Here is a 144179-nt window from a genome sequence, read left to right as displayed (position 1 = left end):
AGGTCCTCAAATGTGGCCCTTTGACTGAATTCAAACTTCACAGAACAAATCCTTTTACTAAGGACTTTTATTATTGTCATTTTTATATTTATTTATATTTTATATTTATCTACATATAAATATATTTCTATGTGAACTCCAGGGGATTTGCACTTTCCACTGGAAGCCAAAAACAAACTAGACAAATTGAGAACAGGTAGCTTTCAATGTCATTAAGGAGCCCACAGCAATGTCAGCAACAAACCATTATATGTGATACTGCACAAATCAAGAATTGCCTCAAGGCAATTCTTAAGAGACTATAACTTGAATGGAAAAACTCCTTATTGGAAGTTCTGTCAACTAATGAAAACACAGGTCCAGTCTCATATATTAATAAAAATTAAAATAATAAGTAATAAATAGCTAACTTTTAGATAGCACTTGCTATATGCTAGGCACTAAACTAAATGCTTTAAAATTATTATTTCATTAGATCCTCACCAAAATCCTGAGAGATGTTGGTACTACCCCCACTTTATATTTGAGGAGACTTAGGCAAACCGATTAAATGATTTGTCCAGGGTCACACAATTAATTAGTGTCATTGATAAAAATAAATAAATAGATAAACGAGGGAGTAAATGAATAAGTAGACATATGCACACACACTCATATATACACATATACATATATACACCCCTGTATCTATACATATATGGCATTCCTGTCATGTATGTTTATCTACATATTACACGTATGGCATGTAAATAAAAACTGCTCCAAATAGATCTTGACATGGTAACATATTCTGATGAGAACCGCTGATCTGCTGGACTACAGTACCTTCCAGGGATTTGAACATACACATTCTTCCCTTTCTGTGGGAAGTATATTATGACCCCTTTCTAAACTACATACATGATCAAGTAGTTTCTGGTTGATCCCTTGAAGCCAGGGAAAGGGTAGGTCGTATCAAAGGTGATTGGTTAGTGAGCTAGGAAGAAGGATCCCCTCAGTAGATTGGAAGAGTTGTAGTGTGTCCCTTTGGGACTTGGCCAGCTCTCCTAGCAAGAGAGGAAAAAAAGGATTTCTTTCCGTTTCCCCTTCCCCATTGTGTGTCAGAATAATAATAGACCTGGGAAGGCATGAGTTAAGTCCCATCCACCCACTCACGCTCCCATAACACCAGCTAGGAGTATTAAGCGAGGAAGCTATGATACAGAGCTGGGCAGTTTGCATTACTTTGCTCCCAGGTAGATTGATCTGGGCCTCTGGTGGAAACTCTTCTCAGTGTAGATATAAAGTTAAGTCAGAGACTCTGGCAGGAAGCCACAGAGATTCTAAGGAAACTCCTTGCTAATTGATTTAACCTCCTTACTGGTGGCTTCTATTTACTTTCATTTTCCTGAATCACTTTTAAATTGCCTTGGACACTACTTTTGCTTGGGGGGGGGGGGCAATATTGGAATATGTTTTAGTAAAGACACTGTTTCTTTGAACTCTCTGGCTTTGAGCAAACTATTGTACCAGATGAGGAATTGTGATCAAGACATCATCTCCTCCACCACTCCACCTCCCCACACCCTCATCAGCAAGAGCAGCTATACTCCCATGGCAATAAGAACATGCATTTGCCTAGGTGAACCTGGGACTAGACCACAGGTTTCTGGCTCCCTCTTCTGCTTGGTATTTCTTTCCCTGAGCACAGGACACTAAATATCAATCCTGGGAGATGTATGCTTAGAAGTCTTGGTAGATACCTCCTAAGTCCAAGAGGTCCAGGGTTCCAAAGTCAGTACCTACTGCCTAGTGGAAGGTATTTCCTGCAACTTCCCAGCTTTTCAGAGAAGATGAAGATTATAGCTAACCCAAAGACACAAAAGAGATATGCCCAGATGGCCAGAAGATCTGGGGTTGTGAGTTTCTCAAGAGTGCACATTTGAGGTGACTACTCTCTACAGCAATTCCACAAGCTATTCTTATCTCCTAGGACAGCTTAAAATAGGTTTGCCGGGTTGTTGTTTTATGTTTTAAATCTTTGTTAATATGTGCTCATTACTTGTATGTGTTTTAAGCATTTCTTAAGGTGTAGGAAATAAACAGATTTCCTATATTTGATAAGTAGTATGTTATGTACATTGGGTACTTTTCTTAAAGGGACTCTGGTCATGTCTTGTGGATAGATGCTAGCCTGAGCTATACTTAAGCCTTATTTTTATAGACTTTCCCTGGGAGATTCTACTGTGGAGTGGGAGCAGGAGTGTGCTGGTAAATGTTTAACAACTTGTTCTCAGGGGGAAAGAATGTACTCATGACACACTTTTAAATTTAATTTACATTATTAACATTTTCTCCATCACTTTCTTAAGTCTCAACAATTGACAAAACAATAAATCAAGCCCTGATTTGTAGTGTTTTCAATTTCCAAAGCATAAATGCTCACACAGAAAATTTAACAATCGACTCTTACAGGCTCATAAAACTGGTTCTAGAATCTCCCCTCCCCCACCCTGTGGGAACATAATAAACCACAAAGAGCACCAACAAAAAAATCCTAATTGCATTTTGCTGGGGTCAGGTCAATCCAGCACTCCAGTATTTGAACTAGTCTCTCTTCCAGGTGAGAGAGAGAGAAATAAAAATGCATACACACACAAACAGTTAAGTGAGTTGCCCTGGGCCATGAAACTACGAGGTGTCTTCGACTGGATTTTAACTCAAGTCTTTCTCACTCCAGGCCCAGTTTCTTAGCTACTGTGCCACCTAATTGCCTCTGAATGGAGCTTTCCCACTTTTCCTCCTGCCTATGGACTGGTATGACAGAAAGCATAATGAGAATTTATAAGTGAAGTACAAAAGGTGTTTAAAGGGTCTCAATTTAAACACTTCAGCAAAATATTAAACAAATGGATTCATTTGTCTGAATAGTGTTCTGTTCACCATAACAAGATTCTGGGCTCTTTAAATCTTAACACAGTGAACTACCCCACTGATGTACTTCAGGGACCTTTGGTTTCATAGGTATAGTCTCTCCTTTGCCCAAAAGTAGATCAGAACTTCTCAATGCCTTAGTTCTTTCTGGAAAAAAATATCCTCAACTGGTGGCCAACTCTTTGATGATAAGACTCTTCAAACCTAGTTAGACTTTTCCTCTGGCAATAGACCAAGGGCTTGTGACTGGGTCCACAACAGAATCTTCCCAATTTGGCAGAAGGTGGTAAAGATTGGAATTTCCTGGTATAGCCTTTGAGACCATTACACATACATACAGATGTACATAAATACATATATATTTATATATGTGTATATATTATATATATACATGAATACATACATATTTATATGTATGTATATATCTATATATCTAGGTACATACACGTGTGTGTGTGTGTGTATGCATTTGAGTAGCATGGTATGTGCCAGTTATGGAGAAGGTGACTCTTGGTTAATATGCCAAAGCACAGTCTAGTTGGATTGATGTAGCTGGCTCTGTCCTTGGTGGTGAAATTGCCTCCTTTGTTTCCTGCCCTGGACTGTGACCATGTGGCTCTGAACTATAACACAAAAATCATTATGATCCCTGATCTAGTTCTCTCATGCTTCTCCCACAATGATGTCTCCTTTTAGAAAGTTATTGTGGTATAGTAGAAAGATTATCTAATTTGGACTCATAGGACTCGAGTTTAAATCTTTCCTCACTATGTATAATCTTAAGCAAGTCATTTAATCTCTTTAGATCTCCTTTTACTCATCTGTGAGATTAGATGTTAGACTATGCATCAATGGAGGGAGAGGGGAAAGAATTGTTCATTTATATATTGCATTTACTACATGCCAGGCCCTGTCTTAAGTGCTTTTACTACTATATCCCACTTGATTATCACAAAAATCATGGGAGGAGCTATAATCCTCATTTTACAGTTGAAGAAACTGTTCTTCTTCTTTTTTTTACAGAAGATAGGCTAAAGCTCAGAGAAAGAAAGAGAGAGAATGTCTCCAGGGTCATAACATTGAGATCTCAAGGAAAAAAAACATGGAAAGAATCAGACTTGAAGCCCAGTGGGAGACAGATTTGGAAAGAGTTTGTCTTATCTAAGAGATATGGACAAGTAATATTTCTCCCCTAGGTCCCTGGACAATTGTGGCAGAGGGTTTGAAATCCAGCAGAAAGAACTTGACTGTAGGAAATGGGTAGTGCCTACTGGACACCTTATCATATGTTCCCCATATGAAGTTAAGGCATAGGGAAGCAGATTTCAGAAGGCTGAGATGATGACTACCCTTGTCAACCAAATCTTCCAGGTCCAGACCTAGTAGTGAAGTAAAATCAGTGACAAAATTTAGGAAAATGTGATCCATAAGGATTAAAGGAGTAAAAAAGAATAAGAACTTTTCTTATTATTTTAGTTTTTAAAATTCTTTATTATAAGAGATAACTCTCTGGGAGGGGCAAGAGATGCAAAGAGAAAAATAAACAATATTAAGGCAAGATTTCAATAAAATTTATTGTATCAAAAAGGAGAGTCACCTTCTCCACAACTGGCACATACCATGCTACTCAAAAGAAGGAAGTTTCATTTTTGCATTTGTATTCCCAGTGCTTAGCAGAGGACTTGGTACTCTATAAGAGCTTAATTAATACTAATAAATACCAGACCCCTCTTTTTCCTATTCTTGTCAGACTTTATGGAACTTTTAATTAATTGTTCTTTGAATATTTGATAGAATTTGTTTATAAAATCATTTGGTCCTTTTTAAAATTTTCTTTATAAGTTCACTTAGAGCTTGTTCAATTTCTTTTTCAAACATTGGACTTTCAAATTATTTTTTGAACTACTAATCTAGGGATTTTATATTTTTTGTAAATATCCATCTATTTGATTTAAATTATTAGCTTTGTTGGCAAATTATTGGGCAAGATAGTTTCTAATCATTTCCATTATTTCATCTTTATTTGTTTTGAGTTTTCATTGTTCATTGTTTCATTGTTCATTGTTCATTTCATTGTTCAGTGACAATGGTTTTTTATTTCTTTCAAAAATAAGAATAGTTGATGGTTTATCTTTTTATTGTTCTTTTCTAAATAATAATAAAAATAACAGTAGCTAACATTTTAACATAGTGTATATTATGTGCCAGACCCTGTGTTAAGTGGTTTATAAATATTATTTCATTTTATCTTCATGATAACCTTGCAAAGTCAATGCAATTATTATCTTCATTCTACCAAGGCAAATAGAGGGTAAGTGACTTGCCCAGGATCACACAGCTAGTTAGTGCCTCTGGCTGTGAATATATCTTTCTTGATTTGTCTTTCCTTGGTCTGTATATCAGAAGAATGTTTTTCTCATAACAGTAGTTGAGCAAATTGTTTTCTCTCTATTTCGGACAATCATTTCCATAGCATAAATACTAATTGCTCTTTAAATGTTTCATAGTGTTCACTTACAAATCTGTCTGGCCTGGATTTTTTTTTCTTTGAGGTTGCTAAGTGATATGGTGGGTAGAGTACTGGACTTACAGTCAGAATGGACTTAAGTTCAAATCTGGCTGCAGACATTTACTAACTTCATGACCTAGGTAAGTTGCCTAACTTCTGACTTCCTCAGTTTTTTCAACTGAAAAATTGGGATAGTAAGAGCACCTACCTCCCTAGGCTGTTGTAAAGATGAAATAAGATAGTATTTGTAAATCATTTAGCACAATGTCTGACACTTATCAAGTGCTTTCCCCTCTCCCTTTCCTTTCTTCTCTTTAGCACTTCACTTATTATGTAATGAGAATGAATTAAGATCTATATTTCTTGTGTAATTTTTTGTTTGTATATTTTATATTTTTATAGATGTTCATCATTTTCCTTTGAATTTTCTGTTTTGTTCATGCATAACTGCCTATGGTAGTTTTAATGATTATTTTATATCATCTGTTGTGAATTATATTTATTCATTTCTATCGTTGTAATTTGTCAATCAGTAAACATTTATTAAGTGCCCACTATGTGCCAGTCACTTTTCTAAGTTCAGAGGATAGATATAAAAAAGAAAAATAGTCCCTTCTTTTAAGAAGTTTACAATCTAATGTGTCATAATATGATGTGACAATATACAAAAGAAGCTAAACGAGAGTGAGAGGGAAGAAAAGTACCTGGAGCTCAGGCATGATGGAGTCCAGCCTAAAGAAGAATAATCAAAAAGAAATGAAGAGATTGCTGACCCAGGAGGCCTCTTTAAATGGAGCCTTTGGAAGGGGTTCTTTGAGCCACCCTCCAGCCTTCCAATCAGAGAAAGAGAAGGTACTGATGAGCTGGAGTACTAAGGCTGATGCAGTTCCAGTATGATGAATTTCCTGATAATGAAATTCCTGGGGAGATATTAGAGTTTAGCCTGAAGGAGTGAGGCTAGGTGAAAAATGTTTTTCTTCTCTATTTTTATTGATCATCATCATCCCCAATTCCTAAGCAATAGAATATCAGGGAATCATACATTTAGCTTACTGGTATCCCAAGCTCCTTTTTGTTCCATTTCAGACATGTCCCAGGATGTCTTTACCATCTTTGTCTATTTCACTATTAACAAAGGAAGAAATCAGACAGATTATAAGAAAATAGTCTCTTGTCATAAAAATAGAAAGCCTTCTCAATTGCTATAATTATCCTTTTAAAATATTGAAGCATCTTCAAATATATACTATTTAACTGAATTTGCTTAAGTAGCAAAAATTTACCTTCACTATCTCCCTCTCCTTCCCCTTCCCCTGTAATTGAAAAAATTAAAAAAAAAAAACCCTTGTAATATACACATTAGTCAAAAAGAACAAAATTCCTACATTAGTCATGTCCGAAAAAGATATGTTCAGTTTTCACCCTGAGTTCATTACCTCTCCAAGATATAATTGGATTCCTCTGGAATCATGTTGGTCACTACACTGAAGAAAGTTTACTGCCCTCCCTCCTTCTTTATAAAGAAGAACAGAGTGATGACAAAGAAGAGTATTCAAAACCAATACTCTATTTAAGGCAATCTGTTTCTGATCCCCTCACTCTCTTCCCTTTCCCTTGCCCATATCTTAGTCTCAGGTCCTTATCTTTTTTCTTCCCTTTTAAAACCATCTTTACAATCTACCCTCTGTAGTTAGAATTTGCTTTGCTTAGAAATAATGCCTCCCCTAATTTACCTTCTTTTCTATCCCCCCTCCACTTTCTCCTCTTTCCCTCCAGTTTCCCTTTTGATAAAAAATGTATTTCCTCATCCAACTCAGTGTGTGTAGTCTTCCTTTCTTTGATCAGTTCAGATGAGAGTTAGGTTATAGTATTACTTGCTTCTCCCATTCCTTCTTCCTTATTTGTTTAGTCTTTTACTTGCACAGTCAAATCATGAGTTACTTCCGCTCTTCTTCTCCCCTTTTCTTCTTTTTCTTTCTTTTTTTAATATCATTGAATAATAGAGATAGACAGACAGACAGACAGACAGATAGATAGATAGATAGACAGACAGACAGATAGATTTAAAGCTCTCTGTCTTAGTATATTCTTTCTTTGACTCCTAATCATGATGAAAATCTCAGGGAACACGTATAGCATCTCCTCACATTGAATGTAATCAATTTAACCTTGTTTAGTCCCTTATGATTGCATGCTCATATTTGCCTTTCTGTTTCATTTGACTTCTTTGTTTACATTTTAAAATTTTGATGAAGCTCTGATCTTTTTATCAGGAATATTCAGAAATTCTATATTTCATTAAAGATCCATTTCTTTCTCTGTATAATCATATTCAGTTTTGTGTATAAATTATGCTTGGTTACAAACCTACAGCTTTTGACTTCTAGAATACTGTTTTTCAAGCTCCCTGCTCATTTGGAGGAGGGTGGGAGGTGGGGGGCTGCTATTGTTTTTTTAATCCTGACCATGGCTATTCAGAATTCTTTCTTTCCAACTGCTGGCAATATTTTTCCTTTGACCAGGGAGCACTACATTGTACCTATAATGTTACTGGGAGTTTTTATTTTGGTATTTCTTTCAAGAGATAACCAGTAGAGTCCTTCTATTTTTACTTGGCCGTCTTATCCTAGGAGATCTGAGCAGTTTTTTTGAAATATGATGTCTGGATCTTTTTCTAGTCATGTTTTTTCGGTATTCCAATGATTCTTAAATTTTATACCATCTCTACTCTATTTTCTAGCTCATGTATTGCATGTGTAATACATGTGTATGTATATGTTAGTGTATATCTCATACACAAATAGATATGATATCTACATGTTGTGCATATATTCATATAATGTATATTTATGTGCATATACACATATACCTTTGTCTTCTATTTTTTTCAGCCTTTTGACTGTTTTAATAACTTTTGCTTTCTCGTGGAGACATTAACTACTTCTGGCCCTGGTCACATTTTTCAAGGACTCTGTTCCTTGCATAAGGAATTATACATCTTGGGCCAAGCTATTAATTATCTTCCCAGTTCTTCTATAACCCTCCTTTCTTTTGTAATTGTTTTCCCTAACAGAGTCACATAATTTATGCCATCAATTAATTAAAATTGATTTAATCTTTAATTTAACAAAACTTGCTTTATGTTTTTCAAGAATTCTAGCTGAACTTGTGTCATGCTGTGTTTTCCCTGGAGGTCTTACTTATAAATGTTTTCGAGTCATTCTCTTTTTTGCACTTTGTGTCTTGAGCATCCCTGTCACCATAAGAACTCCTTATGGTGGGTTTCTTTTTTCAGCCTTCCTTCCTAACTTCAGACATTATCTTTAGGTCAGGCTCTAACAAGTCCTGGAGGGAAAGGTTGGGCCATGCATTGTCTTGTTATGTATCTTCTTGGTTCATGTTGTGGCTTGCTAGGAATATTCAATGTTGTGTAATTCCAAGGTAACAGAAAAAGAGTTCAGGTTGAGGACTTGAAAGATTTCAATGCACCCAAAGAAGGTTGATGTAGGATGAATTTTGAGTATTGCTCATATGGTCTGAATCCTAGAAAAACTTGACCACGTTTGGGATCTGAATAACACAAGTATAGGGATGCCCCTGGTTGGAACTCTAGTAGACTACGGCTAGACTGAGCCACTGTCAGCCAACCAGAATGCTCTGCAGATTTGGAGTGATTGAAATGTGTATTTCCCTTTGGACTTGACTTCCTTTGCTGTTTATTCTTCTCTAAGCTTTAGATGGGGTTGGAGATTGAATATTAGACCCTATCCTGTTCCATAAGCTGTTTGCCTCTATAGCTGCTGCTTCTTCAGTATGCAGTCAAGGGCCTATGACCACTCTTTGTCCTGGACCTCTACCCACACTGGTCCCTCCCTTCTACTGTACTAGCCCTGAGTATTAAGCAATGGAGCTGCTGGTTGGTATGTGTACCTGTTCCTTGTACAAAGTTGGAGCCCTCTGTTTGCATCTGGGGCTTTTCATTGGGCCCAGCAACAAACAAAGCCCAGAGGAGTCCCTGCACTGGAAGGTGGCACACAGGAAAGCATGCCACATGTTACTCTGACTCTAGAGTCCACAGATCTCATTATCTGGCTCCCCATTACCCTCTGTTAACAACATGATTCACAGTAATATTTTTCTTGGATTTTCTGATCAGGACTCAGCCTGGTACATTTCTAACTCTTTGTGGAGTAGTTGTGGAAAAGAGCTCACCAATGCTAACCTCTTCTACTCTTTCTCTTGGCTAGTCTCTTTAGATAAATATTAATGTGATTATATTTTGCCACTTCATAGCCACCACCTACAAATATCCTACTTAAGTGCCTCATTGTATAGTGAAGGCAATCTTGGACATTCACAATGAAAGTTCAGGAAGCCCCCACAAAGCTAGAAGGACTTCAAATACAGGCCTGGAAGTAGACTGTGTATCTGTCTTTTAAGGATCAGCCTGGATAAGTTCCATAGACTTCAGGTGATAAGTATTTTCAGGGACACTCTATCATGGACTTTCATTAGCATAAACACCACAGACGCTCCATGACTACTAAGTCTAGTGGAAAGAGTGGTGGTTTTGGAGTTGGAGAGTTTGGGTTTGAATCTCAGCTCTACCATTGTGAGGCATTGAAAAGAGGTCTGGATTTGAAGTGAGAAAATTTTGATCTGAATCCCAACCCTGCCATTTGCTATCAATAAAAATCTTCTTGAGAAAGTCTTATCACTAATCCTCAACTTCATTATCAAAGAGGTGGTCAAATTATACCATCTCTAAGACCCTTTCTAGCTCCAAATCTACGATCCTATGATGTAATCTGTGTGACTTTGGACAAATCATTTCATCTCTATAGGCCTCACTTTTATCATCTATTAAATAAGGCAGGCTATATTCAAAGACCTCTAAGGTCCCTTTCAGTCCTGAGTATTATGATCTAATGGTGAGCAGGCTAATGTCAGCAATCTCTATCATTCTGACTACCCCAACAGGATTGGACAATTTCCTTGGCAGGCCTGAATCATAGAAAGAAAAAAGGATTATAGGACATGGAATTGGAAGGTGCATTAGAGATCCACTAATCCAACCTCCTCATTTTACAATGTAAGAAACTGGGGTCTACAGAATTTAAATAAAAGAAAAGTAGGAGGAGGAGAAAGGGAAGTTAAAAAAATAAAGGGAATAATGCCAGGAAAAAGTAATAGGTGAAAGACAAGAAGAAAGGAAGAAACATGTGATTTAATGAGTTCTTTTAGGGTCAGATCTGTATTTTTTCTTTTTAATGTCCTCAGTGCCCAGTAGTGTACTGCAGTTACCTTGAAGAGTAACTATTTGTTGAATTTTTGAACAAAAAAATGGGGCCAAAGAAAGAGAAAAGAAAGTGGACTAGTTAGAGCACCCCAGATGTCAACTGAGTAGTACTCATGCCACAAGTGCCTATAGCATATATAAATGATTTATGTCAATTCAGAAATCAACAAGCACTTAATAAGTACTTGATATTTGCAGATATTAATGGGTGGCTATACAAGGGAAGACAAAAACCCAAAAGTAGTCTCTGCAATCATGGATCTTACATACTAATAGGGGAGAAAATATATAAGTAAATAGGTATGTAAAAGATACATTCAAAGTAAAAGAAAGGTAACCTTAGATTGGAATGCTTGAGTGATTGGAGAGATCAGGATGATCCGCAGAAAGTGGCAGTTGAGTCTTAAAATAACCCAAGAATGTCAAGTAGTAGATGTGAGGAGTGAGTTAAGCATATACAGAAGCAAATACAAGAAATGGTGCTAGAGGATAATGAGAGCCATGAACATGACTAAAATTTTCAAGGGAGAGAGTATAAAGAGAGAAAAGAAGTGATCCCAAGACCCACCCATACATAGGGAATGGGCTGTTGTTCAATGACTTCAGTTGTGCTCATCTCATCATGACCCCATTTGAGGTTTTCTTAGTAAAGATACTAGAGTGCTTTGCTATTTCCTTCTCTAGCTCACTTTACAGATGAGGAAACCAAGGCAAGCAAGGTCAAATGAATTTGTCAAGGTTCACACAGCTAATAAGTGTCTGAGGCCAGATTTGAACTCAGGTCTTCCTGACTCAGGGCACATCATTCTATCTACTGAACCATCTAGCTGTCCTATATAGAAGGGGAGGGAGACCTTAATCATCAGAGATGAAAGAATAGACAAGTTTCACGGAGGCCAAAAGATGAGAAAATATACAGAAGAAGAGAAACATTGGGATCAAATGGTGAGAAGAGGCAAAAAGGATGAAAATTGGTTAAGGGTCATGAGAATTCACACTGCTAACATTTTTATTTCAATTACCTCATGCATCTTTGGGCTTAAGGTTGCCTGGAAATGTTTAGGTAATAATATGTATGTATATAATACGTATATACATGCATATACAATATGTATACACAAATTATATATGTACATATGCATATATATCTTTAAATATTAAAGCTTAAATTGCCCTAAAACTTTTATGAATGCCTATATACCTACATATATACAAGTATGCACGTACATATAAATATCATGATGAATAAAATTACTTTTCTAATTAATATAGGAGATTTGTTGCCCAAAGGGCTACAAAAATGAGCATAAACTTTGACCCAGCAATATTGCTTCTAGGACTATTTTCCAAAGAGATCATAAAAATGGGAAAAAGTCCACATGTACAAAAATATTTATAGCAACTCTCTTTGTGGTGGCCAAGAACTGGAAACTGAGGGGATGCCCATCAATTGGGGAATGGCTGAACAAGTTGTGGTATATGAATGTAACAGAATACTACTGTGTTATAAGAAATAATGGACAGGAGGACTTCAGAGAGGCCTGGAAGGACTTATATGAACTGATGCTGAGTGAAATGAGCAGAACTAGGGGAACACTGTACACAACAACAACCACAGTGTGCGAGGACTGTTTCTGATAGACTAAGTCCTTCACAGCAATGCAAGAACCTAAAACATTCCCAATGGACTTTTGAGGCAAAATATCATCCACATCCAGAGAAAGAACTATAGAATTGGAACGCAGAATGAAATAGACTATTTTCTCTTTTGCTATGTTTTGGTTTAGTTTTTCTCATGATTTCTCCCATTTGTTTTAATTCTTCTGTGCAACATGACTAATGTGAAAATGTGTTTAATAGAAATGTATGTGTAGAACCCACATAAGATTGCATGCTGTCTCAGGGAGGGAGGGGGAAGGAGGAGAAAATTTAAAACTTATGGAAGTGATTGTTGAAAGTTGAAAACAAATAAATTAATTTTAAAAGAGAATATTTGTCATATCAAATCACTATATAAATTTACTAGAGATAAAGCTGTTTAAGATTATCACTAGATTTTCTCAGATTGATTTAAATTTCCCTTTCTTCTTCCATTCACTAGTTTTATTTTTGTTTTGTGTCATTTTAGCTAGTGATGAAGAAATTGATTTAATATAAAATCAGAACTGGACAAAACAAGTCAAAAGTTCAATGAAATTTGACTTAACTTGATTAATATAGACAGTTAAAATGCACAATTTGAAGCCCCTGTGCAGATTATTTTAGACTGAGTAATTCAGTTTGACTGTCTGAACTGATTAAGTTAACCAGATAATTGCCATTTCTCCCCCTTCATACTTGACTTTATAGACATGGTTTAATTGTCTGAAGACAGCGTTTTAAAATCTTAGCTGGATCATGCTGGCTAATAAGTTTTAAATGTCTCATTATTTAACATCCCCTTTTAATGCCATATTTGACTAGAAGAGTGTGTTGAGGTCAAGGGTTGATTGTGAGGGGATTATTTATTATTATTTTGTTGGCTATTATGTCATGCATCAATGTTCATGTCCCTGACATAAACCTGACCTCAGCTCCCTGGGTCCTCTGTTTTCCTCTCCTCCTCTCCTCCTCCTCTTCCTGACATTCAGATGTAAGCTCCCCAGCTGTTTTCCTATCAGACTGCTGAGTTGTTCTATTTCAAGTGACATCTTGGAGCAGCTGTTACCATGCCAGTCTACCTTCTCTTTGACACTTTCATGCCCTACACAAACGTTGCAGTGTTCTCTCTGTTACTTACTTGAACTAATAAAAAATGTAGGCCAGCAAAGCAGTGTAATAAATCATTGAAGAACAATGGCTCCCTTTAAATATGGACTAAATTTCATCCCTTCCCCATCACCTCCCTGTCCATTTTTACACTTCTATTTCCCCTTCTCTACATTTGCTTTTCAAAATATTCAGACCCACATTAGGTACCTCATCTCTCAGACACAAAAAAACTAGTACTGGACAGCATGATGGACTTAGTAGACACACTATTAGCTTGATTACTTAACCTACACATTGCAAATGAAGCTGCCCGCAGGATCAGGAAATTTGTTTTTGGTTTTCAGAAAGGTGATAGAATATATTTTCTACCATGTTGTCATGGAGTGGAGAATGGAGAACATTTTCCCCTGGATATCTTTAAAAGACATATTATTCTATCCTATAAAGCTGGATTGGTAGAATTATGTTCCATGATTTTTAAAAATTTTACTGATATTCATCAGATGCTGTGGAGCTACTCTCCTAACTCTTATTAATGCTGGTAGTCAGATTACCAGAACCCAGCTGTCCCCTTTCACTCTTAGAGTTCCAGGGTTAACCCTGAGGGGTTTTGAGGGACAAGCATATCTTTACTAATGCTGTACGGTTCAGGAACTCCCCATTTGTATGCTTCCCTCTGTGATTATCAATTGATATCAATTAGGCAAACTCAGTTTTCAGAAAGGGAATTTTACTAAAGTAACAAAGTAAGAGAAGTTGGTACAAAACATTCCCCTAAAATTCTATGACACAGTCTTCTATCAGTACCTAGCGAGTCCATGGAAAAGTGAACTCAAGCAAGATGGCAAAGGGTAACTCATAGTTCCTGTAAGTACTCATGCTGAAGTCTTCAAGATGTTACCCTGTATGATATAGTTCTAGGCTCTTTCTAGAACCCTGAGTATACTTTCTTCATTTTATCCAGTCTGCCATTGGCTCCTAAAGCAGCTATTGCCATCAGCAAGGATATTGCTAGGATGCCAGGAGGGAGATAAGATAAGAAATCCAAAATACTCTAGATCTCTGAAGTTCATAGTCCTCTTCTAGATGAGGGCCAGAAGACATAGGATTAAACAGTCTCTTTTCCTCTTCCCACAGGAACATCTCAAACTCAATATAACCAAATTGCAACCCATTATATTTCACCAAAAAAAGTCCATTTTTTCCTTCAAGCTTCCACATTTCTGTTGATGGTGGTCTAAGTCTTCTAAGTATACAGATTCCCAATTCTGAATCATCCTTTTTCCTCCCTCTCACTCAATCTTCATATTTAAACAGTTGCCAAGTTTTGTCATTTTTCAGTCATGACAGGCTTTCCATGATCCCCTTTGGGATTTTCTTGGCAATAATAATGTAGTGGTTTGCTATTTTCTTCTCCAGTTCACTGTATAGATAAGGAAACAGAGGCAAACAGTGTTAAGTGACTTGCCCAGGATCACACAGATAGCAAGTGTCTGAGGCCAGAAAATCAATCTTCCTGGCTCTAGGCCTGGCACTCTATCCACTGTGCCACCTAGCTATTTATTTCTCAATTCTATAACTACATAATCTGTTTCATCCTTCTTTCTTTCCATTTTAACAGCCTCTATACTAGTTCAGCCTTTCAGCATCCCTTGCCCAAACTGATCTCCACATTGCAATAATCTCCCAACTGATCTCCACATTTCAAAATTTCCTCTCAAATCCATCCTCCATGAAGCTGCCAAATTGATAGTGTCAGATAAAAGATATAACCATGTCATTCTCCCGCTCCATTAAAAAATAAATCTGAAAAAAGTAAAAAATCTGAAATTGCTCCCTGTTGCTTCTGAAATAAAATATGAAATCCTTAATCTGGTATTTAGGCCTCCTTACCCCCCATAATGTGGAAACATACCTTGCCCATCTTATTTCAGATTACTTCCTTTCATGCACTCTCTATCAAATCAAATAGTCCTGTTAGCTCTTTCCCATCCATGACGTTGCATCTTCTTTCTGTGTGTCTTCATATAAGTGATTCCCCCATGTCTAGAATGTACTCCTTTCTCAACTAGCTTCCTTCAAGGAACAGTTCAGGAATCAGTTCCTACATAAAGCCTTTCTTGAACTCTCTCTCTACATGTTCTGATTTACGTATCTATGTCCATGCTACATAAGCATGGACATAGATCTTTCAGGGCAGGGATTGTTTCTTTTTTGTTTTTACAACCCCAGTATCTTGAACATAGTAGGCAATTAATAAATGTCTGCTGAACTAAGACATTCATTGTGTCTTAGGATGTAATCATATTTCATTCCTTTGATTTACCCATTCTCTAATAGATGATGGACTTTTACCTAACTTCCGGGTTTGTTTTGGTTTGGTTTTATGCTGCCACAAAAATATATGAGTATTTTGCTTTATATGGTCCCTCCCTGGTGTACATAACCAAGATTAATGTTAGGCAAAGATGATTTTTGATCGAACTTTTAGACTTTAAAAAACTTCCAATTGTCTTTATTACTCCTTGCTCTTTATTACGCAGCATATCTCCATTTTAACGTTCTTCAGTTTTCCCTGAAAAGTTAAGTAGAAGAAAGGGAACAGAATAATTAGGAGCAGATTTTGGTATGTGTGAGATATGTCTGCCTCACCCTAAATATTGAGGCAGGCAGGAGGAATAACAGAAAAGCATATACACATACATACATACACACACACACACACACATATATATACACATACTGACATACATATATATATACACATGTATATATGCATGCATATATACACATGTATACACATATGTGCATATATGTATGTAAAATGAGTAACCCTTTTCATATTCAGCTTTTGAAGCCAATACAGTCTTCTGCTCAACAGTGATATTAAAAGAGAATGCTAAAGGATGACTTCAGAAAAACCTGGAAAGATTGACATAAATTGGCACATAATGAAGTGAATAGGACCAGAATCAGTAACAACAATATTTTTCGATAAAAAACTGTGAATGACTTTGCTATCCTCAGTCATATGATGATCCAAGACAGCCCTAAAGGGCTAATGATGAAGCATACCATCTGCCTCCAGAGGAAGAACTGACATAGTGTGAATATGAACTGAAGCATGGTATTTTTCACTTTCTTTCATTTTTTTCCCTTTATTGAAGTTTTCTTGTACAAAATGACTAATATGGAGATGTTTTACATAATTGCACATGTATGACCTATATCTGATTGTTTACTATCTCAGGGAGGGAGAAAGGGAGGGATAGAATTTGGAACTCAAAAAATTAAATAAAAATAAATGAAAAATTTTTTTTTTAAATCTGCCCAGCACCACAGAGTTGTTATGAGGCTCAAATGTTTGTAAAGTACTTTCCAAATACTAAAGGACTATAAATGTCAAAAAAAATAGAGTGCTAAGAGATCAGACAGAGATATGATGTTGCTATACTGCCTTAGTATTAATTGGACCTACTTTATCAGCACTGCCAATTGAGCCATAGCTAGGAAAAAATTACTAGAACTTGGTCTCAGGACACCAAAAATTATAGAGAAAAAATTTCAAAGAATGCTTTTAAAAGGTTGTATGTTTTTAAAAACTTACATTTACATTTTGACAGTGCTTTTACTCCTTCAGCAACACAGAAATAAATTAAAAAGGATAATTAATAAAGCCAGAAAGATAACCAATAGTGCATCTCATCCACCCCATGGACGGTATATCAGATGAAGGATTGCCTGGATGAAATTCTCCTAAGCACTATTCTTCAGCAAAGTCCCCAGGGACTTTCCACATGTGGCCTATCTCCAGGGACTATCCTCAATCCCCCACCATTGATTTAGGGACAAAGCAGTTTCTTGTTCTTTGTCCTGAGTGCTAGAAAGTACTAGTTATGACTGATTCCTAGTGTGTTTTGTGGCAGTTATGATTACAAATGAATTGGCTTATGGGCCTCCTAAAGGTAAGCACTTCTACCCTAGGTTATATTATTATTCAGAGGAGGACTGATTGCAGATAGATAGATAGATAGATAGATAGATAGATAGATAGATAGATAGATAGATAGATTGCATTTGTGACAACACTCCATTTCACTTCAATTCCTTCTCCTTTCCAGTTCCCTATATTTCCCTGAAAATCTGTTAGTTTGTGGATAATGTAAACTCCTTGAGGGTAGGGACTGTCTTTTTATTGGCTTTATGTCCCTAGTACCTAGCATAATTATTGGTTCAAAGTAGATATTTAATATAATTTTTTAAATTATTGAATTCAATGGGAATTTGAGAATGCTTGCAGAAATTTGTGAGTCATTATTCTTAGGAATTAACTCCTTTAAGTGTGCCAAAATATTCATGCATTTGCTCATATAAAATGTAGGTATGTGAGAAGACTTGGGACTCCCTTTTTCAATCCCATCCCACGTGTCAGAAAAAAAATCTTTGTGTTTAATATCCCAACCGTTTGACAATTAAGGGCATCCTTTATCTTGGAACTATTGAATCAGTCAAAAAGCATTTATTAAGTGCTTACTATGTACCAGGCACTGTAGTAAACTGAAGATGTAAAGAAAGGCAAAAGTCAGTCCCTACTTTTTACATGATCTATATTTTCCAAAGAATAAAAAGGGGAGATAAAAAGCTGAATAACACAAACAACATATCGGACAAGCCCTACAATATATGCAGAGTTTCATATCCATAGTCAACCAAAAAACAATTTTATAAAGAAGGGAGGGAGGTACATTCTCCGATCTCTTCTTTGAGACCAACCTTGGTTAATATAACTTCACAGCATTCACTTGGACCTGATTTCATTGGACTAGGGAACTCCCACAGTTGAGGGGAAATTACTTCTACCTTCTCTTCAATTTATAATTTAAAAAAGTTATATAAAATACTGAGAGGTGTGTGTGTGTGTGTGTGTGTGTGTGTGTGTGTGTGTGTGATGTAATGGAAGAATTCACATATAGTGTAAATGACAAATAATTTCAAAGGGAATGCACTAGCAATAGGGCTAGGGGAAGAGAGACTAGAAAAGGTGGAATTTAATCTCCTTGACCCTAAACCTTAATCAAATCTCTTTCTCAATCTTAAAAAAGATACAATTTTGAAGAAAGCCAAGGAAGTTGAGAGGAGGTAAGTAGTTGAGGAAAGGGGAAGCATTTCAGATATGGGGGCAGCCAGTGCAAAGAGGCACTGAATCAAGAGATGGGATAGCTTATGGAAAGAACAGCAAGAAGGCCAAGTGTAGCTGTATCATGGAGTGCATGGAGGGAAATAAACTGTAAGAAGACTGGAAAGAGAGAAAGAGTTCTGAGAGTTGTGAGGGGCATTAGATGTCAAATAGAGAACTTTACATTTGATCCTCAAGGTAACTGGAGGTTACTGAGTACAGTGACATGGTCAAACCCATACTTGGAGAAAGTTACCTTGACAGCTGAGTAGAGAATTGACAGCTGGACTTGGGGAATCTGACCTACCAGCAAAAGAGTTAGGAAGAAGTGCTCCAGAGCATTCGATCCACAACGGATCCCTCACATTTGATTTAGATCCCTTGTCACATTTACCTGATAGAATCCTTGTCTTATTTTGAGACAGAACTGAAAAACTGCATTCTACTTAAAGCCCTTCCTGATCTTCCTCTGCCCCCTCCTACCCCCTGTGAGCGCACGCGCACACATACACACACACACACACACACACACACACACACGCCTCGGGACATTAGACAACTTTTTAAGACTGTAAGTTTAAGAGAAGGTACCAAACTGCACTGGTAGGAGGAATTCCTTCAGCTACTGGAGATCCCTATGCCATTGAAATCATAGACCCAAGTGAATGCTGTGAAATTACAATAACCAAGTTTGGCCCCCAAGAAGCAACGTGAGAACGTACTTCCTTCCCTTCTTTATAAAGAATTTGGGAGGTGGGGTGGGCTATGGATTTGAAACTCTGCTTATAATATAGGGCTTGGCTGATACGTTGGTTAGTGTTAGTAAACTGTTTCCTCCTCTTTTTTTATTCTTTGGGAAATGTAGATCATGTAAAAATAAAATAAATGAATTTTTTAAATTGAAGATAATTTGTAATTCTGGAGAAAATAGTTTCTGTTGAATGATAAAGTCACAAGTCAAACTGTAATTGTTTAAGAAATGAGTGTGAAGTAATAAGATAGAAAAAAATGCCCAGACAGTATTTTCTAGGAGTTTAGCTTTGATAGAAAGTAGAGAAATAATATTTTGAAGGGATGGCAGATTGAATAAAAAGTTATATTTTGTTTTAGGTTGGGAGAGATTTGAGAATGTTTGTAAGCAGTATGGAAGAAGCTGGAGGAAACAAAAAGAAAAATTGGAACTTGAAAGAGAAATTAATTAAATTAGAGCATGAGAGGGGATGATCAATGGAGCCACTTCCCGAAAGGCGTAGGATCAAGGACCCAACTAGAAGTATTAGTATTTATAAAGATAACAGTCATCTCTTTCACTGAAACAAGAGTAAAGGAAGAGAAAGTGAATGAGAGGGTGTTGTTGACATGAATTGATGAGAAAAAATGGAGGGAACTCTTTATAGGTGGCCTCCAGTTTTTTCAGACAAGTATTTGACAATGTGATAGAGGGAGTCGTATAAGTAGGCATTTTCAAATGCCTCATTGTAGTAAGAGCAGGGAGCCTATTTCTAGACCTATAAAAGGGGGAAAGATTTCAGGATTTTTAATCAGGCTGAGAATAATTACAACTTCGCTTAAACAATTAATTCCACAGGATCTAGAAAGTCTTCAGAGCCAAGAAGCTTGAATGAAGAAGAGAAAGGAGCCTAAATAGCTTTTATCCAACTGTTACCAAAATACACATATGATAACTGAATATAACTTCAAGGGTGAATGCAGAATAGGATAGGAATAACAAAGCAGCTGACTTGAAAAGAAAGGAAAAGGGACATTGGATTCATGTTCTGAGGGCTTGTGGGAAGTCCACTGCAGGAAGATGAAAAATATTTAAGAAACTGCTGGAGAGGGTGCAACTGAAAACTTTCCCAGTTAAAACTAAACAGGGGAAAGGGCAAAGCAGGCCACAGGGGTGAGGTGAGGAATGGGATATAAAACATTTGACATGCAGAAAGACTTTTCTTAAAAATATAATCAAATCTGGGCCAGGGGGCTTGGAGGTGCCATATGTAAAAATAAGCAGAAGCAAGGTAAGGGATCTCAACTCTAAAAGTGAGAGTGGAGGAGTTAATGCCAAACCACAAAAATATTTCATCTGACAATAATGGGCTCCTGAAACCTATTCTCAAAAGAAAAGGGAAAAGAGGGGAAACCACTTTCCTAACAAAGCTTTAATGAGAAATTAAAGACGTGAGAGAAAGAACTGACATGAATAACAACTAAGGATGGTTGTCCCTTCCTTCAGAAGGCATGTTGAGAGGTGAAGAGTTGGTGAGCAGAGAGAAACTTTCCTGGAGTAGCTGGGAAGATGTTTTAAAGTGAGATGGGAGAAACTGAAATAGCAGCAGAAAGATTGGCAGCTAAAAGGCAAAATATGCACCAGGTCTTAATAATATATCATTATTTATTATTAAATTTATAGCACACTGTTCTTTTGTACCAAGGTCTTTTACAATAATAGGATCAAATAAAAGGATCAATAAAACAACCCCTTAAAACAATAAACCAAACATATTCCACATGTTTTAGAGGAAATGAGGAAAAATTACTTAAGATTTCAGTTTGTTTTGCTCTCTCATGCCAGGTCCTATTACCAAAAATTCAAAACATAAGTAAACATTATTTTTCTAAAACAGAAAGCAGGAACTAAAAGATTTGGGTCAGACAAGATGTACTTGCTATGTGGTAATTATCTGGTTAGTTCAATAAGGAGACAGCCTTGGAGACTTGATCCCACTCCACAAGTTTCAACCTATGTTATCAGGATTGTTGAGCCAAAAAATTAAACATATGATTATCAGGATTCTGCATCATGTTGTGCCGTATGGTTATGGCATGAGAACGATAGCCAATAACATACAGTGGTTGTACTTCAGAGGTAATTTAATAAGGATAAGAAGAGGGGATATAGCGAAGTGGTAAGAATGCTAAACAAAGATGGAGAAAGACTTCATTTCAAATCTGGCCTATGACATTACTTGTGTGACCCTGGTCAAGTAACTTAACCTTAATGAGACTTGGGCAACTTCCTAGGATTTCTCTCCTGAGTTAGAGATAAGGTTGTGTCCCTACCTGGGGAGTTCCCTATAATATTTTAAAGTGACTGAAATTTCATCTCAGTAGCCGGGAAGAATTATTATTAATTAAAAAATAATACATTACTACCAAGAAGTAAGTTTCTCTATTCAACACATAAATGTATTCAGTATCTACTGTTTTAGATGTTATGAGTAGATGCATATAACGTGTGATCCATGGTCCCTACCTTAAAAGAGTATAAATGCTTGTTGGCCAATTATAGATGTATGTCATCTCTCCCTCATCTGACCTTATGATTTATGTTCTTCTTTATACACTTTAATAGACTTCTAATAATACTTCTAATATATTTTGTATTCTTCTTATATACTGAACACATGTTTATTATACTTGCATATTGTCATAGTACACTTTTTACTTGTATCATACTTCTTCATGGCCATAAATATAACTCTATCTAGGAATAAGCTTCTTGGGGCCTGAGAATGTTTCTGATCTATTTTTATATTTTGCCCCAGAAGACAGTAAGATGTAGTGATTAGAGAAATGACTAATTTCTCTAATTAGTCATTAGAGAAATGACTTTAGCTGTGGGACTCTGGCTAAGTCTTTCAGTATTCTGGGGCATTTCTCAAAGCTTAGTCTAAGAATAGATTGGATAGAAGATACTGACCTGTGTGAGTAGAGGCTGGGTCTAATCAGAGGTTTCCTATACCAACAAAATCACCAGTCTTATCCCTCTTCTTTCTTTCCCCCAAGAACTTAACAGAGTCATGGAATATGGTAGGTACTAATAATGCTTTGCCAATGAAAGAATGAATGAGAAATATAAAAGCAATGTACTGAATGATATTAGAGTGGTCTGAAAGAGACAACATGGCATCTATGAGAATTAGTGTTCTATAAGAACTTAGGTATTAAAAGAAGATGACTTATGAATGCCTTTCATTCACTCAGCCACTCAACTAGTAGTAGTATGTATGTGGTATTCCAGGCCAATAAGGAGATCAGAAAAGCAGGATGACTTGTTGCTCAGAAATGAATGCTGAAGCCATCTTAAATCAAATCTGTCTTTGTGGGTTCCTTTATAAATTGAGAATTTAATCAAGTAACAGCATAAGTGGCTGCACAGACTCATCAAATGTATTGCCAGCTAAATCCGAATAATGTTAAGGAAATATACAGCCAGTTCTACTTGCCTTGTGAATAGTTTTAGGGTCCAAAAAGACTTCAGAGAGCATTTAGATCAAGCTTGTCATTTTACAAATGAAAAATTAAGTTCCTGAAAAATGAAGGGACCTGACCAATACAACACAGATATTAAGAGTTCACCTATTCTTGAAGTGTTCATAAATAATAGTCTTCCCAGTGTTTTTTGAGCTGTATCATGAAGTCATGAGGAGAAGGTGAAGGATTAGGGAAACATTGCCTTTCCTGCTGCCTAAGAACTAGAAAATTGTGACATCAATTCAATTCAATATCAACAAACATTTATTAAGTGTTAAGTGTGTGTATGACATTATGCCATGTGCTCTCATTATGCTGTTGTGACCTCTGTGATGAACACATGCATGTCAAATCACCATTTCCTAATTCTTTCCATTGACTATGGCAGCAAACTGTGTTTAAAAAATCTTCATCTGAAAGTCTTACTCTGCACTTTTGCTCACAATTTCAGGGCTGCCCATTGGGCATTAATCTGCCCCCTTATCCCCTATTTTAAGCTTGAAACTGTCAACAGTGATAGGTAAGCCTCTATTATGTGACCTCTATCTGTCCCCTTGGTATTGAACTGAAACAACCAGCCCACATCAGAGCTCATGTCTGCCTACAAGATGATAATGACCATAGAATACCACTACTCCCAAAGGAATCTCTGAAACAGAGTTGTCCAATTGCCAAATGCCATTTACTGCCAGTTAGTGTTGATGTATAATGTGGTTCTTTCTAGGAAAGATGAGACAAAGAGGAAAATGGCCCACTGCACTGATCCAGTACAAACACCTGGTTAGATTTAAAACGATAAACAGCATGACAGCTATGTTTTTGTACAGAGGTAAGTACCATTAGAATGAAATAATTTGAAATGAGGTTAGAGAAGTTTAAATCAGAAACAGCTTGGTGAGACAGATGCCTTTGCAGTGCTATCACATGCTTACTTCTGACACCTAAAGTGCAGGTTTCCTGTTCAACGTTACTATCAGATGAAGAAACTGTCACACCAAGTGATTTTGCTTTAAAATTAGAAACCAGGGCAAGTATTTATGTCTCCCTTCCTTCCATTATGCATTCATTCCCAAAATACTCTTTAAAATAATTAGAAACAGTCAAGAAAGGACCCTGAAACGCTATTAATAAAAGAAAAAGTTAACAATTAGGAGGTTTTTTTTTCCCCTAATCATTTTCTTACTTCCTCTTTCTGGTCTATAGAAGCATTTTATTGAAAGCTTGAATATTGTCAAGCAGTGAACATATATGAGTTTTCACCTTATTACCGCAGTAAAAGATTGCTGTTGTAGAATATGACATAGTTATCTGAGAATGCTCATTTGTGAGGTATTCAAAAGCCCTAGAATGTTAGTGCTAAGTGAGAATGACCTTAGATTTCATCTAGTCTAGACCCATCATTTTCCAGGATGAGAAAATCAAGGCCCAAGGACTTTGCAAACTCATATATATCTGGCTAATTACATTGCTAAGACAAGAACCAAGTTTAAGCCAGTGTTTTCTCTGTCACACCATATACATTCTGATAATAGTATATATCTTTTTATTGCAATAAATTCTTTCAAATTTGGAAGTTCTCTTTCAAAGTAATTAAAATAAATCCTACTACTGTAAGGTTGTGTGCTGAGCTCATAACAAAGCTTGCATGCAGGTTTGTGTGCTAAACTCATAAAGATCAATCTTGCCAGTCAAAAACATCTTTAATTAAGATATTTAGAAAGACAGTTTGGTGCCACGGATAGAATATTAGATTTGAAGTCAGAGCATGTGAGTCCGCAATCCTGGCTCTGTCATTTTCTCCCCCCTATAACCTTGCAGACTTATTTAGTCCTTTTAGGCCTCAGTTTATTTATGAAATAAAGGTGTTAGAATACATGACTTCTGAAATCCTTTATACCTCTATAGCAATGACAAAATATTAAAAGATGATTAATATAAGTCTAAATAATTCAGAATCTGTTATTTAACCTTATGTAAGAGAGGCAACATGGCAACATTTTATGGTAGACAGAGGGATGTACTTGGAAACAAGAAGACTTGGGTGTAAGTCCAGATTCTGATACATAATAATGGTGAGAGATCATAGGCAAGTCACTTAATTTCTGTCTCCACATCCATTTTATCTGAAAACATTTAAAAAATACAACATACTCAAAAATTAAGGCACACACAACAATTATACTGATTATTTTGTTATGTAAGTTTTGCTTCAACTTCAAAGGAACTTCACATCCAGGTATGCATGTCAGAAATTGTACCAAGCCTCAGTACAGTGAAGTTATCCTTAAAATGAAACAAAACTCTATTTGAAAATTGACACCTACTTTCCAAAGAGAGAAAATTGTGAACTATATTTTATCTTAGAGCCCACCCATATCCCACCCTGGGCAAAAAATTTAACCCTCTTTGCCTCAGTTTCCTCATCTATAAAATAAGCTGGAGAAGGAAATGGAAAACCACTCCAGTATTTTTGCCAAGAGAATCCCAAAGGGGATCATCAACAGTCAAATATGACTGAAAAACGACTAACTAAAACAACATAAGCCAAGGTATAATTTATACTTAGCCCTTAGTGCAAAGAGAATTATTTATAACATTTTATTGTTATTGAAGTCATAATATAATTATATGCATATATAATAAGTATATTTAGAAAGATAGATCATAGATAAAGATAGAAGATAGTGTTTGAAAGCTCTACCAGCAGAATACAAATTCTGATAGGTTCTACTATGTTGGGAAAGTTTGTAATATAGTCCCAATGGGAAATTGTTTCCATTGTCCAAGGCCCAGCCAAACTACTTATAACTAAGTACGTAACTAGCAGGCTACTAGGTGATGAATTCTTTAGCTATGCTAGCTCATGGAAGAAATAGCTCTCTGCCCTGTGCAAGCCCCCTTCTTATTCTGTGATGATGTCAGCAGAATGGCAGAAGGTGAGGGTGACGGAGAAAGGGTACCATGAATCATGTGATTTTTTTTTATCATCTAGAAAGAAGAATTTACACATTTCTACTCTAAATGTATATTTTTCTTCTTATCTAACAATCAAAAAGTTATCATGACTTTAGAGAAACTGAACCATGTCAATATTGGCATTCTTATTATAAATGAAGCCAGAGAACATAAGAAAGTTATGATTAAGAGGGAGGATAACTCACAGGTTGTCCTTGGAGAGGTAAATAAAGGTGTTGGTAAAGATAGCTCCATGATGCCTTCAAAGGCAATAAGAAACATTATTTCATGGAGAATTTACTGTTTAATCTCTTGCCTCTCAATGCTCAGAATGAATATGAGCAAATGATAATACGATGATGGTAACTATAGGTTCTGCATCAAAAACTTTTGCAGAGAATGAAGAGTTAGAAAAATTATAATCTTCAATACAATAAAAAAGGGAAAACTGAGCAGGATGGTAAAAAGTATTGGAAAATATTATTCTGAATCTTAAAAAAGGAAAAATTGCTTAGACACTTCTTGTCTGTGTATCATGAGTACCTTCTTCAAGAAGAAAGTTGGGAGGTGATGCACATGGTGAGCAATGAATATCACCCCCTCTCCAATGAAATCGACTATCTCATAACATGAAGAGATACCTCTATCGATATGGCTGTCATTTGACCTAATCATGTCTATATACAATTAGATTATTAATTTACTATGGCAAATGTCAAACTGGTATCAAATTAGGAAGAAAAATAAAGATGAGAAAGAATTTCACAAAATTATAACAGCTTCAATCTGACCTACTTTAAGAAACCAATAATGCTGGAAAATGGGAACTGGATAAAGGAAATTCTGCAGTGCTTTCAATAATTTCAAGCTAGTCCTTAGATACCATTTCTCATCTTTTAAAAACTGATGTCAGTCATCAGATACTACAATCTCTGAAGAATCAAAATTGGATGTGACTCAAAGGATAATTAAGAAAATGATCATAAATATCCACAAAATATTGCCAACATGGACTTGTGCATAAGAAGTGAACTAAAAGAGATTATTCATGAAACTTATTGGGCAGTTAAGTGGCACAATGGATAAACGGTTTGATCTGGAGTCATCTATAAAATGGGGCAATAACAGCACCTACTTCCCAGGGTTGCTGTTGGGATAAAATGAAATAATATTTCTAAAGCATTTCACAAATCTTGTAGTGCTATATACATATATATATATATATATATATATATATATATATATATATATATATACATGCTAGCTATTACATGATTTTAAAAGTAGGTGAACTACTTATGTAGCAAGAGCAAGGGCTAACAGATGGACAATTCATGAAATCCATGGACTATTAAAAGTCCTAGAAATTCAGCATCATATTACATAAATTCTCTAGGGAGAATTTAACAGAGGATATGGACAGGAATTGTACAGATTGAGAAGACGTGGTGGGGTTACAATCTGAACAAAGCATCAAGTCGTACAACAGATCCTCTCCATGGACCCGGAGATGCTGATTGGATGTGACATCAACAAGATTAGAAAGCCACTGAAATATTAAAGCATAGATGTATCTGAACACACCATGGACCTAAGTTAAAAGCAGTGAGGGAAAGCAGTTTGTTCTAACAGAGAAAACTCCATGCTGAGATGGACTCATCAAAGTATCTCACATTGTTTTGGTAGATTTAGTGTTCATTAAATACCTAAATGTGTTTGGCCAGAGTCATTTCCCTTCAATTCCCTTAATATACCCATGTGGATTTCCAGAGAAATATGAACCGCATGTTTCTGATTTTTTTATACTTAACTCATCAACAATGTTTAAGAATGGTTTGATGCCCAAAAAGCCTTCCGAATATTTGCTGCAGAATCTTTCTTTAAAAGTCAGTAAACAATTAGAATTTAAAACCAGAATACTGTAGACTTCATTTTGAATTCAAACTCCCTGTGGTATGAATGAGTTCTTCACCCTGATCATGCATGAACATCTCCTTCCAATTTTGCAACTGTGAGGAATTATTTTGATAATTTACTGTATTTCTTGTCCCTTTTGTTTCATATCACTGAGTAGCCTCTGATGATATAAAATTTAAGTGTTAGGCGCACAGGGGTTCCCACTAGCTCCGTTTTTTTTGTCTAAGTCTAAGCCAAAGCTAATACTTCCATATCCTGATAGACCAAATGATTCTGAAGAGAATATTTTTCTCAGATATCTATTCCAATAGTAACTGAGAATTAATCCATATGACAATATGATGTAACCTGTTTGCTGCTGAAGGTAAGAAGACATGCAGTTGGGAGGGTTTCAGGGAGAGTGGGAAGGAAGGAAGGAAAGGCAGGAAAAAGGAAAGGCTAGGGAGAGAAGGAGAATATGGTACAGTGAAGTCAAAAGCATGCAGGGTTTGGAATCAAAAGAATTGAATTTAAATCCTGATTCTGACACTCATTTGATAGGTCACTTAATTTTTATGGGGCTTATTTTCCTCATCTGTTAAAAAAATGAGAAGATTAGATTAAGTGGCCTCTAAGAATTCTTTTAGCTCTAAATCTATAGTTCTATAACCCTAAGAAAGGAGTCATAGAGAGGTTAACATTCTGCTTTGTTTTCTCTGCTGTTTATATGACCTAGTATAGAATTATCCATTTTAATGATTTTTCATCAAATCAATTATTTCATTATTTCCCATTCCAATGCTGTCATCTTTAATAAGGTCATGTGCATTACCTTTACACCCACTTGAGGAAGCATACAGTTTGTTGCTGTAACTGAGGATTTCATGAAATATGTAATTCTAATATTTTGGACATGTTTTAGTTTTTCTTTGCCATTAGTCTATCCTCCCAATGGAGCTTTATTTTTCTTATTAAAATGGCTGACATCTTTTTTCCTTCCAGAAATTAGCAGCCACACCTTCTGTTCTTTCTTCTCCTTCATGGGCTCTCCTCCAACAGTTGACAAATTCTAGCTTCCTTGTGGTTTGTAGTTATAAAGGCTTTTAACAATTTCTAATGCATTAGACAGAGATAATTTGATTGTGTACTATCTACATTCCCTACCCTCTCCCTTTTTTATTTCTGAGGATTTGTCTGAAAAGAGAATCTTTTTATAGCTGATAATTCCTAATTCCTAGTGTTTGTCTGAAATCAAAATCATCTGATTATGAGCTATTATATGGAACTGTTGTAGAGACAGCTTTAAAACAAAAGATATGATGGAGCAAGATAACGAAAAGGAAATTTCTAAGGTGAAAATATCACATTCATCAATCTTTAGAGATTTACAAAAAAAGATGAAACATTTATGTGTGGTATTTAGGGAAAAAAAAGTTTGGTTTTGCCTACCTGTAACACTTCTCTGGACTACTCCCCCAAATTTCACTCATATTCATGGACTGGTTCCCCAGAAGGCAGCTGTTCCTCCCAGAATCTAGGGTATACTGTGAGTGACTACTCCTGCTACTTCAGTTCACAAAGCCCCCATCAGTGTGCTTCCCTTTAATAGTTAATTAAAAGACACAATTAACTCTAAGAAAGACTTTTAATAAAAAACAGTAGCTACAAAACATTCCACTCGTAAAACTGAGATGAATTCTCCCACAAATATACGTAACATTTATGAGAAAAGTGAACATAAACAGAATACAATGGTAGTGAAGCACTTGTGTAAAATCATGTCACCAAGATTATTCCCTCTTCTAGTACACAAGGCCTCAAAATCTTTTCTCTCCCTTTGAAGTCCTATCTTTGGTCTAATGCTTGATTGACAGGGCTAGTTCCCTTTTGAGTTCAAAGGGGTTTTCTTTTGACAATCATCAAAAGGCCTCATTTCTTAAATATATAGAGAACTTTTATAAGAATACAAGTCATTCACCAAACAACAAATTGTCAAAAGATATGAACAGGCAGTTTTCAGATGAATAAATAAAAGTTATCTAGAGTCATAACCAAAAAATGCTCCAAATCACTTTGGATTAAAGAAATGCAAATCAGAATAACTCTGAGGTAAATCTCCCACCCATCAGACTGGCTAATATAACAGAAAAGAAAATAATAATTGTTGTAGAGGATGTGGGGAAAAGAAAACACTGATGCACTGTTGGTAGAGTTATGAACTGATGCATCATTCTAGAGAACAGTTTGGAACTATGCCCAAAGGGCTATAAAACTGTGCATGCCCTTTGACCCAGCAAAATTATTACTAGACCTGTGTCCCAAAGAGATTAAAAAATCAGGTGGAGAGGGGACCTATTTCTATTTTAAAAAACATCTACAGCAGTTCCTTTTGTGATGGCAAAGAATTGGAAATTGAGGGGATGTCCATTATTGGGGAATGTCTGAATAAATTGTGGAATATGATTATAACAGAATACTATTCTGCTATAAGAGATGACAAGCAGGATACTTTCAGAAAAACCTGGAAAGACTTATATGAATTGATGAGAAGTGAAGTGAGCAAAACTAGAAGAATATTGTAAACAGTGATGGTAATATTGCACAATGATCAACTGAATGATTTAGGTATTCAGAAATACAACAATCCAAGATAATTCCAAAGGACTCATGATGAAAAATGCTACCCTCCTCCAATGGAGTGTATAAACTCTGATGGAGTATGAATGCAGATCAAAGCATATTTTTCACTTTATTTGTTATGGGTTTTTTGTTTATATTTTTTTTCACAACATGACTAGTATGGAAACATGTCTTGCACAATTTTACATGTAACAAATTGCTTGCTGTCTTAGGGAGGGGGATAAGAGGGAGGGAGAGAATTTGGAGCTCAAAAGTTTTTGAATATTGTTTATATGCATTTGTGAAAAATAAATTTGTGAAAAATAAAAATATTAAAAATAGCAGGAATCATCATTGTTCATGGCTATGGTAGATTCAGAAGTGGAATTATTTTTAGGTCTCTGAAAACATTTTCAGGTTTAGGACTAATAAGCATATTCTCTAGGTTCTTACAGTTTGGAAAAGAATGTCTTTGTTATCATGAGGAAGCCTGGTTAAACAAATGGATTTCTGAAGCCAGATAACTTGATTCAGGGAATAGAGTATAATAGAGTTTCTTCAAATTACTTTTCTAGTCCCTCTATCAAGCAACCAATCAATCAATTTTTATTAAACACCTTCTATGTGCCATCTACTGTTCTAAGCACAAAGGATACACAAAGAAGAAAAAGATAGTCCCTGCCCTCAAAGAGCTAATGAAGACAGATATAAAAATTCCCTTTCTCAGTGCTAAGAATTCCATGGGAATTCCAGAGGGAATATGGAGAGTAGCACTTCTTCATGTGTTTTTATGTTTATCCATTCCCTTGCTCTTAGTGGAAATCACAGAATCATGGTATTTTAAAGCCTTTGGAGACCTTAATGATTGTCTAGTATAACCCTTATTACCCATGACTCATGAAGCTCCTTCCCCCATGAAGGGCTCTTACTCTGGTCTCAACCATACCTGAATTCAATGTTGGGTGTACCTAACTTCAAAGACACGATGAAATTTTTCTCAGACTCTTTGGCTCAATAACCCACACCATAGGAATTCCAGGGGAAATATCTAAAACAAAAATAAGAATGCTTCACATCTAGTTTCTCTCCTAAAAGATGATTAAAAAGATTGATTGTGGTAAAGGGATTTCATGTAAAAAAGCAGTTATCAGGTATAGGACAGTCATTTATTTCATCCATTACAAAAATTTTGCTCAATATACAAGACTCATAAGTATGTAATGATACATATTTAAAACAGGAGACAATAACCTAATACTCCTATTATACTCTCCCCAAAAGTAAAGACAACTTTGTAGAAAAGTTCAACAGGTATTCTACATTTACCTGTTATATGAGTATGAGCAACTTGGAAGTACAGATCTAGCCAGGCAGGTGTCATTAGTCTTCTCAGATCCTGGTAGTGGTACCCTTCTTTTCTAAGAAGTTATGCAAATGATCTTTTGACACAAAACAGAAGAGACCAATCAAGGACTTGAGGTCCAGACTCGGGCTATCCCAAGCTAACATATATTCTTGTTGCCATGTGTTTTATATTCCTCATTGCTCAAGGGAGGGAAAGGAGTGAGAGAAAGGGGAGAAATTTATTTTTTTTCTGGAAGTCCAAAAGTGAGGTAGAGTAGGCTGTGTCAAAAGAAAGTGTTCTTAAATTTTCTTACAGTGAGTGGCTCTTCCTGGTTCAGTCACTGATGATGAACAGTCAAGAGCCACTGTCACACATGTCCTTTAGCAAGAGCCTAGAGCATATATCTCAGCATAAGCACACTGAATGCATACCCAGCTTCATGAGAAGGGTTCTAGTCCTTGTTTAAAGTTATTTAGTATTTTATTTTTCCCCAGTTGTATGTAAAAACAATTTTTAACATTCATTTTTAAAGCTTTGAACTCCAAATTCTCTCCCTTCCTCCCTCTCCATCCTACCTCATTGAGAAGGCAAGTAATTTGATATAGGTTATACATGTTATAGTCATGCAAAAAACATTTCCATATTAGTCACGTGGTGAAAGAGCAAAAAAAAAAAAACTCAAGAAAAAATAAAGTAAAAAAAATGGGTCATAGGAGCTAGGATTAAAACCAAGAATCACTTACCCAGCAAAACTGAATATAATACTTCAAGGGGAAAAAATGGTCATTCAATGAAATAGAGGACTTTCAAGTATTCTTGATGAAAAGACCAGAGCTGAAGAGAAAATTTGACTTTCAAACACAAGAACCAAAAGAAGCATGAAAAGGTAAATAGGAAAGAGAAATCATAAGGGATTTACTAAAGTTGAACTGCTTATATTCCTACATGGAAAGATAATATTTGTAATTCTCGAGACTTTTCTCAGTACTATTAGGGTAGTTGGAGGAATTGTATACAAATAGACAGAGGGCATAGAGGTGAGTTGAATATGAAGGGATGATATCTAAAAATATAAAATTAAGGAGTGAGAGAGGAACACATTGGGAGGAGAAAGGGAGAATTAGAATGGGGTAAATTATCTCTCACGTAAAAGGGGCAAGACAAAACTTTTTCAACAGAGGGGAAGAGAGGTAGGTGAGAGGGAAAGAGTGAACTTTACTCTCATCAGATTTGACTTAAGGAGAGAATAACAGGAACAGTCATTTTGGTATGATAACCTATCTTACACTACAGGAAAGTAGACAGGAAAGGGATAAGGAGGGAGGTGGGGATGATAAAAGGGAGAGCAAACAGGAGAAGGGGGTAATTAGAAGTAAATACTTTTGAGGAGGGCCAGCATCAAAAGAGAGAATAGAATAAATGGAGGGCAGGATAAGATGGGGTAACTATAGTTAAGTCACATCATTATTGTTATGGAAGTATTTTGCATGACTACACATGTATAATCTATATTAAATTGCATGCCTTCTCAGTGGGGATGGGTGGTGAAGGAGGAATGAAGAGAAGTTGGAACTCAAAGTTTTAAAAACAAATGCTAAAAATTGTTTTTACATGCAATAGGAAATAAGACAAATAGGCAATGGGGAATAGAAATATATCTTGCTCTACAAGAAAACAGAGGGGAAGGGGATGAGAGAAGGGAGATGTTTGATAGAAGAGAGGGCAGATTAGGGGAAAGAGTAATTAGAATGCAGGATTTCTTGGGGTGGGTGGAGGGAAGAGATGGGGAGAAAATTTGGAACTCAAAATCTTGTGGAAATGAATGTTGAAAACTAAAAATAAATAAATTAGTTTTATTTTTAAAAAAAGAGTATGCATCAATTTGTATCTAGACACCATCCATTCTTTCTCTGGGGATAGATAGCATTTTTCATCATAAGACCTTCATAATGGTCTTGGACCATTGTAGTGATGGGAATAGCTAAGTGATTGTGATCATCTCACAATATTGCTGTTACTTTGTACACAGTACGTATCACTTTGCATCTGTTGATGCAGTCTTTCCAGGTTTTTCTGAGAACATCCTGCTCATCATTTCTTATAGGACAATAGTATTCCACCATAATCACATACTACAAGTTGTTCAACCATTCCCCAATTGATGGGAATACCCTCAATTTCTAATTCTTTGCCATCAGAAAAGAGCTGCTATAAAAATTTTTGTATATAGAGATCGTTTTCTTTTTTTGGGATCCAGACCTAGCAGTGATATTGCTAGGTCAAAGGGGATACATGGTTTTATAACCCTTTGGGTGTGGTTCCAAATTGCTCTACAGAATGGTTGAATCAGTTCACAACTCCACCAACAGTACATTAATGTCTCATTTTTCCCACATTCCTTCCAACATTTGTCATTTTCCTTTTCTATCTTACTAATCAATCCAGTAAGTATGAGGTAGCATCTCAGAATTGTTTTGATTTGCATTTCTCCAATCAATAGTGAGTTAGAGCATTTTTAAATATGGCTATAGATAGCTTTGATTACTTCATCTGAAAACCGTTCACACATATCTTCTGGTCATTTACCAAGTGGGGAATGAGCCAATATAACTTATAAATACATTAAGATTTATAATGCTAAAAATGTTGTGGAAGTATAAAACAGAGTCTGCTTCTCCCCACTGTTGTTCAGAAGGTGGTAATAAGTACAGCACACAAAGCCACCATCTGATTTGTGAGTGCAGAACTGTAGCAAGAGACTGCTTGAAGCTATTTTCTAAACGGAATAAGAAAGACATCAGAAGTCAATCTTTATCCCAACAGGCTTACAGGAGAGTCAGTATGTACTCCAGAGAATTTGCCCTAGGAATGTCCCAGCTGTCAGTGTGCAAGCAATATTATGTACTGAGTGAAGAGTTATGTGGTCCAGCATAGCAGAGAGAGGCCTGGCCCTTCGAGCCAGGATTACCTGGATTTAAATCCTGCCCCAAACGCCTAATATCTATGGAACCCAGACCAAGTCATTTACCTCTCTAAGCCATTAATAAGTGAGAATAAAAATAACAACAACCTCCCAGAGTTGTGAGGATTAAATGAGGTGATCCGTGTAAAGCGCTTTATAAATGTGAAATCACTTTTCAGATGCCAGAGAGTCTTATTAATTTGGAGAGGTATAAAGTCAAGTATGAATGAATGAATGAATGAATGAATGAATGAATGAATGAAGCACTTGTTAAGTGATTACTATGTGTAAAACACCGTGCCAAATACTGGTGATACAAAAACACACATAAGTAAAGTAGTCTGATCTTCAGGGAACTCACGCTCTGAGTACAGGGGTGGGGAACCTGCAGTCTCGAGGCCACATGTGGCCCTCTAGGTCCTCAAATTGTTCCGTGAAGTTTGGATTCCACCAAAGGGTCACGCTTCAGGACCTAGATGGGTCACATTTGACCTCCAGGCTGCAGGTTCCCTAACCTACATGGAATCTGTACCCTCAAGGAGCCTATGAACTAGAATTGGAAAGAAGATTGTGTATAAAATAACTAAGATACAAAGTAGAACTGGTATCTTCATAAGAAAAGTACAAACGACCTTGGGGAGGGAGAAGACAGAGATTACTTCCAGATGACAGAATTATGGAAGCCTTTATGAATCAATCAATAATCAACTATCAAGAATTTAAATGCATCTATGCTAATTACTATGGATATAAAAAAAAGTAAAACAGCCCCCACTTTTAAGAAGTTTATAAGTACCATGTGAGATGGAATTAGAAGAATAAATGGTAAGGCAAGGCCCTGGCATATGCCTATAACCTTTCCTATTAGGAAAGTTGAAACTGTTAGATCTCTTGAGCTCAGGAGTTCTGTGCTACAATGGACTAAGCTAATTCAATCTCCCACTTAAGTCTGGCACCAATATGGTGAGCACCTTCCCCTCCAAGAGGAGAGGTAGGAAGATAGGGGACCAGGCTGCCTAAAGAAGAGTGAAATGACACAGGTCAGAAATGCAGAAATGGAGTGCCTCAGAGCAGCCATGCAACTATCAGTAGTGGAATTGGCCTTTGAGCCATCACTGCCCTTCCAGTTTGGGCAGGATAGAAAGACCCAGTTTCAAAAAAGAAAAAAAAGTTAATAAGGATAAAAGAATTTTGAGCCTAGGAAAGGTCAACAAAAGCACTGGGAGGAAAGGGCCCAATATTTGTATTTCACAAATATAATCCTTACCCAAAATCTAAAAATGAGGTTAAAGCAAGGTGAGAGCCATTTCTCACTTGGCATACAGATAATAAAATCAGTTCACTGATAACTAGTCATAGTTTAACATAGAGGAAAATAGTACGTTTCTTCCTCTTATACCCACAGATAGATTCAAAATTAAAATTAACAAAAGAAAACTATTTTAAAAATTAGCACTGTGAAGCAAGTAGCCTTTTAGTAAGTCCTACATGAGTATTTTAGCACAGTTTTGTGAAACTTTCAGAGTGAAATATGAATTATGCACTATCAAGAAAGTTCAAAGCCTTTCAACTGAGTTTGTTTGACCTGATTGGCAGGAAAATAAATATGATGGGTGGTCTGTTTCAGGCTCATGTCCAAGTCCAATCACATTACATTTTCATAGTATCAACATTTGAAAACACCATAGCTGTTGCATCAACAAAAGTACATGGGAACATCTCCAAAGCAGATGGCAGCTAGCATGCTGCAAAAACATGCAGCTTGGAAAGTCATTGTCTATAACTAAAGAGCAACTATCCTTCCCCAAAAACAAAAGGAGTATTTGCATATCAAAACTCAGAGTTGGACCACTTGAGATATTTCAGCAGTGAGAAAGTGACCAGTTCCCTCATTAATATTAAATTGATCATCTTGTGATTGAAGGATTAGAAACTAGGAGCCCTGGGTTTTACTAGTGGCTTGACCACTACCACTAGAGGTGACTTTGGGCAAGTCACTTTACCTTTCTAGGTCTCCATTTCTTAATCTTTATTATAAAATGGGGTTAATAATCACAGCTGGTTTGAATCAAATGGTTTTTATGATTATCAAGTGAAATAATGAGTTGAACACATTTTTAAAACTTTAAAGCACTGTATAAATGTAAGGTTTATTATTTATTATTTCCAATAAATATTTATTAAGGGAGTAAATGAATGAACGAATACCACTGATTGGATCATAAGGATTTGTTTACATCCATGCTTTGCCACCATGTTTTCCTGTTTATTTTGCTTGACATAATGCTTGCTTAAAGAGTTAGTAGGGCATAATGTCTGCACTAAAAGGTCTAGCCTTAGACTTGGGAAGACCCAAGTTGAAGTCTTGACTCTGCCATAGCTTGTCTAATATACATGAACAAATTATTTAAACTCTCAGTGCCCCAGGTAATTCTTTATGACTATAAGTTACAGATAAAGTACCAAACGGAATTGAGCATTAGTAGAAAGAGTTTCTTCACTGGGAATTCCTAGAAGCAAAGAACTGATGGGTCTATATCAAAACTGAAACAATTTGGTTAGTTAGACATTAGGAAAAATTTACTATTTATAGAAATTGTGAGACCTTTAGAGATATAACCAAGACACAGGGGTATGCTGAAGGTTCAGACATGTTTTGAATATTGAACGCTTGTGATCAGAAAGTAGGAAGTAGTGGGTATCTCCCCCCATTCTCCTTGGCAACATTTTTGTTGTTTCCTGTTGCTTCAACTACCAAAAGTTTTTCATGCAACTAAAAATGCTACTAAGAAAATAAAAAACATGGATCTATAGGTAACTGTTTTATTTCTTCTTCCAAGTGGAAACTGGGAACTCAGGAAAGAGGAATAAGCGTTGCTGAAGAAAAGGATGTGTTTTTCTTGACTATGCTTAATATATGGAAAGGAAGGAAAGGAAGACATCTGAAAAGGACTGAGAAGATTGTATTTTGGGTTAGTTAGGTGATGTAGTGGATATAGCACTGGCCCTGGAGTCAGGGGAACCTGAGTTCAAATTCTGCCTCAGACACTTACTAGCTGTGTGGCCCTGGGCAAGTCACTTAACCCTCCAATATCCTCCAAATTTAAAAAAAACTTTGTTTGAAGATTTATTGATCAGATAAAAACAACTTTAAATTGAAAAAAAAAATTATGAAGGAGAAAAATGCAAAGCCATGAGAAGACATTAGGTGGGACATAGAAGCATAATTATGGAGAAAATGCCCCCAAAATTCAAAATGAGAAATGCTAGGAAAAGGGATAAAAATCAGGCTCAGAATAATTATTATTTTATATATTGTGTATACACACATACATGTACATCTATAGCTAGGTATTGCTGTTGACAGTGTGTTGGAGTAAAGAAGTTAAGTCAATAAACATTTAAGTGCCTACTGTGTGCCAAGCACTATGCTGAGCCCTGGAGATTCAAAGAAAGGGAAAAAACAGTACTTGCTCTCAAAATGCTCATTGTTAAATGGAAGATATGAGTCAAAATCCTGGCTCAGACACTTAGTACCTGTGTGACCCTAGGCAAATAACATAACCCCTCTCAACCTCAGCTTCCTTATCTATAAAATGGGGATAAAAATAGCATCTGCCTCCCAGCGTTGTTGCGAGGATCAAATGAGATGACATACATAAAAGTGATTTACAAGTGTTAAATAAATACAAATGTTGGATAAATACTAGCAATTACTGTTGTTGTTGTTATGTTTCCATACGTAAATGTCCAAAATATGGGAAAGAAGCACAAGTAAAGTAGAGATTTTAATATGAGGTAAACCTTATCATCAAGGTTAGGAGCAGAAGGGTGGTAGTAAAAGGCTAAATTAGTTTCCCAAGGCTACACATCAGTATGTGTCATAGACAGGACTTGAACCCAGGGCTTCCTAACTCTGAGACCAGTTCTCTATTCACTACATCAAGCTGAACCTCACTTTGCTGTTATAAAGCACAAAATTTACACACATATCAGAAACCATAATGGTCAGAATACTTCTTTAATTTTTAGGACATTAATCTAGAAGTCACAATTTTATGAGTTTCAAAAAGTCAAGAAACTGAAGCACCTGAGTTTAGTAGTCTGAGAATTTAAGTCTATGTCAAGTTTTGTAGCCATCTCAGTATAGATGCCTTATAGATTAAGGAGTAACTTTTTGGAACCTTGCCCACTGGTAAGAGAGGACTCATCAAGCATATATGCAACCTTTGGACACAAACTTGATGACACCAATACAGTGCTGAAACTACAAACATGAAGTCTGAGTCTAATCTTCCCAGAGATAAAGTGGTATAGGGAAGACTGTGCCCCAAAGGTATTGGCTGAAAAGGTTTATACTCTTCGTTTTATCATATCCTAGAAGTAAACACCCCTTTGTGAAAGCTACTTGAAGTTAATTGATTTAATGCAACTTGGCTACTAGGCACTGGAAACTCACCTAGTATGTATACTTGAGGTGACAGCATTAGAGAAAAGCCACCCCAAAACCCTCAGGAGTGCCTCTAACGCCCTGATGAAAATACATAACCAGTTTTTCTCTGAGTGTGTTAGGCCAGAGAGTACTCACTGCAACTGTAACACATGCAACTTGGGTTATCACATAATTGAAGTCTATGTGCCACAAAGGATAGGCACTTTTTTCTTTGAAATATATACATTTGCTAAAAAGTAGTATTAACAAATGTTCACTACTTCCTTACTGCATGTTTCACCTGGAAAGCTGTCTGCTTTTCACATCACTAGATCTGGCTAAGGTGCTGAAAAGGTGGTTGTTCTCCTTCATCTTCAAAGAGGACCAAAATGACATCACCATGATAAAGTGAAGTTTCAGTGTGTCCAACTGTGGCTGATCAGACCAATACAAGCTCAGAATGCTCTACCACATGTTGGGCACAGATAGACTGTGTGAATATTGGGGGTGGGGGGGGTGATATCCCAAATTTGTGCATCCTGCATTTATTTTGTGCTATCTCAATTCTGCTTTGCTCAAACAGCACAGCACCCTTTCTGATGTGGGCAGGCCATGCTGAGCAGTCCTGTGCCAGTGTCTCCCATGTTGCCCAGTCAAATCCAAAGTTCTTGAGAGAGACCTTGACAGTGTCCTTTTATCGCTTCTTCTGGTCACCATGTGACTGCCTGCCCCATGTGAGTTCTCCATAAAATAGTCTTTTTGGCAAGCATACATTTTGCATTCGAACAATGTGGCCAGCCCATCAGAGATGCACTCTCTGAAGCATTGTTGGAATACTTGGTAGTTCAATGGAGCAAGGACATCAGTGTCTGGTACTTTATCCTGCCAGGTGATCCTCATCAGTGTCTGGTACTTTATCCTGCCAGGTGATCCTCAGAACCTTCCTAAGACAGTTCAAATGGAAGTGATTCAGTTTCCTGGCATGGCACTGGTACACTGTCCATGTTTCACAAGTATATAGCAATGAGGTCAGCACAATAGTTCTGTAGACCTTCAGTTTGGTAGTCAGTCTAATACCTCTCCCAAACCTTTCTTTGGTGCCTTCCAAACATTGAGCTAGCTCTGGAAATGCATGCATCAACCTCACTGTCAACGTGTACATTCCTGGAAAGTATACTACCAAGGTAAATGAACTCATCCACAGCATTCAGAAATTCTCCATTTGTTATAACCAATGGTTCCATGTATGGATGGTGTGGTGGTGGCTGGTGGAGCACCTGTGTTTTTTTGGTGTTAATTATTAGGCCAAAATTAGCACAGGCAGCAGAGAACTGATCCATTTGTTGCATCTCAGCTTCAGAGACTGCATTGAGTGCGCAATCATCTGAAAACAGAAAGTCTTGCATCAACACTCCCTCCACTTTAGTCTTGGCTTGTAGCCTTTCATTGAAAAACTTACCATCAGTATAGTAGTTGACCTTGACTCATGTTCATCCTCATTGAAAGCATTTGTCAACATGGCTGAAAACATCATGCTTTTTAGCATGGGAGCAAGCACACAGCCCTATTTCACTCCACTGGTGACTGGGAAGACACAAGAGCATTGTCCACTATCCAGAACCCAGGCAAACATGCCATCATGAAACTGACGTAAACTATTGATGAACTTCTTCAGGTAACCAAATTTTGACATAATTTTCCATAAGCCCTCACCACTAACAGTCATGCTGAAAAGGTAGGTAACTCTTTCTCAGGACAATTGATCAAGAAGCCTGTGAATTAAGTAGCAGGTTTTACTAAAAGATTCTAAGGTCTCTTCTAAGGCTAGGATTGTAGAACAAAATGGATTCTGTAATTTTCCAGGAAAAACAACAAAGGGAAAAATTTTTAGCAAAAACTCTTAAGTTTATAAATATGCAATTAAAATATTTCCATCAGACAACTATTTCTAGCAAATTTCTCGTTACTCTTAGTTCCTACTGATCCAGTCTGGTTTTAAGTCAATTACACAGCTAAACTCATTTAAAATTTTCATTAATCCACATTTTTTCCACTGTTCAAAATAACTAGTGATTTTTAATATTACTGGTAAAATTTATGCAACATAAAACATTTTCTCCTGGACAGTTGTCTGGAGTGAATTTGGAAGATGCCTCGTATTTTAATTCACTAGAAAATAAAATTATATTTTATATTTGCTTTTCAAAAATATTATTGGGCTACCATGGTGAAGGTTATATATAAAGAGAAAGGCAAGTTTAAGAGTTCTTTCTAAACTGTTCAAATATAGACTTTGAAAATATATACATACATATGTGTATATACATATTTTTTGTTTGTGACCATCAATAAGAGAGTGATGTGTCTGTTCTAAATGAGCCACCCAATTTTTGACCTCTGTGTAACAGGTGATCTGTATGCTACTATTGTTCTCCATTAGTACATAGTTTAGTCACATGGCAGTTTTAATAAATGAAAACTGCATGATATTAATGCAGTTTGTGAATTTGGAGGCAGTCCATTATTTCATAACACATTTGTTTTCCACATTATAAGTGCAAAATGCTTAGGCCACACCCAAGTGTAGAGCCTGTTGGGTGGTAGTAAACAAACAAGAGCTTCATGGTCTCAGACTGGATCATGTTGGCCAAATTTTCTTCCACCTGGTATCCCAAGCTCTGCTTTTAGATCCCTTTGACCTAGGCGAAGTGACACTAAATCTAGAGATCTTCCTTAGCTGCTGCTATTTATTGATTAATTTCTTTCAATTCTCCTTTAAGCTGGCCTACCTAAACCCTTTCTGACTTGGCTACTAGATCAAGTTTCCAGATTTCTAGCAAGGGTAGATTTGAGTTGGCAAGGCCACAATGATCCCCAATAGTTCTTTCTTATCAATCCTTATGCTCAAGTACAGGATCCTTGGATCAAGAGAGCCACTTATGTACAAGGACCTTACAGATTCCTTCTATGGATTTCAAGATGTTTACCTGCACTGAACTTGAAGTGACTTCCTTCACATTAATTGGTAGTTCCCTTGATTCTGTCAAAGAGGAATTTTTGGTTTTGTTTTTTAACTCAACTCTGACTAACTCTGTCCCAGTTAGTTTTGTCATATATTGAGGAGAATCTAAGACCTAAGATGCGATATCTTAGAAACAGTGCTGAATTTAACCTCAAATGTGACTTTGCAACTTAATATCAGGGTGACCTTGCAAATCTTTTAACATCTCTGGGCCTCAGTTTCCTCATCTATAAAATGGGGTGGTGGTGTTGAACTCAATGGTCATGGGACTATGGATAAAAGCATGTTTTGAAGGATCTCACACTCTCTACAGGAACCCATATAAACCAGGTTCCCATGGAAGTATGACTGGTTTAGTGTAAATCAATGTTATAGCCAGCTGTTAAAGCTACTTCAAATGTTTAGATGAAATTTAGTTTTTTGCCTTCTACTCTTCTAGGACCTGGTTTAGTTTCTTTCATGGGTCTCAGTGCCCAAGTAACTTTGATGGCAGTCATCATCATCCTCTGGAGCCTGTTAGCATCATACCCATGCTCTTATGGGCACACCAATTTATTTTCTTGTTTCAAAAGTCAGGCCCTCTATTAACCTATCAACTCTGAGGCATGGTTTTAATTCCCAACTCATTTGTAGAACTGAAGTGTGATGTTTTTCTTCCTTTAAGTTACTAGCCCTGCGTATTTCTCTAAGATATCTTTGATGATTCACCATGACAATCTCCTCTTGTCTCTAAGGAGTATATTTTCTAGAATCTCAGAATTTTTTTAAATGGGGGAAAATCTTTGTTAAGTACTAAAGTAATAAAAAGAAAATTTTCAACAGCAATAAAGGGATTTTCCCTTTATTGTGTGTCAGTTCCATAAAGGTAGATCTTTCCAAGCACAATGTATGTGTGTATGTGGTGGGGGGGAGGGGTGGACATACAGGTGGATAGAGATGCAGGAGAGTGGTTGCCCATGTAAGCTATGTGTATATTCATATGAGTTTGTCTAAATCCAGTTCAAAGGGAAGTATGACTCTCTCTCTCCCCACATATATATGTGTGTATATATACATATATATGTATATATATGTGTGTATATATATATTTATACACATATATGTGTGAATGTATATAAAATCTCACTTGTTCCTCTCGAAGGAAAATTTTCATTCTTGCCAGCGGAGAAGGAAAATAGAAACAAAACGCTGGCCATTCTGCTTTCCTCAGAGAAGGACAAAGTCATATCTGTTCCCCTAAATATTATTAGTCCAGGGGAAACTTTTTTTTTCTAGACTCAACCTACTTTGCTTGGTTGCTATCCCTTAAAGAGGAAGGCAGCTTATATCTGGAGGGTTTGACTCTTCTCAGCAAATACTACTTGCACTAAAGACCATCACAAATAGTGAATAATGAATAAAGTCATTTATTCAAGTGGGTAGCAAACAGAAATCAGAGAGGTTAGTTATACAGATGAGAATATACTAAAATGAATGAGCATTCCCACTGCAGCAAGACTTTTCAGTTCATCCAAAAGTCCCTCATCTCATCCAAATAGAAACTCCTTGAAATCTCTAGGGAAGCAAGCTGGAAATCAGGGAAATGGGGGGCTGGCCTTCCCCTACATGTCCACCTTCCAAAGTCTGTTCTAATTCTTTCTGAGTTTCATCCTGAAGAGTGTTTCTCTTAAAGTAGGAAAGAAGAAAGTCTCTCTTCTTCCAAGTCCCCCTGCCATCTCCAGCCCTCATAAAGACATGTAACATTGAGTTATTTATCCTCTCCACTAATTCAGAATCACATCCCACAAGAAGCAAGCAACTCAGGGCCACCATTGCCCCACTGAGTTGGTTGAGAGTCAGGTTACACAAATAAGAAAGAAATTCTTGTCATTATATTCCCTTAGATCTGTTTCCCCAACTTGCCCAATTCTGTCAGTAACACAAACAGTCCTGTACTCTTCTAAGCTAGAACCTTTAGAATACTCATTGATTCTTCCTTCTCCTTTCAATTACTCAATAAATATTTATTAGGAGAGTACTATGTGCCAAGCACTGTGCTAACTGTTGGGGATACAAAAAAGAGGCAAAAGACTGTCTTGCCCTCATAAAGCTCACAGTCTAGTGGGGAAAATAACAAATATATACAAACAAGCTAAATACAGGATAAACTGAAAATAATTAAAAGACACTAGAGAGTAAAAGGAGTTAGATAAGGCTTTGTGTAGAAGGCAGGATTTTAGTTGGAACTGAAAGAAAGTCAGGGAAGCCAGGAGGCAGAAATGAAGGGGATGAACATTCCAGCTATGGGACAGAGACATTCAGAGAGCTAGATAAAGTGCTCGAAATGGAGGCATGGCATATCTTGCTCATGAAAAAAGGCCAGCATTACTGGATCAAAAAGTATCTAGAAGGGAATAAAGTTAAAAAAGACTAGAAAAGTAGGAGGGGGCTAGGTAATGAAAGGTTTTGAACACCAAGCAGAGGACTTTGTATTTGATCCTAGAGGTGATAGTGAACCATTGGAGTTTATTATATAGGGCAACGTCATGGTTGGATCAGTGCTTTAGGAAAATTGCTTTAATGGCTGAATAGATTGGGAGCAGGGAAAGACCTGAGGCACACAGACCCACCAGCAGGCTATTGTAGTTGTCCAATTATGAAACTATAGGGGCCTACACCACAGTGGTGGCAGTGTCAGAGGACAAAAGGGGGTATATCTGGGAGATGTTGCAAAGGTGAAATTGACAAGCCCTGGCACCTTATATCTAATCTGTCAAAAAGCCCTGTCTATTCTTCCTTGAACATGTTTCTTAGATTTAGGAAACTTTCACACTGCTTCCTTATCATAGCCATTCTCTCTGACCATCTCCACCCCACTAGAAATTTGGACCCCTCCCCTAGGTCTCTTGACTCTTATAGGTGAACTTTTATCTTATCTTATGGGGGTCCACCAATATATATGTGTGTGTGTGCCTTGTATCAAGGCTTTTAATAATTTGTTTCCACTACATAAGTTTATCTTTATTTCTTGATACTCTACAATGAGGACCCACTGCTCCATGAGGCCCATCTCCTCACTTCAGTCTATATGCCCCATTTTAATTCACAGTTCTCTTACTTTGCTCACATCATATTCTTTGTTTTTCTCCACCTATCCAACCTGTTACCCTGGGGACACAAAGACCAAACAAATAACAATACAACAGCAGCTACAAAACAGTTTGTGTCCTCCAAGTGTTGAAATTCTACTGAATCTAGGTAAAGACCCATTTCCTTCCTGGGAAATTCTCTGGCAACAGCAATCCAATTTGACCTTTCCCTTCTCTGAACTTCTATTACTTTTAGAGTCAGTACCACTCAATTAAACACTATTTTGTTTTGTATCGTTGTTTAATTGTTTAATGTGTCTTAACTCTTGTTCCACAACAAATTGTGTACTCCTTGAAGCCAGGGACTCTATCATCTCCTTAGCACATTGCTAAGTTACTGGAAGCAGTACATACAGTCATACAAAAATATACATACATAAATATATTTATTCATTTCTATCAGTAACATTCTGAGGTGACTGTTTCAGGGTACTAAATGATATTCTAGTAGTATCTTTTATATCAGAAGCAGCCATAATTTTGTGTAGTTTACATAATATAAAGTTTGGCTAGCATTTTTCTCCCTATTTTCTGTACATGTATATACACACATGTGCATAGGCATATACACACATGTATACTTATTCCAGGGATTTATTAGAACTTATTGTTAAATTTTCATTATCATTGATACCCCTAAAAATTGACAAACACTACAAAGCGGGGCTTGATTGATTTTGTTGATTGTCTAGACTTCAAAAAGTAATGGAGAAAATGTTAATAATGAAGGTTACACTTAAAAGTATATTGTAGGTACATTTTTTTTCAGAGCCAGTTGTTAGACATTTAACAGCACATTTATGTGTGCATTCATGCATGTGTGTGAGTGCCACAGCAAATAAACAGAATTGGCAATAAGCATGAAGTCTGAAGAACAAAGTTCCAGTGCTAGCCCTATCACTTACAAGCTGCATGGCCTTAAACAAGTACCCAAGTTTTGAGTTTCACTCTTAGAAAACTGGGATGATGACATTTGCACTAAAAATCTGAAAGGGTGATGATGAAGATAGAGGAGATAATATATATAAATACTGTTTAACCACAGAGTGCTTTATTAATTAAGTTATCAGTACTATTATTTGAAAAGCACATCTTTATTTTCTTGTCTGATTATGATGCATTATTATTTTATGACAACTGCCAAAGTTTCATTTTCATTTTTTTTTTTGCTACTCTAGTGGATGTTTGCTGTATCCATCACTCTTTGAGGCTGTGACCTTCTACGATAGCTTACAAGCATCATCATCTCCTGGCATGTCGTATCTTTGCTTTGGTTCCTGAAACTTTGCTCAGTTTATGCTGTAGGAGTTACTAGTCTTCTCAAGGAATCTTATTTATGCCTTGAGAATAGTTTTCTCCCCCTGGCAGGCTCTAGTTCTTTCTTGCAAAAGTAAAACTTTATATTGCTTATTTTAAAATTGCTGCTCAGGGGACCAGTACCCTGTCTTTGTGGGGAAAAGTTCAACTTGGAATAAGATAGCTTTGGGGTTTAAAAAAAAAACCACCTAAAAGGGACTAGCTTGGGATTTCTGAGATTATTTACAGAATATATAATTGTATATTGAAAGCCACCTGCAATTTACCTTGACAGCACTGGATGGTACTTATTCACGATCAGTGCCAGCCTTGGCTATATTCAAGTTTTGACTTGTGATATATTTTTTTAATGACTGGGAAAGTCTGGGCATATTTTACAAGCACTGATTATGATTCCTATTTGCAAAGGATGTTCTTTCACTCTACCTTGCACTGTGAATCCAGGTATTGTTCAGCATGAGACAAAAAAACTTCTTTTAGGTTGGCATCTAAGCCTTTCACACGCAAAAATAAAAGGAGGTTTATCTGAGTTCATTTGTGCTAACACATTGTGCTGTCTCAATCAGGATGAATCTTTAAAAATGCTTTGAAAATTCCCCCCACTTTCTTGTTACATGTTAGGGTGTGTATGATAGCAGAGGGAAAAAAAGAAGCCAAAGATTAAGTGTATCTTAAAACTTGTAGTTTTCAGTCAATAATTCCATTTTAACATGCCCATCATGTAATAATAATTGTTTTAACCCTCGTTCTGCTGGTCATTTAGTAAGTAGAAACCAATTAGTTTTTAGCCAAGAGAAACTTTTTCTCTATGTCTATCTACCTAGGCAAAAGTATTTTGGGTACCTATGTTAAAACTCCTATTACTCAGAATGAAGGGATATGGGCTTTAATTTTCTACACTTGCTTTCTACATCAATGGAACTGCAAAATAATACATTACTGCTACCCCCCAGCTAATTAGTCACCAAATTTTCTTGATTCTACATCTTTAACATCTCTCTTATTGGTCTTCTACTCTTTATACATGAAGCACTTGTCTTCATGACTTCAAGTCCTCATCACTTCTCTCTTGGACCTCCTCACTGGTCTCTCTGCATCCAGTGTCTCCCCTTTTCAGCATCTCCTCCACACAGCTACCAAATTGATGACTATTCCTAAAGTACAGGTCTGAGTGCATCACTCCTTTTAGGAAGAAGCTTCAGTCACTCCCCACTGCCTTTAACACAAAATACAAACTTCCTTGTTTAGTGATTAAGGTCCTTCTTGGCAGAGTATACTTTCAGGCCATCTACATGTAATTCCTCATCAGGAACACTATACTGTAGTCAGAGTATGTAATTTGTTTTCCACATACTCTATTCTATCTTGTACCTCTGTATCTCTGCATGCCCATGCTATAAATGCTCTCCTTCCTGATATATGCCTTTCTTTGGGTGTCAGATATCTCTCTAGGTGGTGTCTGGGGTTCCTTCTTTCCACTGCTAAATCTGTGATCCTGCTGTATCCCACTAGTTGAATGTGGAGCACAAAACTATCTCACTTTTCTGTTTGTGTTCCATGTACACTGCCTAGCACATAGCACCCATTTAGTAGAATCATAGAGGTAGAACTAGAAGTGACCTCAGGGCCATCTAATCTACCTCTGTCACTCAACAAATGAGACTGTTATTCATGCTTTGTTCTTGAAGAGGACCATGACATCAGGGAGGTGATGCCATGACATGCAAGTGAATTGGATTTAAGTGAGAGAGGGTTGTGCAAAGTCACCAGCCCCACTTCCTCCTCTGCAGCCAAATGGATCTAGTGGCAAAATATAGAACAGGACCATTGGAAATGGTAAAAGATTAAGGAACAAAGACATTAAGTGATTGTGATTCAAGTGTAAAATAGTAAAAGATGGATTTAAATTTAGGTCTTCAGACTTCAGCTCCAGAATTCCTTCTACTAGGCATAGCTTCTTGTTGATTCACTGGTTGGCTAATTGATTCACTGCCTCCTTACTTTAGCTTTCTCAAGCTTAGAATGCTCTCTCTCCATACACACACACACACATATACATATACATGTATGTGTGTATGTATTATGTATATATGTGTATATGTATCTATCTACATCTATGTGTATCTATATGTAGATAGATAACAGATAGATGGATAAAGATACATATAGATATAAATATAGAGAGAGATAGGGTTATATACAGATATAGAGATAGATATATAGTATAGATATCACGGTCTCTCTACATATGCACACATGTGCATGCATGTGCACACGTACACACACACGTACAAACACACACCTCTTCATCTCAGTCTCTTGTAATAACCAGCTCCCTTTCCGCCTCAGGACTTCACCTCTCACCTGAGACCTTTATAGATTTCCTCCAACCCAACTGTTTTTGTATTTGCTTTGCATATACTTTACATGTATTTATCTGTTTTCATCTTGTTACACCCTACCCTACTTCTGCCTTTTACTACCCAGAAAGATAAGAAGAAGATAATAAACTTACAAACAACTACACACAAACAAATACATACGTACGTGTATATACACATAATTTAAAAATGTAGATAATCAACAGAGGGAGATATCAACATGTAACAGGTTATTTATAACTGTTTATTGAACTCAACTGAATTGAATCGATTGGATTATCTGGATAAATGCTCAGCTTTTATAGAGTTGTATAGCACTAACAATCAATATTCCTTTAGGAAAAACAAATAACACATATTGATTATCATGGCATAAACTGTTCTGTTCTCCCAAGTGCCAAAATTCTGTGGGTTGAACTCAAAATTCACAACATTGCATTAAGTCCATAAAAAAAATCTTTTTTTCCTTCCTCACAAACGAAAAGCTATAAATTTAGGCCAATATAAACTTGTCAGAGTTATCCCTCTCAATTTCACACCAGGGTGTGGTGCTACACAGCTGGGGAGCTGAGCTAATAAGTGTTGAAAAATGAAAAATGCTGCTTTATGGCATCGCATAAACTGGCAAAAAAAAAAAAAAAAGCTTACACCTCCACCCTATTTTTTGACAAACAAGTAGCAAAATCTAGATACCAGAAGAGTGAAGCTTCTTGGGTTTAGACACATGAGGGCAAAGAGAATGGCATGAATGAGAGTATGCTTTCCTAAAATACTATATGTATTATGAAGTGGCAAACATTTGTAAAAACCTAACCACATTTGGTGCCTGTTTGATCCCCAAAGGGGTCATTTCCAGAAATGTTGGAAATGCTGCATAATGATCTATTTATCCTGTAGTGAAGCTGGCTTACCCCCTTTATAAAGGAACTGAACTTTCCTTGAGGTAAATTATGTAGTATAAGTGTACAAATAGAGGTTTTTGAGGAATAGTAACAAATATTATTAAGTGATCATGAAAAAGTGCATAATGCCATATGAAATATTCTTGACTTATTTACAAGAAGCAATATCCTCTAGACCAAGGGTTTTAGGACTTTGTGAAATTTGGATAGATGATGAATCAATAGAAAGAGAAAGAGACAGAGAGACAGACAGAGAACTATTTCTACATAATTGCTTTACTTTGTAATCCTATGTATTTTATTTTATGCATTTAAAAACATTCTGAGAAAAGGTCCATAAGCTTTATCAGAATGTTAAATGAGTCTGCTGCGCAAAAAAAAAGGTTAATAACTGGCACTCCTGCTCTAGACTCAGCTGTGATACTGAAATTAGTGTCATGACTTGCCACAGTCAGACAAAAATAAGTAGAAGAATTGTCCCTTGTTACTGAGAGGAATTTTATTTTAATTTTCCTTTGACTTTTAGATTGCTGGAATGAGGTCAGGGGGCCGGTAAGTCCCCTACTAGAACATGGAAAGACATACCGCTTTAGTCTCCTCACTGGATTTCTATAACACTGAGGTGATGAAGGCATGATAGAGAGTAGAGAGCAACAGAGATGGGGTCATGATGGCAGCAATCAACCTGAAAAATTTTCCAATTTAAGATTTATTGTTAGAAATGACTTATGGTTTTTAGATCTCTGGTTTTAATATTTGGTATAATATATCGCTTAATACTTCGTGCAGTTAATTGATTTAACTAGTACATATGCAAATACTCATCATTTAAAAAATAATATTAATAGTAGTAGTAAGTGAAGGAATTTACTATCATCACCAAACAATATTTCTTTAGAGTTCAAAGAGAACATAGAGAATATCTAGTTCAACTTCATACCTACCACCAAAATTCCTTTGCAGGTAGCCAGTCATCGAGCTTCTGCTTGAATCCTTCTAGTGACATAGAGTCCATTATCTTATAAGGAAGACAATTTCATTTTTGGAAACAAAGTTCTTCCTTATATTTATTTTGATGGACACATGAATTCATCAGCACAAGTATTTTCTTCATGACCGAAGATCAAAACTCTTCCCACAATCTCTTATCTTGTCTGATTCTTGTCTACATCCTTCTACAATTCCTATACAGAGGCTCCATCCAATGAATCAGAAGCCTTCTGCTTATTTTAATGTCTAAAGAGTACCAAGGTTGCAGCTCTCAGGCTGTCTTTCAGTTCTCCTTTCTCACTGTATACCAGTCCCACCTCCTGTGTCTTCTGTCACATTCTTCAGTCAGTTTTTGCATGGAAATCATCATCTGCAGCTTGTTGAAACTTAACTTGACCCAATAGTATGTCTCTCCAATGCCTTGAGTTACTTGCAATTTTGATTCTTGAACCAAAATCTGCCTGGTTTTTATCTTCTATATATGGATCTCACTTTCACACAGTCCTTCTCAAATATTTATATTTCACTACATAGAATTCTTTATGTTGCAAGGCACTGTTACACGAGTGCATAAGCTGATAACAAAAAACAGAGGGAGATATCAACCTGGACAGTCAGGCCTCCAAACTCATTACTTATAACTTGGGGTTCTTCTATATCTTCTTCTCTTTCTGACTTCCTCACTCTTTGCTTTATTTAATTCCTCAAAACTTTCAAAGAAAAGGAGGACCCACTTTGCACTTCCTGGAATAGAACCGATAGTGTAGCCTTTCTGAAGTCAAGCCAGGAAAATCAGGCAACCAGTCCTATCAGCCTTGTTACTCATACCTCATCAGTATCCTCTGCCCCTCTGATTGGAGGGCAGAGTCATAAACTTCTCCAGGTAAAAAGAGGGTATAGGACAAATATCTCCTCATTCTCCCCTGCCTGTACTCATTTTGGTCTTCTTTGACTTCTCTACCACATCCCCTAACAGAATGCCTCCCTCTCCCTCTGTATGTTGTCAATCTCTTAATTATATTGTCAGCTCCCTGAGGGCAAAGACTGTCTTTTTTCATATTTGTATCTCCAGGTCTTAGCACAATGCCTGGCACTTAGTAGATATTTAATAAACATTTATTTACTATTGACTCTTTTAAAATGTGCTTCCCAGTTCCAAACTCAATACCTGAAAGGTTCATCAGATGATCATAAAATACAGAGGAACTATTGCCTCTTTTGGTTTGGCCATTATGTATCTGTGCATGTAATTTAAAATTGTATAAGTATTTTTTAAGCAATAACATTTTTAGTTAACATTAAGCTTATGGTCATTTAATATCCCCCATGTATTTTTCACTTCTTATTCCTCATCTGAAGAGGAGGAATGATGATATTAACTTTTCTGGCAACAGCCTACTTGAGTTTTGTCTTCTCATTGTTGTCATATCAGATCTGAATTTACTCCTTTGCTAACAAAGCCAGAAGGACATATTTAAATAACATTCATGTCCATGTCCCCAGTGAGTAATTTAGAGTAGAGAACAATGCAAAAGCTGCCCAAAACTTTCAGCAAGCCCACAGATTTGGCAGGGTATACCTGATTGGTACTTTATGTTCAGTGGTTCAGATTCAAGTACCAAAGGATTTCTAGTATTCCATCTCTTCAATTATATCTTTAAAATAAATTTTGACACTTAATTCATAATTGGTAACATGTTGTAGCCTGTTAATGTCCAAGTATTTCTCTATCATTTTATATATAACATGCCATATAGCATTATTAGAAGAATGCAATGTTAAAAGACTGGCATTTAAGACTGTATAACATGGTTCCCATTTACCTTCATAGCCTTATCTCTTATTCTTTCTCTTCATCAACAAGTTGGAACACTTGCCATTGATTATAGGATTATATTCTAAAATATACAAATAGTATCATCATTTTCAGATATAAAGGCAAGTTTTCTCTCATCTTTGTCATTAAAATATTAAATATTTAAATATTAAATATTAAAATACTTATTTTTAACTATTAAAATAAAACTATGTCACCATTTATGCTATTCATGTATTCTTTTGTATATGTCACATGTAGCCTAGGATTCTTAAATGTTTTGCAGTGGGAGGAACCTTCATTTTAAGTAAAACTTCAGTGGAACCCTAGGCACAGGAGTAATTATCTTCCATTCTGCTAAAGTCTATGAACCCTAAACACAGGAGTCAAAAGATCATGGATTTAGAGCTGGAAGGTCACTAGTTGAGAGGTCATTTAGTAAAATCTGCCTCATTTTATAGATTAGAAAACAGGACCATAGAGGTTAAATGATTTGGCCAAGATCACATTGTTAATGAGCGCCAGAGGTAAAATTTGAACTCATGTTGTCTGACACCAAATCCAACTACATACCATGGTGCCTCTTGCGAGAAACATAAGTTCTACATTGGAAGCACTAGAAAAGATTAGATATGTGCTGGAAGCATCAACAATATTTTTTTATGTTCATCTATTTATTTTTAGTTTTCAATATTCATTTCCACAAAATTTTGACTTCCAAATTTTCTCCCCATTTCTCCCCTCCCCCCAAGCCATAACACCTTGCATTCTGATTACCTCTGCCCTCAATATGCCCTCCTTTCTGTCACATCCCTCTCTTCCCTTATCCCCTTCTTCTCTCTTTTCTTGTAGGGCAAGATAAGTTTCTATACCCTATTACCTGTATTTCTTATTTCCCAGTTGTATGCAAAAAACAATTCTCAACCATCATTCTTAATACTTTGAATTCCAGTCTCTCTCCCTGCCTCCCTCCCCACCCATCCCCACTGAGAAGGCAGGCAATTCAATATAGGCTGTATAAGTGTAGCTTTGCAAAAGACTTCCATAATAGTCATGTTGTGTAAAACTAACTATATTTCCCTACATCCTATTCTATCCCCCATTTATTCTATTCTCTTTTGACCTTGTCCCTGCCCAAAAGTGTTTACTTCTCATCACTCCCTTCTCCCATTTGCCCTCCCTTCTATCATCCCCCTTACCCCACTTGTCCCCTTCTCCGTTATCCTTCTGTAGTGCAAGATATACTTTCATATCAGAGTAAGCATGTCATTCACTCAAGCCAAATGTGAAGAGAGTAAGCTTCCCTTTTTCCTCTCTCACATCCTTCCTTTCTCTTCCACTGAAGAAGCTTTTACTTGCCTCCTTGATGCATAATTTACCCCATTCCATTTCTTCCTTTCTCCTCCCAATATATTCCTCTCTCACCCCTCAATTTTATTTTATTTTTTAGGTATTATCTCTTCTTATTCGACTCACCCTTTGTTCTCTCTCTATGCGTATGTGTGTGTGTGTGTGTGTGTAATTCCTCCAACTACCCAAATACTGAGAAAATTCTCAAGAATTACAGATATTATCTTTCTATGTAGGAATGTAAAGAGTTCAACTTTAGAATGTCCTTTATGTTTTCTCTTTCCTGTTTACCTTTTCATGCTTCTCTTGATTCTTGTGTTTGAAAGTCAAATTTGCCATTCAGTTCTGGTCTTTTCATCAAGAATGCTTCAAAGTCCTCTATATCATTGAATTACCATTTTTTCCCCTGAAGTATTATACTCAGTTTTGCTGAGTAGATGATTCTTGGTTTTCATCCCAGTTCTTTGACTTCTGGAATACCATATTCCAAGTCCTTTGATCCCTTAATGTGGAAGCTGCCAGATCCTGTGTTATCTTGATTGTATTTCCACAATACTGAAATTGTTTCTTTTTGGCTGCTTGCAATATTTTCTTCTTGACCTGGGAACTCTGGAATTTGGCTACAATATTCCTAGGAGTTTCACTTTTTGGATCTCTTTCAGGAAGTGATTGGTGGATTCTTTCAATATTTATTTTCCTCTCTGGTTCTAGAATATCAGGGCAGTTTTCCTTGACAATTTCATGAAAGAAGATGTCTAGGTTCTTTTTTTTAATCATGGCTTTCAGGTAGTCCTATAATTTTTAAATTGTCTCTCCTAGATTTATTTTTCAGGTCAGTTGTTTTACCAATGAGATATTTCACGTTATCTTCTATTTTTTCATTCTTTTGGTTTTGGTTTGTAATTTCTTGGTTTCTCATAAAGTCATTAGCTTCCATCTGTTCCATTCTAATTTTTAAAGAACTATTTTCTTCAGTGAGCTTTTGAACCTCCTTTTCCATTTGGCTAATTCTGCTTTTTAAAGCATACTTCTCCTCATTGGCTTTTTGGACCTGTTTCACCAATTGAGTTAGCCTATTTTTAAAGGTGTTATTTTCTTCTGCATTTTTTGGGTCTCCTTTAGCAAGCGGTTGACTTGTTTTTCATGATTTTTTTGCATCACTCATATTTCTCTTCCCAATTTTTCCCTACCTCTCTTACTTAATTTTCAAAATCCTTTTTGAGCTCTTGCATGGCCTGAGACCATTGCATATTTATTTTGGAGGTTTTGGACACAGAAGCCTTGACATCCTCTGATGTTACGCTTTGTTCTTCCTCACACGAAAGGACTGGAGAAAATATCTGTTCACCAACAAAGCAACCTTCCATAGTCTTATTTTTTCTCCCATTTTTGGGCATTTTCTCAGCCAGTTACTTGACTCTTGAGACCTTTGTTGAGAGGGTATATTCTGGGGACCTATAAGTTCTCACTTCTTCCAAGGTGACACAATCAAGGGAGAGGTACTTACTCCTTTCCTGACCTGCACACTGGTCTGGGAGCAACCAAAAACTTTTTTTGCCCTGCACATGCAATTGAATTCCTCACCACAACCACTTCAAGCTCCACTACCAGTGTTCCTCCTCACCCATGGGTAGAGCTCAGAGCTGAGAATCATATCAGTGGCTCAATTCTCCCAGGGGCTTTAGGCAGAGGTCTCCCAAGGCTGCCATTCATGGCTGAGAATCAACCTGCCTTTCAATTCCCCCAGGGGTTCTAGGTGGAGGGCTCCAAAAATGGCAGCTGCTGCTGCAGTGCCTGTTGCTGGAGATCCAGACTGTTCTCTCCTCTCCTGGGTGAAGGAGCCCCCCCACTGACCTTTGAAGCTGTCTGTGGTGTTTGTGGGTTAAGGAATCTGGGGACTGCTGCTGGTGGCACCCTGAATCCTGTTCTGGATCCTATTACTGCTGCTCCACACTGGTCTGCGCTCCACACTGGTCTGGTCTGCACTCCAGCACCAACAATTTTTAAGATTCCAAAGAATTTTGTCAATCAGTCCATCGGTAAGCTTTCATTAAACACTAAAATGCTAAGTACTTACAGAGGATACAAAAAAACTCTAACAACAATAGCCTTTCCTCAATGAGTGCGCATGCCCATAGGAGAGACATGTAAATAATTTGGTACACAGAGTAGATGAAGATAATATATAGGGGGAAGGCATTACCATCTGGGGGGAATGGGAAAGGTATCTGAACAAAATGGGATTTGAGTAGTCCTGAAGATAGAAATAACTGAGTAGAGCATTCTAGGCAAGAGGAGATAGCCATTGCAAAGCTTCAGAGACAAGTGATGGAGGATCTTGATTGAGGAACTAAAAGGAAGCTAGTATAGCAGCAGTAAGTGAGGGTGAAGTAAGGTGTAAGAATACTGGAGAGATAGGGAAGGGGTGGGTTAGGAGGAGTGTTAAATGACAAACTGTGGACTTCAAATTTTATCTTGGAAGTAATGGAATCAACTGGAGCTCATTAGATAAAGATGGTGAGGTATGTAAACCTATTAGAAAAGTTACCTTAGCTGTGGTAGTAGAGATGAGAGGAAAGAGGACTGTGGATGAGTAGAGAAAAGTAGACATGTATAGGACACATTATGAAGGAGGAAATCACAAGATTCCTGGTTCTGAGGCAAACTAACTGCATGCATGCAATGTATGACATTGCCTTTATTTTAACACACTAAGATTTACCCTCCCTGTCTTTCTCCTTCCTTCATTCCTCCTTTCCTCACTTCCCTCCTTTTCCTCTCTCCTTCTTTTCTTTTTTATTTCTTCCTTTTTTCTTTCTTTCTTTCTCTTGCTTTCTCACTCTCTTCCTATGTCAGAAGCAAACTAGTTCTCAGAATTCAGTTAAATGAGAAGAATAGTATTTTGGGAAAAGCAAGGATTGTAATGTGAATTTATGTCTTGTGTGCTTATGACCAGGGGCATGGGTTAAGATGAAAACTGAGTCCTATGTGAACTGAAATAATCAAAACTCTTCATTCTGAGCACATTTTTTTTGTTTTTGTGAGTTTGTTTTAAGACAACAAAAGTATTTACTGATAACTAATCTAACTGATTCAATGAGTTTTAAAGAGCACAGTGAGATTTGAGTGAGTGTGAGTGTGCGTGTGTATGCGTGCGTGCGTGTGTGTGTGTGTGAGTCTCAAAAGAGACCCAGTATTTCCCTTCTATATTTTCCATTCTGGTACGTCTCTTTTTGAATAAAGCAACAAATTGGTGGAAGATATTATCCAACTGGCCTGAGTGAATTCCAGATGTTAACCATATGACCATCCATTGACTAACAAAAAGGGAGTTAAGGGAGAGGAATTCTCAGCATACACGACGTTTTTAATAACCATGCAGAAATGACTCCTTATATCAACTCCACCTGTATGATGGAATGAACCTGCATAAATAAAAGTCTCTTCTTGGGGGGCAGGAGGGAGAATACAGACTATGTAGCATCTGTGATCCAATTCTTTCATTAAAAAAATAAAACTGCTGAATCAATGCAAGCTGACTACAACCTAGTTTTTTTTTTTCTTCAATAAGTGGGGCCTCTGTATTTAAAGTTAGATTTCTAAAATGCAAAGAAAGGGAAATCCTTAGATCCCATACTCAATTATACCAAGTTCCTTAGATGTTGTACAAACCATACATAAAAACACTCTGTTATATTGTTTTCATCTGAAGCTGAACATTAAAGACCTTTTCTTTTCAGAATATGGAAAAGAAACAACTCACATACTTAAAGGTGGATATAGCTTTCTTGGCTTTCTCGAAACGGGATTATCGCCTACAGTAAACACCATCAAACTTCATGGGTGGCATTTCTCATTCAGGAGCAAGCCATGCACAAATATTTTCATTAGAATTTAAATCTTTAATCTTTATAAATGGAACACTAGTAAAATTTATTCTTGAGTCTAAGCAATAGTTGGATGACCACTTGTTGGGCATGTTACAGAGAGATTCTTGCTCAGGAATGGTTGGAACTGGATGGCCTCTGAATTTCTTTCCAGTTCTGAGATTTTTATGAGCCTGTAATATAATAATGTATTAGAGAAAATTCTCTTCCTCTGATGAGATTGACATTTTCAAAATGTATGACTCCACAGACGTTAACAAAGTAGGAAATTAAGGTTTACAATTCAAGTTCAAAAAACATTCTTTGAATCTAAATTATCTAAATTGAGGGTCCACATTGATCAAGTCACTCAGGTTATACTGTATTACTCTTGTAAAAAGAAGATGAGGCATGAAATTAAAATAACTTCAAAGTGACCTATATAAGTATACTATTGAGGAAAAAAGAATAAGTAAATCAATAGATATTAACATCAATTATGGTCCCTTCCTAAAGAAGCTTAACCAAAAATTATGTAGCAGATGTGTACTTAAGAGACCCAGGTTCAAATCCTGGTTTTGTCCTTTATAATCCAGATAACATTTAGTAAATTACTTAATCTCTCTGGATCTCGATTCCCTTATTCATAAAATGAAAGGATTTGATTATATGATATCAAAACAATCTTTCAGTTCTAAACCTGGATTCTTTGTGTAATGAGGACAAAAGAGCCTAGAGATTGTGTCAGCCAGGGATCTATAATATTTAGTATGTTTTATCAATGCCTTGCTTAAGGATATAGATGATATATTCGTCAAATGTGCAGATGAGACAAAGCTGGGAAGGATAGCTAAAGCACTGGATGGCAGAATCAAAATCCAAATTAATTTCAACAAGCTAGAGAATTAGTTTTAATCTAATAAGATGAAATTCAATAGGGACAATAGGAATAGATGTATAGTCTTTGGGTACAAATATTAACTCAACAAGTGTAAGAAAAGTGATTCAATTGTTGAAGTGAGTAATTTCAGCTGAAAGATGAAGTCGAAAGTCAGACTGTTGTTAAAAAGAATGAGAGGAAAGGAAGGGGTGGCATCAATTAACCATGGGATTCCCAAGAAGTTTAGTCACAAAGGGAAGATGAGATATTGGATGATAGCTAGAGAAGTGGATACATAAAGTGAAATTTTTTTGAGGATGGAGGAAACAAAGGCATGACTGTGGGCAGCAGATGAGGAGAGTTTGAAAATAAGTGAGAGGGTAGGGATAATGGAGAACGCAATCTACCGGAGAAGATAATAATTTTCTTTAATAGTGAAGTGATAGTTCCACTGTACTCTACCTCACTGGACTTTATCTTGAATACTACAATCTATTCTAGGCACTACAGTTCAAGAAGGATATTGATAAGCTTAGAGAGAAGTACAATTAGCATAGCAAAAGGCCTTAAATCTATGACGTATAAGGACTGAAGAAAATGGGCATATTTAGCCAAGAGAAAAGACAATCCAGAGAGACATTATCATGTCTGTGTTCAAATATTTGAAAAGATATCATGAGAAGGAGTGATTGAGCCCCAGACGGCAGAATTAGGAGTAATGGGTGGAAATCACAAAGCGGCCAGTATCTGGGGGAAAAAAAATCCTAACATTTAGAGTTGTCCAAAAGTGGAGGGCTGCGTAGTGAGGTGGTAGGTTCTCCATTTTTTGGGTCACTGAGCAAAAGACTGGACAGTCATTTGATGGGTACATTATAGTGGGGATTTCTTTGACTTATGAGTTGGACTAGATGGCTTCTGTGGTCCCCTTCAACTCAAAAATTTAAAAGATATAGGAAAAGAAACAGATGGTTTGGTAGTTATTGATGTTTTCATAAGTGGTCAAGCTACTAAAGGAACTTGATGGAGTAAGTAGGGTGAAATATTTAGCAGACATGCTTATAAAATCAAAGATAAATTTTTAATCAGTGAATATATACAATTTCCCAACTTAGCGAACGGAAAACTGGAAATTGTACATTTAACTTTCCTAGGAACGACAGTTTGGGATTCTCAGTGAACTCAGGAATAAGAGAAGCCACACTTAGGAAATACATGCACACATATGAGAATCATATTGCCCACACTCCCAATGCTGTTTCATTCATTTAATAAAAAATCATTTTCAAAGTAGTAACATACTACTTTAAGGGGCTAAGATTTCATGAGATTTTTTTTTTTTTGTAAAACCTACCAGGTGTGCCCTGAAGCACTGCCAAACACTTTATGGCACTACAAAGTCCTAAACATGCCCTTCATTCTCTAGATCCTATCATAGCTTGGAAATAAAGTGGTAGGTTTCTGCTTTTGCTCGCTTTTCTTGTCTTGCACATAGACAACACCAAACAAACACAAGAGGAGGCAAGAATTAAACTCTTCACATGGTCCCAGGAAAAGCAAGCACACAACAGTAACAAAGAAGTTGAGAGATGCATCAGAATGTTTAAATAAAATCTTGCCAAGATTTTCCACAAGATCACCAGGTCAAGGCTACAAAACCCCCAAACAGCCATGGCGAGACAATTAATTTGAAAGCTATTCAGCTCACCGAGTAAAAGGAGAAACTTTTTTTTTTTTTTTTGGTCAATTGCTCACTTTCCAGATGGCATTTCTAAATACAGCATAGTAATTGCAAAACCTTCATTTTATTCCATGAATAGATTAAGAAGAGGAGAAGACAGGCAGCAAATAATCAAACACCCAAGTCATCTGTAGTAGATTCCTCTTAGAAAGATCACTTCCATGATGAATAAAAACAGGATTGGGCAAATCCAGTTCAGTAAATGGTCCTAAATGGTCCTAAATCTGGAAAAGCTCAAGTTCCAGCTGAAACTGAGAATTTACCACAATCCAGGGAGCTCTTGACACAGGTCCTCCTACTTCTTAGTTTGCTTGGACAGGTGCTCATTTGGTTACGACAGCAAATGGAGGAAGTGTTGAAGATGGAATTGTCAGCTGGCAATTTGGAAATGAGGAACACAGAAAGTTGTGGGCAAAACTTCAAGAATTGGAAGTTGTGAGCCTTGGGAAAGGTAGTAGAGGGAAGAAAGGGAACTAAATCAAGAGCCACCAAGCTCAAACAAAGCCTGTAATGTTTCTTGTGATTTTTTAATAAAATTTCTGGAGGTATTTTCGATTCTCAGCTTTGGTATGTAAAGTGTTTATGTTTACCCTCAGTGACACTTATTATGATTTTTAGGAGCTTTCTGTACTTGAAACATATTGTACAAGTGGTCCTTAATGAATCAACTAGTGATAATTTACTAAAATATACAAATTCACAACATTCCTGTGAAGTAGGTAGTGTAATTATTAAAATATACTTAAGTATATCAATACAAACATCAGTTTTAAAGAGTTAACTCATTGATAACTCCATGGGCAAGTCTTGAATTAAAGAATTCCATGCACTGGGTACTCTATACAGAGAAGATTTTCTGATACTTCCTGCTCCTTGGAAAAGGAAGAAGTTAGTTCACACAGTTTTTGTATAACATCCTATTTGAAACACAAAACCAGATAAAGGTTTGTATTTTTTCTAAAAGAAATGCTCTAGTCAAAGATTTTAGCTGATCAAGAAGTTTGAAGCAATTATTTGTTTGTTGTCTTTTGTGCCTGAAGAAGACCAAAATGACATCATGATGTTGGGGTCAAGGAACACTGTTGAACTGTGGCTGATCGGCCCAATACAAGCTCGGAAGGTTCTACTATAGATCAGGCACATATAGTCCATGTGAACATTTGAAATGGCTATGTCTCTAAATTTGCACATCTCATGGTTTTTTTTGAGCTACTGAAGTTCTGTTTTGCTCATACAGCATAGCACCTCTTTCAATGTGGGGCATACCATGGAGGATGGTCCTGTGCCAGTGTCTCCCATAACTCAAAAACTATTTCAATGTTCTTCAGAGAAACCGTGAAGTGTCCTTGTATTTTTGCTTCTTCTAACCTCCACTAAGCACTTGCCTTGTGTTAGTTCTCTGTAAAACAGTCTTTTAGGCAAACACACAGTTGGCATTTAAACAATATGGCCAGTCCATCAGAATTGTGCTCTCTGCAGTAGAGTGTGACTGGCAGTTCAGCTCAAGAAAGGATCTTGGTGTCTAGTACCTTATCTTGCCAGGTGATCTTCAGAATCTTCCTAAGACAATTCAAATGGAAGCAATTCAGTTTCCTGGCATGGCATTGGTACACTGTCTAGGTTTCACAGGCATACAAGGAGGTCAGCACAACAGCTTTGTAGCCCTTTAGTCTGGTAGGCAGCCTGATACCTCTTTTCTCCCACACTTTCCTTCAGAGCCTCCCAAATACTGAGCTAACTCTGGCCATGAGTGTATCAATTTCATCATCTCTGGATATCTCTGGAAAGGTAAGCAAACTTAACTACAGCATTCAAAATTTCTGTTTGTTGTAATCAATGGTTCCATGTATGGATGTTATAGTGCTGGCTGGTGGAAAACCTATGTTTTGTTGGTGTTAATTTTTAGGCCAAAATTAGACCAAGCAGCATCTCAGCCTCAGAGACTGCATTAAGGGCATAGTTATCTGGCAATAAAGAGTCATGCACCAGCTTTTCCTCTACTTTAGTCTTGGCTTGTAGCCTTTTCCCTTTAAATAAGTTCTCAAAGGTAGCACCTACTTACACTGGAAATTAGCTTTTATTCAAGGACCAACCTCACTACATTAGAGAAGCTTATTAATAGGATTGGACAAGTAGGTGGTGTCATAGTGCATAGAACTTAAGGCCTGGAGTTAGGAAGACATCTTCCTGACTTCAAATTTGGCCTCACATACTAGCTGTGTGACCCTGGGCAAGGCACTTAATCCTTTTTATCTCAGTTCCTCTTTTGTAAAACAAGCTGGAGAAGGAAATGGAAAACTACTCCAGCATTTCTATCAAGAAATTCCCAAATGGGATCCCAGACTTAAAAGACGACTGAATAACAACTTTGTTTCCTAAGATTTCTTGGCCCTTTTACTCCCCTGCTATATATTTACTTCACCATGTACATGTTAAATCATCTATGCTATCTTCTATCCCCAAATCTCCTCTTTCCCCCATAATCTTTAAGGACAGGAAATGTTTGTTTTGTATCTCCGGAACTGGGCACAGACCCAGGCATTGTGGTGCCTGGCACCTAGTCAATAGTTAATACTTATCAAAAAATGGATTGTACTGACACTCAATAAATTGAACATAATGTAGGACCTGGCCTGTGGAAATGGTACACTATAATAGCTTGCGGGCAGTAATTAACCTATATTTTCAAATGTGTAGTATATCATTCCTCAAAGAAAAATTCAGAAGATGAAATATCTTCATACACATTCAATAAATTATAAAATATTCAAACAATAACATTATATGCCCCATTTAAAGGAAAGAAAATGGTTTTAAGTGTCAGCCATTCAAATGGAAAACTTACAGTAAAAGTTCAAAAGATAAAGGTCCTGGTCCATTTCTAACTTTGTGGCTTGAGAGATTCCAAAGCTGCTGCTATTTCTGTCACTACTACCCAGTCCCACCATGGATGTTTCATCCACTTGGACCTGCCTCCTCCCTTGTCAAGGATCTCTCTTTCTAACCTCCAATGTTGTCCCGGGCTGGAAGAATGTCTCATCTGACTTTTTGTTGGTTCTGCCATTCCAGAATTCAATTTAAGGCATTATTTTGAAGTTGTTTAGAGGGGAATGTTGGGAGAATTCAAATGAATTTTTTCTCTACCACCTTGAATCCACCCCCTGGAAATCCAGGGATTAGATAATTCTTAATAGATTAATAGGAGAACTATTGTCCCACAGAAAAGAAAGCAAACACTTCACTACAGAGAAGTGTTTACAGACACAGGTAGAGAAGACAGTGGTAGAGGCAGGCTGGTGTACTGGAAAAAGCTTGTGTATTTATAGTCATCACCTTTAAAGTTGAAAGATCATTGATTTATAGATGGAAAGGACTTTCATTTTACAGATAAAGAACCTCTGAGCAAAATATGAAGTAATTTGCCAGAAGTCAATCACTCATATCATTCTCTTACTTAATAAATTTCAAGGGCTCCCTTATTATCTCCTAGATTAAAAATAAAATTCTTTGTTTATCATTCAAAACCCTTTATCATGTGGTCCTTTCTACCTTTCCAGTATTCTTACACTTTACTCTCCTTCACATATTCTCATTCAGTGTCACTGGCCTCCCTGCTCCTTGCATAAGACAGTACCTTGGAACTGGGCATTTTCCCTGGCTATTTGTCATGCCTAGAATTATCATCTTTTTTCTTCTGGTTGTGCTGATTTCCTTCAACACAAGTAAAATTCTTCTCGTTTTTCTTTTAATTTAAATTTTAAAAAGTGTTTTTAAACACTCATTGTAAAATTCAGAGTTCCAAATTCTCATTCCCTCCAGTCCCCCCTCCACCCATTGAGAAGGCAAGCAATATAATACCCTTTATACATGTGAAATTGTACTTCCATATAAGCCATATTGTTTAATAAAAGCAAGAAGAATATACTTCAATCTGCACTCCGGGTTCATCAATTGTCTCTGGAAGAGTATAGCCTTTTTCAAGAGTCCTCTGGAATTGTGAAAATAGTATCTTCTGAAAAGCCCGTCTCATTAACATTTAATGTCTTCCCTCTGAGATTACTTTTAATTTGTTAATTTATCGTTATATTATTAGTTATATTTATATATAAAATATATATTTATATACATAAAATATATAAATGAAAAATGTATATTTATATATAAAATATATAAATATGTAATATATATAAAATATATGTATTTATAGTTAATACTTATAATTAATTATATTTATGAATTACACTTGTGACACTACATTACTAATTTGCACCTTGTCTTCATGTTCCCTGATCCCCCCCCCCCTCCCCGTGAGATGGGGAGCTCCCTGAGGGCAGGGACGATTTGTGCCTTCCTTTGGATTCCAGAGCTCAGGACAGAATTGATTAAACAGAGGAGCTTAACACATTTTTCTTGGACCCACGAGGATTCGGAACCATCTATCATGTTCCAAGTCTAGAGTTTACAGGTTCATAAACATAGGTCCTGAGAGAACCTTAGGCTAAATTCAATCCTTCATTTTACGGATAAGGAAATGAGGACGGAGAAAGTTTAAGTGAATTACCCCGGGGGTGGGGAGTGCCACAAGCAGCTGTCCGTGACCCGGCTTTCCTCAGGGACCCCCAGGTCTCGGCACCGGATAATCCCCCGCCTCGTTTCCCCCTCCCTATACCTTCATTTTGAGAGGGAAGGTTTGATTTCAAACACAGGCACTGCTGTTTCCTACGTGTGCCACCTCTCCGGCTTGCCCTTCCTCCTCTACAGAAGGAGGAGGCCCGACCGGCAATACCCCGGAGCACTAAACCCTGGCGGTAAGGCACGTCGGCCTCGCCCAGACGCGCCCCAACTTCCGCGCACGCGCTCCGGATTTGGGGAACGTGGCCTGATCACGTGCGCGTGCGCGTGCGCGTGCGCGAGCCCGTTGGCAGACTCCAGGTGGAGGGGGCGGGGAGAGGAAGTAGGACGACCGTGGCGGCGATGGCGGGGACCTCGGCGCGGCTCCAGCGATGCGTGGTGGCCCCGGCGGGGCAGCATAGCGCCTCTCTGATCATGCTGCACGGTTCAGGTGGAGGGCGGATTTATACGTCTATTTCCAGTGGCGTGGGTTCAGGGGATGGTCCCCCCTCCTCTTCCCCATGATCCCTCCCCCTGTCGGGGCCCGAGAGGCTCCGGGCCTTGCCCGGTGGACTTGGGGCTGGGGCGGCGTGTGCCGCACCTGGCCTGGTCCCCACTGCGCAGGCCCAGAACTCCCAGGCCCCGGGCCGCTGCCCTAGCCCAGTTTCATTGATCCTCCACTGCCCTGCCCAGCATTCCCACAAGATGTAGGATCTTTGGATCACAGATCTAGAAATGACAGAGACTCAGAGGCCATCGAGATAAGGAAACTGGGGCACAAATAACTTGCCTAAGGTGGCGCAGGTAGTGAGCGTTCGTCCTCAGAGCCCTAGCGCTGAAACTGAGGGAGACCCAAGTTCAAGTCCTGCCTGTGACTGTGCAAGTCACTTAGTATAATAATAGATGGCGTTTACCTGCGGTTTGCCTATCTCACAGCAGCCTGGGGAAGTAGGGGTTAATATATTAGCCCCATTTTACAGTTGAGGGTTTTGAGGTTTAAATGGTGTCTCTAGCTAGGGTCTGAGAGCTGCTCAAAGTCTGAGGCTGGATTCGAACTCGTGTCTCCTGTTGTGAGAGCTTGGCTCTTCCTTTTCAGATTTAAATGGCAGAGGATTGATTTCCTCTTGGGCTTTGCTAGAAAGTTCCCTCACCTGGTTCTCTCTCTGACTTCAGAACCCAGTTAGCCGCTTCCTTTGAGATCAGGCACAGTCTAAAGGGCTTATCACAGTGCCTGGCACATAGTAGGCACTTAATAAATGTTTGTTGATTATTTATTGATCGATTAATGCTATCTTCCATCGATAACTTTCACTTACTCCTTCAATTCTTAGATCCAAACTGATGGAACGATTGGCTTTAAAACTTTTTCTTTAGTCTTTCAAAATTAAATGTAAGGGATACTTGAATTTTCCACTGTCTTGAAGAAGCTGCGTTTTACTGTGGAAAAGATGATGAATTGGGAGTGAAGAGAAGAGAATTTTTAAAAGTCTCAAACCTTGCTTGTCATTTGTATGCGGTCAGGTGCCAGGTCTCTTGCTCTGTGCCTCATTTTCCTCCTATATAAAATGAAAGGTTGAGCTAGGTGACTATACCTCTAAGTTGTGAATAAATGAACCTGTGATTTTGTTGTGGGCAGAGTGTTTTTAAGTCATGAAGCATTATATAAATATGAGCTATTTTATGTTTTGGAAACTTACACAGATATAAGATCAAGGTAGATCTAGAAAGCACTTAAAATTATGAAGTCTCTTATTTTACAGTTGAAAAAACTGAGGTGCAGAGAAATTAATTGATGCACTCAAGGTCTGGAACCTAAGTCTTAAAGACTCCCCAGATTCAGACTTCATTTCACGACAATTATAGTCATGATGGGGAAAAACAAACGTGAAAAGTTACTACAATTGTCAAGTTATTACAGTTAAAGATAACGATAAGTTGTTTTCAATACATCACATAGTCATCAGATGCAAGGTGACATAGCGGGGTTGAGAACTGGATTTAGAGTTGGAAGACATAGATTCAGTTCTGACTTCTGACCCACTGTTAGAAAGAATTCTAGAGGAGTCGACAGAAGTTCCCCTTTTTGGTGAAATAAATATTAGGTCCTTCTGATACATGTACATGATTATCAAATGGATGCATAATCATTGCCATAGTTAAGAGACTAAAGATGTGACATGCTGAAACGGAATCCTTTTCAAAGAAACTGGAATTTACTCTGAATCTTAGATAAACATTAAAACATCATAAATTTGGAGTTTATAAGCCCTAAATTGAGTCTTACCTAATCATTTAGTCTAACTAATCATTTAGTCTAACCCTCTTTGTTTTGCAGACAAGGAAAGGGAGGCCCAGGGAATTGAAGTGAGTCTAAATCCAGTCTCATTTGTTCATACCACTACACATTGCTTCCTGTAGAAGAGATCAGATTGTGCCTTAAATTGTGGTGTAGGGGGTTTTGGATGTTATCCTATAGGCAATAGTATCCTTTGAAAATTTTTCACTGGAGGAGTTATAAGGGATGTAGGAAGATTAGTTTTTATGTCACATGTGGGATGAATTAAGGCTTTGGGAAAGGTAATAGGAAAAGATTAAAAGAGGAAATTGCAGGTAGGCCATTGAAGGTCTTGAGATTATAGGAGCCTAAACTACGTGATGTCAGAGAAATAGGAATGGATGAGAGGAACCATTTTAGGAAGAAAGAATTCATAGAATTTTGTGACTGGATGAGAGAACAAAAGAAGAGGTGAGGCTGAAGATGGTTCCACAGTTTTAAGCTTGTAAAAATAACAGTAAAAGTTTCGTACCCTAAATAGCTAGAAAACCTAAAATGATCGTGTTTGATTTAAAAAAAAAAATCTTCTTTTAAAAGTACTCCATCTTATTTTCTTATTTCCCTTGCCTATCTTCATTCAAATGCTTTTCCTCTTGTTTAATTTGAAAGAAATTACTGTTGTTGTTTTACAGCCTGTAACGTATTCTTGGTTTCTAATATTTTTTTCTTACTGATGAAGGAAAATTTCCAAAGATTTCTTTCAAAATGAAAGTAATGGAACCCTTTTATATTAGGTTCTCAATAAATACTTGTTGAATTGAATAATGTTGCTGCTGTTGAGGGGACAGGACTGACATCCATTTTGGAGACTATCCATATTATATTAAGATTTTATTACGTATAGTTAGGTTTGAAGAGCAAATGTTTGGCTCATAATATATCTGAATTTGTATAAAAATGAGCCATTATAACAAGGTTCTGTTTTACTGTTCTGTGATGGAGAACACTTCTTTCCAGGTGGACTTTGTTTTTCTTTCCAAAATGGAAAAGAGATTTTCATAGACAACTTTTTGCTACTTAAAAACTTGAAAGGAACAAGGTACTGGGCCCCACTTGTCATTTGTAGGAAAACAGGTGGAATATAAGGTTTGGCCCATTTTAATTTGAGCCTTTCCTACCACTAAGTCATGCATTGAAAACAGGATTAGAACTTTCTTTAAAATGACAGGGAAATACATTTATCTTCTATTTAACTTTTCTGAAATAGAAAACAATAAATTTCACTGAGAATTTTTTCTTATTCAATTGCTGTTTTTGATTTGTTCTTTTACTGAATTTTATCCTAGCAGAATCTTGGACTGAATGAACATAAAGAAATTAATGATTAATTAATGATAATTAAGAAATTAAATTGATATCTTTTGTATCTTTTAAAGTATTAACTTTAATTTTTTGAAGAAGTAATTTTGAGTAGAAAGAGAATATTATAGCTGGAGGGAGATTCTACACAAATAATTTATAATCTACAGTTTATTATTTTTGTTTTTCATTTTATTGGGAATTCACCTAAAAGAACAACTCATGAAATTGCTCTAACTGATGTTGTTGCTATTTTATTTTATTTTTTTCTTATTAGTATTCTTTATCCCTTAAGTAGTTATTTTATTTAATAATTGATGTCTCTTCTTCCCAGGATTTTGAATCTGTATGGATCTAGTATATAAACAATGAGAGCAGAGTGGGATCATAGATTCTCTGTAGTTCAACTTCTTCATTTTAAAGATAGGGAAACTGAGACCCCAGGAGATTAATTGACTTGCTCTTGGTCATATAAGTAGGTGATAGAGTCTGAAGACTTGAACCCATATTTTCTGTCTTCAAAGAAAGATATAAAGTAATTATTATCATTTGTATCTTTTGAATGGAGTTTAGATAGTAACATCCCTGGGACAAGTCATTAATTTCAGACTGGGACAGGTGGGTTAGATAAAATAAGAGTATTTTTATATAAATGTAACTTTGGGACAACTCCAGGAACAGATAGGATGAGAAGAATGATATATACCTCATCTTGTTTCTCTATAATCATTATTTTTTCTGCTACATCTCTATACTTTTGAAAGTTTTGTTCCACAGAACTTGGAGATTGAGTATTTAGCATAGCGATATCTAGTAAAGGTGTTGTTCTTAAATTTTTATACATCGTTGCTATGTGTGAGTGATAATTGGCAATAATTCTCTCTCTGATAATGATCTGATTCTAGAACAAGTTATTTGTTGATTTCTCTGGCATTTTGAGATTTGTATTTTGGAAGTCTGTCATCTGTTAATTTATGAAAGATACTGAGTTTCTGACGTATAATTCTAGTCACCAAGTAGTGGCCAGCACATAGTATTTCCTTAATAAAAGCTTATACCTTTCCCTTCCTCCTTCCTAGATTTTACCAAATTTTCTGATAAGTATCTCATACTATTCTAAGAAAGAAGACAGAGATGTGTGGATTAAATTAGAGTACAGTTAGATTCACACTAGTTAGAGAGCTAGACTCCATGATTAGTAGTTAGTGTTTTATTGGCACTGTGGGAGGCTCTTTTTAGTGGCATACCCGCCATCCTTGATCCTTTTCTGTTTAACGTTTTATCAATAATTTGGATAAAGGCATAGTTGTAATGCTCCTTAAATTTTCATATGACATTAAGTTAGCAGCCATTGTTAGCACACTGGATGACAGAATTGGAATTCAAAAATGTCTTAACAGACTAGAACATTAGAATGAATCCAATCATTTGAAATTTACTAGACATAACTATAAAGACTTAGACATGGGATTCAGAAAGTCAACTTCACAAAAATAGGATGGAGGAGGCATGGCTAGACAGCAGTTCCAAAGTAGACCTGAGGGGTTTAGTGGATTGTAAGTACAACATGAGTCAGCAGTGTGATGAGTTAACCAAAAAATGCTAATGTAGTCTTGGGCTGCATTAAGAGAGTCATAGCTTCCAAGGATAGTAAAGAAATAATCTGACTGTAGTATTCTCTTATAAAATCTCATATGGAATATATTAGGTTCAGTCCTGGGTTCCATAGTTTAAAAACATTGATGAACTGGAAAGTGTGCGTAGGAGGACAGCCAGGATGGTGTCATATAAAGATTGGTTGAAGAAACTGAGAAGAAGAAGATCTAAAGGAGAGCTGAGAGCAGGGGAGCTGGAGTTAGAAGACTTGGGAAATGAGAGCCCAGGTCATCTGGAACCAAAGGCTGTGGAGACAAGGCCACATCCCCCAGTTCTGCCAGTTTCAACCTGTATGATCTTGGGCAAATCATTTCACAGTGGCTTTGGGTTTCATTTTCCTCGTCTATAAAATGATAGGTTGTACTAAATGACCTAAGATCTCTTCTAGCTCTAATCTGTGATGGTAATTTTGTTATAACTGTCTTCAAGTATTTGAAGGTCTGTCTGGTCGGAAAGGGAATGGATACATTCTGTTTAATCCCAGAGGGAAGAAGTAGGAGCAATAGATTGAAGATGAAAAGAGTAAGTTGAGGCTTGATGTTAGAAAAACAACAAACTAGAAACTGTCTAACAGAGGTATCTAGAAGTAGAATGGGCCCTGCTCTTCAAGCAGAGTTAAAAATGACCATTTGTCACATATGTTACAGTGAGTATTCCTTTCATACGTTAATTGGAATAGATTGCTTTTGAGGTCTATTAATCAATAAGCATTTTTTTTTCAAATAGGCATTTATTAAGCAGCAACTATGTGCCAGGTACTGTTCTTCTAATCCCCACTTCTAACTCCCTGTGATTCTGTGAAATTTGCATAAATTAGCCATATACTTAACAGCTATTTATTTGTATAATGTTGGTCAAGTTCGTGTTGAAGCTGCCCATGGAGAATTTTTTGAGATGATGATGATAATGATCTTGAAAATAGAACTTTTAATCATGGCTATAATTGAACGTTCTAGTACAGCCAACGTTTTTATAATGCATAGAATCATTATACTTGTGTTCCATAACTTTTGTGGTATAGGGAACATAACTAATGAAAATGAGATTTAGCTAAAAAGTAGACAGTGTAAGGGAATAACCTTCTGCAAAATATAATTTGACTTTTAAAGAAATAGTTGGACATGAACTTAATGAAGTAATAGAGATCACATATGATTCATGGACTTAATTGTCTAATGCTATTCCATCTTCATTGGGTTTATACTTCATATATATAACTATGCCAACTATTGAGGGTTTTTTTTTAATTTTCACTGACATGCAAAGCTATTATCCAAATATTATGCAGTATTGAAAAAACAATCCATTAAATTGTGGTGTTTTTTTAAAAATTCATTTGAAATATGTGTAAAGAACTGTTTAACTTACTGGTTTGGAAAGTTTACTATGATGTATATTTTAATTTTGGTAGACATCTGTGTCTATAAAGAAATTTCAATAGTTGACTTTGAAATTCTTTTGAGGGGATGCCAGTTTTTAGGTGCCTATGTAATACTAATACGATATGACATTGTTGTGAATCATAGATGATAAAACCTCAGTTCTAAGTCTTTGATTTAATAAAACCACCACTATTCCTTAAATTGTCCAGTTGGTTTTATCACCATCTCAAAAATACAGATGAAAATCATTAATTTGGCATTTGTTTTAAACGGGCATATGCGTAGAGGATGATTAAGCATTTAAATTTGATACACTTAAAATCCTGTCTTTAGGTAAGAATGAAAGATATAAAGCTGGAAGGGACCTTAGAGGTTACCTAGTTCAGTTCTTCCTCACCTACTCCCATTCCTCCTCCCTGTATTGTACCAACAGGAAATTAAGGTCTAGATCTAGACCCTACTTGCAAATATCCACCGATTCTCAGAAGAAGGATTAATTCCTGTTTTTTTTTTTAATTCCCCAAGTTGTATATTAATTGTTTTCTACTATATAAAAAATTATCAAAACAAAATTTAAATTTCTGTAAGTGAATAAATCAAAATGTACCATAGAATCATTTTGAAGAAGTGGTAAGATAATCAAACCAAGCAATGACAGAGTTTCACAAACTTTAGTTACTCTTAGGAATTTATTTGCTGGCCTAAGGAATAATTTTTTAAAAATTTAACTTAAGCAAATGGAAAAATAATTTTTTTAAGTTTGTATTTTTGAGGAAATTTCCTTTTAATATATTTGCTAAGATAAATTTAACAAATGAGAACATCCAAAAGTTCATAATCAAACCACTCCCTTAGGAACTAGTGGTGAAACCATGAATAAAAGTCATAGTATTTTCTAGTCATTGTTAATTAAGGCTAGCAGTTCTGTTTCTTTTTATTATTTAGCTTCCTGGGGTATAATATTGAAAAATCTTTAAAATGTTTGAATAATGTAAATCTACCTTATTTTCATTTATTTTCTTGCTTATTGAAAAATGTATGTTATATATCAGTTATAATCTACATGGTATCTTGTAAGGATTACTCTAATAATAATAAATTTTATAAGGTATGCCACAAATCAGTTTAGTAGTTAAATATATTCTAGTAAATATTGGTCAATTTCAGTGGAACAATTTTGGGTTTCTAACCTGTATACTTAAGATCTTTACCTTCATGTATCCCCAGGTGATTCTGGCGGAAGATTCAGAGTATGGATCAACCAAGTTTTAAATCATGATTTAGTTTTTCAGCACATAAAAATTATTTATCCAACAGCTCCTTCCAGGTATGTAGTGACTGGACTCATTGACCAATATGACTTTTTTTTTTTTAACATAAAATGAAAATAGTAATGGTATTGGAAATTATTTTCTTGGCTTTGACATAAGTGCACCATTATTTTAAATTAAATTTTCATTACTTAAAAATGTTAGGAAGGAAAAGTTAGGAAGGAAGTCTAAGATACTTTAAATTTATTTCACTATGTTAAATCATTTAAGGCTAGTAATTTTTTCCTCCAAAGAAATTCTTACTTGAAAAATTGCTTCTAGACCATTTCTTACCATGTGAATAAATTAAACCTTCTATATCAAGGAGAAACAGAAGCAAGATCCTAGTATAAGGCAGTCACAGGTAAGAAAGTAGTAGCCTTTTTTTTTTTTTTCATTCATAAGTAATACCCAGTGGGTAGGAGTGGACAAACTTTAACAGGTTTTTCAAGTAAGGGCTAAGGTTTGAGGGGAATTTTAAAAATTATATTTAAAGAATCCTTTCATGTAATCCTAGAGTTGAAAGGGACCTTAGAGTCCATCTTCTCCAACCCCTGCCTGAACAAGAATCCCCTCTATAACATCCTGGATAAATTTATTTAACTTTTGTTTGAAGACTTCCAGTGGAGGGGGCGTGGGGAGGAGAGAAATGTACACTAAGAAGAAATGGTCAGACACATAGGAAAAGTTCTAGGAAAGATAAGTTAAGTGGTTGTATTACAAGGCACAGAGAAATCAATAGGATAAGAACTGAGAAAAAGATTTAACAGCTATAGACATTGACAAACTAGGAGGAAGCTGTTTTGGTTGAGCAATGGGGCTGGAAACTAGATTTCAAGGGACATATTAAAAGCCATCTTTCAGAATGAAAGCCTGAAGATACCAAAAGAAATCCCAAGGAGGAAGAAATTGGAAAATATTCTGAAGAAAGCAATATGTTGTCATAGAGAACTCAGCAACCAAGTGTTAGAGAAAACTTAACTACCCCTTGATGAGTACATATCACCTGGAATAGATCAACTGAAAAATGTAATTACAGAGCCACCATCAGCAATATTTGAAAGGTTCTGGAAAAAGGACAAAAGTCCCCATTTTCAGAAAGGGAAGAATAGAATTTGTCAACTGTGGAGCAGTGACCTTGACTTCAGTTACTGGGAAAGCTGCTGAGTAGAGGTAGATAGGTGGCCCACAGGCCACAGCACTCTAACTTGAACCAAAACCAGATTAAAATGTAATTGACAAATGTTTAACAAAACAAAAACACAATAGAAGATAATGTTAATGTCTGGTTTTCTAAGTCAATATGCATCCTATAGGGAATCCTGTTACATATGTTTTAGTGGCCTCTGTTTATATTTGAGTTTGGTACCATTGTTCTAGAACATATTCTTAAAGAGACAGTTAATGAAAATCTGGAAAAGCATCAGTGACTAAGAGCCAACATGCCTCTATTAAGAAAAAGTCATGCCAGTCTAACTTATTTACTTTTTTAATGGGGGTTACTATACTGGTAGCTGGAGAATATTGCAAATTTAATTATCTAAAGATAGTGCTGTGCTTTTCTTACAGAAAAGTTGATATGGACAAAGTGATAGTATAATTAAATGGATGTGGAACTGGTTGATTAACCAGAATCAAAGAGTAATGAGTGAGTGACTGAAAGATTTGTAACTGGCATGTGCTGTTAATCTTTTTGTTAATGAATTCAGTAAAAGCATACATGGCCTACTTATCAAATTTGCAAGTGACTCAAAGCTGGAAGAAATGGCTAACACTTTAAATGATAGAGTAAGGATCCAAAAAAATCTTGATAGGTTATCAGGGACTATGTTTCGAGGCCACATTAGGATGTCCTGAAGTGCGGCCCTTTGACTAAATCCAGACTTCACAGAAAAAATTCCCTCAATAAAAAGATCTGCCTTGTAAAATTTGGACTCAGTCAAAAGATTGTGCCCAAGAACCTAGAAGGTTATATGTGGCCTTAAGGCTACAGGTTCCCCACCCTTGGCTTAGATAGAACATTAAGATGAATCTAGTAAGATGGAACTTAATAGATAGAGATAAAGATATAAAGCACACAGCTCCAAAAATTCATTTTCATAAATATAAGATAGATCATTAGCAGTTGCAATTTGTCTAAAGATCTGGGCAATTTGGTATACTCAGTATGAGTGTAGTGTGAGAGGGCCACTAGAAAAACTAACAGGAACTTGGGTTTCATTAAGAGAGAAACAACTTCCGGAAAAAAGGAGGTGATAGTCTTATACTCTGCCCTGGTTAGACCATATATTTAGTACTGTGTTTAACTCTGCCTGCTCCTTTTTATGAAGGAATGATACTGATAGGTGTAGAAAGTGTCCAGTAAATGGCAAATGGCTTTGATGCAGTTACCATCAAACTAGTAGTTCATGTTTTTATAATGATTCAAGGTTTGCAAAACAATTTACATACATCATTTAATGTCATATAAAGGTTGATTAAGGGAATTAAGGTTAATAGCCTAGAGAATAGAAGAGTAAGTGGGAACATCATAACCTTCCTCAGATATTTCAAATGCAGTCAAATGGCACAGGGATTAGACTTATTCTGTTTGGTCCCAGAAGGTAAAATGATGTAATGGATGAAAGTTTTAAGGAAGGGAATTTGAACTTGATGTAAGGAAAAACTTGCGAATAGTAGAATGAATTGCCTTGGGTGTTAAAGGATTCTTCCTCGTGTGGGTCTTCAAGTGAAGGCTGGATGAACCTCTGTCATCCAGGGGTTTCTACAGATAGGATTCTTTTTTTTAGCTATTAATTGGATTGGATCATAATTGTGTGTGTGTGTGTGTGTGTGTGCGCGCGTGTGCGCGTGTGTGTGTGTGATGAACCCTTTTTGTAGTCCTTAGAATAAAATTTTTAAATGTACAAAACAGCATACAGAGGATTACAAAAGAAAACAAAAAGTTAATAAAGATGAAGATGTAGGCTTTTTTCCATCTATGTTCCTGGACTCACTGAAGCCTATTTACGGACCCTAGGTTGAATTTTTTGATTCTTTATTGATAAGTTAAGGAGATGGGATAGTCAAGTGAAAGGTCTTAAGCATGTAGAAAATCTGGGCATGGTTGTACGTATGAGGGAGGGAGCAAAACTGAATAAGAATAAACATAAAAGTGAAGTAATCAGCAAAGGGGAAGGATAGGTGACAGGACTTCTGGCCAAGGTACCTAATTGAATAAGGGCACCTAGCTCAGCTCTCACACAGCCACTTGAGTAAAACAGTAAAAGCTATACCAGATTTAATAATGACCAATGAATCAAATGAGTAACTAAAATAATTGACTTATTTCATCACCAAACACAGAAAGTTAGCTGGAAGCCCAATAGGAGAGTGGGCTGTTAACACAGGCAAACAAGCCCAACTTCTCAATAAGGCCAGGGGCAGTAGCCTGGAAACATTAAAGCTTAGGATCCCATGGGAAAACCCAAGAAGGGTCAGAAACCAACAGGAAGCCACTGAGAGTAGCAGTGACCAAAACAGGTGTGGCTTTTCTTAGAAAGGAACAACCCAGGTTTTTGAAGTCCCCAGCTGTCTGTCTTGAAACATCATAGAGGATACTAAAGATCCATTACTCTGAACATCACAGACCTAGGGAAAGCTGAACCCCAGGAGGAGGATGTCAATACTGGACCCTGAGTTACCAGGTGATATTCCTTAGCTTTCTGTGCTGGGCCCAGAAAGCAGCATTGAACACCACACTCAAAAACATAGGAAAAGGTGGAGTCTGGCAATAGCCAAGCTCCAGTTTAGGAACTAAGACTTGATGGATGAGTAAAATGAAGAAGATTTCAATCTCAATAAAGGATAATTGTAGATCCGGAGGTGCTTAAGAATTCAACTTAAAATGAGAAAGTTAACTCCTTAACAACTGCAAGTAGAGACTTAAGGGAAAGTTCAGTAGATTTTGGCTAGGTCTGTGTAAATACTTAAAAGAGATGAAGCAAGGAATTATAAAAAAAAAATAAAATGCCCTTCAACAAAGGATTGAAAGAATAAAATGATTAGGGAGGAGGGAAGGGAAGGAAATAAACATTTATTTGCTGCCCACTATTTGCCAGATTTTATGCTAAGAATTTTTATAAATATAATTTCCTTTGATCTTAGAAGAGAAAATGGTAAGCTTTGCCCATGTAATGAATTGCCTGACAGCTAGAATAGACTGAACTGAATTCAGTGACTCCATGAAACAATAAGTATTAAAACAAAATCAAAAGTATGAAAGAAAAAAATAAAAGAAAATGCAAAATGATAACAAAAGCAATTAATTTGGAAAACAAGTCACAGAGAGGTAATATAAGAATCATTGGACTCCCTGAAAGCTATGATTTTTTAAAAAGTGCCTGGATACCTATATTTCAAGAAATCATAAATGAAATGACTCAGAACTATGAGAATTATAGGGCAAAGTGAAATTGGAAAGACTCCATCATTCACCTGTGGAAAGAAATCTCAGAAGGAATATTCTCAGTGATATAGCCAAAATCTAGAAGTTCCACGTCAAAGAAAAAAAAGTACCACAAGAATTCAAAAGGAGTAACAGTACCTAGTAACCACATCTCTCTTTCTTATCAGGATACACAGACACACAGACACACACAGACACACACACACACACACACACACACACAGACACCCCTTCAGAATTTTATTCTTGAGAGCTTCCCAGGCCTCCTTGGCATTTCAGAATTTTAGTCCATGAGATTTTTCCTCCCATTTCTCTAAACCTTGAAATCTGTTCTTTGTAAATCTAGAGTGATTATGAGATTGTCTACATTTCCTCTCTTGTATCACAAATTCTAAGATCACAGTATAGATTCAGGACTGCAAGGAACCTTGAGATCATCTCATCAAATCCATATAGGTTACAGGTGAGGACACTGAGTCCTGGAGAGATTGCATAGCTGTCCCATAATCACAGCCACAGCTGTACCCAGCAGAGACAGAGCTTCAAACCCAAGTCCTCTGACTGCAAATCCAGTTCTCTTTGAGCTACACTCATTTCTTTCTGTGGTTCCCACCATTTCCATATCAACAATCACTTCTTTGTGGGTGAAAATTAAAATAAAAAATCCCCTTGGTTCTTGGACCTTCTGAAAAATGAAATTGTCATTAAGGTAAGCAAAAGAGTTATTTTTTCTCAGCTTTTGCAAAGTGTGAACTTGAGCAGTGAAGTTCTTCTTTATTGCCTCCACACCAGGCTCATGATCTCTTTCCCCGAACCCATCTTTCTTTTTGTAGTTTGATGCACCATTAACAATACCATTTATGTTTCTACTTCTGTTTGTCTTCACCCCCAAAATTCCCACTGGGCATTCCCTGTCCTTGGTTCCTAGATTTCCTGACTTGAATTCAGGGGTCATCTTTGTCTGTTTGTCTCCTTTTAAAAACTGTCACATTGAAACCCTTCTTTCATTTTAAAAATGTTATTAAATACTTTGTTTGGTCAGATAACCAGGAGAATGGAGAAGCATTCTTTTGTCCCTTTTAATCTTCTTTTCCAGTAGGGAGACTAGCCTGCGTTTTGAACAGATAATCATTAATTAACTATGGCAAAAAGGCAAATATTACCAGATAATTTTTTCATTACACTCTACCTAGGTAGGTGTCTGTTAAATTTGACATCCTTTTCATACTTTCTGGAAGCAAAGTCTTTAATCTTTTAATGTTCTTGATAACACCTCTTGTGGCCCACTCCATTGGAAGACTCATTAATGATTTTCCTTAATCATTTCAACTTCTTTTTGCTGGAATCTTCCTTCTTCTAAAATTTTTTTGCCCTTGTGCCAGCTAGTAAGTGACAGAAGGAACATTCAGTCCCAGGTCTTTACAATCTCAAGTCTTAGCACTCTCTGCTGTGCCATGCTGCTGCTTTCCAGGTTAGGAAAATTGAGAAAGTCACTTTTAATTCTCTTTTTCATCCTTTATAATACCTTTGGTTGGATTAAATGAACTGTGAGGTGCCTTTTAATCTTATGACCCCTTATCATAAACCAGTTTATACCCTTGGTTTTTAACTTTGTGGCCTTCTGTTTTGGAATAGGTTGAAGATTAAATTAGCAACTGTAAATCAGGTTTTTTTCCTAATATCATAATAACATTTATGAGCACCTTTAGGTAGATATGAGTATTCTTATTCCTTTATGGATAAGAAAGCTAGAACTCAGAGAAGGTAAATGAGTTGCTTTTGAGCACATGGCTGTTTCCTAACTTGCAACTCTAGTGATACACTTTGCACTGTACCATTAGGCTGACAGGTAGTTTTGTGGATAGAGTGCTAGACTATGAGTTAGGAAGACTTGATTTAGAATCCTGTCTTAGATACTCACTAATTATATGAGCAATTTACATGTACTTTCTGGGCATCAGTTTTCTTATCTGTAAAATGAGGGAGTTGGGCTTTCTAAGTGGCCTTGAAGGAAGGTTATCTTCTAGCCCTAAGTCAGTGTATGATCCTATGATGTTCTCTTTTGGGTAAAGTTCTTTTCATTTAGCTGGTTCTTAAATTTTGAAGAAACCAACCAAGTGAGCAGATGGACTGTGAACAGTAAAATCTTTGAATCTTATACAAGCTTAATCAATCAGTGCAAAATTACAAATTCACATGGAAGTAAAGATTAGCCCTAAAAGAGTTTTTTAAGCACTAGGCTACTTTTATTTTAAGACCTAATTATTTTCAGCCAGAGGCATTAAATATTTTTCCATTTCCTGAGAAAGGAGTCTCCACTAGCTGCCTTTCCTTACTCTTTTGAGTTTTAAAATTTTTGCTTCCTTTACTTAGGGAATGGCTAAAGTTAGTTCTGAGATTTAGCACTCACAAATGATAAATTTATTAAATATTTAGTTGAATTAAGTTTTGATTTGTAAGAAATTTTACTAACATTTTTGAACCAAACTTAATTGTGAAAACAAACTTTGTTTCATTTTAAAATATTTCAGATAAAACTGGTTTCTTGTACTGAAGAAGTTTTTTAAGAAAATAAGGATATTTTCATTTAGAAAGTCACAAACACAGTCAAAGAAAAGAATAGGTAGAATTAACTAGTGCATTTGAAGAAAACTGATTCATTTCTTTTTCTCTATTGTTAATGCCTCTCCTTGAAGCACCTATAAAAAAGGAAAATATGGAAATTTCCTTTAAATAAAAAATATATAGCAATTTGTAGTCATATATCCCTCAACAGTATAGCTTTTCACAATATTAATGTATACTCTTTATGAAAGGGTGTATCAAAAGAAAAATACCTGAACTTCATTTGTGTTTTTTTTTTACTGTAAGAAGTGAACTACACTATGGAATATTATGTTTCAGGCCCCTGTGCCTGATAAGAACCATTAAATGAAACAGTGAAATAAAACAGATGCATTTAAGTACTGTAATGCCTGCCACAGTTTGGTACCAATATACAAACAAAGTAAGTTTGTAAAGTTAGACTTATTGGTTGAAACCTAAATACCAGAAGCCTGTACTGACCGAAGTCAAAATATTTGAATGTTTAAATATACAGCAAGTTATATATTTTTAAAGGTCTGTTATGTTTCATTGGTCTCTTTCTATAACAGTAATCAAGTGTATTGATGAAAATATAACAGGTTATATAAAGCTATTAAAAATGAACTTAAAGCCTCAGGACTTTAAAAGTTTGGTTGTTTTTTTTTTTTTGTTCCCAAACTTCCTAAGTACTCTTCTAAACAGAAAATATAGAGAATAATGCTCATTTCAGTATTTTAATCATGTTTGAAAATGTATTTCAAAGTTACTCTTCTGTCCCAAGCAGTGATATAATTTATCTTTTATTTTTTATGTATAATATAGGAGTTACCAAGTTTTATTTTCAGATATCTTGTAGAACTTTTTTTTAAAGCACTTGACAGTGTCAACTGTTTATAAAATCTAAAATAACAAGACTAAGAACATTTAACTTGTCAAATATAATTCAGCTTTTTGTTGATTAAGAAATAAGATATTGTAGGTTAATGATTTCTAAGATTTACTTGACCATTCCGTCTTACCTCCTCTCTCACATTTCTATTAACAGTTTAAAATTAAACAGAAAGTTCATTGCATCTATATTTTCTGTTTGCATTTTCTTCATGGATTAAAGATAGGTCAAAATTATTATTTTTTGCCTATCAATAAGTATTGCTTTTACTTCTTAGACTTCGAATTTCACAGTAGTGTTATAAGCTGAAAGGATAATCAAATGAGATAATGTATACAGACTACTTTTCAAACCTAAATCTCTATATAAATTATAGATATTATTGGTATGAGTTAGTATTGGCATTCCTATAGTTAAAACTTTTTAATTAAACTTGTCATGGTGATGTTGTTGGATGTTGGTCATAATGTTTTTTTAATTCAGTTTTATATTATTTTCAGATCTTAATTCTCTTCTTCCATCTTCCCCTTTCCTCCTACATTGAGAAAGCAAGAAAAACAAAACTTGTTACAAACGTACAGTCAAGCAAAACAAATTGCCACATTAACCAGGTTATATATAATCTCTTAGTCTTACGCTGCCAGGCTTAGAGAATGTAATATATCATATGTATATCTGAGTTACTTTTTTCCCCTGGACTTTAACATTTTGCTCCACAAAATGCTAATTACCCACTTCTGTTTTTCTTTCAGTTTATGTATATATGTTATTGGCCATATTCAGAAAATGACCTATTTTATAGAGCTATATGATCATTTGGAGATAAATCAGTTGTTCATGCTTAAATGCAGAGAAATGTTTAAGGCTACTCAGTACTATTAGGATTATTAGGGGTGACTGCAGATTATCAAATTAAGCAATTTCTTTTCTAGGAGGTAACTAGTTTTCCTGTCTTTTTTTTTTTTTACTTTTGATTCAGTAAAATGAGTAACAGTAAAAAGATTACAGACCTAGAAAATAGAATGCATTACTTCTACCCCTTGACTCTCTACCTTTTGGTAATTACTTGACCTTTGGCAAATCACTTAGCCTTTCTGAACCAGCTTTCTCAGCCATAAAATAAGAGAATTGAATTAGATGATCCCTGAGATCCTTCCCAATTCTACCATTAACTATTGAAAATTCTGTTGAGAGTCTGTGTAATTTCACATGTATTTTTCCAGCAAATTACTTTCAGAGCATCTGACTTTTCAGATGGTCTTGAATAACTTTTAATGTTTATAAGTGTTTGGGCAGATGTTTTGTTTCCAGTTTCACAATATAGTCCACAACTATATCCAATTTTTTAAGAACTGCCCATAGTCATATTAGCTGTTTCATTTGGAAAAGGCTAGAGAGATTTGGGCTAGATGATAATACAATTAGGTAGAATCAGAACTGTCTGCATGAGTAGACTCGGAGAAGGATTCTGAAGAGTTTTGAAGGGTTCAGTGTCATTTTATCCAGGGGTCACCCTCTAGCAGAGTGCCTCAGAGATCTCCATTTGGGCCTTGTGCTTCTTAACATTTTTACTTAGAACAAGGGATTTAATGATCTATGCATCAAATTTACAATTGATACAACCTTAGAAAGGTTAGATAACTTACTGGATGACAGAATTCAAAGAGATTTTGACTAAGAACATTGCACTAGATCTAGTTTAGTAAGAGTAAATGTAAAGTTTTATGCTTTTGTTCAATACAAATATAACAAGTATAGGATGGAGGAAGGCATGATTATCTGAAGAGTTTTAGAACACTATAAACATTATGAGTCACTTGTGTGATGTAACAGCTAAAAAAGCTACCATGAATAAAGATGGCATTAAGAGAAGCATAGTTTTCAGATACTAGGAGATGGTAGAGCCATCTTTCCTGGTCAGACCATATTTGGAGTATTGTGTTCATTTCTGGACAATATAATTTAAGAAGGATATTGAGTAGATGGGGTGTCTAGAGAAGGACAGCTAGTATCATAAATTTGTTATGTCATGTGAGGATCAATTGAAATAAGTGGGTATATTTAGCTTAGAGAACAGAATACTCCAGAGAAAAATGGTGATTCTCTCTCTTCAAGTATTTGAAGAAGTTGAACTTACTGGTTTACTCCAGAAGCTATAATCAAGAGCCGTAGGTGGAAAGTTCAAAGAGACAAATTTATACTTGATGTAAGAAAAATCTAACAGAAGAGGCTGGATACATACGTGTGTGTACGTGTAGATATATATATATACACGGATATATAGAGACTTGTCATGTATGGTGGATTTCCTTTAGATATGGATTGGACTAGTTCCCCAAGTCTGAAATTCTTTGAAGTACATATAAAATATCATCTGTATATGCCTTTCATAAGTGGGCAGAAGAAAAAAAGTTAATTTTTCTTGGTTTTTATCTGAGTTCAGATATTTTTTTCCTAGAATTTTACGTGTTGTAAAGTTAGTTAACTCAGTTTTGTTTTTCTAAATGCTAAAATATTTGAGAAACTAGTAATAAATATCTGACAAACAGCCTGCTGTGGTTGAAAGAAAATTGGATTTAGTCTATTGACATATTTACTAGTAACTAACTTCATGAATTAACAATGAATTTCTGTAGGGATCTCAGTTTTGTATGATGGGATTTGGACTAGATAAACAACAAGGCACTATTCAGCTCTGAACATTTTATTAGTTGTGCCAAAAATGTAAGTTTGTTACTGCTGTCTACCAGTGTTTACTATGTTGTATTAAGCAATCTTCAAACATACACATGCTAACTATTGAAAACTTGTTGAAATATTTTTATCTTTTTGATGAAAATGTAAAATTTTTTTCTGAAATTTAGGGTATGAGGGATATCTATTTTGCAAAACTTTAAAAAAAAAGTTAGGTGTCTAGGAGTGGACATAGAGTACAAACAGGGAGAAGAAATCTGACAAATTAGGGAAGCTTATCTGAGAGATCATTTTAAAGACTTTCAGAGCCTGTAGTTTAATTTGAATTTGCAGGTAAAAATCTTGGGGATCCATTATTGTGTCATTAAACATAAATTAATGAACTACCCAGATCTAGTCTCATTATCAGGTATAAGGATAATATTAACTGTGCTGTAAATTTATGTTAACTTTACTGTCATAACTCACAGTTATTTGGATCTCTCTGTTTGGGATGACAGAACTAAGTATGTAATGTTTTGTTGACTAGATGATCAAAGTTCCATACTATAGGAAACCTGGATTAACTTCCCTTTCTTCTTAATTGATACCAATGTTGCCAGTTTACTTTTTAAAATTCTGGGTGTCTGTGTCTGTGTAGTGTATGCCAATTTAAAAGTTTCCCACTGTTGACATGCTTTTGGCTAACTTCTTTCATTAAATTACTAAACCATGACCTTGTTAAATTTGAATTCCTCCTACTGTAAGAATTGATGCAATTCTTCAAACCATGTCTACTCTGCATTTTAATGGAAAAAAATTATTTTAGATTAGCATAGCATAACTTTAAATAAATTTCTATTTTAATTCCTTTGATGCTACAAATATACCAAAGTATTAAAGTAATTGTGATGCAAATTGTATTTAGTATAACATTTATATATGTGTATACTTACTTTCCTATTTTATAATACTTTTGAATGTAAATCAGATATTCTTGGTGTTATCTCTGATTTCCTCATTGTGGTTTTTTAAATTTTTGATAGCCCCATGGAAGTAGAATTTAATCAATTCTTAGTCAACTTTCATACTAGTTGTATCTTTTTTGGTGTATTGTTTGAAGAGTTCAGCTATAGTATATATAGTTTATAGTAATACAAGCAAGACTACATAATTATTGGGCATTTATATATTGTTCTTAGCCATGTAGTGCTTTAAATCTTAGTGGAATTTTTGTACAATTTACTATAGTAACTTAGGATATCAAGGATTTGGGGCATTGTGATAATTGTATGTTTTCTATTGTTTGATGATATAGTTATAATGATAAGACTCCAGAACAAACTAAGCTAAGTGTTCCTATGTCCATAAAAGTATACAGGAGAAGACAAACCATTTGTGCTTTTCCTGTTAGCTCTCTGACAGGAATGTAAGCCTCATAGCTTTTGATTGGATGAAACTGCACCTAGTCTTCTCTTCTGCCTTAGCTAGCTAACATTAGATCCTTTTCTCATTTTGGGTTCCTGATAAAGAAACTTCTGCTATCCCAGCCTCACACAAACATGGTATCAGTAAGTGACCCCAAAATCTTCTCCACAACTTCTGGGTCTGATTGGGAATGCCACCTCCCACATCTGGCACCAATTACATGTTCTGAACCTATTCTTAAGCTATATAATTTTGCCACCTGAAGTCCAGCTTTGGGCATGTTTCCTCTCTGACGTTTTTCCCTCCCCATCACACTAGGTTATTTTCTTGTATCCCTGGGGACAAGCTCTGTCTGTTTATATTGGCATTTTGTGTGTGTGTGTGTGTGTGTACATACATGCATGTGCTCACATGCACACCATACTTGTGTACTTTTGTTTGCCTGATTTCTGTGCCATATAATAATAAAACTCTTACTTGTGTCAGCTTCCTGAGTTACCAATTTCCTGGAAATTCTTAAACCCAGGCCTTTGCTTTGATGCCAAATAAAGTAGGCATGTCTTAGTTAAAGATTAACTTAGTTGCAAGGGTATGTCAGTGCTATTATTGAGATACTACATTGATTGGTAGGGCTAGTTAAGTTATTAATACCATGCCTAAGTGCCAAAGTGATAGATAAGAGTGTTAATTATTTTACCAGTGTACTATGGTCAGTGCTTCCAGAACATGAACATGCTATTAAACAATTTAAAATTCTCAGTTTTGTTTACTAGTATTTAAAAGACTAGTATTTTGTTAGAAAAATATTGTAGAGAAATATTCTCGATGGCATACGGTATTACACTCAGATCCTTAGTTTGGTTTTTCAGAAAAACTCACTTTTTCCATGTAGGTGAATTTTCAGTCATCATTAGTTTTGATGTTGGCAGAATAACATGATAACACTTATGCCCAGAAGGGCATTTACCACCTGCTTTCAACTCTTGTCAGATATGAAAAAAGTAGTTAGTATGTAATCCAACCTGCCACATTTCAAGTACTATCACAGTGTAATAGGCTTAGTACAGGGTCTAACACATAGCACTTCATAAATGCTTGTTGACTGAGATCTTGTCTTCATTATTTTAATGAACTTAAAAGACTGCACAAACTTTCATGTGGATATACATATTCATATGCATGCATATGTACATCTCTATCTATATACATAGATATAGATATATACAGTATGCAAGACCCAAAGTCCTTTACAAAGCCTAAAAAGCCTATGCCTAGTGTTTTATTATCTGTATTATATATGTTAGGTATTTTATATAAAATAAAATGCTAGTCATAAGCTTTTTCTTCAGGCCTGGTAAAGTGCTTCATGCTTTGCACCCTTGGTTCACGGATAATTGCTGATAATTCTCTTCTTCCTTTGTATCTAAGATGAAAATTAGAATCTGAGAATGCACGGCAGTAATCCTAACACCACACCATTTCTCAGTGAATCCACTCTGGGATATATCCCTCAAGAGCACGTAGAAAAGTTCTGACCCAGCTATATATTTTTACTGAGGCCCCTTCATATAGGGTGGAGGAGTACAGCTGAACCTGTGGTCCTTCTGGTAGCTCTTATCTTTTTGAATGATTGTAGATTCTCTAGGATGACTTTGTGCATGATATATAATTAAGTAGGGAGGCAAACTCAGGACATATAGAACCCCAGAAAACATAAACCTAAAAAGAGAGGCAAAGATGAGTTCATTACTATCATCTAGATAGTCAATCAGTAAATATTTTACCAAGTGCCTATTATAGAAAGGCATAAGACAATCTTGGCTCTCAAGGTACTTACAGACAAACAAAAAAAAAAAAGGCAGTGAGTTGAGCAAGATGAGGCTTTTGAACCATTTTTTAAAAATCAACTCAAATCCTGTCCTCTCCATTTAGTTTAAAGAGCTGTTTTGAAAAAAGTGCTTTGTAACTGTGTTTTAACAATCTATGATGGGTTAACTAGGGCTGTCAAAGTTCACAGACCCCCTGAAATCTTATCTACTAACTCCAGGTTAAGATGCCCTGCTGTTAGGCCAGTAGACATTGGCTATTTATCTTTGCCTTCACGCCCCTGAAGCCATTTTACTTAGGAGAATGACTCAGTAGGTTCTAGACTTGTAGATAGAGTGAGAGAAAACACCCTTTAATAGGCAGCACATATCAACAGAACAGTCTCTACGTCACAATTTTCTTAAAGCCTTTGATCTTAATGAGAACATCTAATAAAAGAGTTCTCTCAATACTTGTGTTACGATGCAGCTGTCCCCACATAGTTGATCATATCTTATTCCTCTTGTGGACATATTTGACATGCATATGGCTCAGAAATAAACCTGTTTCCCTCTTCTTCACATCTTAAGTATGCCCCTTTTTGATTTTCTTGGTTTGATAATGACTAAGTGCTATGCAATGTGAAAATAACTATATATATATGGAGACTATGTAATAATTTTTGATAAAGCAAATGTTTTTTTGACCAAACACTGATGTATGTATTATCTTATAAGTATTTTTTTTCACACATCTTTTAGGTGGTGAAAGTTACCTGATACATACTGCATATGACTTGACTGATATTGTATTAGTGTATGATATAACATAATGCTCATATTTCAAGGTGTGTTTTGTTTTCACTTAACCTTGAGCAGAAATCACAGATGTGGAAAATACTAATTGAGAGGCAGAATCACCTTCTTTGAACTTTGGATAATGTCTTCCTCCGAACAATTTTTTTTTTGTCACTATGGTGTTTCTTGTTGCAAATTAATTTTAAAATGCTGGGGCATAAACAAATTAAAACAAATATTCAGATTCTCTGAACATACATTTCTGTGAGTTTCTCTTGACACATATCTAATGCACTATTGCTGCTGACTTGAACCATTGAGCTGGAGTAGATAGAGTGTTAATTATTTTACCAGTATACTATGTTCAGGGTTTCCAGAATAAGTCTCATCTTGAAAAGTTTATTATTTGGTCATATATGTCATTTCAGGGTAGGAATGTGGTGGGGTAAGGGAAAGGGAGTTACTATTCTCTGTTCAGTTTTAAGTCAGTTTTATTTACTTTATACTAATGAACCATCACAGTTGTGAAATTATATAATTAAAGAGAAAGTTGGACACTTTTTAACTTTTTCTTATTCACTCTGTAGATGTAAAGAATGACAGTTTTTAAATTTAGTAACATAAAGTGAAAGATTATAGTTTTTAAAATATTGCTGAACAGAATCAATTTTTTTGTCCAAGTGGAACTTCAAACAGAAACCTTCATTATCAAAGTATAATAGTACTGCAGCAACATTATGGGTTGTTGGCCCCAATAAAATGATGTTAGTAATGCTGTCAGTATATGTATATATCTGGGACAAATTTAGATGGGGATAATATTGACACGGAGCATTGTCTGACAAGCTAGTTACATCAGGACAGGGATTGTTCCAATCCACAAAGACTCTGTCGATGACTCAGCAGGTGTTGGGAAGGGAGTATGGTGTGGGGAAGTAGCCATAGTGATGGATCCTCTGGGATGGATCCAAGTGGTGATGGGATGGCCAAAGACTGTAAGTTAAGGCCTGGGCAAGCATTCCCTCACTTGGAAGAAAGTATCTAGGGGAAGAACAGCTCCTTCATTGTCAGTATGCTGGGACAAAATTCCTATTTCCTCATACTAGTTATGACTCTTCTACTTATGTGCAGGTTATTTCCAACTTTGTATCTCGTCTTAATTGACTTTGCAGTTCTAGAACTGCATCCCAGTCTGAATTAGATATCCTCCTACATCTTAAATTCATCTTGCCTTAAAGTGAACTTAATCACCTTCCCTCAAATTGCAGTTCTCTTTTTTCATTTGTGACACCAGATTCATCCACCTTCACAAATTCAAAAAGATTGGTGTTAATTTTGAGTATTTTGCTTTCCTTATATCTGATCAGTTCCCAGTTTGACTTCTGCAATAAATTGCATCTGATGTAAATCAAATTTCTAGAATCTCAGATGTAGTAGAGACCTCTGAGATAATTTTTTCCCAATAATTGAATGAGAATTGCCTTTCCAATATTATTGTGAGTTATCATGCAACATCCTTTTGAACTAACTAATACTGCCTCAAAGGCAACCCATTTCCTTTTGGACAGTTCTAATTCCTAAGAAGTTTTCCTTACATTGATTCTGAAACTTTTCTCTTTGCAACTTTAACTCAATGCTCCTAATTCTGCTTTCTGAAACCACAACAAGTCCTTCTAGTCTCTAGTCCTTCTTCCCTAAGACAACCCTTCAAAAATGCTTAAGATAGCTACATATGTTTCACTTCATTTTTATTTTTACCAGGCTAAACATTTTTAGTTCTTTGACCACCCTACTAGCCATTTGCTGGATGTTCTCAAGTTTATCATAAACTTCCCTAAAATGTGACACCCAGAACAAAAAATAATATTTGATATATAGTCTTACCAGTATAGAATATGATAAAACTAAAACATCTTTCATTCACTGTACTTTTCCTAATGCATTCTAAGATTTCTGTCATTTTTGTCTGTTATGTCATACATATTCTTCATTCATTGATCCTTCAGTTGTCCAAATTCTCTCTAGTTCATTTTCATATTTTGTATTAGTTGAGTCATGTATCCTTTATCTTGTATTTGAATGCAGTTAGGATTTGATGTTTATCTTAAATTCAGTTTTCTTAGATTCAGCTGACAATTACATCCTTTTGAGACCTTGTGGATCCTCACTTTGTAGTATATTTAATTGCAATCATAGATTTCTGTCATCCACACATTGATGAGCATGTCCTCAAAGCCACTATATTGACATTGATTGGGATAAAACCAAGGATAGAGACTGGTTGTACTTCATGAGTGAACTCCTTCAAGGTTGACGTTTAATCATCTTTAATCACCACTACTTTGGTTCATGTAATGAACTTCTTGAATCCATCTAAGTTATTATGTCCATGCATGCAAGGATATAGATTAGATTCTATAGTATATTTTGTGTGTTTTGTCCTCCTTATTAGATTATAAGTTTCTAAAAAGAATTATCTGTGACTTATTTCATCTTTATATTCTCAGTTTATAAGATAATGTCTTTCACATTATAGGTACTTAATAAATATTTATTGAATTGAACTTAGTACACAGCTCTAAGCAGTTCATTTCTCTATACAAAAACCTTCTGGCTTCTCATTATCAAACTCTAGCCTAATATTTCTTCCAAATTATCTCTCTAGTCTTATTTTGTGATATTTTATTTGATATATTTTTATACTTAAGCAAAACTGGACTGTTAACTGTTCCCATAATTCCTCAAGACATCTTGTATATCTGTGCTTCTAGATGTCCTACTCCCGAAACTGGATCACTCTCTTCTCTTTTTTATTTCTGTACTTGATCAAAAACACTCTCTTCATTAATGGAAAATAGGTCACAAATAACAATTGTATGAGGGAGAATGTGATAAGTGCAAAGGAAAAGTCCAGACTAAGTGCTATGAGAAATTTGAGGAAGAAAACATCAGTTTAAGCTGAGAAGATCAGAACGGACTTCATGGTGGAGGTAACACTTGAGTTGGACTTTACAGGATGGGAAGGGTTTTAACAGGTTAAAAAAGGGGTGTTGATGGAAAACAAAAGAGGTCTTTTCCAGTCATAATGAGATGGTGTAAGTAAAGGCACAGAAATGGAAGGGATCCCAAAATGAATAGGAGAGAGAAAGTAATGTTGTTCTTGAATTATATAACAGTAATTTGAAATAAAGCTAGAAAAATTAGTTTGGAACCAAATTTTAGAAGACATTTGAGTTCCAGAATAATTTATTTATTCCTTATTGTTTACTGGACAATAGAGACTCACTGAAAGTTTTTGAGGAATAATATGATCAGGGAAAACTTATCAGGCATATATGTAATAACTATTGAAGAAGAGAAAGACTAAAAGCAGGAAGACCTCATAAAAGACTTTGCAGTATTTGAAGTCAGGCATGCTTGATGAAAACTTGAACTAGGGTGGTTGCAGTGAGACTTGAAAGCTAGGATTTGCCCACCAACTGGACAGTGGGACTAAAGGAAGGAGTTAAGAGTCAAAAGTTTACTTCAAAATTTTGTGCCTGAGTGATTCAGAGAATCATGGTCCTGAAACAAATCAGGGAGAAAAGCAGGTTTTTGTATAAAAATTATGTTTTGTTTTAGTAATATTGAACTTGGGTGGAGATGGACATCCAGGTGAAAAATTCCAGTAGACATTGGCAGTTGTTAGTCTGGAGCTCAGCAGATGTAGTCTTGTCATAGCTAGAGTTTTGGGAGATACCTATTTTATGTCAGTGGATGAGATTGTTAAAGAAGAAGCTATGAAAGGAGAAGAAGGTGAATAAAGAGCTTTACAGAATGCCTGTATTAAGGTGACTAAATGAGGAAGCACCAGGGCAAGAACAGTAAGAGAAGCAGGAAAACCAGACAGCTTTAGTGTCATGAGAACCACTAGAAGTGCTTCAGAAAGGAAGTAGAGGTCCACACTATCAGATTCCACAGAAAGATAAAGGAGGATAGAAACTGAGAAAATACTATTGAGTTTAACCCATAAATCATTGGAAGCCTTTGAGGGAATAATTTTAGTGTGAAATCATAGGGATCCGAAGCTAAGTTTTAAGGAATTCAGGAGTGAGTGAATAGTCTGGAAATGAAGATAGAGTGAACTAGAGGTTTTTGCAACTAACATTCAACAGACAATACTGCAAAAACCAAGTAAAAAATAAAAACTTCCATAGGAAGACAGGCCAGCCCATGTTTCTTTGTTAGGTAGATACCTCTGGTCTAGACCATTCTTTTAAGAAGTTCAGCATTATCAGGGAGAGAAGAGGTTATGTGGTAGCAGAAAGTAGAAGTTGGCAGTGAAAGTGTGTGTGTGTATGTGTGTTTGTTTTAAACCCTAGTAATGTTTAACAAATTCTTTTTTATTAATTTATTTTAAACTTAAATACAAAATAAGAAAAGAAAAAAGTATTGCCATGTGCACAGCAGAACATAAAAAAGGATTCAAAATATACAGCAGTAAATGTCTATTTCAAGAAAGCCTGCATAATAAATACTACACATTATGTTCAGAGCTGCGCATGTTTTCTTTGATTCCTTTCTGCTGTACACTTTTTACTTTGTTCCTTTTTTCCCCTTCCACTCCCCATTGTTGTTATTTCAGAAATTATTTACCTGATAGCATCTCAGAATAATCAGCAGAAGAAATTTGATCTTTATTTAGAGATAATTTTAAGGTTTTTTACTTCAAAGGAAAGTAGTTAAGTAAAGTTCTATGCTGTCTTTTACAAGTGGTTGTTGTCACAGGTATAACTGCCATTGAATGACCACTGGATTGTGTGATTTCTAGGGAGCAATAAATATGCAATATAAAACTGAATGTACCAATTCTTTAATTTCCTTCCTTTGTATTATTCTAATACAACATCATTTTCACATTGTAGATATGTTTAATTGTATTTTAATTTTTTGATCTTTTTTTTTTTTTATTGGAGGTGTACATAGGGTTCCTTGCCAAATATTTTTTTACCATGGTAATGTCTGAGTTGTATTGTGCCAGCTAATAAAGGGATTTTAGCCTTGAGTATTTTTGTCATAATTACAATGACTTGGATTAAACAAAAACAGTTATTTTTCTTAAAATGCCACTCTTCCATTGTCCTTATTTCAGATATCTTTTAAAAACTTTAATTCTTTCAAATAATTGAAAGAAAGCTACCATTTTAGTGAAAATACTAACATTTATATTATATAAGCATAGGCCTTTTTCTGTTCTTTAAGAGCAATTCTCAGTATTGAAGTATTGTTAAAAAAAAAAAATGTCAGGGGTCTGTGTGCGTGTGCGTGTCTGTCTCAGTTCCAAGAATGATTAACATTTTAGGCTATGATATGATCCTTAAATTTAAGTGCTTTGACAGAGAAATAAACACTTGGAGAAGTAGCAGAATGAAATGGGAAATGAAGTAGGGGCAAGATAGAAAAATAACATTTTATTTCAAGTTTTTAAGAGTGTCATGAATTCTGTGTTATTCAGGGTATGCTGTCATTAAAGTGACATTTTTAAGAAAATCTTGCCATGTTTTTTTTTAATGATGCTAATTCTATTTAGAAGGCACCTGTTTTCATTTTTATTGTCGCTTTTAAGTAGATTGTCATCAGTTTTTTTTTTTAAACTTCTATTTCAGAAACTGGAAATGCTGAAGAAAAATTACTTTTTCCAAAATTCAAATTTAGAACATATCATACAGGATATTAGGAAAATAAAGATATGTGGGGAAGAACATAGTATCAATCTTTTTGGTGTCAGTCATACACTATAACTGATCTATACTCTTACAGAAAAGAGACTGTAAGTGATAATCAGGACCTTCTCAAACTTCTTTCCTACTTCTTGTTCTCATACCATCAATCTTTCTACCAAATAATTTTGCCATAGGCACATTTGGATCCTGAACTTTATTAATGACTTCAAAGATTCATTTTTCTAGCTTAGCTAGTTCATAGTTTACACTTCTCAGTTCTATGGCCACACCAATGTGTTATAGCTCTTTTAATACAGACTTTGGTATTGAGATGTAGATTTAGTCCTGAGCCATGGGATCTATCTAAATTAATCTAATACTGGAATATTTCATATCTAGTATGTCACCCACTCATTCATTATATGTTATTTTTGACTGCCTCATATGAGTGTTCTGCTGTGATATTCTTAGTGTCCTTGTTTAGAAGAAGGTTGTTTTTTTCCTAGTACTTGATTCTGAATAAGCATCTTGGGTAGCCTATATAGAATATTATACTTATATTTAACAAAGCATTTGGTAAAGACTTTCATGTTACTCTTTTGAAAAAAAAAGGTGTGAACTAGCAGAAGTGTCAAACATGCTGTCCTACTCACAACATTCCCTGGTACCACCGAACCAGATTAAAATGTAATTGAGAAATATTTAACAAAACAAAATTTTAAAATAAAATGGAAATTAGATAATGTTAACATGATTTTCTAAGTCAATATTCACGTACAGTTTAGTGATCCTGTTTCTGTTGAGTTTGACACTACTGGGTTAGATGCCAGTACAGTTAAATATATCATAATTGTTTAGACTCAAACAGTAATCATTAATTGTTCATTCTCAGCTTGGAAATTGCTAGGAGAGTGCCCACAAGGGAACCATGTCTAACTCTATGCTGTTTAATTTTTTCAGTGACTTGGATAAAGGTATAGATAGTATATTTATCAAATATTCAGATGGCAAAAGTTGGGAAGATAGCTAATGTGGATGACAGAATTAAAAATAATCTTGAATGGGTAAAACATTGGATTGAATTCTATATGGTGAATTTAAAGAGATAGATCGACCTCTGCAGTCAAGACATTGAAGATGTGGCTTGATATCTTTGCAGTTGAAAAAGATCTATGCATTTCAAGAGTCATTGAATCTGATTTAAGAGAGATTTCAGAGGTTCTTAAGAACCAATAATCCCTTCTTTACCCTCTCAGCAAGTGTTCATCCTACATGTCGCTTTGTCTTCTGCTTGATGTTTAGGTTCCATACAGATTCAAAATTTAGTTTTGTTTGGAAATAATTACAGTTATTTTTTTTCTGTCATTTTCCATTGCTTGGGCAAACTTTGTCTAACCAGATATGATTACTTAAGCCAATGATATAAATAATAATTCATTTCCAGTGTTGTAATGTTAATTATGTTAATGAGAGTTAAAGATCTTCCCTACCCATTAATGGACCTGCCCATTAAGGGGAACTTGATTAGGGGAGATATGTTTTGTAGGAAGACCCACATCTTTTGTTAATTTCTACTGAGACACTGATTGTGATGCCCCTGGTTCTGAAAAGTGTATGTATACTCTGAGGTGAGGTTTTGTTTTGGGGCTTACTCATGGGAAGCGTTCATTTAGCTAGAGGAGACTCTGGGTAACTCCTTCCAAGCTGCTAAGGAGCTCCCTAGATTTGAAAACCCAGATGTTGGTGCTTTTCTCTCTGGTAACTATGTATGTAATTAATGGTCAGACAATTGAATCTGTTTGTTGATCTGTGGTGTATTGCTTATGGTCAGACAGTTGGAAGCCCTGTCTATTGGTCTTTATTTCTCTGCTTGTATTTACTCTGTTGGTATATAATTAAAGAAGATTGTTGAACCTTCAGAAATTGCCTTTCCTTTTAGAAAAGCAGATCAAAGAACCTGTACAACAGGCCCTCCTGTGTATGCTGGGGCCCTTGCTGTTACAAGGGCTTAAATTAAACAGGAAGCAAGGCTACTTAAAATTATTTGCTGATGTTTTTATTTTTTAAATATGCCTTATTGATGTCTTTTCTCTTTCTGTGAATTTTCATTAACTGAATTTGAGAAAAATAAAATATAACCCACTTTGTTGTCTTGTGTGATTTTTGTTTTGGTTTTTGTGTGTGTGTTTTTTAAGTGAGTTTGTGGTTGAAGCAGAAGTACTTGAGTTTTCTTTAAGAATTTATTTATTAATATATTTATATGTGGAAGAAGAGCTTAATTAAAATTCTTCCCCAAGGACAGAACTAAGGGAAGTAAAGTGTAAGTCGCATAAAGGCAAATTTAGGCTTCATATAGGGAGAAAATTCTTGGCAATTAGAGCTGTCAAAAAACTTAGATTTACCTTGGGAAATAGCTGGTTCCCCATTACTGAAGAACTTCTAATATAGTGGAAAAAGCATTGGATATAGAATCAGAAGTTTCTGCTACTTACTGCCTGTCTGTCAAATAGCATCAGTCTCTGGCTCAACTATGAAGTGAGGGGATTGAACTAGATAAACTCAAAAATCCCTTCCCATTCTAAATCCTGTGGTCATCTGTTAGGGATGTAGTGATATTATAGACGGGTAGATAGAACTAAATGGCTTTTGATTTCTATTTCAACTCTGGGATTATCTGATCTCTTGATTATAAAGAAGTAGGGATAGATTTGATTGAGAAGAAAGGATGGGATAGTGAAAATAGAATTCATGCCCATGTAGGTGAAATTTTATGGGCATGTTTGATTTCTGAAAACTAGAAAATTTGCTCCCCATTTCAGAAACTCAAAAGAAATTTGAGATTGTTCCCATTTTCTTAAAATTCATTTAAACCTTTTATCTTTGGTAAACTTAATTAAATATCTCTTTACACTTCTTTTATAGGCCATATACACCGATGAAAGGAGGACTTTCAAATGTGTGGTTTGACAGATATAAAATATCAAATGATTGCCCAGAACACCTTGAATCTATTGACTCAATGTGCCAAGTACTTGCAAATTTGATTGATGAAGAAGTTAAAAATGGCATAAAGAAGAATAGGATACTAGTGGGTAAGACATTCTGTTGTCAGTGATAATATAAATTATGTATAAATATACATAAATTATGTTAAACTATATATATTTATATATATATATATCTGTTTTCAGTTTAATTTATAAATATTTTAACATGACATAATTGAACCTTACTTTTACGTAGTATTAGTATTTTTCTCATGTACAACATCCTTGGAAACACCAGTTTCCCTAAAGGCATTAGAGAGGTTATTTGCCTCATGATAGGAATCTTTCTATGTCCTAGATTTTACTCTTTATTATTAAGCTTTACTTTCCCCTTGTTAATTTTTTCTCCATTTGCTTCAAAATCTGTGATCTGGGTTCATGCCCTCACACTCTTCTGGGTGTCAGTTGCACCCAGGAACTCTCATTCCCTTTCTCCTGAGGAGGGATGAGTGGACCCTCTAAGCAACAAATCCCTGTAGATCATAGGCTTTGTAAAGTCTGCATTTCCCTTTCTAGAATACATTTTATCTTCCATAGGAACATTCATTAGTACTACCACTGAAAAAACAGTTTTACCTTTTATTTTCCCCCCTTTTTAATCCCTGTCTTTGACTCCTGACCTATTCTTGCATGGGCACTTGTTCTGAGAGACTATAGGAGTTATTTTCCTTTCATTGTTAGCCCTTGACTTAATTGGAGTAAATTATAGTTTCCATTCTGTTTTCCTCCTTTCCCCGCTTCTGTGCTCCCTCCCCTCACGTGATTTGTTGTTCAGTTGCTTTCAGTTGTGTTGGACTCTTTGTGACCCCATTTTGGGTTTTTTTGACAAAGATACTGGAGTGGTTTGCCACTTTCTGGCTCATTTTATAGATGAGGAAAATGAGGTAAATGAGGTTAAATTTTAAGATTTCCCAAGTTCACACAGCTAGAAAGTGTGTGAGGCTGGATTTGAACTCAGGAAGATGAGTTTTCCTGACTACAGGACTAGTACTCTCTCTGCTGAATCACCTAGCTGCCATTCCATAATTTACCCATACACAAACAAACAAAAAATTGATTCAGCTGTAGACATGGTATTGTAAGTTTTAGTTTGTAATGTTTCCGGTCTTTATCTCTACTATCATTTCTATTTGACTTCTGCTTTCGCTCTTGTCTCCTCATATACATTTCCTTAATGGAATCTCTTGTTGTTTTGCTGTTGTTATCTTTGGTTGCAAATGTAGCAACATTACTTTATTCTTATATTTCTGTTGTCTGCAGTACTTGAGAAGCAAGTAAGTCCTTCAGGTCTGGTTTCTTTCTGGGAATGTTTCAAACACCTCTTTTTTATAAAACACTCATATTTTTTCATTTGAATTTAGTCTTAAATTTGCAGGGCTGCAACTTGAACTCCATTTTCTTTGGAACACATTCTTCCCTCTCTCCATATTTATATGTATGTGTATACACGTGTGTATGTATGTATGTGTGTATATTTGTACATATGTCATTTGTTAATGGTTTTCCTAATGTGAATCATTTCTACATCCTTTGTATGTTCTTTGACAAAAAAAAGTTTTATGGACATGTTACAGTCTTCTTGCTAGGATTTGATTTAAAGTTTTTGAATTGACAATTCAGTGTTTATGTAGGTCATTTGTTCCTTTAATTTGCTACTTTACTATTGGTACTACATCTGTTGCATAGAAATTATGTGGTAAACCTTTGTCAATTTTGGAAAAAAATTTCTTGATGGGTAGAGCTAAGAGGAATATATTTGAACTCTCCCAGATTCTCCTACAGACAACTTTAAAATAACAATTCAAATTGAATTCTGGAGCAACAGAGCCAACAAAAGGTCAAAGGAAAACAGTTTTCCAGCCCAAAACAATTTAGGAGGTTGGCAGAAAAAGACTGTCACGCGATGGTAATGCCATTGTACCTCAGCAGCCAGAGAAAGCCTTGGGGGTAGCTGCAACAGTGGCAACAGTAGTGTCAGGAGCTCTCAGCCCACAGAAAATAAGGGGGTCAAATAACTCTTCAGAAAGAGATTAGAGGGTGCCCTTTGCTAGTGCTGGGTTTAGGACTCTGCTGCATTTCTCAGATACAGTTCTGTATAGCAGTCCTTAGGCAAAGAAGAGTGGCCACAGTGGAAAAGGGACCCTGGTCATAGTTTTAGGATAGAGACATGTGCTTTTAGTTATTCACAAGGGAGTGAGTGCCCAATCTTATTTCTTTTTTTTTAAATAGTTTTATTTAGTTATTATTAGATTTCGACATTCATTTCCACAAAATTTTGAGTTCCAATTTTTCTCCCCGTCTTTCTCCTCCCCCCCGCCATACACACCATGGGAAAAAGTCTCCCCCACCCTATAACACTTTGCATTCTGATTACCCCTTCCCTCAATGTACTCTCCCTTCTATCACACCCCCACCCTTTCCTTATCCCCATTTTCTCTCTTTTCTTGCAGGGCCAGATAGATTTCTGTACCCCATTACTTGTATTTCTTATTTCCCAGTTATATGCAATAGCAATTCTCAGTACTCATTTCTAATATTTTGAATTCCAACTTCTCTCCCTCCCTCCCTACCCATCCCCACTGAGAAGACAAGCAATTCAATACAGGCTATATATGTGTAGTTTTGCTAAAGACTTCTGTAATTGTCATATTGTGTAAGGCTAACTGTATTGCTTTCTGTCCTACCCTGCTCCCCTCTTTTTTTTCCTGTTCTCTTATTGACCTTGTCCCTTCCCAAAAGTGTTTACTTCTAGTCACTCCCTTCTCCCATTTGCACTCGCTTCTATCATCTCCCTCACTCCACTTGTCCCCTTCTCCCCTACTTTCCTATAGTGTAAGATAGATTTTCATACCAAATTTAGTGAGCACTTTATTCCCTCCTTAAGCCATATGTGAAGAGAGTAAGCTTCACTTTTTCTCCCTCTCACCTCCTCCTTTTTCTCCTCCATTGAAAAAGATTTTTCTTATATCTTTTATGAGTGATAGTCTGCCCCATTCCATTTCTCCCTTTCTCCTCCCAATATTTCTTCTCTCCCCCCTTAATTTTATTTTATTTTTTATGGATATCATCTCTTCTGATTCAACTCAACCTATACGCTCTGTCTGTGTGTGTGTGTATGTGTATGATCCTTCTACCTACCCAAATACTGAGAAAAGTCTTAAGAGTTACAAACATTATCTTTCCATGTAGGAATATAAACAGTTCAACTTTATGATTTCTCTTTCCTGTTTACCTTTTCATGCTTTTCTTGATTCTTGTGTTTGAAAGTCAGATTTTCTATTCAGTTCTGGTCTTTTCAACATGAATGCTTGAAAGTCTTCTAAATCATTGAATGACCATTTTTTTCCTTGAAGTATTATACTCAGTTTTGCTGGGTAGGTGATCCTTGGTTTTAATCCCAGTTCCTTTGACTTCTGGGATATCCTGTTCCAAGCCCTTCAGTCCCTTAATGTAGAAGCTGCCAGATCTTGTGTTATCCTGATTATATTTCCACAATACTAAAATTGTTTCTTTCTAGCTGTTTGCAATATTTTCTCCTTGACCTGGCAACTCTGGAATTTGGCTACAATATTCCTAGGAGTTTCTCTTTTCAGGTCTCTTTCAGGAGGTGATTGATGGATTCTTTCAATATATATTTTAGCTTCTGGTTCTAGAATATCAGGGCAGTTTTCCTTGATAATTTCATGAAAGATGATGTCTGGGATCTTTTTTTGATCATGGCTTTCAGGTCATCCAATAATTTTTAAATTGCTCTCTTGGATCTATTTTCCAGGTCAGTTGTTTTTCCAATGAGATATTTCACTGTATCTTCTATTTTTTCATTCTTTTGGTTTTGTTTTGTAATTTCTTGGTTTATCTCATAGTCATTAGCTTCCCAGAACTCCACTTTCTCTTTTAAAGAACTATTTTGTTCAGTGAGCTTTTGAACCTTCTTTTCTGTTTGGCTAATTCTGCTTTTTAAAGCCTCCTTCTCCTCATTGGCTTTTTGGACCTCTTTTTCCAGTTGAGTTAACCTATTTTTAAAGGTGTTATTTTCCTCAGTATTTTTTTTGGTTCTCCTTTAGCAAGCTGTTGACTTGCATTTAAAAGTTCTTCCATGACCTGAACCCATTTCATATTCATTTTGGAGGTACTGGAGGCAGAAGCCTTGACTTCCCCCGACAGTATGTACTGTTCTTCCTCCTCCAAAAGGATAGAAGGAGATACCTGTTCACGAAAAAGTAACCTTTTATAGTCTAATTTTTTTTCCCTTTTTTGGGCATTTTCCCAGCCAGTTACTTGACTTTTGAATCCCTTGTCAAGAGGAGGGTCCTAGTGCTCCTCCTTGCCCCAGGACCATGCTCAGGGCTGAGGGTCAGATATGCTACTCAATTTCTCCAGGTGCTTTAGGCAGGGGCAGGGCTGCCACTCAGGGCTGAGGTTCAGATCCATTGCTCATTTTCCCCAGAGGCTTTAAGCTGCACTGCTTGGACAGTGGACCCAGGCTGCTTCTGCAGCCACTGTAGCTGCTCGCCATCTGGTGCTGCTGCCGCTGCCCCCACCTCTGCCAATGCCTGGGGCCCATACTGAGGGGACCGCCTGCTTGCCCAGCTGGGAAAGCCCTCCCACGCTGACCTTTGAAGTTTTCTTTGCTGCTTTTTGGTTGAGGGATCTGAGACCCCCCCTGCTGGGGATTCTGCCCTGGAGGTCTGTTCAGGTTCTGTTATTCCCGGTGCCACTCGGCCAGGGCTGGGCTCTGCTGCGCCCAGCATCCCATGGGATAGATCTTTGCTCTTGGCCTTCCATGTTACCTTTGGCTGGAAATCTCTTTCATTCTCTCGTTCTGTGGCTTCTGCTGCTCTAGAATTTGTTGAGAGTCATTTTTTACAGGTATTTTGTGGGCTGTGGGGGAAACACCAGAATATATGCATCTTTCTCCTCTACCATTGTGGCTCCCAATCTTATTTTTAAAGCAGAAAGGAGCAGTAGTGGTTGCTGTTCGAGGATAGCAAAGGACATGGTCCCAGTTCCATGGCCAAGAAGAGCATGCTAGTAGTTGCAGGAGAACAAGGTCTTGAGTAAAGACTGGAGCATAGACCAGGAGTATAGTGACCACACTTAGATTATACCACCTTGGAAGCACTGAAAAATTACAGAATGCCTAGAACTATCTTGAAAACAGCAGCAAAAAACCCTGAAAATTGGCACAGTGCCCCTTCCATCTCAGGAGCATAGCCCAACTTAAAATAAAGTTAAAAGTCAAGAAATAGGCTAGGAAACAACAAAAAAGAAACTTGACCATAAAAAGTAGTTATGGTGACAGGGAACATCAAGGCAAAACCTCAAAAGAAAACAGTGTCACAATGGTTACAAGCAGAATGTCAAGAATGTGAATTGGACCAAAGGTCATTAAGAATTCTTTGAAGAGCTCAACAAAAGCCTTGCAAAATCAAATAAGGGAGGTAGAGAAAAAACTGGGAAAAGAAATGAAAAGAGGGTCAACAGTTTGGTAAAAGATGCACAAAAATACTGAAGAAAATAACACTTTTTGAAAAACAGAATTGGTCAAATGGTAAAAGAAAAAAAAAAGCACAAAAATCTACTGAAGAGAAGAACTTAAAAAGCAGATGTGGCCAAAAGGAAAAGGACATACAAAAATTCATTGAAGAGAACTTTAAAAAGTAGAATTGACCAAATAGAAAAAGAGGTACAAAAAGCTCACTGAAGAAAATTATTCCTTAAAAATTAGTATCGGACAGGTAGAAGTTAATGAATTCATGAAAATCAAGAATCACTAAAACAGAGTCAAAAATTTTAAAAGTAGGAGAAAATATGAAATATCTCTTTGGAAAAACGGCTGACCTGCTTTTTGGGTGAAGAAATCAAAACTATGTATAATCATATGAAAAAAATGTTTTCGTTTAGAGAAATACAAATTAAAACAACTGAAGTACCACATATCAGATTGGCTAATATGAAAGAAAAAAAATTACATATGTTGGAGTGCGTATAAGAATATTAGGATTCTAATGAACCATTGATGGAGTTATAAATTGATCAACCATTCTGGAGATGATTTGAAACTATGCTAACGGGCTATAAATCTGTACCCTTTGACCCAGTAATGCCACTACTAGGTCTGTACCCCAAAGAGATAAAAAACTAAAAGAAAAGGACCTATATGTGCAAAAATATTTATAGCAACTCTTTTTGTGGTGGCAAAACTTTGGAAATTGAGATATTCATCAATTGAGGAATGGTTAATAAGTTGTGGTATGTGATTGTAATGGCATACATACTATTATGCTATAAGAAATGACAAGCAGGATGCTTTCAGAAAAAACCTGGAAAGACTTACATAAACTGATGTAAAGTGAAGTGAGAAGAACCAGGAGAACATTGTAGGCAGGAACAACAATATAGTATGATCAACTGTGAATGACTTAGTTATTCTCAGCAGTACAGAGATCCAAAGGACTTGTGATGAAAAGTACTGTCCACCTCCAGAGGAAGAACAGATGGAGTCTCAGGGCAGATAGAATCATAACATTTGTCATTTTCTTTATTTTTTTTTCATTTTTTTGTTTTCTTTCAAATATGACTGATATGGGAATATGTTTTGCATAATTGCACATGTATAGGCTGTACCAGATTGCTTACATCTCAAAGAGAAGGAAGGGCAAGAAGGAAGAGAAGCTGGAGTTCAAATTTTTTTTTTAAATGTTAAAAATTACTTTTACATGTAATTGAAAAAATATTCAAAGAGAAAAAGAACTGACTTGGACAGTAGATCTAGGAGAAATAATTTAATACTTACTGGATTACATGAAATCCATAATCAAAAAAAGAAACCTACATGTCATATTTCAAGAAATTATAAAGGAAAGCTGTCTTGATGTCCTAGAACCAGAGAGTAAAATAGAAATGGAAAGAATCTACTGATCACCTTCTGTAAGAGATCCCCAAATGAAAACTCTCAGAAATATTAGCCAAATTCTAGAGTTAAGGAGGAATTATTACAAGCATCTAGAAAGAAACCATTCAAATATTAGAGAACCACAGTCAGGATCATACAAGATTTAGTAGTTTCCATTTTTCAGGTTCAGAGAGCTTGCTACATGATATTCTAGAAGGCAGAGGAGCTAGGATTACAACCAAGAATATTTTGTCCCGCAAACTGAACATTCCACACTAAAAATCCCCAATTGAAGACCAAATTGGAAATCCTGAAAATCAAAACACATTAATAAAATTGGAAGGAGCTGGTTTTATGGAAAAATAGCAAAATATATAAACCGTGTGTTAATATGATTAAAAAAAAGAAATAAAACCAAATTACTAGAATCAAAAATGAAAAGAGTGAATTTACCACTAATGAAGATGAAATGAAAGCAATTATTAGTGGTTATTTTAACAAGTTATTGTCAGTAAAACTGACCACGTAAGTGAAATGAATGTTTGCAAAAATATAAGTTACCCAGATTAATAGAAGAAATAGAATACATAAGTAACTCAATCTTGGAAAAAGAAATTAAGCTCCCTAAGAAAAAATCTACCAGAACCTGCTCCAGCTCTACTTCCATAGCCCATAAAATACCTGTAAAAAAATAACTAAACAAATTCTAGAGCAGCAGAAGCCACAAAACAACAGAGTGAAAGAGACTTCCAGCCCAAGACAGCCTGGAAGGCTGGCAGGAAAGGTCTATCACACCGGGCTCTGAGCATGGCACAGCTCAGCCTTGGGCACATGGCATGGCGTGGACAGGATTGGAGCAGGCTTCAGGGCGTGGAATCCCAGGTAGCAGCGGCAGTTTCCAGATTCCTCAATCCACAAACGCCAAAGATAACTTCAAAAGTCAGTGAAAAAGCTCTTTCACCTGGGTGAGCCCCAGTCCCAGGGCAGCTGCCACAGCAGCATCCATTTTTAGAGCCCTCTGCCTAAAGGCCAGGGGGAATTCAGCGGCATATCTGGGTTTCAGTCCTGAGTGGCAGTCCTGGGGTGAAGAGGAGCACTGGCATATTTTCTGGTAGGCAGAAAAGCTTGTGGTTGCTCCCAGACTAGAGTGGAGGCCAGAAGAGGAGTAAACTCCCTTGATTTTGCCCCTTTAGAGGAACTGAGAACTTACAGGTCCCTGTAGTATACCCTCCACTTGACAAAAGACTCAAAAGTCAATAACTGGCTTTGAAAATGCCCAAAAAAGAAGGAAAAAAAATAAAGACTATAGAAGTTCACTTTCTTAGCAAGAAGGTATTTTCTTCCATCCTTTCAGATGAGGAAGAACAAAGCATACCAGTAGAGGAAGACATAAAAAAGGCTTCTTCATCAAAAACCACCAAAAAATATTTGCAATTGTGTCAGGCCATGGAAAAGCTCAAAAAGGTCTTTGAAAATCAAGTCAGAGAGGTGCAGGAAAAATTGGGAAGAGAAATGAGAGTGATGCAAGAAAATCACGAAAAGCAAGTCAACAGTTTGCTAAAGGAGACCCAAAACAATGCTGAAGAAAATAACACCTTTAAAAATAGACTAACTCAGATGGCAAAAGAGGTCCAAAAAGCCAATGAGGAAAAGAATGCTTTAAAAAGCAGAATTAGCCAAATGGAAAAGGAGGTTCAAAAGCTTACTGAACAAAATAGTTCTTTAAAAATTAGAATGGAGCAAATGGAAGGTAATGACTTTATGAGAAACCAAGAAATTACAAAACAAAACCAAAAGAATGAAAAAATAGAAGACAGTGGTGAAATATCTCATTGGACAACAACTGACCTGGAAAATAGATCCAAGAGAGACAATTTAAAAATTATGGGACTACCTGAAAGCCGTGATCAAAAAAAGATCCCAGACATCATCTTTCATGAAATTATCAAGGAAAACTGCCCTGATATTCTAGAACCAGAGGACAAAATAAATATTGAAAGAATCTACCGATCATGTCCTGAAAGAGATTCCAAAAGGAAAATTCCTAGGAATATTGTAGCCAAATTCTAGAGTTCTCAGGTCAAGGAGAAAATATTGCAAGCAGTCAGAAAGAAACAATTCGGACATTGTAGAAATACAATCAGGATAACACAAGATCTAGTAGTATCTACATTAAGAGATTGAAGGGCTTGGAATATGATCTTTCAGAAGTCAAAGGAACTAGGATTAAAACCAAGAATTATCTATCCAGCAAAATTAAATATAATACTTAAGGGGAAAAAATGGTCATTAAATGAAATAGAGAACTTTCAAGCATTCCTGATGAAAAGACCTGAATAGAACTGAATAGAAAATTTGACTTTCAGACACAAGAATCAAGATAAACATGAAAAGGTGAACAGGAAAGAAATCAAAAGGGATTTACTAAAGTTGAACGGTTTACATTCCTACATGGAAAGATAGTATTTGTAACTTTTGAGACTTCTCTTGGTGTTTGGGTAGTTGGAGGGATTGTATACATGTAGACAGAGGGCTCAGGGTGAGTTGAATATAAAGCAATGATATCTACAAAAATAAAATTAAGTGTTGAGAGAAGAATATATTTGGAGGAGAAAGGGATAAATGGAATGGGGCAAGTTATTTCTCATAAAAGAGGCAAGAAAAAGCTTTTACAATGGAGGGGAAAAGGGGGAGATGAGAGGGAAAAAGTGAAGCTTACTCTCATCACATTTGGCTGAAGGAGGGAATAACATGCCCACTCAATTTGGTATGAAAATATCTTACACAACAGGAAAGTAGGGGAGAAGGGGATAAGTAGAGTGTGGGGAAGGATGATACAAGGGAGGGCAAATGGGAGGAGGGAGTAATTAGAAGTAAACACTTTTGGGGAGGGAAAAGGTCAAAAGAGAGAAGAGAATAAATGGAGGGCAGGATAGAATGGACGCAAATATAGTTAGTCTTTCACAACATGACTTTCATGAAAGTCTTTTGCATAACCACACATGTATAACTTATATTGAATTGCTTGCCTTCTCAGTAGGATATATGGGGAGGGAGAAAGGGAGAGAAATTAGAACTCATAGTTTTTGGAATGAATGTTGAGAATTGTTTTTACATGCAGCTGGAAAATAAGAAATACAGGTAACGGCGTATAGAAATTTTCTCTTGCCCTACAAGAGAGAAGATGGAGATAAGGGAAAAGAGGGGTGTGATAGAAGGGGGGCAGATTGGGAGAAGGGGTAATCAGAATGCATAGTATCTTGAAGTGGGGAGAGGGGAGAGATGGGGAGAAAATTTGGAACTCAGAATCTTGTGGAAATGAATGTTGAAAACTAAAAATAAATAAATTAATTTAAAAAAAAAAAGAAAAAATCCTCAGGACCAGATGAATTTACAACTGAAATCTATCAAACATTTAAAGAACAATTAATTCCAATAGACACACACACACACACACACACACACACACACACACATATACGTATATATATACACACACATACACGCACTCATGTATATATATATATATTTATATACACACACACACTCATATATATGTTTTTACAAATAGGCAAAGAGTTCTAGCAAATTCCTTTTATGATATAAGCATGGTGCTGATACCTAAAACAGAAAGAGCAAAAACAGAGAAAGAAAACTGTTATAGACCAATTTCCCTAATGGATATTGATGGAAAAATTTTAAATCAATTGCTAGCAAGGACATTATAGCAGTATATCAAAAAAGCCAAATATTACGAGCAGATGGGATTTATACTAGCAATGCAGAACTGGTTCATTATTAGGAAAACCATCAGCATAGTTAACCATAGCAGTAACAAAAACAACAAAATCATAATCTCACAAAATCATAATCATAGTTAAAATCTCCATAAATATATAGTTTTTGACAAAATACAAATCATTCCCATTAAAAACACTAAAGTACATAAGAATAAATAGTCCTTAAAATCATAATAATACCTATCTATAACAATTAACAAGCATTATCTTTAATAGAGATAAGCTGGAAATCTTCTCAGTATGACTGGAGGTGAAACAAGCCTATTGTCACCACTTAAATTCAGTATTGTACTAGAAGTGCTAGCTATAGCAATAAGATAAGAAAAAGAAATTGAAGGATTAGAATAGCAATGTAGAAACACATCCCTTTTTTCATATGACAAAATGTTATATTTAGATAATCCTAGAGAATAAAGTAAAAAAATTAGTTGAAATAATTGACAGCTTCAGCAAAGTTGCAGAATATAAGATAAACCCACATAAATCATCAGCACCTCCATATATTACTAACAAAGTCTAGCAGGAAGGAAAAAAAGATTCCATTTAAAATAATGGTAGACATTCTAAAATACTAGGGAGTCTACATGCCAAGACAGACCCAGGAACCATATGAACACAATTACAAAACTTTTTTTTTTTTATACAAAGTCATATCTAAACAAAGGGAGAAATGTTAATTGCTCATGCCAATATAAGAAAAATGACAGTTCTGCTAAAATTAATTTACTTTGTTCAGTGCTCTACCAATCACACTACCAAAAATTATTTTATCAAACTCAGAAAAATAATAACAGTATTCATTGGGAAGAACAACAGATTAAGAATATCAAGAGAATCAGTGGAAAAAATTGTGAAGTAAGGTGACCTAGCAGTACCAGATCTCAAACTGTATTACAAAGTGGTAATCATCAAAACAATCTGATACTAAGAAATAGGGTGATGGACCAATGGAATAGATAAGGCACGCAATACACAGTAGTAAGTGACCATAGTAATGTGATGTTTGATAAACCCATAGATCAATTTTTGGGACAAGAATTCACTATTTGGAAAAAAAGATTGCTGGGGAAACTGGAAAGCAGTTTTGTAGAAACCAGGTATAGATTAATTATTTGTGCCTTATGCCAAGATCAAATAAAATTAGGCACATGGTTTAGACATAATGGGTAATATAAACAAATTAGGGGAGCATGGGATATTTTAACTATCAGATTTATAGATAAAGGAAGAATTTATGACCAAACAAGAGATAATTACAGTTTGTAAAATGGATAAATTTTGATTATCTTAAAATGAAAAGGTTTTGCACAAACAAAACCAAAACAGCCATTATTAGAAGGGAAGTAGGAAACTGGAAGGTAGGAGGGGTGGGGGATTTTATAGCCAGTTCCTCTGATAAAGGCCTCATTTTTCAAATATATAGAGGGAACTGAGTCAAATTTATAAGAATACTGGTTGTTTCCCAGTTGATAAATGGTCAAAGGATGTGAACAAGCAGTTTTAGAAGAAGAAATCAAAGATATCTTCATATGAAAAAATGCTTTAAATCTCTGTTGATTAAAGGAATGCAAATTAAAATAACTCCAAGGTACCACCTCACACCTATTAGATTAGTTAATATGACAGAAAAGGAAAATTGCATATGTTGAAGGGGATTTTGGAAAATTGAGACACATTGATTTTCTGTTGATGGAGTTGTGAACTGATCCAACCATTCAGGAGAGCAATTTGGAATTATGCTCCTAGGACTACAAAATTATATGTACCCTTTAACCTAGTACTCGGTCTGTATCCCAAAGATATCAGGCAAAAGGAAAAGGACCCATATGTGTAAAAATATAGCAGCTAATTTTTGGTGACAAAGAACTGGAAATTGATGGGATGACTCATTAATTGGGTTGTTATTAATGGCTGAATAATTTGGGGTATATGATTTTAATTGAATACCGTTCTGTTGTGCTACAAGAAATAATGAGCAGGATCATTTCAAAAAATGCAGAGTGAAGTGAGCACAACCAGGAGATAAGTTAGCTATTCTGAGAAGTATAGTGATCCAAGACAATTCTGAAAGATTTACAGTGAAAAATGCTGTCCACTTCCAGAGAAAAAACGGATGGAGTCTGAATGTAGATCAAAGCATAATTTTTTTTTACTCTTTTCCTTTTTTTCTTGTCTGTGTTTTCTTTTATAATGTGGCTAATATGTAAATATGTTTTGCTTGGCTTCACATGTATAATCTATATCAAATTGTTGCCTTCTCAAGGTGGGATGGGGAGGGAGAAAAAAATATTGTTAATTTTTTTTTTTACATGTAATAGAGAAAAACTTAAAAAGGAAAGAAAATTTCTCTTTTCCTGTTCCCCTCTCATACTTGGTGTTTTCTTTAGAACAGATTTCTTTTTTGAAATTAATTTAAGATTCCTTTTTTGTGTTCTGTTAATTTGGGCATTTTGTATTTTTGCTTAAATTTTCAGTTTCACCAATATTAACTGTGCTTAGCAATTTTTGATAATTTTTTTGTGTTTTCCGATGTGCTATCTTCTTTGTTCATGTTTTATTAATTTGATTTTCCCCTTTTCTTTTTTTCATCTTCATTCAGAGGTTTGTCTTTTGTCTTTTCAAAGACTCAGGTTTTTGTTTATAAGTTCTTATAGTCTTTTCATTCTCTTATTTAACTATCCTCTTTTTTTTTTAAGATTTTGGGGTTTATTTACTTGTTGGTTTTCTAATTTTTTAATTTAATATTCCATTCATGGATCTTTTTAAAATTTTATTAATGTAAATTCTCATATATATGATTTTTCCTTTAAGGACTTATTAGGTACATTTAAGAAAATTGAAAATATTTAGGTCTGTGTTTTTATTTATATTTTCTCTGTTATTTGCAATTTGTATTATTTTATCTATAATGTATTTGGTTGGTATTTCTGCATTTTTAGAACAGTATTTGGAAAACAGCTGTTACAGAGGGAAGGTCAGAAGCATTTAGTAAGTACCTGTTGTGTGACAGGCACTCTAAGTGCTTTTCAAGTGTTATCTCACTTTATCTTCACAATAACCTTGTGAAGTAGGTACTGCAATGAACCTCATTTTACAATTAAGGAAATTGAGAGAAATGGAGGTTATATGACTTGCTGAGTATTAATTACATAACTAGTAAGTGAGGCTTAATTTGAACTAGGGTTTTTATGCACTCCACAGCTTCATGGCCTGGAGTGGAAAAAAGCCTGAGTTTGGAGTTGAATCTTGGATCTGTCATGTAGTTCTTCTGTAAGATAAATCATTGAACTTCTTTTCTCAGTTTCCTCATTTGTAAAGTAGAGGGGTTTGATTAGGGGAAGGAAGTGAACAAACACTTGTCAAATACTTGCTATGTGCCAGACGTTGTACTAAGTGCTTTACATGTATTAGCTCAACTGATCCAAGGCTCTTTTTAGCTTAAAATACAATAATTCTATATCTGTTATGCTTTGGTGCTTTCACTTTAGTGTATGTAATCATATTGTCACTTAGTAGCAGCTTGTTATAAATTTTCTTTGACCCAAACATTTCCTCCTAAATCTGCATTCTTGTGAGTCTTAATTAAGTATCTCTCTCCCTCTTTTAAATTTCTTTGTTTATTCTTTGGGATTCAATCACCCTGGGTTCTCTTGTTCATTATAGTAATCCCAAGATTTAGTATCTGGAAAGTGGAGAAATCCATTGTACCTCCAAATTTCTCATTAAAATAATTTTTTTAATTAAGGAAGATTAATCTAGAAGTGGTGTGGAAAATGGATTTAAAATTGGAAAGGATGGATGGATCAATCTCTTAGAATGTATGGACTTGTGGCACGATGGCTAAGTGAGTAGCCGTGCCTTAGTCCAGCTTCTCTTTATCACCTTGAAAGAAGAAATGTTCCAAATAAAATAAAAGAACAACGAAGGAAATCTTTACAAGAAAAACAAAACAGAAAAACCAGCAGAGAGACTTATCCTTAACACTGTGTATAGTGTAAGGTAAATCTTCAGAAGAAAGGAATGATTTTCATTAACAACTCGACACCCCAAAATGAGACAAATCATTTCTTAAGGAGTAGACGATCTTAATAAAATACTTAAATGAAAATATAAAGAGGAAGATTAAAGTTCTTTAGAAAATCTTAAGAAAAAGGTAATCAGTGATTTTGAACAGATGGTAAGAAATTTTAGTGGATACTCTTCTAGACAGTAACAGACATGGAACATAGAGATGCAGAGAGAAGATGATAAATATGAGCAAAATGAAGTCATTAAAGTTGGAAGAATACTCTTTGCAAATCAGAGTATCTGTTCTTGATGATGGTGATTGGTAAGACTAACAGGATCATTGGCCTCCAAGAAAAGGAGTATAAGAGCCTGAATATGGCATTTCAAGAAGTCACAAAAGAAAATTGCCCAGAAATAGCAGAGTATAGATTGATACCATACATGAGACGTCAGTGAGTCAAATGAGATAGTGTATGTATAGCACTTTGCAAACTCAAAGTGCTATATATAAATGCTAGTCATCCTCACCATCATTGTCCTCGAGTTTCACCATTTTTAGGAGTTTTGGTTTCAAAGAAAGAACTTGTAAGAGGCCAAGTGGAAGCAGTTCATATGTGAAAGAACACAAATTTGAACTATTCAATAGTAATGTGAAAGAGGTAGAAAAAAGTAAAGAAAAATAGTTTGCATCATAGGATAATAAAATCTGCACAGCATATTTTTGCATCAAAAAGATGAATCTTCAACAAGATTAAACTGTCACTCACTTCTAAGAAAACCAAAAATGAGCAGGCCCTTTGAAATGTAAATTGAATAAACTAAAGAACTTTAACAAAGGCTAACCAGTCCTTATAGTATTAAAAAACTAAACTATCCCTTCAAGGTTTCTGTGTTTCATGAAGGAGACACAAATAACAAATAATGCTTTGTATTTAGAGTCAGGAAAAGGGACTCTTAGAACACAGGCTTGTAGAGATTCTGGTGGGACATGAATAACAATTGTGAATTATGTAAGATAAAATTACTAAGTTGTTCATAACCTTTTTTCCCAAAGGTTCTACTACTGAGATTATAACTTGAGTAAGTTATTGATAGCAAGAAGACTCATATCTACAGAGTTGTTGATAGCCACATTATTTGTGATAACAAAAAGTTGTGAATGAAGTAAGTGCCCATTATTTAGAGAATGAATGAACACATATGTATATGTTCATTATATATAAATATATATTTATATGTAATGTATATAACATTATATATACTAAACAATGTATAATAATTTATATATTATATACAATATGTGAATATAATGGAATATTATTATTCAATAAGAAATGGTAAATATGAAAAATTCATAGAAAAAAGGGAAGATTTGAATGAAAGGGATGCATAGTGAAGAAGGTAGAACCCAAAGGACAATATATACAACAAGGACATTTAAAATGTTGCAACAGTATAGGATACTGTTGAACAACATCCAGAATGTATAGAAGACATTGATGAAGAGGGGCACTACAACTCTAGTCAATTACAATAATTATTGTTCTGCCAAAATCAAAGGTCACATCCTTCTTTTTGTTAATTGATGTAATTTTCATTAATTATGTAATAAATAACTTAATAAATGTAATTTCTGTTCTTTGAAATTTATCTTGGAGAATCTGCTTGGTAAAGGTTTGTTCATTGAGCATACTTGTTGTGTCATCAGAGAAGGTATCAATAAATGTACTTTTAAAATAAGCTAGAACGTAAAGTGAGAGATACTTAATCTATTCTAATTTTTACCACAATGTATTCTTGGAAACGACAGCAAGCAGAATGATTAAAGATGCATCATTTCCCCTCCCACCACAAACCTCCCCGCACACACACCTTTCCCCCAGAATCATTGTTAAATAGTTAAAAAACATGTACTATTTAAATTTGCAGTCACTTAGTTTTACTACTAGGTGTCAGTCATGCATATTTGAGATAAGCTCTTAATTAAGTTTATTAAGAATATTTTTGTAGCTAGACTAGGTATTGTGGTACCTTTGAAAGATCACTAGCCCTAGAATCAGAGGACTTAGGTTCATATCTCACTTCTGACTTATAGTACCTATGTTACCTTGGACCAGGTTTCCTTGGGTGCAGCCTTTTGACTGAGTCCAAGTTTTACAGAACAGATCCTTTTATTAAGGGTATTTAGCCTTTGTAGGTTCAACTCCCATCTATAGTGGGAGTTAACCTGTAGTATCCATGTTAGCTTGAACCATTCCCTTAACCTCTTTGGACCCTTAGTTTCCTCAACCATAAAATAGATTAGACTAGATGATCTCTGAGGCTCCTTCTGGTTCTAGATCTATGATACTATGAATCTGTTGAGGAACTGAAGTATTAAAAAGTTAAGTTGACAAGAAGTTTAACGTATCAGCCTTGTTTTTCCTGCAAAGTGATTTGTGTAAAAACCTGAGTGTGATGAGTGTTCTTGATAATAAAAATGATGACACTGAAGAGAGCAGTGATGATAAAAAGAAGAAAGCATCTATGTGAATAGAAATAAATGTTAAAAATATCATTGAATATATTTAGATGATAATTCGTGTGTGTGTGTGTGTGTGTGTGTGTGTGTGTGTGTGTGTGTGTGTATGTAGTAGTGGCAACAGAGCTTTAGATTTTGAGTGAGAGTACCTGGATTCAAATTCCAGCTCTGCCACAGAATATCTTTGAGATGTTAGGCAAACCACTTATCCTCTCTAACTTTTCCCATCTATGAAATGAGCTTTACTTTGCCCTGGTAAGACCATATCTAGAATACTATATTCAGTTTAATTATGTACACAGGTGTCATTCTAATTTTGCTTTGCATCATTCAATCAGTTAATCATTTATTAAATGGTTAGAATGTGCCAAATACTGTGGTATGTACTGAGGATCCCCCCCACACACAATGAAAAAAAAGCCTTCTCTTAAATAGAACAGATGAAAATTATCTGATAGGGAAAGGCATTAGTAACACATCTCTTTGGTTGTTCCGTGCTTCCTTGTGAACTTCATATTTTATGCCATTATAATATTCCTTTACATTAATTTGTTAAATACGTATTATCTCCCAGGCATTGGGTTAGTCTCTGGGAATACAAAGAATACTGTAATCCTTCTCAGTGATTCTGCATTCTTTTGGAGAGACAAGTACATTTATAATAAATTATAGAATAAAAATAAAGAGAATAACTACAAATAATTGCAGACTAGAGTAAAAAAACATTGTTTAGGAGGAAAGAGATAAAAGTGAGGAAATTAGGAAAAGCTTTAGGTAGAAGGAAGTGCTTGAGCTCTGTCTTGAAGGAAGAGAGAAATTCCTTGAATGGCATTCCAAAGCATAGGGGATGATCAGTGCACAAGACAGATGATGACATGCTGAACAGAAGATGGCACAGTGAAGTAGGAAGAATAATGTCCAATGAAAAGGAATAATGTTAGGTGGAAAAATAGTTTGGGACTGGTTGTGAAGGGCTTTAAGAGCTAAACAAAAGAGTATCTTAGAGTCAATAGAAAGACACTGGAGTTGCTTGAATTGGAGAGTAATTTGGTCAAACTGTTTTAAGGAAAATCTTTGAACATGTAAAGGTCAGATTAAGTGAATGTTATGAGGTCAAAATGTCACAGTTTAGCAGCTGAGTGGATATAGAGGAGAGGAAAATGAGGAGTCAGTAATGTTGAGGTTATGAAAGAATGTTGTGACCTTAAGTTGAAATAGCTTAGAAGAAGAGTAGTTTTGGGAGAGAGCCAAATGAGTTGAAGTTTGAAATGCTCCAGTTTTTCCATTTTGAAATGTCATCAGGGCAGTTGGTGATGCAGACTGAAACTGGCTCCAAAGGTATTTTCAGTTTGGCAACTCTTATTTTATATTGCCTTCCAAAATGTTTACATCAGAGCACAGTCCCGTGAACAGTGAATAAAAATGGTTGTTTTTCAGTCGCCATGTAAACAATGAAGTTTATTCCTCCCCTTTTTGTTCTATCTTTTGCCAGGCTAATGGGTGTAAAGTGGTATCTTAAAGTTTTCCTAATTTGCTTTTCTTTGATTATTATGGAATTTGAAGAATCTCTCATTGAATACCACTAGTCAGAACAATGGGCACTTAAAACTTGCTCAATATTCATTTCTTATCTGTCCCAGGTAAAAGATTTTGGGGACACTGGTTCTTCCTAAGCAGGGGAATGTCATAGTTAGATATGAGCTTTAAAAATAATGCATTGGTGGCAAGAAGAATAATTACTAGTCTGTTAAAATAGTCAGTGACAGAGGCACTGAAGTCTTGGCCTAGAGTAGTGGCCATTGAATGGAGAGAAAGGAATGGAATGTAAGAGATGTGGAAGTCAAGGAAAGAGAAGGAATACTTGACTCTTAGTTTGTGACTCTGGATGAAGGGAAAGATGATGGTACCCTGGCTAGAAATAGAGAAGTTAGGAGGAGGGATAATTTTAGAAGAACAGATGAGTCCTGATGTGTAATTGGACATTAAAATTTTGAAGAAATTTAGCACTAATTCTGAGTTTCATTTTGAATTTTTGTGTTGACATCAGTAGGATTTTTTTTTTTTTGGGCCAGTGTTATTTTCCTCCATATGGTTAATTTCATTTAATCACAATTGTCTAACAAAGGTTATATTATTATTATACAGTATCCCCTACTTGGCAAAGAAGGATCACAAATTAATTCATAACAATCTAGAAATTCCCTAATGTCCTCCAGTGGACCTCCATTTATTTAGATCTGATTTTAGTTGTGTGAAAACTGTTTTGTAATTGTATTCATGTAGTTCCTGGGTTTGTTTTGGTGTATAGACTCCCAAATATTTTATGACATCTATGGAAACTTTAAATAGAATCTATCGTTCTACCTCTAGCTGCTGAGCTTTGTTAATAATATATAGAAATGCCATTGATTTATGTGGATGTATTTTGTATCCTGGAATTGTGCTAAAGTGGTTAATTATTTCAAGTAGTTTTTTTCTTGATTCTCTGGGATTGTCTAAGTATACTATCATATCATCTCCAAAGAGTGATAGCTTTGTTTCTTCTTTGTCACCTCTAATTCCTTCAATAGTGATAATGGACAGCCTTGTTTCACCTCTGATATTATTGAGAATACTTCTAGCTTATCCACATTACATGTCCTGGCTTGCTGATGGTTTTCAATAGATGCTACTTACCATTTTAAGGAAGATTCCATTTATTTATACATTGTCTAGTGTTTTTAATAGGAATAGGTGTTGTATTTTTGTCAAAAGCTTTTTCTGCACCTTTTTGAGGTAATCATTTGATTTCTATTAGTTTTATTGTTGATATGGTCAGTTATGCTGATAGTTTACCTAATATTGAACCAGCCCTGTATTCTTGGTATAAATCCCACATGGTCATAGTGTACTATCCTCCAGATGAGTTACTATAATCTCTTTGCTAACATTTTATTTAAAATTTTGTAGCTGTATTCATTAGGGAAATTGGTCTATAATTTCATTTTTCTGTTTTGGCTCTTCCCAGATTAGGTATCAGCACCATATTTGTATCATAAAAAGAATTTGGTAGGACTCCAAATCTGATGAGATTAAGGTTCAAACAATGCACATCCCCCTCCCTTCTTTCTCTCTACTGTAATATTTAATTGGGGATTTTTAATTTGTTCATTTTGTAGCTTTTTTAGTTGCATGCCCAGTTCATTGATCTCCTCTTGCTCTGTTTTATTCATGTAAGCATTGAGAGATATAAAACTTCCCCTAAGAACTTCTTTCTCTGCGTCCCATAAGTTTTGGTATATTGTCTCGTTATTGTCATTCTGTAGGATAAAGTTATTAATTGTTTCTATGATTTGCTATTTGACCCACTCATTCTTTAGGATTAGATTGTTTAGTTTCCAATTAATTTTTAGTCTATATTTCCAAGGCCTTTTATTGCATGTAATTTTTATCACATCATGATCTGAAAAGAATGCATTTTTAATATATCTGCCTTCCTACATTGGGTTGTGAGGTTTTTATGCCCTAATACATGGTCAGTTTTTTGTAGGTGCCATGTACCACTGAGAAAAAGGTATATTCGTTTCTCTCTCCATTCAGTTTTCGCCAGAGGTCTACCATATCTAACTTTTCTAAAATTCTATTTAAATCCTCAACTTCTTTCTTGTTTATTTTTTGGTTAGATGTATCTAGTTCTAAGATGGGAAGGTTGAGGTCCCCCACTGGTCTAATTTTGCTGTCTGTTTCTTCCTGTAACTCCCTTAACTTCTCCTCTAAGAATTTGGATACTGTATCACTTGGTGCATGTATGTTTAGTGATGATATTACTTCATTGTTTATGGTATTTTTTAACAGGATATAGTTTCCTTCCTTATCTCTTTTAATTAGATCTGTTTTTGCTTTTGCTTTGTTTGAGATCAGGATTACTACCCCTGCTTTTTTTTTTTTCTTTTTAATTCAGCTGAAGCATAATATATTCCACTCCAGCCTTTTACTCTTACTCTGTGAGTATCCCTCTGCTTCTAATGTGTTTCCTGTAATCAACACATTGTAGGATTATGGTTTTTAATCCACTCTGCTCTCTGCTTCTGTTTTATGGGAGAGTTCATCCCATTCACATTTATAGTTATGATTACTGTGTCTTTCTCTCTGTCCCATATCCATCCTCCATCTCCCACCCTCATTTATGCTTTTCTTTCTCCTTATCCTCCTCATCACTATTTTGCTTCTGACTATTGCCTCCTTCCATTTGCCCTGCCTTTCCTTTTTCTCCTATTTTTTCCCTTCCTTCTATCCACCCCTCTCTTCTTTCTTTCCTTTCCCCTCCTACTTCCTATTGCGTAAATTAGATTTCTGTACCTGACTATTTTATTCCCTCTTTCAGCCAAATCTGATGAGATTAAGGTTCAAACAATGCTCATCTCCCCCGCTTCTTTCCCTCTACTGTAATAGGTCTTTCATGTGATGTAATTTAACCTTTTCTGCCTCCTCCTTTCCTCTTTTCCCAGTATAATCTCTTTTCATCTCTTAATTAGACTTTTTTAGCACATCAGTATCAAGTCAACTTATACCCATGCCTTCTGTCTATGTATGCCTGGATTAAATGTCATAATGAAGATACAGTTCTCAAGAATTATAGGTATTATCTTCTCTGGGAGGGATGTCAACAGTTTGTGCTTATTGATTAACATATTCATTATTTTTTCTTTCCTTTTTAACTTTTTATGCCTCTCTTGAGTCTTGTATATGAAGATCAAATTTTCTGTTGAGCTCTGGTCTTTTCATCAGGAAGGTTTGAAAGTCCCCTATTTCATTGAATATCTGTCTCCTCCCCTGAAAGATCATGCTCAGTTTTGCTGGGTAGTTGATCCTTGGTTGTAATTGAAGCTTTTTTGCCTCACAGATTTTAATTCCTCCAATCTTTTAATGTAGAAGCTGCAAGGTCTTGTGTAATCCTGACTATGATTCCATGATATTTAAATTGTTTCTTTTGGGCAATTTTTTTCCATTTGGCCAATTGTATTTTTTTTCTTATATGCTTTTTTATTCTTGATATAGTTTTGTTTTATACATCAGCTTCATTTCTTTTTTTGTAATTCATTTATTTTTAGTTTTCAACATTGATTTCCACAAGATTTTGAGTTCCAAATTTTCTCCCCATGTCTCCCCTCCACCCACCCCAAGAGATCCTGCATTCTGAATACCCACTTCCCTCAATCTACCCTCCCTTCTATCACCCCCCTCCCTTCCCTTATCCCCATCTTCTCTCTTTTCTTGTAGGGCAAGATAGATTTCTATACCCCATTACCTGTATTTCTTATTTTCCAGTTGCATGCAAAAATAATCTCAACATTCATTCCTTAAACTTTGAGTTCCAACTTCTCTCCCTTCCTTCCTCCCCACCCATCCCCACTGAGAAGGCAAGCAATTCAATATAGGCTATATATATGTAGTTGTACTAAAGACTTACATAAGAGTCATGTTGTGAAAGACTAACTATATTTCCCTCCATCCTATCCTGCCCCCCCATTTATTCTATTCTCTCTTTTGACCTTATCCCTCCCCAAAAGTGTTTACTTCTAATTACCCCCTCCTCTCATTTGCCCTACCTTCTATCACCCCCCACCCTCTACTTATCCCTTTCTCCCCTGCTTTCCTGTAGCATAAGATAGATTTTCATACCAAATTGATTGTGCATATTATTTCCTTCTTAAGCCAAATGTGATGAGAGTAAGCTTCACTTTTTCCCTCTTACCTCCCCTTTTTCCCCTCCATTGAAGGAGCTTTTTCTTGTCTTTTTTTATGAGAAATAAGTTACCCTATTCCATTTCTCCATTTCTCCTCCCATTATATTCCTCTCTCACCTCTTAATGTTATTTTTTTTAGATATCATCCTTCCTATTCAACTCATTCTATGCCCTCTGTCTATATGTGTGTGTGTGTGTGTGTGTGTGTGTGTGTGTGTGTGTGTGTGTGTGTGTGTGTGTGTATGGATAATTCCTCCAACTACCCAAATACTGAGAAAAGTTTCAAGAGTTACAAATATTATCTTTCTGTGTAGGAATGTAAACAGTTCAACTTTAGTAAGTCCCTTATGATTTTCTTGCCTGTTTACCTTTTCATGCTTTTCTTGATTCTTTTGTTTGAAAGTCAGATTTTCTATTCAGCTCTGGTCTTTTCATCAAGAATGCTTGAAAGTCCTCTATTTCATTGAATTATCATTTTTTCCCTTGAAGTATTATACTCAGTTTTGCTGGGTAGGTGATTCTTGGTTTTAATCCTAGTTCCTTTGACTTCTGGACTATCCTCTTCCAAGCCCTTCAATCCCTTAATGTAGAAGCTGCCAGATCCTGTGTTAATCCTTGAATGTATTTCCCCAATACTCAAATTGTTTCTTTCTGGCTGCTTGCAATATTATCTCCTTGACCTGGCAACTATGGAATTTGGCTACAGTATTCCTAGGAGTTTTTCTTTTCATATCTCTTTCAGTAGGTGATTAGTGAATTCTTTCAATATTTATTTTACCCTCTGGTTCCGGAATATCTGGGCAGTTTTCCTTGATAATTTCATGAAAGATGTCTAGGCTCTTTTTTTTGATCATGGCTTTCAGGTAGTCCTATGATTTTTAAATTATCTCTCTTGAATCTATTTTCCAGGTCAATTATTTTTCCAGTGAGACATTTCAGATTGTCTTCTATTTTTTCATTCTTTTGGTTTTGCTTTGTAAGTTCTTGGTTTCTTGTAAAGTCATTAGCTTCCATCTGCTCCTTTCTAATTTTTAAAGAACTATTTTCTTCAGTGCCTTTGAACCTCCTTTTCCACTTGACTAATTCTGCTTTTTAAAATATTCTCCTCAGTGGCTTTTTGGGCCTCTTTTGCCATTTGAATTAATCTATTTTTAAAGGTGTTAATTTCTTCAGCATTTTTTTGAATCTCCTTTAGCAAACTGCTGACTCACTTTTCATGATTTTCTTGTATCGCGCTCATTTCTCTTTCAAATTTTTCCTCTACTTCTCTTACTTGAGTTTCAAAATCTTTTTTGAGCTCTTCCATGGCCTGAGACCATTGCATATTTATTTTGGAGGTTTTGGATGCAGAAGGCTTGACTTGTAGGTCTTCCTCTGATGGTATGCATTGTTCTTCCTCATCAGAAAGGGTGAAGGAAAATACCTACTCATCAAGAAAGTAACCTTCTGTTGTCTCATTCTTTGTCCCTTTTTTCGGGCATTTTCTCAACCACTTACTTGACTTTTGAGTTCTTTGCCAAGAGGAGGGTATACTTTGGGGACCTGTAAGTTCTCAGTTCCTCCAAGGTGGCACAATCAAGACCTGCACTCTGGTCTGGGAGCAACTACAAAGGACTCTTTTCTGCCCAGGATCTGCCAGTAGAATTCCCTCTCCAGAGCCTCCACCACTTCCATCATACCAGCCAGTGCTCCTCCTCACCCCTGGCCACCCCTCAGGGCTACGATTCAGATCAGCAACTCAATTCCTCCAGGGTGTTTAGGCCAGGGCTCCAACAGTGGAAGCTGTTGCTGCGTGGGGCTGGGGCTGGATTGCTGTGTTCCCTTCTCTCCCAGGTGAGAGAGCTTTCTCACTGACCTTTGAAACTGACTTTGGTATATATGGTTTGAGGAATCTGGGAATTGCAGCTGCTGCTGGTGGCACCTTGAAACCTGCGCCAGTCTTGTCCCTGCCATGGTGTGGCCAAGGCTAGGCTGCACTCTGCTCCACATCTGATGTGATAGACCTTTCCTGTTGGTCTTCCACGCTGCCTTAAGCTGGAAATCTCTTTCACTCTGTTGTTTTGTGCTTTACTGCTCTAGAATTTGTTTAGAGTCATTTTTTACAGGTATTTTATGGGCTGTGGGGGAAGAGCTTCTAGAAGTGCATTCTTCTACTCTGCCATCTCGGCTCTGTCCCCAGCCAATTGTATTTTTTAAGGACTTGTTCTTCACAGTCAGTTTTTGTCCTTCCTTTTCCAAGCTATTCACTCTCTTGCCTACCTCTCATTCTTCTACCTCTCTTATTTGACTTTTAAAATCCTTCTTTAGCTCTTCTAAGAAAGCTTTTTTGACTTGAAACCAGTTCATGTTTCCCTTTGAGGTTTCAGATATTTGTATATTGACATTGTTGTCTTCTTCTGAATTTATGTTTTTATCTTCCCTGTCCTCATAGTAAGAAAGTGGGATCTTTGTCTGTTTCTACTTCTTGCTCTTGATGTTTGCCTATTTCCTGACTTTTAAAATTCAGCTCTCCTGTTGGAGCACAGGGACGCTAACTCAAGCTTCTTGTGCTATGGGCCAGGGACCTGTTCAGTGGCTTTGTGTGCTGGGGTCCCTCAGGTGCTGGAAGCTGGAGGCTGTAGGTTTGGCAGCTTACTTGGTGCTGAGCTGGGGTCAGCAATGCTCAATCTCTCAGGGTGGAAGGGGGTCTTGCCCCTGGAAGATGGCTTATCTGAAGCTCAGAAGGTTTGGCTACTGGAGAAGGCCTGCCTGCCTGGAGCTGTGTGCTTCCAAGAGTTGTGCTGAGGCACCAAGAGGTTTGATTGCTGGAGTCTGCAAGTTCCCCTGCCTGTGCCAAGCCACTCAAGGTTCCTGGTATTAGCAGTTGTCTGCTCACCCTGCCACCCAGGTTCTCCTGCTGGTTTTCTGAAGTTGGGCTTACCACTGGCTTGCTAGGATGCCCCCCTCCCATCCTGTATTGCTTTCTTTCCCCAAGAGTGAGTGTCCCATTAATCCCAAAAGCCTCTTGGGCTAAAAGGCTATTGCACCTATCTTTCTGCTGGCTCTGCTGTTCCTGTTTTGTTTTGTTTTTTCCCAAGATTTTTTGAATTGTTAGAGGTCAATAAAGGGTGGGGAGTGAGAGGAACTTACTGTTTATTCCACCATCTTTGGCTCCTGGAAGTCTCTGTTACAATCTTCATAATACCATTGATATTTGACCTCGTTTTCATGTTAGTGCTGAAAATTAAGTGAATAAGTAGTTTTACCTTGACACATAAACCAAATATATTCAGCCCTTAATGAATGTCTCATTAGAACATTGGTTGAAAGTTTTAATAAAGTTCAAAAATTAACTGGACTTTGAAATAAATAGCCCTTCTGCTCTTAGATTTTATCCCTAGAGAAAAGAATATCTTGGCAGTGTTAGATAAATACCTGGCTATGACTTAAAAAAAACCCAGAAAAGAGTCTCAGGCTGCTCAACTATCCTAATGATATATTCTTTCCATATTCATTTTATTAAATAGTGCATGCCTAGAGCACTAAAAAGAAAATGCATAGACTTTTTCTTAAAGACATTTTTTCTACTTGTATGAAGGACGCAAACAATAAACAGACAAGTCACTACAGTAAATTAATTTTACAAAGTGTGAAAGGTTTACTGGAATAGGTTAACTTCTATTTGATAAGATTTTACTAAGCCCTGCATTAAGTTTTGAGGTACTTTTTAGCCTTAGGCTTCTTAAAAGGCCTTTAAAACATTTATATGTGAAAGTACAGTTGTTGTTCTAATATTTTATGTAAGTAATTAGGACTGTTGGTTTAACTGCTGCTTAGACTAATATAATTTGTTTCCTATAGGAGGATTTTCAATGGGTGGATGCATGGCACTACATTTAGCATTTAGGAAGCATCGTGATTTGGCTGGAGTGTTTGCACTTTCTAGTTTTCTCAATAAAACATCTGCTGTTTATCAGGTGAGTTAGACTTAAAAAAGAATACTTTGTACAGGGCATATAAATTGCTTGTAAAATGAAAAACAATAATTTAACATCAACAATGACAATAAGAATTGAGGTACACAGCATTTTGTGGGGATTAGTGACAAAAAGTGTGAGGTTGTTTGTGGCCAGTTGATAATAAAAATACTAAGAACATTATTAAGTGAAACATTTGAAGGAAAAGATTTTTGAATGCCACTATACTCTCTGTGGCAAAGTATATGTGTGTGTGTGTGTGTATGTATATGTATGTATACACATATATATGTATGTATCAAAGTTATGTCAAATTTTGTACAGTATATCATGAACAAGCCATTTCTAATATTTTTTCAGTTTTAATATTTTTGGTACAGCAGGGTTTTTTTTCTACTGAAGGTGTATGTGTTTTAATGGAGTAGTTCATTAGTAGATACTTCTTTACCTGTGTATGAGGCATAAAAATTTATTTAAGCATGTTAATTCCCTTATCCTTCCATCTTCCTTCTCTCTATCCTATACCTTTGTCAGGCAATCTCTTCTAACGTCCTCTTCAGGAAAAGGGGACTGTGGTTCCCCTCCCCTCTCAACGACTATCCTGTCTCCCCAGTTCTATTAATAAAGACCCTACAAGTCACTTCCCCAACCTCTAGGTGATTAGGCCATGTGAACCATAGGAGTTCTTCCAGCCTATTAGCTAAGCCCTGCTCCTGGTCCTCTTGTGAAAAACTTGATTCTTAGAGTTTTCACTTTGTCTTCCCCTCAGCTATTTTCCCACTGTTATAGCTTTAGGAAGATCAACTTTTTGCCAACCCCCTCCATTTCTAAGCCATCTTTGTGCTATTCATGGGTGATAGTTAATTATGTTGTTGATACAAAACTCTTCTTTTTCTTCTCACTAGGCTCTGCAGAAGAATGAAGGTACTCTTCCTGAATTGTTTCAGTGTCATGGCACTACTGATGAGTTAGTTCTTCATTCCTGGGGTGAAGAGACAAATTCAATTTTGAAATCTTTGGGAGTAAACACAACATTTCATAGCTTTCCAAATCTTTATCATGAGCTAAGCAGAAGTGAGCTAGAGAAATTAAAATCATGGGTTCTTGAGAAACTACCAAAAGAAGTAGAAAAACCAAATGAATAAATTAAGTGTTTGTATTTTTAAATTGTACGTTTGTAATGTCCTTATTATGAGAAGTGAATTTTGCTGTCAAAATATTGTATAATCAGTGATGACAATAATTAAACTAGTGAAACTAATATCATGTTCTAACTTGTCTAATCATTCTTTATGTTGGCTTTTCTACCTAATGTACTTTCCCCCCCATTATAAGTAATAACTTAATGCCTCACAGTAATAGCTCTGAAGTTTGAAGAGTTATACAATTTCACAAAAGTATCTTAAATGATCTCTTAAAATATCCCTATGTGCAATTTATCTATCTGTAGCAAGATTAGAAGGGGCACAGTAATCTGAGGTTGATCACTTCTATTTATAGGTTATCCCTCAAACCTTACTTGACTCATTCTCAGATTTAATCTCATCTCAAATTTTAGGGCAATCCAGGTGTTTATTTGTATTTTTCCTCAATTAATTAATTAGATAAAATCTCTCAACATAGCTCAAATGGCTCACCCTAGTCCATCAAATGTTATTTAATCAACTAAAGAAATCTGCCTTCCAATGAGTAGTTGCTCATAACTCTCTCTATATTAAAACTCCTAGAGTTAAACATCTTAAAAGTTATGGAATTATATTTATCAATAATCAAATCAATAACAAAAACATAAATAATTATTGACAATGTTTTAGCTGTGAGAATGATCTCAGAGATATCTCTAAGTACTGTTGGTGGAATTATAAACTGCTTTAATCATTCTGGAAAGTAGTTTGTAATTAATTATGCCTACCGCTATTAAACTCTGCATAACCTTTCACCTAGCAGTACAACATCTAACTTTAACACCCCAAGGAGATCAAAGAAAAAGAAAGGTGTCAATCTGTATGAAATTTATAGCAGCTTTTTTTGTGGTCACAGCGAATTGGAAACTGAGGAGATGCCCATCAATTGAGGAATAGCTGAACAGGTTATGATATGTGAATATGGTGGAATACTTGGGCTATAAGAAATGATGGAGGAATAGTTTGAGAAAAATCTGGGAGGACTTTTTTGAACTGATGCAGAGGGAAATGATCAGATCCAGGAGAACAGTTTATACAACATCAATAGTGTTGGAAAGATGATCATCTCTGACAGACTTTGGAACTCTGATAATAATGACCAAGCACAATTCCAAAGGACTCATGATGAAATATGCTGTCCACCTCTAAACAGAGGCATGATGGATTCAGAATGCATATTTTCTTTCTCTGCCCCCTGCCTCTCTCTGGACGTGGCCACTTCAGGAATTTGCTTTTCATGACTATATATATATTCGTTTTTCTTGCCTTCAGAATTGGGGAAAGTGAGGGAAAATTTGGGACTGAAAATAAAATAAAACAATTGGAATCATCTCTAAATATTTTTACTATAGATGACTTCCTTTTCACTCAAAATATCAAGGAAAGTCTCTTCAAGAATTTGCTTTACAATTTTTAAGTTTAAAATAGATTCATCAAGAAAGAATATCCTATTATTTTTCTCTATTCTCTCTAACTTCTTTCTGGTCACAGAAAGAAAAGTTTCTTCAGCATTTCTAAAACCATGACTTTTTTCCTCTGATGCCCCACCCCCTCATAAAATTATCTTTATAAAGTTTGGTCAGTAAAATGCCTTCCCAGCTTCTCTACTTCTTAAAGAACAGATATAATTTCTGTAGCCTCTAGAGTAAGCTTTTGAAACAGGTATTATATTTGTCTCTTGGGCCCAAACTTTTCAGTGCTTTGAAAATTATTTTTTTTTTTTTTTTTATTAAATTTATTTATTTAACTTTTAACATTCATTTTCACAAAATTTTGGGTTACAAATTTTCTCCCCTTTTATCCCCTCCCCCCCCAAACACCAAGCATTCTAATTGCCCCTATGACCAATCTGCTCTCTCTTCTATCCTCTCTCTCTGCCCTTGTCTCCATCTTCTCTTTTGTCCTGTAGGGGCAGATAGCTTTCTATACCCCTTTACCTGTTTTTCTTATTTCCTAGTGGCAAGCACATTACTCGACAGTTGATCCTAACACTTTGAGTTCCAACTTCTCTTCCTCCCTCCCTCCCCACCCCTTCCCTTTGGAAGGCAAGCAATTCAATATAGGCCATATCTGTGTAGTTTTGCAAATGACTTCCATAATAGTTGTGTTGTATAGGACTAACTATATTTCCCTCCATCCTATCCTGTCCCTCATTACTTCTATTCTCTTTTGATCCTATCCCTCCCCATGAGTGTCGACCTCGAATTGCACTCTCCTCCTCATGCCCTGCCTTCTATCATCCCCCCCACCCTGCTTGTCCCCTTATCCCCCACTTTCTTGTATTGTGAGATAGGTTTTCCTACCAAAATGAGTGTGCACTTTATTCTTTTCTTTAGTGGAATGTGATGAGAGTAGACTTCATGTTTTTCTCTCACCTCCCCTCTTTATCCCTCCACTAATGAGTCTTTTGAGTGCCTCTTTTATGAGAGATAATTTGCCCCATTCAATTTCTCCCTTTCTCTTCCCAATATATTTCTCTCTCACTGCTTGATTTCATTTTGTTTTAAAGATATGATCCCAACCTATTCAATTCACTCTGTGCACTCTGTCTCTATGTATGTGAGCGTGTGTGCATGTGTAATCCCACCCAGTACCCAGATACTGAAATGTTTCAAGAGTTACAAATATTGTCTTTCCATGTAGGAATGTAAACAGTTCAGCTTTAGTAAGTCCCTTATGACTTCACTTTGCTGTTCACCTTTTCATGGTTCTCTTCATTCTTGTGTTTGAAAGTCAAATTTTCTTTTCAGCTCTGGTCTTTTCATCAAGAATACTTGAAAATCCTCTATTTCATTGAAAGACCATTTTTTCCCCTGAAGTATTATAGTCAGTTTTGCTGGGTAGGTGATTCTTGGTTTTAGTCCTAGTTCCTTTGACTTCTGGAATATACTGCTCCATGCCCTTCGATCCCTTAATGTAGAGGCTGCTAGATCTTGTGTTATCCTGATTGTATTTCCACAATACTTGAATTGTTTCTTTCTAGCTGCCTGCAGTATTTTCTCCTTGACCTGGGAACTCTGGAATTTGGCCACAATGTTCCTAGGAGTTTCTCTTTTTGGATCTCTTTCAGGCGGTGTTCTGTGGATTCCTTGAATATTTATTTTGCCCTCTGGTTCTAGAATCTCAGGGCAGTTTTCCTTAATAATTTCATGAAGGATGATGTCTAGGCTCTTCTTTTGATCATGGCTTTCAGGTAGTCCCATAATTTTTAAATTGTCTCTCCTGGATCTATTTTCCAGGTCTGTTGTTTTTCCAATGAGATATTTCACATTATCTTCCATTTTTCCATTCTTCTCTCTTTGTTCTGTGATTTCTTGGTTTTGCATAAAGTCATTAGCCTCCATCTGTGCCATTCTAATTTTGAGAGAACTGTTTTCTTCAGTGAGCTTTTGAATCTCCTTTTCCATTTGGCTAATTCTGCTTTTGAAAGCATTCTTCTCCTCATTGGCTTTTTGAACCTCTTTTGCCAATTGAGTTAGGCTAGTTTTTAAGGTGGTAATTTCTTCAACATTTTTTTGGGTCTCCCTTAGCAGGGAGCTGATCTGCTGTTCATGCTTTGACTTCATGTCTCTCATTTCTCTTCCCAGCTTTTCCTCTACCTCTCTAACTTGATTTTCAAAATTCTTTTTGAGCTCTTCCATGGCCTGAGCCCATTGGGTGGGCTGGGACACAGAAGCCTTGATTTCTGTGTCTTTGCCTGATGGTAAGCATTGTTCTTCCTCATCAGAAAGGAAGGGAGGAAATGCCTGTTCGCCAAGAAAGTAACCTTCTATAGTCTTATTTCTTTTCCCTTTTCTGGGCATTTTCCCAGCCAGTGACTTGACCTCTGAATATTTTCCTCACACCCACCTCACCTCCTGATCCTCCCAGCCCGTGTTTGTGGTCTGAGATTCAAATGCTGCTTCCAGCCTCAGGGCTTTTGGCGGAGGCAGGGCTGCTATTCAGTATGAGATTATGATCTGGTGCTGAGATCGGGGCAGGGCCACCTCTCAGGCTCAGTTCCCTCAGGGGGTTTATGCGCAGACCTTCCGCAATGGATTCAGGCTCCCGCCCGCTTGGGGAGCCCCTGTCTGCAGCCGCCTCTCAGCTTCTACCTCCCGGGGGGGGCCTGAATTATGGGGGCACCCCACTCCCCTCTCGACCCGCCAAAGAGACTCTCTCACCCACCCCTGTCACCTGTGGGTGGAGGGACTTGTGCGGCCGCTGGAGATCCCGTCCCTGAAGCCTGCTCAGATCTCTTTCTCTCGGTGCCGCAGCCGTGGCCGCAGCAGGTCTCGGCTGAGCTTTGTGTCTGCAGCGCGATGGACCTTTTGCGAGAGGTTTGCAGATCCCTCTGTGGGTGGAGGGACCCGTGTGGCCGCTGGAGATCCTGTCTGTGAAGCCTGCTCGGATCTTTTCCTCTCGGTGCCGCGGCCGCGGCAGGGCTGCGCTCGGCTCCCAGTCCCGGCGCCCAGTCCGCAGCGCGAAGGACCCCCCGGCGAGAGGTTTGCAGGTCTCTCTGGAACAGAAATCTCCCTCGCTCCAATATTCCGTGGCCTCTGGGTGCGGAATTCGCCGTGAGTTACTTCCCTGTAGCCATTCTATGGGTTGTGGGTTCAGAGCTATGTGTATGTGCGTCTTTCTACTCCGCCATCTTGGCTCCGCCCCGAAAATTATTTAGAGGTACATAAAATCCATGGTATTGTTAATTACAATACACATATCCTAATACAAAGTACTTCTTAACAGGCAGCTTCAATAAGGAGAAAAGCGACCCCCGCAAAAAAAAAAGTGAAATGGAAAACATATATGTGTGTGTGTGTGTGTGTGTGCGCGTGTGTGTGCATGTAAAACATTAGCAATAGTAGTTCAACAGAATAGCAATAGTACATGCATAACATCAAACTTTACTTCTAGGTGAATGAATAGCCACTTCTATTTATCTGCAACATCACTATTTAACCTATTTATCGGCTGGATAATTTATTTACACTGTTTAGTCTGTCATGACCTATGAATCTTTCTACATGTGTGCCTAAATTGGTTGATATCACAAGCTAAAAAATAATGGTTAAAAAAGAAAAACTAAGTTGATTTTTTTTTACTTGGTTCCATATTTTTTACAGTGGTTTTGGTTTTGTTTTTATTGAGGGTGGAGAAGAAAAGAGAGAAAATAAATATAAAACAAAAGGCATCAAAATAAAATTTAAAATGAAATTATTTGAGAAATGACATTCCTACAAAGCATACTTTTAAAATGTTAGTGGCTGGCTTAAATTTGTTAACTTGTGTACTATTAGGTCTTTAATTTAATTAATTGTGAAATATAAAAGTTTAAATTTGGAATGAAATAATGGTATGAAATTAATTCTGGACATTCTGTTTTAAAGAAATTCTGTTTGGGTCAGAGTGCTCATGAGAGGATATTTCTCCTATTTTGGTCAACAATTTAGTTTCTAGGCTTTTATTTTTTAAAAACAATGTGAGGTGGCTCAAAACTTTGAACTTAAAATTTTTAATGATGATTTACAAAACATGTTACTTCATTTTTATGGTGTTCAACTCTTTGTTATTTTATTATAATACGTTAAAAGCCACCGTTTTCATTTTCTGTCTACTTTTTCCTAGCTCTCTATTATTTTCTACAGAACTTGTGGACCACTTGTAATTACATCTATATTACTACAACCACATAGTTCTAAACATTAATTTTGGCAACTTAAAATATTTTTGTGTTGTCAGTAAAATTACTGAAATAAAAAATCAAAGGCATTTGTTTGAGAGACAAAAATATTTCCCTTTATTTGTTGGGCATTAAAGCAATTTATGTATGGCAAGGGATAAAGGCTTAGAATGCAAGATTAAGCTACAATACTTCTTAAATTAATTTTATTAGTAAGATTTTAAGTGGCAAATGAAAAATAGATTCATTTCACAGAGTGATTGAAATCTTTTTTTGTTTAAGCTTCATAGTTATACTCTGTAAGGTAGTTGTAGGTGTGCTTCAGAGTGTGGAGTAGTTACAGATGTGCTTTGGAACAGGTTTTTCATTATTTCCTCAAAACTTTAGAATCATAGAATTCTTTGGAACTGGAAGGAGGCTTATTCAGGGTTGAAATTAGGGTTCCAGAGAAGTTAAATGACTTGCTTACAGTCACACAGCTACACATGAAGCCAATATAAGGCTCACAGGATCATAAATGTAGAGCTGAATGGGACCTTAGAAGCACACATGAGGTCATTTGATTAGCCCTTGCATTGACTACATGACCAACCCCATCAGTTTTCCAATCATGTAGCTCTCTGATGAGATTCTTTACCTCAGATGCTGCTTGGATCTACTGCCATCTCTTTCCACTGTCCTTTAGAAATTAATATAATAGTACTTTGTAAAACATTGGCTTTTTTCAAAAGTAACTTCATGTTCAAAGAAAATGAAAGATGAGGTGGAACCCAGGTGGCAGACTAAAGACAGAGATTGCATGAGCTTTCCCCCAAACCACTCCAAATAACTTTGAAAAATGACTCTAAACAAATTCTAGAGCAGCAGAACTCACAAAGATGGAGTAGAAAAAATTTCCAGCCCAAGATAACTTGGAAGATCAGCAGGAAAAGTCAGTTGCACCAGGATGAGAGAGGAGCTCAGGCTAGCCCATTCCAGGGTAGTCTGCACCAGAACAGGCAGGGTCCCAGAAAACCCTGAACAGTCCTAGGGGCAACTGAATCAGTGGCAGCAGTGGAAGTTTCCAGACCCCTCAACCCATAGATTCCAAAGACAACTTAGAAGGTCAGCAGATGAACCTAGATGAGGTTCACCTAGATGAAAGTGGAGCACAGCCCAGTCCCAGCAAACCAGGAACAGACCGTGGAGCCACTAAATCAGCAGCAGCAGCAACTGCAGTGGCTGCTTCCAGAGTTCTCAACCCATAGATCCTAAGGGTGTTGAACAACTGGTCAGAAGGAAATTACAGAGGTCTTTTTTGCTAGCACTGAAGCAGGACTCTGTTGCTTTGCTCATACTCAGATCTGGGTCCCAGTCCTAGGTGACAATGTCAGGTCAAGGAAGAACACTAGCATAACAAAGCTTGTGGCTACAGTGGAGGAGAGATCCCCTGAGAGTGGGAGGGCAGAAAAGAGTGCTTGTGGTCACTCATAGACCAGAGCACAGGTCAGGACACTAGTAATCACCTCTTAGATTATGCTACCTTGGAAGAACTGAAAACTTACAGGTGCCTAGAAGTATTTCTGAAAACAACTACACAAAACTGCTGAAGTTAGGATAGTGCACATTCTACCCTACTTTAGCAAAGCAGAGCCCTACTTTAACAAACAGTTAAAAGTAGAATAATAGGGTGGGGAAATGAGTAAACAAATTGGGGAAAAAACCTCTGACTATAGAAAGTCATGGTGACAAGGAAGATCAAAATATATACTCAGAAAAAAATAACAAAGCAAAGCTCCTGCCTTCAAAGCCTCCAAGAAAAATATGAATTGGTTGCAAGCCATGGAGAAGCTCAAAAAGGATTTTGAAAATAAAGTAAGAGAGATAGAGGAAAAATTGGGAAGGGAAATGAAAACGATGCAAGAAAATTATGAGAAATGAGTCAACAGGTTGGTAAAGAAGACACACACACACACAAAAATATATATATATACTGAAGAAAATAATACTTTAAAAAATAGACTAGGTCAGTTGGCAAAAGAGGTCCAAAAAGCTAATGAGAAGAATGCCTTGAAAAACAGAATCGGCCAAAGGGAAAGGGAGGTCCAAAAGCTCACTAAAGAAAATAATTCCTTAAAAATCAGAATGGAGCAAATGAAAACTAATGACTTTATGAGAAATGAAGAAACAAACAAAAAAAATACCAAAAGAATGAAAAAAAAATAGAAGACAAAGTGAAATATTTCATCAGACAAACAACTGACCTAGAAAACAGATCAAGGAGAGATAATTTAAAAATTATTGGACTACGTAAAACCATGAACAAAAAGAAAGGCCTAGATAGCATATTTCAAGAAATTATCAAGGAAAACTCTCCTGATATTCTAGAATCAGTGGGCAAAATAGAAATTGATACAATCTACCAAGCACCTGCTGAAAGAGATCTCAAAATGAAAACTTCCAGAAGTACTATAGCCAAATTCCAGAGTTCCCAGCTCAAGGAGAAACTATTGCAAGTAGCCAAAAAAAACATTCAAATACCGTGTAGCCACAGTCAGGATTAAACAAAATTTAACAGCTTCCACATTAAAAGATCAGAGGGCTTGGAATATGATGTTCCAAGATTATAACCGAGAATCACCTACCCAGCAAGACTGAGTATAGTCTTTCAGGGAGAAAAATGGACATTCATTGAGATAAAGGACTTTCAAGCATTCTTGATGAAAAGACCAGAGCTGAATAGAAAATTTGACTTTCAAATACAAGACTCAAGAGAAGTGTAAAAAGATAAACAGGAATAGAAAATCATAAGGGACTTATTAAGGTTTAGTTATTTACATTTCTACATGGGAAGATGGTATTTGTAACTCATAAGACCTTTCTGATTTATTAGGGTAGTTAGAAGAAGTATATAAAGACAGAGGACACAGGTTTGAGTTGAACATGAAGGGATGATTTAAAAAAATAAAATTAAGGGATGAGAGAGGAATGTACTGGAAGAAAGAAAGGGAGAGGTAGAATTGAATAAATTTCTCACATTAAAGGGTCAATAAAAAGCCCCTTTTTATTGTGAAGGGGAAGAGAGGAGAGGAAGAAGGAGGAAGAGAGGAGAGGTATGTGAACCTTATTTTCATCAGAATTGGCTCAAAGTGGGAATGCTATACACACACACACAATTGGGTATAGAAATCTAAGTACAGGAAAGGGGAAGAGAGGAGAGGTGTGTAACCTTATTTTCATCAGAATTGGCTCAAAGTGGGAACACTATACACACACACACAATTGGATATAGAAATCTAACTACAGGAAAGTAGAAGAGGAAAAGGACAAAGGAAGGGTAGAGAAGATAGAAGGGAAGATATATTGGGAAGGGGGTAGTCAGAAGCAAAACACTTTTGAGGAGGGACAAGGTAAAAGGAGAGAGAATGAAATAAATGGGGGTGGGAGGAATAAGAGTGAAAAACAGTTAGCAATAGTAAGTATGAAACAAATGTTGAAGCAAGTTTTTCTCTGAAAAAGTTTTCATTTCTCAAACATAGAGAACTGAGTCAAATTTATAAGTATAAGAGCTATTCCCATATTGATAAATGATCAAAAGATATAATCAGTTTTCAGATGAAGTAATCAAAGCTATCTATAGCCAAAAGAAAAAAATTATTGTAACTCACTATTGATTGGAGAAATACAAATTAAAACAATTCTGTGCTACTACCTCATACCTCTTAAATTGGCTAATAACAGAAAAGGAAAATGATAAATGTTGGAAGCGATGCGGGGAAAATGAGACATTAATACACTGTTGATGGAGTTGTGAATTGATTCAACCATTCTGTACAGCAATTTGGAACTATACCTAAGAAATACCACTACTGAGTCTGTATCCCAAAAGAGATAAAAAAGGAAAAGGATCCACATGTGTAAAAATATTTATAGCAGTTCTTTTCTGGGGGTAAAGAATCAGAAATTGAGGGGATGCCCATCAATTTAGGAATGGCTGAACATGTCATGGTATGTGATTATGATGGAATACTAATGCACTATAAGAAGTGATGAGCAGGATGCTCTCAGAAGCAACCTGGAAAGACTTGCATGGACTGATGTAAAGTGAAACGTACTGTGCAAAAAGTAACAGCAATATTGTAAGATGATCAGTTGTGAGTGATTTAGCTATTCTCAGGAATACAATGATCCCAGACACCTCTGAAGGACTCATGTTGAAAAGTGCTATGAGAAAGAACTGATGTTTGAATACCGATTGAAGCATACTTTTTTATAACTTTATTTTTCTAATTTTTTTTGTCTATGTTTTCTTTCACAACATGACTATTATGGATATGTTTTGCATGACTGCACATGTATAACCTATACTGAATTGCTTGCCTTCTCAGTGGGTGGAAATGAGGGAGAGAAGGAAGGGACAGAATTTGGAACTGAAAGTTTTAAAAACAAATGTTTTTACATGTAACTGGGGAAAAATAAAATAAGTACAAGAAAAGGAAAAAAGACAAATGAAAATGCTATCAAATTAATGAAAAAGTAATTTATTAAGGCCTTGCTTTGCACAGTGCACTATGTTAAGTGCCAGGAATACAAATTCAAAAACAAAGACAATCCCAGTTATTAAAAAATATATCAATGCTAACACAGTACTCTGTGATTGAGGCTCAGCGCTGCCAGAAACAATTTTATTCAACATTTGTATAAGCCATTTCTAGCTTAGGGAAAGATGTCTAAATTGGCACAATCATATCCATGCTCATTGCCATCATTCTCACTCTCTGCCTGAGGCAATTTCAGGTCATGTTGAGATTTAAACTCTGGGTCACCAAAAACTGATGAGGTTCATATAGAGATGCTATGGGATGTCTCTAAAGAATTTCAGACTCAGGTCAACTCCAAGCCAGTTGGAAAATTTTATTATAGTTTGAGGTTTCATGCTCTGGTGAGTGGCTAAGTCCCTTAGAGGAATTTAGCCCCACCTCCATAAGGCAAGACATGCAATTTTGTAGAGAATATGGTGCTGATTACCCAATCAAAATTTACATAGAATATAGGAATATGATTAATATTAAAAAGGCAGGAGTTTGTTAAGGGATTAGGTAACAGAGGTGGGGCACCAGCCTCAGTGGAATTGTGCATGTGGCTACCCATAATGCATACAATTAGGGGGTATGTATATGTGGTAATGATATTATAATAAGCCTCTCTATGTCATAAGTCCATTCTAGGTCAGTTCTTTACTATTACTGCGCAGGCGCTGTCATAGGGTGGACTCCTACTAAAGTTTGGTGGTCAAGCAAACTGCTCCACATCTTGGTCATGTTGCTTTCTTAATTAGCTGAGTATTGTGGTCCTGTCTAGGACTAGATGGATGATGTGATTGTAGCTGAGTACAAGAACATACCTGTTTCTGTAGGAACTATGAGGAATGGGTCTGGGGTCAGTGCCTAGGTAGAGGCAATGGCTGAATTCCCATGCTTGCTGTTTCTGTGAGAACTATGAGTTTCAGGTATACACCTGTTGTTCTAGTGAGTAGTAAGGTTTATACTAAGAAGTTAGAGCATTGTGGGGGTGGAGTGGGGCAGTTGGTAGATACAGTGGGCCTTCAAGAGGGTTTTATAAAGAAGTTAGAATATTGGGACTGAGGGCAGCTCTGTTAGGACTCCATCAGGTAATTATAGAAATCTTGAACAAGGAAAAAAAATATCTTAAAATATAATTGGAGTTAACATTGCAGAAATGATAATCAAGTCATTATCCCTTTCTTTTTGAATACTTTACCTCACTCCTCCAATTAAATAAAGGGACTTCCTTCATTTAAAGTGGTTGTTGGGCCAGCCCAGAAACTCTATTTAAGAAGAGTGACCAAACCAGCCATGTTTCAATGTTCTCTAGGCTGTACTCAGGATGTCCTTTACCCATGCCTCTGAGTAGCTGTGTCCTCTTCCATTTTTCAGCATTCTTTTTTTTCATCACTTAATAGTTTTCAACATTCACCTCTTTACAAGGTTTTGAGGTCCAAAATTTTTTTTCTCTCCCCTACCCCAAGACAGTTTGCATTCTTATATAGGCTATACTTGTACAATCATAGTAAACATATTTCCACATTAGTCATGTTTTGAAAAGAATCAGAACAAAAGGGAAAAACCATGAGAAAGAAAAAGCAAAAAAAAGAAAATAATATGCTTCAATCTGCATTCAGACTCCATATTTCTTTCTCTGGATGTGGACAGCATTTTCCCTTGAGCCCCTTAGAATTGTCTCAGACCATTGCATTGCTGAGAAGTGCTAAGTATGTCAAAGTTGGTCATCACAGTGTGGCTTTTACTGTGTACAATGTTCTCCTGGTTCTACTCACTTTAGTCTGCATCAATTCATGTAAGTCTTTCCAGGTTTTTCTGAAATGTGCCTATTCACCATTTCTTGTGGAGCAATAGTATTCCCTTACATTCATATATCATAACTTCTTCAGCCACAGTTGATGGACATCCCTTCAATTTCTATAAATATAAAACTGCTATAATTATTGTTGTATATGTGGGTCCTTTTCCCATTTTTATGTTCTCTTTGGGATATAGACCTAGCAGTGGTATAGCTGGATCAAAGTATATGCCCAGTTTTATAGCCTTTTGAGCATAGTTCCAAAATGCTCTCCAGATAGTTGGATCAGCTCACAACTCCACAAGTGATGCATTTGTATTCCAGTTTTTCCACATCTTCAACATTTATCATTTTCCTGTTTTGTCATGTTACCCAGTCTGATAGGTGTGATGTGATAGAGTTGTTTTGATTTGCATTTCTCTAATCAGTAGTAATTTAGAGCATTTTTTTCATATGACTAGAGATAGCTTTAATTTCTCCCTCCAAAAATTATCTGTTCATATCCTTTAACCATTTATCAATGGGGGAATGACTTTTATTCTTATAAATTTGACTCATTTATCATATATGTTAGAAATGAGGCTTTTATCAGAAACCCTGGCTGTAAAAATTATTTCCTGACATCACTTTCCTTTTAATCTTAGTTGCATTGGATTTGTTTATGCAAAAAATCTTTTTATTTAGTGTAATCAAAATTATACATTTTGTATTTCATAATGTTCTCCATCGCTTGTTTGGTCATAAATTCTTCCATTCTCCATCGGTCTGACAGGTAAACTATTCTTTGCTCTCCAAATTTGCTTATATTATCACCCTCTATATTTAAATCATGTGCCCATTTTGACTTTATCTTGGTATATGGTGTAATCTGTTGGTCTATGCCTAACTTCTGCCATACTATTTTCCAGTTTTCCCAACTATTTTTGTCTCATAGTGAGTTCTTGTACCAGAAACTGGAGTCTTTGGGTTTATCAAACAGTAGATTACTATAGTCATTGACTACTGTGTCTTGTGTGCCTAACCTATTCCAGTGATCCATCACTCTATTTCTAAGCCAGTACCAGATAGTTTTGATGAATGCTGCTTTATAATGCAGTTTTAGATCTGATATAGCTAGGCCATCTTTCTTTGTATTTCTTTTCATTAATTCCCTTGATATTCTTGATCTTTTGTTCTTCCAGATAAATTTTATTTTTTTCTAACTCTATAAAATAATTGTTTGGTAGTTTGATTGATATGGCACTGAACAGATAAATTAACTTAGGTAGAATTTTCATTTTTATTATGCTAACTTGGCCTCCCCATGAACAACTGATATTTTTCCAATTATTTCATCTGGTTTTATTTGTGGGAAATGTGTTTTGTAATTGTGTTCATATTGTTCCTGGGTTTGTCTTGGCAGTTAGACTCCCCAAAACTTTATGATGTCCACAGTTATTTAAAACGTAAAGTACCTTTCCATCTCTAGTTGCTGGGCTTTGTTAGTAATATAATAGAAATGCCAGTGATTTATGTGGATTTATTTTATATCCTGCAACTTTGCTGAAGTGGTTAATTACTTCAAGTAGTGTTTTTCTTTACTTGATTCTCTAGGATTGTCTAAGTATACCATCATATCATCTGCAAGGAGTGATAGTTTTGTTTCTTCATTGCCTATTTTCATGCATTCAATTTCTTTTTCTTCTCTTATTGCTAAAACTAGAATTTCTAGTACAATATCAAATAACAATGGTGATAAGGGACATTCTTGATTCATGCCTCCCCCCACCTTCCTAGATCTTTCAGGTAGGACTCCTTCTTTGCTTATTTTCCCCAAAAGTTTCTATAGCATTGGAATCAATTATTCTTTAAATGTTTTGTAGAATTCACTTGTAAATCTATCTTGCCCTGGAAATTTTTTCTTAGGGAATTCATTGAGGGCTTGTTCAATTTCTTTTTCTGAAATAGGGTTAAGCATTTTATATTTTTGTAAATATTCATCCTTTTCAGTAAGAGTGGCAAATTTATTGGCATACAATTGGACTAAATAGCTCTTAATTATTATTTTACTTTCTTCTTCATTGGTGGTAAATTTACCCTTTTCATTTTTCATACTGGAAATTTGGTTTTCTTTTTTTTTAACCAAATTAACCCAGGATTCATCTATTTTATGGTGTTTTTTTTTTTCATAAACCAGCTCTTAATTTTATTTATTGGTTTAATAGTTTTCTTAATTTCAATTTTATTAATCTCTGCTTTGGTTTTCAGAATTTCTAATTTGGTATTAAATCGGGAATTTTTAATATGTTCTTTTTGTAGCTTTTTTTTAGTTGCATGCCCAATTCATTGATGTCTTCTTTCTCTGTTGTATTCATGTAAGAATTGAGAGTTATAAAAGTCCCCCTAAGAACTTTCTCTAGATCTGCTTTCTCTAGATCTCATAAGTTTTGGTATATTGTCTTATTATTGTCATTCTCTTAGATGAAGTTATTGATTTCTATGATTTGCTGTTTGACCCACTCTTTCTTTAATATTAGATTATTTAGTTTCCAATTAATTTTTAGTCTATCTTTCCAAGGACTTTTATTCCATGTAATTTTTATTACATCATGATCTGAAAAGGATGCATTTAATATGTCTGCCTTAATACATTTGATTGTGAGGTTCTTATTGCCCTAATGCATGGCCATGTACCACCAAGAAAAAAGTATATTCCTTTCTGTCCCCATTCAGTTTTCTCCAGAGGTCTATCATAGCTAATTTTTCTAAAATTCTATTCACCTCCTTAACTTCTTTCTTGTTTATTTTGTGGTTACATTTATCTAGTTCTGAGAGGGGAAGGTTGAGGTTCCCTACTAGTTTAATTTTACTGGCCATTTCTTCCTGTAACTCCCTTAACTTATCCTCTAAGAATCTGGATGCTATACCACTTGGTACATATATGTTTAGTAATGATATTATTTCATTGTTTATGGTACCTTTTAATAGAATGTAGTTTCCTTCCTTATCTCTTTTGAGTAGATCTATTTTTTCTTTTCCTGTCAATCAGAGTTGCTAGCCCTGCTTTTTTTTTTATTTCAACTGAAGCATAATAAATTCTACTCTAGCCTTTTACCTTTACTCTTTGTGCACCCCTCTGCTTCTAATGTTTTTCTTGTAATCAATACATTGTAAGATTATGATTTTTAGTCCACTCTGTTCTCTGCTTCCATTTTATGGAAGAGTTCATCCCATTCACATTTATAGTTGTACTCCCTATCTGTGTCTTCCTTTCCATCCTATTGTCCTTCCTATTTATTCTTTTCTCTCTCTCCCTTTGCCTTTTCCCTCCTCACTATAGTTTTGCTTTTGACCACTACCTCCTTCAGCCTGTCCTCCCTTCTATCACCCTTTACTTTCTATTGGGTAAGCTATATTTCTATACCTAAGTAGGTTATTCTTCTTTGAGCCAAATCTGATTAGTATATGGTTCAAACAATGCTCATCTCCCTCCCTTATTTTCCTCTTTTGGAATAAGTCTTTGTACCTCTTCATGGAATGTAATTTACCTCTTTCTGCCACTTTTACTCTTCTCTCAGTACAATCCTTTTTGACTATCTGACTAGATTTTTTATCATCACATTAAAGTCACTTTATACCCTGTATACTCTGTATAATCTTTATACTCTGTCCATGTATGCCCCTTCTAAATGTTGCAGTAATGATATAGTTCTCAAGAGTTGCATGTATTTTCCTCCCTTGTAGTGATGTAAACAATTTGCCCTTATTAAATAATATTTGTTTTATTCTTTCCTGTTTTAATTTCTTATGACTCTGTTGAGTCTTATATTGGAAGACCAAATTTTCTGTTGAGCAATGATCTTTTTATCAGGAAAGTTAGAAAGTCTTCTATTTCATTGAATAACTATCTTCTCCCCTGAAAGATTATGCTCATTTTCCCTGGGTAGTTGATCCTTTGTTGTAATTCAAGCTCCTTTGCCTCAGAATATCATATTTTAAGCCCTCCAGTCTTTTAATGTAGAAGCTGCAAGGTCCTGTGAAATCCTGAAAGTGTTTCCATGATATTTAAATTGTTCTTTCTGACCACTTGCACTATTTTCTCCTTGACCTGATAATACTGGAATTTGGCTGCAATATTCCTTGGCATTTTCTATTTGAGATCTCTTTAAGGAGGTGATTGGTGGATCCTTTTGATGATTATTTTACCCTCTGGTTCAAGGACTTCAGAGCAGTTTTTCTTAATGATTTCTTGAAAGATGCTATCCGGGCCTTTTTTTTTTTTTTATCACAGGCTTCAGCTAGATCAATAATTCTTAAATTTTCTCTCCTGGCTCTATTTTCTAGATCAGTTGTTTTTCCAGTGAGGTATTTTATGTTCTATGGTTTCATGCTTTTGATTTTATTTGACTGATTCCTGATATCTCAGAGTCATTAGCTTCTACTTGCCCAATTCTAATTTTTAATTAATTGTTTTCTTCAATTAGCTTTTGTGCCTCTTTTTCCATTTGACCAATTCTACGCTTTAGGGAGTTGTATTCTTCAAAGTACTTTTTCCTCTCAATTTGGCCAATTGTATATATTAAGGACTTGTTTTCTACAGTCAGTTTTTGTCCTGCTTTTTCCAAGCTATTGACTCTCTCTTGCATACTTCTCATTTCTTTTCCCAATTTTTCTCCTACCTCTTTTATTTGACTTTTTAAATCTTTCTTGAGCTTTTTCAAGGAGGCTCTTTGGGCATGAGACCAATTCATATTGCACTTTGAGATTTCAGATGTAGGTATATTGACAATGTTGTCCTCTTCTGAACTGGTGTTTTGATCTTCCCTGTCAACATAGTAACTCTCTATGATCATGTTTGTTTTTGCTTTTTGCACATCTTTTTTGTCTATTTCCTGGCTTTTAAATGTGAGGTCTCCTGCTGGATTACAAGGGGCACTGTCCCAAGTTTCTTGTGCTGGAGTGAGGCCTGGTCACTTGCTTTGTGAGCTAGGACCTCAGGTGCTGGCAGCTATAGGTGTAGGGATCTGGAAGTTTACCTGGTGCTGATTTGGGGTCCTAATGGTGGTGTCTGGCATGTGCTGAGTCCATGTGGGATTTTTTTGCATTTCCCTGGGGCTACACTGAAGCCCATGGAGGTCTGGCTCTTGGGTGATGCATGTTTGCCCTGGAATGCACTGAATCACCCAGAGGTCTAGCCCCTGAGATTGGCTCCCCACTGTGGGCTGTGCCAAAACAGAGGAAGATCTGACCACTGGAGGATCCCCGTCCAACTGGGGCTGTGCTGAAGCACGTGGTGATTCTCTGAGCTGGGGTCTGCTAGTTTCCCTGATCATGCTAAAACATGTGGTGGCTTCTGGTGTTAGCCCTCTCCACCACCCTGGGGCTCAGGATCTCCTATTGGTTTACTGAGTTATGGCTTACTTTTAGCTTGCTGGAATGCTTTCTGTCCTGGAATGCACTCTCCTTTTACCCAAGTGAGACAGACTTTTCTTGTTGCTTCTTACAAGTTTCCCAGGCTAGAAGACTGCTCCACCCCTTCCTTCTGCTGGCTCCAGTGTTCCAGGATTTGTTCTGGGGCACTCCTTTATGGTTGTTCTGAGGTGAATGGCAGAGTGGCAGCAATTTTCTGCTTACTCCACCATGTTGGCTCCTGGAAGACCCTCCTCAGCATTATTGTATGTGTAATTCCTCCTCCATAAAATGCAAACTTCTTGAGTGGAGAGACTGTCTTTCTATTTGCTTAATACAGTGTCTGGGCTATACTGAACACTTAATAAAAGCTGGCTGATTGATTGGCTGCCATTGATATCTCAGTCCTTTTTAATTGGAACTTGAGTCCTAGGGCCAATAGCTTTCTAGTGCCAGGAGTACATGAGACTGCTTTTAAATAAGTTGATAACCAAATTACTTCTGGGTTGGGAAATACAATGAAGTAAATAAGACAAAGGGGCAGCTAGAGTGGCTCAGTGGATAGAGAACTCTGTGTCTTGAGTCAGCAATACTTTTTCTTCATTTCAAATCTGCCATCAAAAACTTACTAGCAGTGTGACGCTGGGAAAGGCACTTAACTCTGTTTGCCTAAGTTTTCTCATATGTAAAATGAACTGGAGAAGGAAATGACAAACCACTCCAGAATCTTTGCCAAGGAAACCTCAAATTGGGTCAGAAATAAATAGACTTGATTAAAACAACTAATAACAAAGAAGACAAAGTTCAATCTTTTTTAAAAGTTTGGTAGCACTTTCAATCCATTTCCCTAAGAAATGGATTTCCTCCCCGCTTTTGTTTCCCTTTTGTCATCCTTTCTGAGATGCTTTTCCAAAGATTTTACAAAGGAGGGCTCAGAGAAAAACTACTTATTATTTTCAGTTTTACTAAAAAAGAGATTTTATGTTTCTGGTTTTTAAGTGTTTCCACACTTAATTCTAGTGTGTAAGACAATATACATTAGGAAGTGGTGGCCATGGAGAGGTACTTTGGTCCAGAAATTTGCATGGTTGGTGAGTGAGACCAGAGAGGAATAGATTGGCACACCTCATTCCAAAACAATGGCAGAGTTGATTTGATTATGGTTCTTAACCTGGAGACCACGGACTTGGTGGGGGGGGTTTTAAATAGTATGGTAACTATATTTTATTATAATTGGTTTCCTTTGCAATTCTATGCATTTTATTTCATTCATTTAAAAACATTCTGAGAAGATAAGGGTCTACAACATTAATAAATTTTAAGAATTCCTGTTCTAACACCTGGTTTCTGGAATGGACTGGAAGGAGGTTGGTGAGAAAGTTATAGAGCAGCTGGTCAGGTAGGAAGTAGTGAAATGACACATTAAAAAAATTACTATTGTAAAGTAGCAGTACTGTTAAGGAGCAGCTAAGTAACCCAATGGGTAGAGTACCAGGCCTGGAGTTAGAAAGACTCTTTCCTAAATTCAAATCTGGCCTCAGACACTTATTAGCTGTGTGACTGGGCAAGTTACTTAATGCTCTTTGCCTCAGTTTCCTCATCTTTAAAATGGGTTAGAGAAAGAAATGGCAAACCATTCCAGTATCTTTACCAAGAAAACCCCAAAAGGGGTCACAAAGAGTCAGACACAACTGAAAAAGAGCTAAACCACAACAAATTGTAAAGTAGTAATTTTGCTATTATTAGAGGCAACTAGGTGCTGCAGTGGATATAATTCACTAGACCTGGAGTCAGGAATTCAGTCTCAGATAGCTGTGTGATCCAGGGCAAGTTATTTAACCTCTCTTTACCTCAGTTTCCTTATCTGTAAATTGAGGATAATAAGAGTACTGAGAGAAATTATTGTTTTGCCACTCTATTATCAACCAGTTTTTAAATTAGGATCAAAACTTTTTCTCTTTTATTTCCTCATTTAGGGCCCAATTCCTGTAAAAAGTCAGTCAGTCTCTGAAGGAAGTAGATCATTGATAAACTGTCCCTAATCATCAGGGAACATGTTTCTCAATCTTGAGCCAGACCCCACCCAACCAGGATATTGGGGAATATAGACAGAATCTAGTCTGGGCAAGTTCTTGCCCCAAAGAGATCAGCCCTGTCCTTGAATCTCTCCATTAGAATTTAGGGTGACCCAGCTCATGAAGGAGAAA

At 36.1% G+C, this 144179-nt stretch overlaps 1 protein-coding gene across 1 annotated transcript; it reads left to right on the top strand.

The window, feature by feature from the left end:
• The first annotated feature begins 65360 nt into the window (after positions 1–65360).
• LYPLAL1 (lysophospholipase like 1) lies at positions 65361–124639 on the top strand. Its single transcript, XM_072647811.1, has 5 exons — positions 65361–65566; positions 73015–73114; positions 96348–96517; positions 123263–123378; positions 124284–124639. Exons 1-5 carry the CDS (start codon positions 65479–65481, stop codon positions 124521–124523), a joined length of 714 nt encoding a protein of 237 aa, XP_072503912.1. The 5' UTR covers positions 65361–65478; the 3' UTR covers positions 124524–124639.
• The last annotated feature ends 19540 nt before the right edge of the window (positions 124640–144179 follow it).

The sequence above is a fragment of the Notamacropus eugenii genome, chromosome 2 (genome assembly GCF_028372415.1).
Source record: "Notamacropus eugenii isolate mMacEug1 chromosome 2, mMacEug1.pri_v2, whole genome shotgun sequence".
Taxonomy (NCBI): Eukaryota; Metazoa; Chordata; class Mammalia; order Diprotodontia; family Macropodidae; genus Notamacropus; species Notamacropus eugenii.
Note: the sequence above shows the minus strand (reverse complement) of the source record. Positions and strands in the feature narration are given on the sequence as shown.

Bases quoted from the DNA above. Each gene is read 5' to 3' on its own strand.
- LYPLAL1 (XM_072647811.1), top strand. From the start codon at position 65,479: ATGGCGGGGACCTCGGCGCGGCTCCAGCGATGCGTGGTGGCCCCGGCG. The intron at 73,115-96,347 runs GTATGTAGTGAC...CTTCTTTTATAG, and splicing joins TATCCAACAGCTCCTTCCAG to GCCATATACACCGATGAAAG. The intron at 96,518-123,262 runs GTAAGACATTCT...TGTTTCCTATAG, and splicing joins GAAGAATAGGATACTAGTGG to GAGGATTTTCAATGGGTGGA.